The sequence below is a fragment of the Phaenicophaeus curvirostris genome, chromosome 4, assembly GCF_032191515.1.
Source record: "Phaenicophaeus curvirostris isolate KB17595 chromosome 4, BPBGC_Pcur_1.0, whole genome shotgun sequence".
Taxonomy (NCBI): Eukaryota; Metazoa; Chordata; class Aves; order Cuculiformes; family Cuculidae; genus Phaenicophaeus; species Phaenicophaeus curvirostris.
Genome location: NC_091395.1, coordinates 24,731,394 through 24,875,572, shown reverse-complemented (window position 1 = coordinate 24,875,572; position 144,179 = coordinate 24,731,394). Strand labels below are relative to the sequence as shown.

The 144,179-nt window shown below is 43.9% G+C and overlaps 1 protein-coding gene across 1 annotated transcript; it reads left to right on the top strand.

Annotated features, from left to right (window-relative positions):
- The first annotated feature begins 68,712 nt into the window (after nt 1-68,712).
- TET2 (tet methylcytosine dioxygenase 2) lies at nt 68,713-143,241 on the top strand. Its single transcript, XM_069855523.1, has 10 exons — nt 68,713-68,798; nt 118,981-122,371; nt 124,623-124,713; nt 128,192-128,285; nt 129,346-129,554; nt 130,381-130,531; nt 132,703-132,792; nt 135,285-135,422; nt 136,874-137,234; nt 138,505-143,241. The coding sequence occupies exons 2-10, from the start codon at nt 119,026-119,028 to the stop codon at nt 139,908-139,910; spliced, it is 5,886 nt and encodes a 1,961-aa protein (XP_069711624.1). The 5' UTR covers nt 68,713-68,798; nt 118,981-119,025; the 3' UTR covers nt 139,911-143,241.
- The last annotated feature ends 938 nt before the right edge of the window (nt 143,242-144,179 follow it).

The window sequence follows — 144,179 nt, the reverse complement described above, 5'->3', positions numbered from 1 at the left end:
ACTGGAATAAAATTTGCTCAGAATGACAAGATTGGGAAAGATTCAGAAGTCTCCATGTTAATCCCAAATCACAAAGGCCAGTCTCCCAGCCTGTACGTAAGTCATTGTTGAAGACAGCAAGAGATAGGTAATTGTTTAAATCTCTTTCCCCCAGACCCAGGTTACATGCAGAATGAAACACCAGCCAATATTTATGCTATTGTCCAGAAAAGAGTTCGCAGCCTTGGATCACAAGACCACAGGGCAAATCGTGGTTTATTAACCCATCTTCACAGACCCTCCCTAGACAGCCAAGGCTTTAAGAGACAAATGATTAAAGCTACAGAAAGACACAATAACCAAACACAAAAAACAGTGCAGCACTTGCATATGTGTTAGAGGATATGAGCCCATACCCCAAAGCAGCAACACTGCGGATGATGTACCATTCCCAGGATGACACTCAGCTTGTTCAGCATTTGCAAGTGCAGACATTCAAAAGAAGAATAAAAAACCTTTCATATTGCTGTGACCAACTCCAGGAAATACTCGGCTCCAAACTGAAAAGGCTATAGGGCATGGGCAAATTAAAACCCCTGGAAGAACAACTAGAAAAGACAGCAAGCTCTTTCAAAGTTTACCAGCAGCTTTGCACAGGAGGGGAATGGCTATAAAGTGAAGCTGTGAAGAGGAACCTGACAGCCAACATGAAGAAGCTGGAAGACACAATGACAAAGCAGAACCAAGACTTCAAACAGCCACAGAATGAAAAAGAAGAAATTCAAAAAGAACTCCAGAAGGTAAAGGCTGAGGCTGGGGGTAGGAAACAAAAATTTGATGGATTTTGAAAAGAGAATAGCTAAAAAGGTATTAAAATGCACAGGGACTGGGAGCACAAGTGAAGATCCAATAGTAAACACACAAACCTAGAAAATAAAATTCTTGTTGGGGAATGCAGGATGTTCTTTGACAGTGTAACAGCAAAGATAAATAAATACATCATTCCTTTCCATTCTAGGTGACTGTGAGAAGAAAGCACACAGGTGTAATGTGGGGAAGAAAGTCAACGTGAAGAAACAGAAAGGCTCTTTAAACACAGGAAATAGAAGCTCCAGTGAAACAAACCTCTTTAAATCATAAGATAAGCAGTCTTTTCTAGGTGGCCACAAGAAGAAAAACAGAATTTTCCATTTCAGAATGGAGAATTCTTAGAGGCCAGCTTTACCTCTAGTCCAAACGTAGAAACAACAGAGGAGGAGACTAGGTAAAGGGTTTCGTCTCGTGCTTGTTCCAGGCTCATCTAAAGGTCAGATAAGCATTGTCCCAGTTCAGTACACAGCTGTTTTCTGGGATCAGGGAGCATGTTAAAGTGAAAGGACAGAAGAAACCTTCATCAATCCCACTAGTACACAACAATAGTTCTGTCAAAAATGGCACTACTACCTGTTGTAAAGGACTGAAAGAGCCTTTACATGCTACACTACTGCACTAGCAATCAGCAGAAAGTATAATGTATGGCACCAGTGCTTAGGGGACCCACCTAGGGATATAAATCTGCCCCGAGAGAACAAAGCTGCAGAAGAATACGTCCATTAATCTTGCTTTAATAGCTTATGGCACACATGAGGAGACATGCAAAGGTCGATCTCTGTAAAGCCAATCCATGTCTATAACACGTCTGGCAGTGTACCTAATATTGTGATTCTACGTCTAAGGATCAGATTGCAGGGACTCTGCCTCTAAAACATCATTAAAGTCTGTATATATAATATACACATACCTCACACTGCCTTCAGGGGACCTCTCTGCTTTTTCAGCCACGTTCAGCTACAGACCAGCACTTGTAAGAGGGAGCACATCTGCTTCTGAGAAATATTATATGCATTATATGCATATTATGGCTGAAATTAAGGTGTCCACCCTATTCACCATTACTTCATTATTTTTATTTCTCCAACAATCAGCTGTGTTCACAGACATGCACAATGGTTTTGTGCCACGTAACTCTTCCTTCAGCAGTTAACTCTATATTTCATCTCTTTAAAAGACAGGTGGAAACAATCTCAGGGTCCAAACCTTTAATACTGAGCTTGAACAATTCGCATTTCCACTTCTGCCAAACCTGCAGAAGCATGCAGGCTCTAGCAAGACTGGTTTGTGTGCTCACATAGACAGGAGAAAAAAAAGTGTACCTATGCAATTACAGAGACAGATAGTGCTCATTTGACAATACTAGCCAGGACTAAGAGTCAGTAAGCCCTGGTATCTCTGTCCTGTGCCCTGACACCTACACATATTACACTGGCCCTGGCACATGAACTGTGGAAGGTCCAGGGGCCTCACAGAGCCAAGGAGGAAAATCAATGTATATTCTTTTCTCAGGGAGTGCAAAGGCTCAAAAACTCCACCTCTCAGGCTTCCAGATGGATGTGATGGGAGAGAGGAGAGTGCACTTGGCAGCTTCTCCTACTGACCAGCAACTATGCTGAACTCTGCAACTCCTTGACTACACCAAAGGAAGAGCTCCAATGCAACCTAAAAAGTCACTGGCATTATTAGTGAAAGTACAGATACGTACGCAAATGTGGTATAGGGCTGCATGGTACTTTTCCCTTGAATACCACCCAGGCACAGTCACAGAACCATATAATCATAGATTCATAGAACGGTTTGGTTGGAAGGGATCTTAAAGATCATCCAGTTCCAGCCCTGCTACCATAAGCAGGGACATTTCCCACCAGACCAGGCTGCTCAAGGTTCTATCCAACCTGGCCTTGGACATTTCCAAGGAGGGGACATCCACGGCTTCCCTGGGCAACCTGTGCCAGTGCCTCACCACTCTCTTCATGAAGAATTTCTTCCTAATGTCTAATCCAAATCTTCCTCCTTCTAATTTAAAGCCAACCCCCCTCATCCTATCACTACACACGCTAAAAAGTCTGTACAACAAAACATTGACTTCAAAAAGCATAGGAGCATGAGTGGCACTGAAGAAAGTAGGACCAGCCACCAGTTTATTTACAGAAGGCTCCTGTGGTGCAGAGCCCAGCCGCCGGCCGCCCCTGGGTATCACGGCTAGGTTAGTAGCTAGCTCCTTTACTTCCACAGAATGAGCTAAATTGGATTCAGGAGCTTCTGCAGCTGACTTTGGTAAGTATGAAGAGCTACCCTCTGCTACATAAATATGTACATCAAAACTAGAATGAAATTTGCTCAGAAGGACAAAAAGGAAAAAAAAATCAGAAGCCTGCATGACTGCCACCGGTAAAGATGAGCTATACCATTTACTGGAGGAAAGAGATGTAAGCATATATACACAAAAACTGGAACAAAATTTGCTCAGAATGACAAAGGTTGGGAAAGATTCAGAAGTCTCCTGTTCCTAGCTGGGGACAGGGACCCGCTCCTGGGGGAAACTGCCATGGAGGGAGGGCAGCCCAATGGAGCAGGGGAACAGCCCCATGGAGCAGGGGGAACAGCCCCATGGAGCAGGGGGGCACCATGGGCAGTGGGGGTAGCCCCATGGAGCAGTAGGGGGGGACACGACAGCCCCATGGTGGGGAAGGGGGCCGCCGGGGGGAGGAAAGCATCATGACGGGAGGGGGGCAAGAGGGCAGCCCCAAAGAGGGAGCAGCATTATGGGAGGGGACAGCACTATGGGGGAAGGGGGGGCAGCGTTATTGGGGGGGGAGACATGGAGGGAGAGGGCAGTCCTTAAGAGGTGGCAGCACCATGGGGTGGGAAAGCAGGACCATGGGGGAGAGGGCAGCCCCAAAGAGGGGGCACTGTTGGGGGGGGGGGGGGGAACAGGGATCCCCTCCCCCTCTGCGTTCCGCGGGAGAAACACGCGGGGGACTCCGAACAGGGCCGCCGCCGCCGCGCTTTGCCAGGGAGGGGCTGGGAGCTCCGTACCCGCCGCCTCCTCCCGCACGCCGGAGCCACGCGCGCCAATTACGGGCGTACAAGGGACTTTTAAACGCCTTTAATTATTAAACCGCCCCGGGAGGGAGGAGAAGGAGGACGAGGAGGAGGAGAAGGAGGAGGAGGCGAAGAAGGGGGGGGCCGGGAGCTGCGCCCTCCTGCTCGCTCCGTGACGGCGGCGGGGACAGCGCGGCCCCGCCCGCTTCCCACCAGCCGCCACCACGTGACCGCGGCTCCCCCCGCCTCGCAGCCGCGACCACGTGACCACGCCCCCCGCTTCCCCCCCCCCCCCCGCGACCACGTGGCCGCCGCCGCAGCCCCAGCCGCGCCCCGGGGACACAACATGGCGGCCACGGCGGGGAGAGGGGAGGGAGGAGGGAAAGTGGAGGGGGGGGTGGGGGTGGAGGGGAAGGCGACGCGTCACGGCGCGACCCGCCCGGCGGCGACACCTGCCCGGCTGCGGCGGCGTTAGCAGCTCCCCCGCGGAGCCAGCGGCTGCGCCCGCCCAGGAATTAGGCGCGGGGGGGGGGGTGGGGGGGGGGGGAAGCGTGGGGAGAGGAGATGTCGATGGATTACGGAGGAGCCGCGCGTCGCCTCCAATTAGGATCAACGAGGCCGCCGCAACGGCGGGGCCGCAGCGCCCCCTGCCGCCCGGAGCCCCCCCCCATGGCTGAGGCAGCGGAGAAGCATCGAGTGGTTTGGGTTGGGAGAAACGTGAAAGATCACTCAGCTCCACCCCGCTGTCCCGGGCAGCTCCCACCGGGCCACGGAATTACAGAAACATCGAGTGGGTTGGGCTGGAAGGGACCTTAATCATCTAGTTCCAACCCTTCTGCCACGGGCAGGGACACCTCCAGCTAGATCACAGAATCATAGAGTGGTTTGGGTTGGAAGGGACCTTAAAGATCAGCTAGTTCCAACCTCCCTGCCGTGGGCACCTCCCACCAGACCACAGAATCACAGGATGGTTTGGGTTGGAATGGAGCTTAAAGATCACCCAGTTCCACCGCCCTGCCAAGAGCAGGGACCCCTCCCACCAGACCAGGCTGCTCTACGCCCCACCAACCTGGCCATGAACACCTCCAGGAATACACATCGGGGTTTCGGAAGGGAGTGTTTGGGTTTTAATGATTTTTTTTAATTGAAATCCGAGGGCCCCCATCACAGAATGGTTTGGGTCAGAAGGGATCTTTGAAGTTTATCCAGTTCCAGCCCTCTGCTGTGGAGAAGGAAACTTTCTGCTGGACCAGGTTGGTGAAAGCCCCATCCAACAGGGCTTGAACATCTCCAGGTCATTGCAGCTGCTCTGGGCAACCTGTGCCAGGGACTCACCACCCTCATCATAAGGCATTTCTTTGCTTAAAGGGCTTTAAATTGGAAGGAGGAAGATGTAAACTAGAGATTAGGAAGAAATTCTTCACAATGAGGGTGGTGAGGCACTGGCACAGGTTGCCCAGGGAAGCTGTGGCTGCCCCATCCCTGGAAGTGTTCAACGTCAGATTGGATGGGGTGTTGAGCAGCCTAGTCTGGTGGGAGGTGTCCCTGCTTATGGCAAGGGGGTCATGCTTATGGCAACTGTATCATTTTTAAGGTCCTTTCCAACCCAAACCATTCTATGATTCTGTAGTTCTTTCTCATGCCCAGTCTGAATCTACCCTCTTTCAGTTTAAAACCATTGCCCCTTGTCCAGTCACTACAGGCTTTGACAAAAAGCCTTCTTAAAAGTTTATATAGTGAAAGGCCACAATAAGGTTTCCCTCGGCCTCATTGAGCTTCATGAGGTCTACACCTGTCAAGATCCCTCTGGATGGCATCTCTTCCCTCAAGGAAATCATCTGCAGCGCTCAGCTTCCTGTCATCCACAAACTTGTTGAGGTAGCATGCAATCCCATTATCCATGGCATTAATAAAGATGTTGAACAGTATCAGCCCATACACAAACCTCTGAGAAACACCCCTTGTTACTGATCTTCGTTTGGACATGGAGCCATTAGCTGCAAGTCTTTGGACATGGCCATCCAGCCAGTTCCTTGTCCATGGAATAGTCCATCCATCAAACCCAGCTCTCTTGAACTTAGCAACAAGGATGTGGGCAGGAATCTGGCCTGCCCGGCCATTGCTGCTGGAGGAGGGGGGTGCTTGTGCGTGAGAATAACTAGCTTTGGGAAACGTGAGGTTGTTACCTCCAAAAGCATCATCTAGAGTACTCAATGTGCTGGCCAGGGCCACCACCAGCCAGAGCATAGCCAGCTGTGCAGGCACAGGGTGGCCGTCTCCCCCAGCATCTATGCTTGCTCATCTGTGGCTGCCTGCAGTAAAGGAATATGTTCCCCCCAAATTACTCAGCAAGTAACGAGCAGCAGCAGCAGCCGCTACAGCAATATAAATCCATGGGAAAGGATTTTTCCCTCCCTTCTCTGAGATAAAAATCTCAGAACAGCAGAGGCTACACTGTTGACTAGGCTATTAAAATGGTATTTATGGAGTAATCACTTATTTTAACTGCCAGCTACATAAAATTTATCATGGCAAAAAAAGACTCATGGAATTTTATAATTATCAGTCACATTTCTTAAAACCCATTTAACAAGTCAAATTTCTGATCCCTCTACCCGAAGATACATCAGAAGGAACAGAGAGAGGCAGCCAATGGGCTCTTGACTCATGTCCCATGCACAGCTGCAGGGGCACTTCTCTGTTTGTCCCCCCTCTGCACAAGAAAGGCTATGGAATAGGGAGTGCCTTTCCGTAGGTTTGCCATTCCTGGTGCACCTCGAGCAGGGCTTTACAGTGCCGCCCAGCCCCTGGAAACCTCAAGAAGGAGACTGAAATGGGGAAAAAAGGAACAGGTGCACAAGCAGTCAACAGGAGTTGATTTGCTGTGCAATGCGTTGGTATGTTGTAGTCAAAATATCTTCATTTCTGCAGTAGGTTTGTTGGCAAGGTGAGAGCAGCATCCTAGCACCTACCCCCACGCCAGCTCACGGCAAATGGGTAGGGGCAAGAACGCTTCATTTAAGACCCTTCTGGTAAAGATTCAAGTTGGGACTTCCCTAGATCACTTTAGGTCATGCACAGAATAGATGGACATGAGGAGGCTCTGCAGGCCAGACCACAAGGAAGGACAAGCTTAATGCTACACACAGGCTCTGCTAGCAAGGTGACGGGCATCAATAAGCCACCCTCACCCACCACTTCAGAACACCAGAAAGCACACAGACCCTTGCCTATGTGTAGCTTAGGTCTGGCAGCTGATGTGCTGTGGTTTGGGGCCGTCGATCTAGAGAAAGCAAAGAGAGGGTGTGGAGACAGAGACGTGAGCAGGGGTTGAAGGCCATGCATCAAGCAGCACCAGGGACCACATGTTTTGGTCTGGTTTTCAACTATCCCTCCATTATCCGTGAACACTCGCTGCCACTCCCTAGGCCACCTGGTCTCTCACACTTTTCAAGGGTGAGTTGCAAAATAACCAATTAAAATGGAGGAAGGAAAATCAAACACTTTGCCTGTCGTACCTCACCAAGGATCTGTTATACCTTTGGACTCAACCTCCTCTGTAAAAAGTAGGCCTACTGCATTGCACATGGGCTGTTGGTAAGAAATACATGTTAGTTCAGCAGGTCTGCAGAGCTGGAAGTTTGCTATGCCACATGCTTGATCATACTTTTAAATTAAAATGAAGGAAAACAACTACTTCCTAACTATGCACATCAGTTATTTAGAGTGCCAGGCTGCTCATGGTACTTTTTCAACGTTCTCGGTGTCAGAGCAAGGGGTAAATAAGTACATTTGTCTTTTTGGGAAATGTTACAATTATTTCTTGCACTTTTTTTTTTACTTTTTTTTTTTTTAGGAGAGCTTCCTGAGTATGCTGTGTGGGTAGCAGCAGTGCTGGAGAGCAAGAAATTTTGATTTCAGTGTTACTAAATCAGTATGGTGTTTTTGTGGAGAAAACTTGTAATTTCCACGTGTGTCTGTTTACATGTAAGCATCCAAACATTTAATGCAGAGTTGTGATGCCTGTGTGGCAGCAGGGCTTTTCAGGTCTTTGGATTGAATGTGCCCTGGGGGGACGATCCATGGAAATCATGGCTTCAATATCCGATGAGTTGGCACCATCAGTACAAAGTGGCAGTGGGGTTTTGTCAATAAAATGACATCATTTATAGTAGGTGAGCCTACTTCAGGTACCAAACATCCAGAAAGAACTTTATTTCATCCATTCTTCCTTCTGCTGAAGTGCACATTTGTCACCAGATAACCTTTGCTGTTTTAGAGGCATACTAAATCCTTGCAAAGGGGGTTTTAATTCTGGAGGGAGGAAAATTGGGCAATACAGCTGTACGAGTCATACAGCAGAGTGTATAATGACTCATTATTTATCAACAAAGACACAGCCATGAGCAGGATGTGATGGTCTGGGACAGGCTGATGTCACAGCAAGGAGTGGGAAAACGGCAAAGACAATGACAGTATTATGACTATCTTTAACCACATAATACAATCAGACACTTTATTACTATTATTAGTCACTGCAGTTCTGTAATTCTAAAAATCCACTCCATCCGTGTACAAAGTTGTGAAAAATTTACGAAGCACATCATTAATTTTTCTTACAAATTCCTTCTCATTTAGTTTTTCCGAGAGATGCCTAAACTAGGCAACGTGGGTTTGAAAAAAAGGCTCTGAAGTTATCCCTTGGGGAACACAAAAATACAGTATTGCCAGCACAATCCATTCAAAAGAATGAATCAGCCTCCTGGAGAAAGGAGGAGTAGTTCAAAACATAGGACTAAATGAAAAAAAAAAAAAAATCATATTCTTTATATTTGCTTCTCTTGCTTTGCGTACTTTGGCCTTACACTTTTTCAACCCTTTCTTTGCATCACAGCAGCTGGAAACTTTTACTTTTTCAATGGAAAATGAGAATCCAGCTTAATCATGAATCCCAGACATAGAGCTTCAAGAAAGCTCTCTCTCCCCTTTGGCTTATGATTTTGCTGTGGTAAAGGTACAGACAGCTCTGAGACTTACAGAGACAGGCCATAAGAGGTAAGCATCTAATAAGTAATCTTTGGCAATACTAATGGCCTCCAAAGGAGCTGAGCATTATGATCTCGTATTTTTTTCTTTTTTTAGTCACATAGGAGAAGAATGTGGCAGACTTTAAAAACAGGCAGCTGGAGTATAAACGTCTTACAAGGCTTAGCCCTTGAAGAAAGGGCAAAGGGCTGTCCAGGGCCACCCTTCTGCCTCTTGGGAGGGGCTAACCCCAGCAGAGGTACCCCCACCAAACCTAAAGCACAGGAGTACCTAACACAGACTCTTTCCTGCCTTTGGCTGGTGGTCAACAAAACCAACAAAGTCAGTATCTGGCCAGGTTCCCCTCAGCCATGTAGCATCCCTTTACCTGAACCAAGTGATGGCTTGTGCCTAAGTGTGCAGCCACACTGTGGGGAAGGGTGGATGGGTGCTCACTAGGGACCTGTCTCTTAAAGGCACATGGGTGTGTGTCTTCCTGGTGAACAAGGTACCTTCTCTCTAATGAAGAACGTCAATTTTAAGCAGTTAGTTCTGCCCATTGAAAAAAATCTAAAGATTGACTCCACTGTACCCTAATCATATTCAAAACAAAGAACAAAAACTTAGTCGCTTTTTACCCAGTGTGTTGGAGAACAGCTGCTCTGTAAGCTTTAAAGCACAGCTTGTCAATACAGCATACTTCTTCTTTGTGCATTACCCAAATGACATCCCCAAACAGAAAAAATAAATCACAAGCCTAACCTTGGGGGAGCTGTCTGAATTCCCAGTGGTCTGTGCTGGGCATCAGGGAGAGAACCCAATATCTGATTTTTCTCTTGTTCTTCACTCCTTCTGGGACCTGGCACATCTTGCCACCCCTTCCTTTCCTTGTTATAATCTTCAGACACAACAAAAATCTCTGAAGATGAAGCCATTTTTATTAACTTTTGGAGCTACATATTACATCTGGTCTAAGCTTTTCTCTAGACAATCAATCAGCATATGTCTTCATCACAATCCATTTAACCTCTACTTAATAAGTCACTAACACCAAGATGTGGTTTATTGCGTCTTTTCCCATATTTCCCTGTCCCATCCAATAGTACCATCAACCCCAAGCAGAAACATGGGACATTATGAGGGGAAGCAGGGACTCATACTGGGGATTTTCCATTGCCGGACATTTTGAGTCTGCTTGATTTCAGGATGAGGAATGTGTTACGTCAGGGACACCTGGGGACAGCATTTCTGCACAGCCAATCTGTGTGAGCCAAGGGAAGCTGTAGCATCACACAAAAGCAGGTCTCTCCCAGCATTTCCCTTCTGAAGCCCTTAGCCAGTCCTTTTGGCACAGTGGACATTCCAGGACTGAGGTCAGCTGGGTCTGCTTTCAGCAGATTTTGCTTCATGAAGTGCTTGGGCTGTTTTACACCATAGGTTCCTGTCCCACACACACATCACTCCCAGCACCAGCACTATACACCAGCCAGTGGTGAAAGCAATAGGCTTTCTCCTCCCTGCAAAATTAACATTTTGTGGCACAGCACACATCCCCTGTGCCTTTTCCCTGGCACATCCCACAACCTGCTGCAAGGACACAAACTGCTGCCTGTATCTATCCTGGGGAAAAGCAGGAAGCACGCAAAATGACTTTTCCCCTCCTTTTAAATTTAATAGTCTCTTGGTGCTACTCAGGTATTTACACTGGTGTGTCTCTTTGTAAGCTTTTCTTATTGTTCCTAGTATCCCCCCTGGCAAAGAACCAAGGAAACTGTCAATTTTCTAAAAGTGCTCTAGCTTAAGCTTGCTGTTGATGATGTAATGTGGCCATCCCTAAAATCCAGAGCGTATAGCAATAAGCAAAATGGAGTTACTTCTTGTTTCCAGAATTTTTTTTTAGCTCTATTAAGAAAAACTCTGTAGAATAGAAAATATACAACTAACTGCTTTTCTTTCTTCTCCTCTTCCCCACCCCAATAAATACAATAAAAGCATTTTTGTGAGTTGATTCTAAAAAATATTTTGGTAAAATGCTTACCTAGCAAAACTCAGTATCTGCTATCTAGCTTCTGCCAGCAAAGAAATACATACTCTCAGCATCAGTGCTTCTAACAGGAGTTTTGGATGAGTGATGAGGACAATAGCTTCATCCCAACAGATCATTTTAGCATTTGTCCGGAAACGATGGGCAAAAGATTTTTGTGGTGAAAGGAGGGAAGCAGAGTAGTATTATTTAAGTGAATGCTATCCAGTTTTGAAAATGTTCAGTAAGATAATATGGCGTGGGGCTTTTTTACTCATCTCTTAATAGATATTTGATATTACAGGAATCAGCCCTTCCAATGGAGGTACAGTAGTGTTAATGCCAAACATTAATATGTATCGAAGGGCTCAAGCTATTTGATTGTTAAAATAGAAAATTTCATTCTCCTGAACTAAGCTTTTGTTTTAAACAAGCCACACACTGAGGTGATCAGAGTTCATAGATTTGGAGCAAACTTTTAAATTATTACAGCTTAACATGACCAGAAGTTGTATTCTGTGGTACTGGTGCATTCTCAGTCATTTCTGTTTTCCCTTTTAATATGTGGCTTGCTTCTGCACCTATACAATGCTCCAAATAGACCTGGTAAAGCAAGATGAACTTACTTCTGTTAAAAGCAAAGCCAGATTATGAACAATCTCTTTAGGGTCTCCTGCAGCTTTTACAAGTGTTCCTCTAAGCTTATCCCATTCATTAATATATTATCATCAAAAAAACAGCTAACAACTCCAACCTCCCCATCCTGTACGTATGGATTAGCCACTCTGAGGGTTAATGTCATGCTTGTAAATAGCCCCTCAGGTATGTTCATCATCAGATCCTTTTGGGAGACCTGGGACCAACCCGGAGAAGCAAATTTCCCCCTTCTCAAAACTTTTGTGAATAAATCTTGGTGTTGGAATCAGGTATCGATTTGCTCACAGCCAGGGATTTGTGATGACTTCGTAGTTCCCAGTAATACTTACTCTATCGTGGGTTTGGGGAGCACATAGGGCTGGTATAGCCCCCACTCTGGCTTTCACAGGTGTACTTACACCCCTGCCTCTGGAATCCATCCCAGTGCTCCTCTGATGTGTCTGCCTGCTGCTCTGCAGCCACCCTCCAATATACAAATCACACCAGCCTTGCCCACAGAAACTGAGAAATGGCATCACCCGCTCCCTCTAACCTTCCTCTTGCTCTGCTTATCATACAAATGTCTCCCCTAAATACAGCTCTATATTTTACCTGTCAACTCCCCCTCCCTGGCAGGTCTCTAGTGTGCTGCTCTTCCGTCCTGTTTATGTTTATATATTACCACTTTCTGCCTATCAGCGGGAGACCATCTTCTTCATTCACAATTAACTTTAATGGCAAACAGGTATATTAAGAAGTTACTGTGACAGGCAGGCAGCCTAAAACTCCTTGTCTCTCCAGTCTGAGACACTGTAACAGCAAATTAATTTCTTTTGGACTTGTTCTAAACATTTTTATTCAATATACTCCCTGGGATACCCTGCATAGACTCACAGGCTTAACACTGCATGATTTATTTTCACAGAAACAGAATACATCAGCCCATCCCACCCATGCTAGCAAGAGGAATCGTGTCCTTCATCTCTTTCTCTTACAGAGCATCCTCATTCTGAGCCACACTCACCTATACCCCATGGTATGTCCCAATTACCCAATCCCAAAGGTTTTTGCAGATTATAGGGCTCCCTCTGATAGGGGTACTGATTCACCACGTACAACGAGTCTTTCAACAACAAGGAGTGGACGTGGCACGATGCTGCTCTGTGCTGAGGTACCTGGATGAGGCTGGGTCCTCTCCGTAACAGAGATGCATTAGCACTGTTGGCCAGTGCTGTGCTGCTGTATTTCATAGAATAGTTTGAGTTAGAAGGGACCTTAAAGATCATCTAGTTCCAACCTCCCTGCAATGGGCAGGGACACCTCCCACTAGCTCAGGCTGCCCAAGTCCTCATCCAGCCTGGCCTTGGACACCTCCATGGATGGGGCATCTACAACTTCCCCGGGTAATCTGTTCCAGACGGTCGCCACTCTCATAGAGAAGAAATTTTTCCTTATGTCTAGTCTAAATCTGCCCCTCTCCAGTTTATACCCATTGCTTGTAGTCCTATCACTACAAGCCTTTGCAAGAAGTCCCTCCGCAGCTTTTTTGTAGCCCCTTCAGGTACTGGAAGGTGACTTTAAGGTCTTCTTGGAGCCTTCTCTTCTCCAGGCTGAACAACCCCAGCTTTCTCAGCCAGTCCTCGTATGGGAGGTGCTCTAGCCCTTATCCTCCAATATTTTGCCTTTCCCTTCTGATATATAAAACTCCATGCTGTTAAAGCTATATTGCGCCTTATGTACCTCCAGTGGGTTCCCTCAGGGCTGGATTGCACCATGCAGATGCACAGCCATTCTTTAACTAGTTTACACACAAACAAATTGCTCTTGACCAGCATTTTTTTTATTTTTAACCAAACCAGCAAGGCGTAATCACTATTCAGGCTTGTCAAAGGCTCAGTAGTATTTCCCCTTCTTAGCTGATTTTTGAGGTGAAACTTGGATTTAAAAAAAAAGAAAACCTGTGGTAGGCATAATGGTTTTAGACGCTCTATTGCCTCCTTATAGTCTTTCTCACCAAGTTCTCATGGAAAATGTAAGTCTTCAGGCACTCAGAATGCTTTCCAGCCAACATCAGGAAAACAGCCTTTGCTGAGCTGCATTTTCTATAGCATTTGCATAAAAATACAGTTCAATTCTCTGTATATGCTGCAAAAATTGGACTCTTTTATTTCCATTAAGTTGGAAACTGTCCATATTGCCATATGTAGCCATTTTATCTTTCCTCTTTCCTTTCTTATAAAGCACAGTCCTTGATGCCAGCTTGCTTTATGTTTTTGCCATTCACAGAGAAGTAAAAAATAGCAGCACCGTTCCTGAAGAGACAACAGCAGAACAATAACTTTGCTTAAAAGCCAGAACAGCAAAAATTCATCAAAACTAACCATTCAAACCATCCCATTGCAAAATCAAGGTTCAAACTCTGCGTTTTCCTAGAGACTGCTGGTCTGCAAGTGAGCACTTAAGATGTAAGTGATAGCAGTTTCCCAATACCTCACAAAACTGGGTGTTTATAATAAATACTTGATATGCAATAATTTAACAAAACAGAGCTTCCTATTTCTGGTTTTACATGATACACAGTACTTAAAATCTGCAAGACAGCAATGCGCTTCTGGTAGCAAAGTGGAGTATCTGCAAACATTTGCAATAATCTAGTATAAAGTTGGCTCCCTTGCTGTTTAGGCTGACTTCATTCACGCAGACACAAACCATGGCATCAGCTTTATCAAAGTTACAGGAAGGATAAATTCAGTCCTTTTAGTTTGTGTTTACAGAGTCATGCATTTTTTATAGTTCCATCGGCAAAGACATTTCTGTTTAAAGCAGTATTTTTCTGAAGAATGCTACAGCACCATCATGTGATTTCAAGGTGTTTAGATATAAATGAAAGAGTCAAGTAATTCAGAAGAAGATCTCTTTATGAGCAGAAGGCCATGATTCAGACAGGTTTTTGAAAAAGGCTGAGCTTGCGATAAGAGGGGTTGTTACTAATTGGTCTGATTTTGTGCCTGAACACTATGTGCCCGGCCTGATGGAGCAAAGCAGCATCCCTGGCCATGGGGTTAGCACTTGAGTACAAAATTAGCCCTTTCTTCACAATGACATGCATCTATTCACTGTCTGAGGAAATCATGCTATGTAACAGAAAGACAGAATAAAATCCTGCTTTACCATGAACAGATCACTACCAGCTCCACAGAGTCCCATTTTCCCTAGTTTTACACATCTACGGTACTCATTGGTACTTAGGCAGCATTAGGTCTGACCCCATGTCAGCCCTTATGTTTTGTTTGCATTAAAATTAATTAAGCCCTAAAAATATCCAAACTTTTATTTCTTTGCTTTGACCACACTGCGACATTAGAGAGAAGAGCTCACTTGAAAATGCTGATGCTTGACTCATTTTGTCAAAACACCCTCTTCTCCACATCATGGGTATTTGGAGGGGTTGGGTTTGAGGGTTTTTTTCCCCATTTCTTTTAGGGATAAAGAGAGGTGTCTCTTGAACATGGCTGAGAGGGACTGGAAAAAGCAGGGGCCTGGTGCTTCACTATGAGTGTGGGCAGGTGCATAGCAACACCAACCCTGGCAGCATCATACCAAGAATGCTGCTTGGTTTTCAGTGTGTCTCCCCAAAATGACTGTCATCCCCCTTGCACATCTGTAGGGGAGGCCCCAGCTCCTCACTGCTGCCCTGGATGAGCCACTGGCACAGAGAGGTAAGCTCAGGGTGCCGGTGTTCCCACCTGCTAGGCTGGGGAAGGGCCAAGCAGATGGAGAGGGCACCACGCCACTTCTTTGGAAGAGAGGAATGGTTGGAGAGGGAGAGGGGAAAACATTACTTCCTGAATAAGTCACCTCAAGTTAAACCCTCTGGGTTTGTACAGCAGCTAAGACTGGTGCTGTCATCTGGTATGTAATAAAGGAGATGCCAGCTCCCGTTTGAGCTCATTTTTTATTCTTGCATTCAGGGAGCTGACCCATCTCAGTAGCTCTTTGCAGCTCTGCCCTGTTGCACACATTGAGTGAGGGCTGTCTGCCCCAGAAAGGGAGATGCATTCCCAGCAAATGAGGAGGCAAAGCCAAGCCCAGAAGAGAGGGGTTTGGCCATGGTTTCTTCTGGAATCTCCCCTTCCTTGTCCCCGCACAGGTCTGTCCCTGCTCAGCAAACCCTCCCCTCCATGAGCTTCACCCAGTGACAGCCTCATGCACAGGAGGCAGCAGGGGAAGATAATCTTTACTCATGCCAACTTTACGTTCTCATTTACCAGAGAAAGCAGCTATTTGCCTTCTCCAGCAATAACTGGCAAATAACTTTTTTACTGCTGATCAGCAGTCAACTACTTTCTCTGTGGGTAAAAGCCAGGCCTGCTTTTTAACATTTCTCACTGTGTCATGTAAGAGTCCACAATTTCATCTAGTGCTTGCCCAGCTTCAGCAACTGCTGCTTGGATCTGGCACCGAGGTATGGAAAGGAAGCAGCAATTAACACCATTTGGCTCCACTCATTTTGGCATATCAGGGTCCTGTGGGCAAGGTCCCCACCACTAGTGCATATCCTCATTTGAAAAATTAAAAATAAGTGAAACAGCATCCAAAGTGCAAAACATGGTGGCACTGCCAGTACTCTTCCTCGCCAAACTGGGCAGAGGAGTAAGGACTTCCCTGCAGCAGGAAAGGCACTGAGACATCCAGGGGCTGGATGAGGTGTGTTTCCCTAAGCAGTAACAGGTGAAAATAGAGACTTGTAGAAACACGCACACAAACCAAAACAAAACAACAAAAAAACCCCCAGAAACAGGACCAAGAATAAACTACAGAGGGGAATTTGTGTGGCAGTAAGGAGAATTAAACTGAGATCTTGTCTCACTAATGCCATCATCTTAGTTACCCTGTCTGCCTCCCCCTATAACTATCAGTCATCACATCCTCTTGCTGTCTTCAGATCATCATCCTCCAGCAAAATCTTGCATAGTTAGCTACTAGGAACAACCCCATCCCAGCTGGATGGAGCTATTCATCTTAGTAAGAGTTATCAGCTAAATGACTATTTCAGGATTAGGGTCCTGGCACATGAAGCTTTCCTGGCAGCAGCTGCCATAAAACCATTCAGCATCTAAAAAGACCCAGGCAAGTCACCTAAGACATAGTAAAACAAACAAAGCATAACCTGCTGGATTTGTGCCCAGTTGCATCATATTGGGGCTGGAGCCAGCCCTTACCCTGGCCCAGCCTCCAGCCCCTGGACCCAAGGAACCTCAGCCCTACCCAGGGATTAACTTACGGAGCTTTTGAAGGTTGCCTTTGTTGCCAAACACCTCGGCTGGGCTTTATTTGAGCACATTAATTACTTGTGCATTGAAATAGCAGCCACAAGCACAGACTGATTTCTGCCACGGCAATACTTCTGGCCCTCATTTAACAGGCTTACCTGTCCACTGTCCTTGTCCTGCAAACTGAGTGAGTAATGTGAACTTCAGTAGAAAGAAGCTGGAAAAAGGTTTCTGGTTATTCAAAAGTACTTGTAAAGGATTATAGGAGTATTGTGTATTTGTATTTTGAAGAGAGTGGTCAAGATCCACAGCCACACTATGTCATTAGAATGACACAGGTATCAATGAAAAGAGGTCAGACATGCCAGCCAGAAGACCAAGCCTGAGCTCCTTAAATAAATGCAGAACACCAATACAGAGATCATTCACAGAAGGGATAACAGTGAGAAATTGAAGTGTGTCTTAGGAGCTCATGTGTGCTTGTGCCAAACAGAAAACCCACTTCCTTGAGGATGGTGTCTCACATGCTAAACAACAGTCTGTGATTTTCATAATGGTAAAAAGGAATCCTCCCTAGATGAGGCTTAAAACAATTGTGTGGCCTGAGAGACAATGAGCAGGTAAGCCAGGTTTTGATACAAGGCTAAATAATGAAGATATTTAGTAATTAAATTAGGCAAGTGCATCATCCATGTTTCTTTTTCATATGATGATTTTTCATATGATGAAACTGGACTCAGAAGAGCAAAGAAAATGTAAAGAGTAATTTCTCCTACATCAGCTCTAGTTTGCTGACATTGTCATCTGTGATCAAGGTCCCCAAAACCTTCCTGCAGAGTTCATCAGGCTTGTTCCAGCATCACACTGTTACTCCCACTGGCCAGAAGCACGAGCATGCAGGGGATGCTGTCAGCAAGGAAAGGTGAAGAAAGCAGGTGGAAGACATTTCTCTGCTGGTGGGAAGAGCCTTCACCTCCCTGTGCTGCTGCTTCGGCTCCAGTCTGCACCACAGCCACTTGCCTCTTCCTCTCTTCTCCTTTTCCACACCATCCAAGCCTGCCAGGCCTGTGTCTCATCTCCAGCATTTAAAGGTGAGAGAAGCTCTTTCCTTCAATGCCTAGTGAGCTCTGGCCTCCTCTGCTTGCGTATTCTCCTACCACACAAATGCTGGCTGGGTGGCTGCCCAACAGCTTGGGGAAGCACAGGTTTGCTATTAAAGGCACTAGAGTGACAGGCGGTTTATTCTGGTTTCCTTCTCCTTCCTTCCGTTCAGGCTATTTTTAAAGTTTGGGAAAGGATTCAAGTAGATTGAGAAAACACCCCACCCCTTCTAGGCATATTTATACAATAAAGAAGTCTCTTTTTTGCCTACTGGTTTATTTTCACACATGCTGTGTTTTCCTCATGGGATCTTCTTGCGTGTTTCAAGGGTTTGTTTTGTTGTTTCTTTCTTTCAAAGGAAAGTAATGAAAAATTTATCATGCTAGTGGCCAGTAATTGTCAGGTTAGATACGAGATAAAACTAGAAGCAATGATACAACTTTTTGGAATGGGTACAGAACAAGAAACGCTGCTCATTTTAGCTGCTGCGCGGTTGCACATTTGTGGTGTGCTGTGGACTCGCAGGCTGCACACAGACCTAGCAGCCCATATTTTTGGTACATAACCGTAGATGATACCCTAACACTCTACTTTCCTTTCCAGAACTGCTAAATGGAGCTGATAGCCTCTCTCTGCCACAGGCTGGATTCACTAGTAAATGGGCAAGATCCACTAGGGTAAGGACTAAAATTCCCCATCCAGATTTTTGTGTCAGTCCCTCCAACAGCGTTTGATGTACAAGCTTGCTTTCCTGGGAGTCTTGCTGACAAGCAGATTTTCTGCTCTGGCCATAAAGCCCATCTGACAGTGAGCACCTACATCTCTGCAGCTTCCAGGGAAGGCCAGAGGATTGCCCAGCCATCCTTATTCAAATATATTTCAACAAACCAGTCAGCCATCTCTTTCTCTGAATTTGCTCCCACCTGCAGCAACTGCATGGGACATGGTTAGCCCATCACTTGGGGGGCGTCCCTGGGCCACCACAACATGCCTAGCTCCTGCTGCCCAGTGCACAGTCAAGGCCGTTGACAAACGTTACATATATTTGCAGGCAACAAATGCCTGCTGTGACAAAAAATACAAAACAAGGGAAATAAAATTGCATAGGTTGTTGTTTCAGCTTGGGATAATGACTTCACCAGCATCTGCAGTCTGACATGCTGCCTAGATTAATGTCGCTTTCAAGAGCGTGGCTTGATTTTTCCTTTAAACATTTGTCTTTACCAACAAGCCCCTCACCTTAGCACCGAATAATTGACTCAGTCTTGAAGATACTAGAGTTTGTCACAACACTTTAAATATTGGCTGGCTGTGGCTCTTATGTAGTCGAAGGAAGCAGACAAGGAGTTGGCAGTGCTTCACCTCCCCCTGCCAAGGTGCAGTTGGGTGTGTTGAATCGGATGGGCTGCTGGTGTGGTGAACAGCTCCTCAATGAGGTCCCAGACCTGGCTGCTCAGGCTTCCCAGAAAACGTTAAAGCTCAAGGGTTTGCCCCAGATCTACCTGGGGAGATGAGAAATGGGAAGAGCCTTTTGCCACCCCCCACTCCCACAATGCCAAACCAGACAGCTTTTCATTGCCATCTTGCTTTCTAAAACCTTTTAATATTTTAATGAAAAAATTCATTAATTATTTAAATACACTTGACGGTCACTGGTAAAACTGGCCAAACACAATCACTGTATAACAGAGCCATATATTCACTTTTAACCACACACTGACTGCCGCCCCACACAGGAGAGAACGCACAAAATCATCTTGGCTACGAATTACCTTATCACTTTCTCAAAAGAACTATTTTTCAGCATTATTTAGAACACAGAAAGGAAAAAAAGAGGAAACTGTTTAAAGTCAGTGACACAAAGGTAAGACCTGTTCAGATAAACATAAACGTAACAGTACAATTTTTTTTGTTTTTCTATCAAATCTAAAAACTTGTTTTTAATTGATTCTTGAAGCGCTTTTTGAAGTTCAATAAATGCTTCAGAAATCAGTTGGGAGTCCACAAATGTTAATAGTATTTAGCTCATTTCAATAAAAATGGCCTCATTAACATGCCAGCTGCTAAAATGTGTGATACCAACTGCGTCCTTCTGCCAGCCTGCAGGGAAGCATTCCTTCTTACTACTCAGCTTTGCTTTAAATAAGACCATTTAGAAAACATACCCATTTTGCCGTATGCATGTGTTCCGATAACAATCACCTCACTACTGCCCAACCCCAAGAAATGGCTTTAGAAGTCCCCAGCAGCCCATCCAATGAGGTGAGCATCGGCTGGTTTTCTTTGCTGATTTTTTTTCCACAAGCAAGTAAAACCTCATTCACTTTGCCATCCATCAGTGCAGAAGGAGCCAGGTGAGAACCGTGCCTGTCTGAGGCAAGTAGTTTTTCATTCTGTGTCTACTACATGGAAATAAATAATCTTCTCTCAGCTCTGGCGCTGTCAAGCCATGACCAGCAGCTGCAGCTCCCTTGAGTGCATGCAAGCACGCAGCCTTCGGCTCCAAAATTTGAGAGTCACGTTGCAGTTAGCATGAAAGCTACTACTGCCTTCACCCATCTACATGGACTAAGGATGCCCCACTTTTTGGCTTTATAAACAGCTTTTTAACTAGTGTTCGTGCACTGTAGTTAACTGAGATCTTTGGATGAAAGCCATTTGAAGTTTTCAGACTGGAGTGATGCCTAAATTTCAAATGTGGGCAACATCCAACCCAGGCTCAGGGCAGGAGTAACATTTGGAAGCTCATTTTGAAAATTAATTTGATGTTTTAAACTCCTTAAGCCAGCTGCTGCTGCCATCCTGGCTAACCCTTGTACAGAGAGGACTCCAGGGGCACAGTAACAGTAGCAATAATAACTATGTACCAAATTAAGCGGTCATTACGTCACAAGGTAAGTAGAGCTATGTAAGCGCCTCAAGAGAAAACGTGAGACTTCATTGAATAAAGTACTGATCATGTCAATGAAATTAGCAATGTCCAACACAAAAAAGTCACCAACAGGTGGTTAACACTGGAAATTTCCGCATCTAATACATACCTCCAGCATAAGGCTGTGTTAATAATTCAAGATCATGGAATCACAGAATTGTTTAGGTTGGAAAAGGCCTTTAAGATCATCAGGTCTAACTGTAAACCTGACTTTCAAGTCATGAAAAACAACACACTGCAGCCCTTAAGAGTCAGGTTTTGATACTGGGATTATGCAAGCGTTTCTTCCTTGGTGCTTACATTTGTGACCGCGCATCCAGCTGGTGCCATACCAGCTGGACAAGCTGATTACACGGTTAAACGAAGCTGGGTGCACCAAGTAATAGTGATTTTACCCAAAGAAGCCTGGATAGCAATATGCACGCCAGACTTCCTGCAAAGCCCTGTCCCCTCTCTGCTGCAGACGCAAGTAGTGTAGGGTATGTACCCCCTGCACATGCAAGTCCAGAAAAGGCATCAGCTGCCACCACAACAAGCCTCTTTCCTCACAGTTTTGGAGCATACTGGTGTGTTTCAGTGACAAACCTGTCCTGTAAGAGCCAGCACAGAGGTTGTGAAGCCCTCACTGCGCTCAGGTACGCTTTTGGTGAGAAATCACGAAGGCAACTCAGTCCCATACAGCTGAAGAGCAGCCATGTGATCCTAACAAAGCAGACCAGAGCCTTCAAAAGGCAGAGCAACAATAAACAAAATATAGCAGCAATCAGCAGCCACTGTAACAGCAGATCCTATATGGAGGTGCCTAAAAGCTGGTCCCACAACTCCTTTTTCATCCTGCAGGTCCCACCCTAGATGCTGACACAACAGGATGCAGCTCAGTGCTTCAGCGTAAGGATGCTTCTTCGGCAGCATCTAGCAGGCTTCTTCGGCAGCATCTAGCAGCAGGACGGTGAGTTCTGTGGTGGGGTGGACTTTTTGAGGCGGTGGGAGCTTCCCGGAGCCGGGAAAATCCCAGAAAAATAAAAAACCCAGGCGGGGGTCCTGACAGCCCCCACACGCCGGTCCCGCGCGGTGCCTGACGGGAGGGGGCGGTCCCGGCAGCTACCGCGGGAGATTTAAACTGCGCCCCTGGGAGCACCGCGACCTGGAGCACGGCGAAGAGGTGCGGGGCAGTTTGAGCGGCAGTTCGAGAAGGCAGGGCGCAGAGAGGACCTAGAGACTAGAGAGAAGACACCGAAGACCATGGTGGCCACCCGTCAGAAGGTTAAAGCTGCTCCGTGTGCTGCAGCAGGCAGGGTGGATGCTGCCACCCAGACAGAGCCACAGTGGGTGCATGCAGCTACCCAGACCCTGGGCTGCAGGCAGTGCCCCCCTCCCACACCGGCTCGTGCCTCTGGTCCTGGCCCCACTTGTGAAAGCTGCGCTCGAGTGGGGGAACTCCTTCACATGGTGAAGGAGCTAAGAGAGGAGGTGAAGAGACTGAGGACCATCAGGGAGTGTGAGAGGGAGATTGACCAGTGGAGCAGGGCCCTCTCACTAACTCAGCAGCCTGCTGGGGCTGGAGTGTCCGAACATCATCCACCTGCAAACTGCAGGGTTGGGGGAACAAGAGATGAGGAATGGCAGCAAGTTCCTGCCAGAGGAAGGAAACCTACTCCCCTCACCCATACAGCAAAGCCCCAGATCCCCCTGGCAAACAAGTACCAGGTGCTGCAGGTGGAATCCAGCCCTGAGGATGAGGATGGTGGCTCCCACAGCCTAGAATCCTTCCCTAGGCTGCACCATTCTCAGAGAAAGATAAAAACATCCTCCATCAAGAAGAAGAGGAGGGTGATTGTTGTAGGGGACTCTCTCCTAAAAGGAACGGAGGGACCCATTTGCAGACCGGACCCGCTCCACAGAGAGGTCTGCTGCTTACCGGGTGCATCAGGGAAGGAGGTAGCTAGAAAACTTCCTTCCCTGGTTCACGAAACAGACTACTATCCTTTGATAGTGGTCCAAACTGGTAATGATGACCTAACAAACAAAAAGGCCAAAGCCATCAAGAATGGCTTCAGGGCAATTGGGAAAGTGATGGAGGGCTCTGGGGCACAAGTAGTATTCTGCTCCATCCCAATGCTAAATAGAGAGGAGGGGGAAGCCAGGATGAAGAATTCGATTAATACCTGGCTCCGAGCCTGGTGCGAGGAGAGGGGCTTTGGCTTTTTTGATCATGGGGGGGCTCACGCACCCCCAGGCTTTCTCGCTAAGGGCGGGACACATGGGTCTCCTAGGGGGGCTAAAGCCCTTGCCAGAAACCTAGCCAAGCTCATAAATCGAGCTTTAAACTAGATGTGAAGGGGGAGGGGGTTGAGCCCAGGCTAGACAGGAATGAGCCTGGATGTGGGGAATTGGTGATTGGGAGAGGGTGCGCGGGCGAGGACCACCAGTACCTCACCGCACAAAAAGTTGGGGAGAACACACCTCGGGGTGTTAAGGGAGATGCAGGCACTCTGGTGTCAACTGATCCAGTTACCAGGCAGTTGGGAACGAACCCTGTTCCCTCTAGGAGGGCTGAAGGCTCGGCAGCTCAGCTGAAGTGCATTTACACCAATGCACGAAGCATGGGAAATAAGAAGGAAGAGCTGGAAGCTGTCATAGGGCAAGGGGCCTATGATGTCGTTGCCATCACGGAAACGTGGTGGGACGACTCATATAACTGGAGTACGGCTATGGTGGGGTATAAGCTTTTCAGACGGGACAGGAAGGGTAGGAGAGGAGGTGGGGTAGCCCTCTTTGTAAGGGAGGACTTGGACATCACTGAGATGGATTGTGGAGATGAGGAGGTTGAGTGCCTGTGGGTCAAAATCAGAGGAGCCCACCAGAAGGTAGATTTTGTGATGGGAGTCTGTTACAGACCACCCAACCAAGGAGAAGCAGCTGATGAGCTCTTCTATAAACAGCTGGGGTTAATCTCTAGATCGATGCCTCTCGTTCTGGTGGGAGACTTCAATCTGCCTGATATCTGCTGGGTGTACAACACAGCAGAAAGGAAGCAGTCTAGGAGGTTCCTGGAGCGCGTGGGAGATAACTTCCTTGCACAGTTGGTGAATGAACCAACCAGGGAAGGTGCCCTCCTGGACCTCCTGTTGGTGAACAGAGAAGGCCTTGTAGGGGATGTGGCGGTAGGTGGACGCCTAGGACTAAGCGACCATGAGATTATAAAATTTTCTGTTCTAGGTGAAGAGGGTGGTTAGCAAGACGGTAACATTACATTTCCAGAGGGCAGACTTTGATCTCTTCAGCAGGCTGGTTGGTGAAGTCTCATGGGAGACAGTACTCAAGGGCAAGGGAGCCCAGGAGGGCTGGGAGCTCTTCAAAGGGGTGGTCCTAGCAGCTCAGGAGAAAGCCATCCCTGTGGTCCGGAAAAAAAGCCGGCAGGGGAGAAAGCCAGCTTGGTTGAATAGAGAGATCTTGAGGGATATCAAGAAGAAAAGAAATGTTTATGGCCTCTGGAAGAAGGGACAGGCCTCTTGGGTGGACTACAGGAGGGAAGTGAGATTGTGTAGGGAAAAAATCAGAAGGGCTAAGGCTCAGCTAGAAATTGGATTGGCCAAGTCAGTGAAAGATAACAAAAAATCTTTCTACAAATATATAAATAATAAAAGGCGGACTAGGGAGACCATACAGTCCCTATTGGACACAGAAGGGACAACAGTAACAGGGGATGAGGAAAAGGCTGAGGTACTTAATGCCTTCTTTGCCTCAGTCTTTAGTCGTAAGGAGGGTCGTTCCGTCTGTGTACAAACCCAGGAGCTAGAGGAGCAAAATGAGGCTCCCATGATCCAAGAGGAGGTGGTCAGAGACTTGCTAGCCCGACTGGACAGTCACAAGTCTATGGGGCCGGACGGGATTCACCCTAGGGTACTGAAGGAGCTGGCAGATGTGCTGGCCAAACCCCTTTCCATCATCTTCCAACAGTCCTGGAAGACTGGGGAAGTCCCACTGGACTGGAGGCTGGCTGATGTTGTGCCCATCTACAAAAAGGGCCGCAGGGAGGACCCAGGAAACTACAGGCCTGTCAGTCTGACCTCAGTGCCAGGGAAAGTCATGGAACAGGTGATCTTGAGTGCTATCATGAAGCACATGCAAGAGAACCAGGTGATCAGGCCCAGTCAACATGGGTTCACAAAAGGCAGGTCTTGCCAGACTAACCTGATCGCCTTCTATGACAAAGTGACCCGGCTACTGGATGAGGGAAAGGCTGTGGATGTGGTCTTCCTGGACTTCAGCAAAGCCTTTGACACAGTTTCTCACAGCGTTCTGCTTGAGAAACTGTCAGCCTCTGGCCTGGACAGGTGCACACTCTCCTGGGTGGAAAACTGGTTGGATGGCCGGGCCCAGAGAGTGGTGGGAAATGGTGTGAAATCCAGCTGGAGGCCAGTGACAAGTGGGGTTCCCCAGGGCTCAGTGCTGGGTCCAGCCCTGTTCAATGTCTTCATCAATGATCTGGATGAAGGCATCGAGTGCACCCTGAGCAAGTTTGCGGACAACACTAAGCTGGGTGGAAGTGTCGATCTGCTGGAGGGTCGGGAGGCTCTGCAAAGGGATCTGAACAGGCTGGACTGCTGGGCAGAGTCCAATGGCATGAGGTTTAATAAGGCCAAATGCCGGGTCCTGCACTTGGGGCACAACAACCCTATGCAGTGCTACAGACTAGGAGAAGTCTGTCTAGAAAGCTGCCTGGAGGAGAGGGACCTGGGGGTGTTGGTTGACAGCCGACTGAATATGAGCCAGCAGTGTGCCCAGGTGGCCAAGAACTTGGCTTGTATCAGAAACAGCGTGACCAGCAGGTCCAGGGAGGTTATCCTCCCTCTGTACTCGGCACTGGTGAGACCGCTCCTCGAATACTGTGTTCAGTTCTGGGCCCCTCACCACAAGAAGGATGTTGAGGCTCTGGAGAGAGTCCAGAGAAGAGCAACAAAGCTGGTGAAAGGGCTGGAGAACAGGCCTTATGAGGAGCGGCTGAGAGAGCTGGGGTTGTTTAGCCTGGAGAAGAGGAGGCTGAGGGGTGACCTCATTGCTCTCTACAACTACCTGAAAGGAAGGTTGTAGAGAGGAGGGTGCTGGCCTCTTCTCCCAAGTGACAGGGGACAGGACAAGAGGGAATGGCCTCAAGCTCCGCCGGGGGAGGTTTAGGCTAGACGTTAGGAAAAAATTCTTTACAGAAAGGGTCATTGGGCACTGGAACAGGCTGCCCAGGGAGGTGGTTGAGTCACCTTCCCTGGAGGTGTTTAAGGCACGGGTGGACGAGGTGCTGAGGGATATGGTTTAGTGTTTGGTAGGAACGGTTGGACTCCGTGATCCGGTGGGTCTCTTCCAACCTGGTTATTCTGTGATTCTGTGATATGAGTCCCTATTACCAATGTAGGTAGATTTAAATTAAGTTGCAAGTCACTAAATGGGTTGATTCAGCTCTACTGTTTGTGCTGCAATAAGAAAGAGCAGTAAAACAGAGAGGAGGATTCTATGAGCGCTTGAACCAGCACAACCCCTTTGACTATTTCCTGAAGCTCCCTGTGCTGGAAATGGCATTATATCCCTGCCTTCATTGCCTTTTCCACCTTCTTCTTTTCAGGTGGACCTTAAGAAGGTGATACCCTGCCATGGCTTTAATTCACCACTTGTGTTAGCACTCGTCTGAGTTAGAGGCACAAGAAAAACTTCCTGCCCCAGCCCTTGTGAAGTCTTGCCATGGAAAAGATGAAGTCAGTGCACTGCCAACATTTCAGACAAAAATACAGCACAGAGTGGGCTGGAAAGGGAAGGGTACAGGTCCTGCAAAAAGCCAGTAAATCCCATCTCCGATCCTGCAATTTTGGCCAGAGGTCCCCAACCACTTGCTGCCTTTGAGCAGAGATCTGCGATTGCTGTTTCCTCCCACGCTGTAGCTAACCTCGCTGTCCCATGGCAAGTAGGGACATGCCCTGGGTTTCTGCCACCCTGTACACTGAGAAAGGAGGTTTTAGTTCCTCCTATAGTGCTCAATGCTTCCCCAATGACTCCATTGCTTTTTGGCACTTAAGTTCATATATCAAGCATAATGAAGCAAGTGGCCCAGACCACAAGCAGAAAAGGCTGCAGTACGGCTGAACAGGTTAGAAACACCCATTTCCTCTAAACTCACAGGGAGATGCTGAGCCCAAAGTCTGGCCCAGGACCCTCCAAGGCCACCCATAAAATCATAGTAAATCCACAGGGACTAATTGCACAGCATTATTGGAAAGGTTAAAGCACAAATGGGTTCAGAAAGCACTTAGACATGTTCACCTGAGACCATGAGGGGAGCGATGTTGGCCAGAAGGCCACAGTGGTCTACACAGCACAGCAGTGCTGTCTGCTGCATAGCACAATCAGGAATTTCAACCCCCAAGGACAACTTCACATAGCTAGAAACAATTTGCTAAGCAGTTAAGCACCTTCTCATTGAGACTTCCCTTACCAAGCTCTGTGTAAGTGTTCTTCCAATAGCTGGAGCCTTCCGAATGTCTCAGCTAAACTTTTTGAAGTGCAATTATGTTTTGGGTTTTTTTTGTCATTGAAGACACACATCAAAGCGTACGCAGCAGGTTAATGTTCTCCAGACCTGCACAGCCTTGGCCCTATAGAGCATCGCTCCCACCCTTGTCCATGGGGTAGGCACCACTCCCCAGGCAGCAGCCACAGACCATAGCGGGGTGGAGGAGACACAACCCCCTCCTTCACCTCTCTCCTCCTGGTTTCATTTCAGGTCACCCATATTTTACTGGAGAGGTCAGAGTGTGGCAGCCCAGCTGCGGCTGAGGACCCTCCCAGAGGGAGGGAGGTAGCACACAGAGCTTATGAAGCAATGATAAGAGAAAAAGCCGCCATTAGGGGTTTGCATTTTCTGCAGCAAATTTGCATTTTTTATTACTTTTTCGTATAATTGTGTTTCATCTTTATTTTCACTCTGACTCCTGTAACTTTTATTATTATTTCCTAAGGATGGATTGAAATGCTGCATAAGAATACAATTTAAAAAAAAAAAGTTTTATCTCAACATGACTTTTTTCTTAAAATATTCTTTTGACATTAACCAATAGGGAAATAATCCAAAGAAGTCATCTGAGATGAGAGAGTGTGAAAGGTGATGCTGAAAGGAATTTCACCCTGAGGAGGGAGCTTCAGGTTCCGGCTCATTACCCCAAGCTCTGCAGAAAGCAGAGAGGCTGTAGCAAGGACTTCTCCCTGGCCACCTCCAGCCACGCAGACACCCTGACCCGCCCCATGGGGAGGAAACCCCAATTACCAGCCCCTTCACCCCAGGGTTCACAGCTTGGCCCTGACTGCTAAATCCAATTATCTCTGGGTCCCATTAAGCAGATACCTTGACAGCTCTGCTGTCAGGAGAGATTAACCCACAGTTAGATCAAGCCCCATATCCTCTCCTCCATCCATGGTGCTGCTGGTTGTGTGAAAAGTCAAATCGCACCACTGTGGCAGATCTGTTGCACCTCCATTTCTCATCCCCTCCAAAGAGCCGCTTGCCATTCACCAAATACCCAATGCTGCCTTCCAAATGGGAGCATGAACCTTGGCCCCTGATTGAGCCACAGAGATGCTGAGTCCCTGCAGTCTACAGCCCACACCGTGGGAAAGATAAGACTGATAAGAAAATACCCCCAGCTGTTTCAACATATGAAAAAAAGCATGACTAGGTCTCTCCAGCACACTCTGAAGGGGAAAGAAAAGCCAATCAAAGGAAAATGCACTTCAATCTATAATAAAACAACACCGCTTCCATTGTCAGGCACTTGAATGGAGATATAAAGGTTAGATGAGCCTATGTTATATTTAATGCTGTCAAACACTGTTTGAACACAAAGTGCGGCTTGCGTTATTGTCACACTTCCCACCTGCAAGGCTGCCCTGCATCTTGAAAGGACCCCCAGCACATAATGGGCTCATTTTTCTGTAATTGCAGAATCCGAGTCAAGAAAATTACAGGGACTTTGTATTTGAATGTCACCTTCGATAAGCTGTGTTAATTTTCCTCTTTTAATACCCTCATCCAGATGCTAATGTCAGATGATTATGTTGGTATATGAAATGATTGCAAGCACATCTAAATAAAAGGGCACCAATTCATACCCGAATGGGACACTTGTCCTCGGGTTTATTGACATACTCAGTTCTGATTTTGATCTGAACTAGGTCAATATAAATTAAAAGCGGCTTCTGTAAAAAGGTGAGTGGACGCAGGCCCATGGCTGGCATTCACCTGCACATCTCCAAAAAGCCGTGCTTCTGCAGAAACAGGCCCTGGCTTGACACGTCTGTTCACCACCAGTCCGCCCAGGGCCACTTAGGATGTCCCAGAGGCTCCTGTTGAGGCAGTGTTGAATGTTGTTTTAAGCCTAGTTTGCAGGCGTTTTTGTAAACAAGCTTAGCTGTTTCACATACACACTGTTCCTGGCAAAGGAGGAAGCAAGATGGGGTTTTCTCCTTCTTTCTCCAGCCTCCTGCACATGAAGCAGATTCACTATGTCTAGATTTCACCATTAGAACAAGGCTTTGGGGGTCAGGTGTTGGGTTTTTTGTGTATGCACGTGGGGGGGTGTTGAAGTCTTTTAAGGCAGGAAAAAAACAACTCAATATATCAGTGCTTTGTTTTACTGCACTGGCTTAAGACAATACTCTTAAGGTATTATTAATTAACAATTCAGCCCTTACAGCTTCTTCACAGTAGGATAAAAGCTGGCAGACCAGGGAAGCTCCAGATGGAGGAAATCTTTTGCATCAGTGACAAGCCTCTGCCACTCACATTAAGGCCATAGACATAAGCTGCTTCTTATATTGTAAATCAGCTAAAAACACCCTAAATGCAAAACTCTCTTTTTAAAATCACCTGTTGCATCAGAGGCACTCAGAGTCTAAAACCCTGATTTGGGTGAAAAATAAGAAAGGAGAGGATGAACTGCAGCTACAACCCAGATTTGAACACATCAGTTCATGGAACAAAAATGTTACACAGCAGCAGCAGAACATCTGTGGGCTAGTGCTGGATAAAATTTTAAACTGATTGACTTGCTCTCCCCACCCCAGCAAAACCTGTAATTTATTCTCTAAGTCCTTTTGAGAAACCAGCTCATGTGAGTTCAATGCCAAGTGCATAGTAATAATGTTACTACTAATCCAGAAGCCATAAGTAAGACTGCAGAGCTCTTTACAAGGCCCAAGCTCATCAGCAGGAGACCTCTAAGCCAGCACCTGACAGGCTTCTCGAACTGGGAAAATTGGCTGCAAAACCTTTACAAAAGAGCTATTTTCAGCAAATTAAAATAAAGGCAATACAATAGAAACGTGGAGCATGACTGGCAATCCATCACTGTATGGGCCAAGCCATCTCCCCACACTGCTTTTGCCCCTGGTTCAGTGTCACAGGGATGTGCACAGCTCACCCTGCTCCTTTTGAGTTGTTGAAGCACTTTGTTCCAGAGTAAGAGGGCCCCAAGTGAGCCATGATCTCAGCTGACATGTTCAGGTCTAGTTTTACATGCACTGATGCCCCAGCACAAACTCAGAACTCCCACTCACATCTCCCAGTCCCAGCTCTCACTGTCACAGTTTAGTTAGTTTGCAGCAGCCGCTTAAACCCTGACCTCAAAGTTACATCTTCTGTGTTATTGAAACGGCTTTTTTTTAACTGATGAAGATAAAGCACTTCATTTTGCCTTTTAAAATCTCTTCTCCGTATTGTCTCATAAGTTTAATCCTACCAGGCATTTTAAAACTAAGACTATTCTCCATTGGGTCCACTAAAGCTTCTGCAATTCTAATCTGTGGGTTTTTGATAAGACAAGAGAATCTTGCATAAATCACCAGTTTGTTATTTTTAAACAGTTTCTTCTTCCCATCTTCACAAAGGAAAACATAATTTGAATTTCAGATTTTAAACACTGATCTCACTTGAGTCTCCTTCTATTCCAGATAGTGATGTTACGCTTACTGTCTAATTAAGGAAGAGATGAATTAAGAGATAGATTTATCACCTACCTTGGAAATTACCATAACCATTATTATAATAGTAATGCCTACTTCCTGCAGGATCCAGAAGTGCTTAACCAGTTGAAGAAATCCTGTTTCCATCGCACATGTGTAACAGCAGTGGCATTTGGAACATCTCCAACTAAAAATCAGGCCAGGACTCAATCTAGCACGTATTTATGCTAGATATAAATCAAACGTGAGCATTCGTCATTCATGAGCTTTCACAGTGTGATTCATAAGTTTAAAAACATATGCATACAGGAGGAAAAATACTAGCCACTTTACCAGAGAGGAATTTGTCAATTTAGGTGCCTAAATTCACAGCAAGATCCTGAAATGCCTCTTTAGATATTGTGGAAGCTCTAGGTGCATCTCTTTTTGAAAGGTTTACAGCTCCCCTAAAGCCTTCCTCTTCAATTTAGAGAGACAGGAGAATATCTCCCATGACGGAGTAGGTCAGGTTGGTGTCCCACATAGACCAAATCTCAAGCAGGACAACAAAATTAATAGCAGGTAAACGCTCACGTACCCTAAGGTGCTGTATGAAGAGAGCCCTGTGGGGTTCAGGAGCTTGTCTCAAAGCAAAGAGAAATCAGCAGGGACAGCTACGGCACCAAGGAGGGGACTCAGGAAGGGTTTGCCACTAACCTCATCATTCCTTGTCCTTCAGGCCACATCACAGCTGCAGAAACGCACCACCTTTGCCTGCTGCTTTACAAAATCCGCGTTCCCATTCCATTTCCAAAGATCATTGCAGAGGCTCCTCAAGCCATCAACTGGAAAACCCCACATTTCCAGAGCAACAGACCCCAGCAACACCAGGCAGCGAGACAGTACAAGGAGGATGAGAACTCCAAGACACAGCCAGGCTGCCTTCAGGGGGTGCTAAGAAAGCTCTCCAAAAGAGGAGCAATGCTTAAAAGCTGCTGGTTGCACCTGGAAGGTAGGTGCTCAACAGGTGTGCCCTGTAAGGAAGAGAGAGAACCTAAATGTTGCTCTTAATCCTCTTAGTTCAGTGAACGTGGCAGAGAAGTTTTTTAGCAGAGCATGTAAATCACCATGGTTTGCAACTGTAGCTCGCTTTATCGAATCATGTGCTAAAATCAGTAATTCTCCCAGGCCAGGAGGAAGATTATCATCTGGTGTAAATTGTCATACTTACAAAATAGCACATTAATTGTTGTGATAATGTACACCAGCTGAGAAAGTCCTCAGGGGACTGTGTTTATTACTCAGATTTGTGTCTCAGACAATAGAGGTCTCTCAGGGATGGGGGCCTGTGGTACTTCCATCATACCCATAATAGTGGAAAGCAATACAAACCTTCTGTTTTTCCATTTTGGATAACCAGTGTATCAACTGATATTGGGCTTAATTGCACAACAGTGGAAACAGGGATGGAAATCACCTTCAGGGGGTTTCTTCCTCTCTCCCCTCCCTGTTATCTTTTACCAAATGATCTTCTGTCTATTTATAACACTGTGGAAAACACAGTGATTTACTCTTGTTTCAGTGTACAAATAGCCAAGCTATGTGCTATGTTTTTTTCTTTACAAAACCAGTTTTAAAAGATGTGCAGGGAGCAGATGAGGAGGGTGCTCAGGAGTTAAACAGCTCCATGCTCAACTTTACCCAACTAAGTAGTGAAAACATTTTTGGCTCATTTCCTCATCCAACCTGATAAAGTCTTTTAAAACTAAAAGTAGTTGAGGGTTAGGGCTGGCAACACCCTGCAAAGTTGCTTTGATTTTCTTTTAAAAGCTGAGCCCTGCAAAATGTTCTTTATTAATGCTGTAAACTTTTTAAACAAAAAGTCCTGCAACTCGAATAACCAGCTTACAATGATTGCCCATGAAAAATGTATTGGTGGGGTGTCTCCACACATCCTCCCTCCAGGGTCTCACGCTTGGGCTCACTGCATCCTTGGGCAGGGCCAGCTCCAGGAAAGATGCTCGCAGGGCTGGCAGCTCTTGCAGGCCCCTTTCGTGCTCCATGCTTTTAATGATCCATTGTCCAGTGCATGTGGCTGCGGTCAGTCCCTGCTCTGACCCCATGAGTGAGAGAATAAGGTGCCATTTCATAGAATCATAGAATAGTTTGGGTTGGAAGGGACCTTAAAGAGCATCTAGCTCCAAACCCCTGCATGGGCAGGGACACGTCCCACTAGGTTTCTAGAGACACTTGCCTGTCGCTAGTGAACTGTGCTGTATTCTGTCCTGGCTGATTGGGTTGTGCATAGACATGGTGCATACGAACAAGCCAAGGCAGCGAAAGCTAGAACAAGCTGGTTAATAACAGGGCGCTCACCCAAGCAACCTGTTTCCCTCCCCAAAAGCACAACCACAGTCCCAGCAATTCAGCCTCCCCCCTTTCCAGCCACCGCTGTGCCCTGTGGAGCCCATGGAGGGAGTGGGAGCAGCAGCTGCAGCACAGGGACCTGCCCCGGGAGCAGCATCCTCTCAGCATCCAGTAGTAAGATTCATCTCCAAAACTGTGGGCAAGGGAGACAGGCTTTTCAGCTTTCACAGGCACTAAGCAAAATGCAGGAGGGTGCAGAGGGCTGATGCAAACAATCATTCAGGGCAGGTTGCCTTGCTGTCCAGAGTCCCTATGTGTAACTTGTAGAAAGGGTGGGTGGGATAGCTGCTTTGCCTTGCAATTAGGTGGAAGTGGGCTTGGAGCTCTCTGATGAGCTGCACCTTGTTTCACGGGCTGGAAGAAGAAGCAGCTCATCAATTCTGACTCCTGAAGGCACCTCAGAAACTGTCAGAGGTGGTTTCTGTAACCTGTCCACCTGCAGCAAAGCTGGAGAGTGTTGGAAGATTTACAGGAGCTCTTTTGTTTGCTGCCTGGCCCCTTTTACCCTGTCCTAATGCAAACAGGCTCCTAATGATCTAAACAGCAGCTTGGAAATGTTTAGACCCAGCAAATTCCCTGTGGCGACTGTCAGAGCTTTCACTGCCTGCCAGGCAGCTAGCGGGGGCAGCAGGGAGGGGAGCCAGGTGGAGCCTCCAGAGGATGATCAGCACCTCTAGCTTTAAAGATCTCCAGCTTTTCTGGAGTGACAGGGATGTCCTTCCTACAGCACACACAGGCTGGATCTGGCTATCTGCATGCTGACAAGCAGCCTCCTCCAGAGACAGCCATTTCATCTGTGTTCTGTGTCACCGTTTACAACGCTCCTGGATATCAGGAGCAAACTCACTGCCTAGCCAAGGGATATTATTCAGCTTGAGCACAATATTTGGACAGAGACCTAGCAAGGGCACAGAGCTGACCAGGTTTCCAGGGAGGTATCTTTGGTATAGTTGGTGTCTTTTGGTTGAAGGTGGCTGCAGTGGGCCTATATGTGGTGGTGAAAAGCTTCTTTCAAAACCATTTTTTGCACAGGCTTCATACAACTTGCTGGCAGCTGTCAACCCCTTTGCACTGTGTGAAACCCTGCCTGCAGACCCAGCTCGCAAAATGGTATCTCCGAAACCACCTGCATTCTGCCAGAGCTTGCACTCGTAGGGGTGTATCACAGAATCACTAGGTTGAAAATGACCCACTGGATCACGGAGTTCAACCATTCCTATCAACCACTAAACCATGCCCCTCAGCGCCTCATCCACCGATCCTTTAAACACCTCCAGGGAAGGTGAATCAACCACCTCTCTGGGCAGCCTCTGCCAGTGCCCAATGACCCTTTCCATGAAAAACTTTTTCCTGATATCCAGCCTAAACCTCCCCTGGTGGAGCTTGAGGCCATTCCCTCTTGTCCCGTCCCCTGTCACTTGGGAGAAGAGCCCAGCACCCTCCTCTCTACAACCTCCTTTCAGGTAGTTGTAGAGAGCAATGAGGTCTCCCCTCAGCCTCTTCTTCTCCAGGCTAAACAATCCCAGCTCTCTCAGGTGTTCCTCGTAAGACTTGTTCTCCAGCCCCTATACATATATATACGTGGGTGTGTGCATGTGTAGGTATATGGGGGGGGGGAAGGCTATAGGAGAAAGGCACGTGATCACAGTAGCCACCTTAGTGTTTCCTCCAGCCGTGCTTCCAAGGACCAAAGTCAGGACCAACACTGACAAAACAACCAAGGACTGTTGCAACTGATGGGATCCTCCTCTGCTTTTAAGCCCATGGGCTGCCCAGGCCCTGTTCACCATTCCCACGTGTGTTGAAATAAAAAGGGCTCATCTGGAAAGTTCACTGGAAGGGAAATTTGCTTTTAGAAAATTGGAGGCCAATGAATTATGCAGGATCCATAAGTGGGTAACCTTCTCCTGAGGCACCAATTGCCCCACAATTGCTGATGTAAAGTCACTTTTAAAAAGGGAATGGGTATTTGAGGGAAGCATCACACAATATTCACCTGCTTGCTGTAGAGTAAGTTGTTGTGTAAGTCCTGATCTCATTCACCTGACAGTGATTTGTCACCTTACACTGCAGGTGATAAGGACTAATCTGCCCCATGCCTTCATTTTCTGTGAGAATCAGGAAATTTTTAAGAGTTTCACTCATTATTTCCAATGCAGCCCAACCTGACAAGTAAACTGGAAATCCTGGTGACACGTGCATCAGCTGGTATGAGCAGCGAGCTGCTTGGCCATGAACCGACCCTGGTAAACGGGTCAGTTCAGAAGTAAATCTGTGGAGTGAGGGAGCAGAGAAAACGTGCCATATGGCAGCAACAGCACTTCCTCCAGTGATACACCTGTTAGAGATCCCCTGCCTCACACGCAGCAGCACAGATGCTTCTGTTCAGTCCCAGCAACAGGAGCATGCAGTTTCATCTCTTTTTTCCCTCTGGTGCATCACAACCAGCCCCCGTGGCTCTTTGCTGTTAGGAACAGTACATCCCGAATCCCACCAGAGCTGTTAGCGCTGGTTCGCACCACTGAAGCGGGGAGGGTTGAGGCCAATGAGCAATGCAAAGGGCGGCAAAAGCCTCGCTACCTCCCCTGCCCGCTTCCAGCCAAGCACGAGGCTGTAGAAGCAGCCTTTCCCTCGGGTTTGTACATGCTTAATAACTAGAAAGCTGTCGCATTCAGCAAATTACTGGTCTTGGGCTTTTTTCTCCCAGTTGTTGAAGCACAAATGTCATTCCCCAGGCAAGCGCATGATTTTGCGCTGGACCTGTTGGTTCAAGTTTGCGCTCCCAGTGGCACCGTAGCAAAAAGCTGTGAAGGAGGGAAGTAGCTATTAACTTGCAAAGGCCTTTGATTGGATCTATTATATTTTATAGGGCTTTGGAGCCAGACAAAAGTTAGGCGCCTGTCTCTCTCATCCAACACTGCCTTGGAAGGGAACAAAGCAGCAAACGCAGCCATACAAGCCCTCCCCACCTGTCCTAAGGGCATCCCGCAGCCTCCTCATTTTTTTCAGAATGCATCACGGTCAGTGCAGGGACCCATGATGGGAATTAGCTCTGGGAGGGCAGTGCAGGGCAGACAACAATCCTGCTCTCCCTGGCCACATGGCATTGCCAGCAGGACACTCTCACCCCATCCACAGAGAAGGCTTTCAGAGGCTGCAAGAGAAGAGCAGGACCAGGCAGCAAGGGTGACAACAAGCCTCCCTCTGACTGGCCATTTCTTTGCTTTTAAGTGTTGGCATAGGTGGATCTAGCCACCACGTGGCTTTTCTTGAATTTCAGCTAAAAGGCTGTTTGTCTGACCTCACCAAAACCCACAGTATATTGCATTCATGATGTTGATGGGACACTTTGGCACAAACTGAAGTTATTCGGTTGGATATTTTTAATGCCTGGCAAGGTTTCCTTCTGTGTGTATCCTACAATACAGATCTCTTTAAGAAAAGCTATTTTCTATCTAGCAAAAACTTAAACATTTTCAAGACACTGCATGCCAGGAAAAAAAGAAAAAGTGTCTTCAAAATACTGGGAGAGCTATTTGTGTGCTTTATAAAACAACCTCCTTTGGGCCAGGAGAAACAATATGGTAAGCACATTGAAGCAAAGAGGTCAGAGAACTTGGCTCTTTTCTTCCCTTTCATTTAAAACATCTACAAAGCAGCTGCTGGTTTTTTTCACACATCAATTGTGGCACGCTTAGCCGGCAGGCTTGTTTCAGAGCTGCAGAGAATCCCTCCAGAGCCTGGGGCAGCCACAGCGCTGCACCTCTGCGAGCCGGCAGTTCAGGATGATTGTCTCCAATGCACAGTGACACATGTTGGAGGCTGCTCCTGAAAGCATGGGGCTAAAGGGATGGGGTTCTCCATTGTAGAGAACCATAAAGTTAATTGCAGTGAGCTTGGGATGTGTTACAACAGCCTCACCCTAAAAAAACCCACCCTTATACTCTTTTGTACAGCAAAGACAAGATAAGCCCTCTCTGCTCCAGAGAGAGATTTAAACGGAGAAAACTCTGCCTAGCATAACACATTTGCAGAGTTTTAGAGATTTTTCAGAGCATCTGTAAATAGCACAAACACAGTTATGGTATAAACACCTGGAAAAGCAGATTAGATCAGTCTGAGAAAATACTTAAACAATACCCCAGGTTAATTTTTGGGCAGTTAAAATTTCCTGCAGCAGTGCATTAGTGGGGATGTTGGTGACATTTCACTCTATAGCATGTCTTGCAATAGCTCACAGTCACCCTTGTCACCCTCTCATACCAGGTGTTGTAGCAGCAGCAAGTTTTTCTCGAATCATATCAAATCTCATAAAATAATAAGGTGAGTATCTGAAAAAGGCCTGAGCTCTCCGTTATTTGACAGTCTTACGTTAACATTAATGAGGATAACTCTCACTCAGACTGTAAAACAAACCAACAAACTGAAGTTCAGCTATTGGTGGAGGCAATAGAAGTCCTAGAAATAATAAAAATCAGAGTCAGCTGTGAATTCAACTTAATAATAATAAAAAACAACAACGAGAGTGCTTTTGGCTGTTAGAGATATTAGTCCTTCCTCATCAGAAAGCCTCACTGACGTTTGGAATAGGAAAAGATCCTGTGACTATATCTGCTCTGGCCAGGATCTCTGATAAGGAATTCTTCAGCACAGCCTTAAGCCTCCTGTCCCTGAAAAGGCAGCACAGATGCCTGCCTGTGGTAAGCCCCATGCCTGTGCACCAAGGTGGCTTGACAAGAGTGTCCTCACTCCATCTGCACCTCTCAGCCAAGGATGTGCAGAAGGGATTTTTGATGCCAACTGAAGATAAAAGCAGAGGTGAGGAATAAAGCCATAAAACAAGAAATGCAGAAGACTGCATTACATTTATCCTCTCAGGATGACAAATGGGGATTTGGATGCAGGAGAGAGGCAGCAATGGTGGAGATTTTGGCCACCTCTTTCTGTCCCATCCTGGAGAAAAGCAGAGCTGTGTCCAGTTCTGCAGCACTGGCTCGATGTCCCTTCTTGTGCCCAGCACCCGGCTCAATCCTCCAAGTGTTCCAGTGGAAAACTCGCTTCTACTCCAGCATTGATCATGAGGTAGCCTATTTGTCTTCACTTTGTTTAATAATAAGATGAAGGGCATATTCTCTGGTTGAAGAGGACCGATGTTCAAAGTCTTGCCATACATCCCAGTCAAGAAAGTTAATTTTTCATCTAAATTGTGTTCATCAGAGCCAACACTGCCATGCTGGAGGCGGGGATAAGAGGTACAGCTTCTTCACTTCTGCTCAGTGTCAGTGAAACGAAAAGCCTCATATCAAAAAAAGAACATTTCCCCATGTACAAATAAAGACTTGGCTGAAGTCTCCGGGTAAGATACATCTGTGGTGAGTCTCTCCAGTGCATATAGAAATTTGTTAAACATTTCCGTCTGGTGAGGAGTCTGGCCATCAATTTGTCCTTGTAAATTCCTAAGTGGCATTGGTTTTCCAGCATTGAAAAAAGGCAAAAAGTATTTGTGTTAATATCCAAACCCATAAATATTGCACAGATGCATGTGTGCACACACACGCACGGAAAAAAATCACAGCACGCAATGCAACGTCTTGCTCTTGCCAATTAGCACAAGGATTTTAAAAGTGCTCGCAAACTCTTCATGAAAATGGCCTTTTAGGCAGGCTGACATCACCCAGATGTTTTTAATTACAATGACTCTGGGACTAATTTCTCTGCTTATCTGTTACTACTCTCCAGCACTGGTTCCTGTTGATTAAATCTGCCTCAGTAACAGTATACAACTTTGCTTCTGGATACAAAACAGCTGGAGATTGTCAGGTTTCCTGGTGGCTGGCTATTAAGGCTTCTCTGCATTTCCACATGAACTAACACAAACAAGGGAGATCAGTTCTGTAGCATGCTACCTCCTTTGCCCTGTTGTGGGTTCAGACTGCGATCCTGTCCCTCTCTCTTTGCAAAAGTAGTCCTGTGTGTCTGCATGTCCCTGCACATCAGGGGGCCATGATTTTCAGAGGTGGCCAGGACCCGCAGCTTCACACTAAAGAGGGAGAAGACCATCTTCTTTGAATACAAGATCCTGTGTCCTTAGTGATGGAAATAGGTCATCCCACAAGACCATCCCTTCTCCCTTCCACAGGTGGAAACTTCAGACATGTACATGAGGTTTCATAGTTTGAGACCAAGTGTGTCACTCACTCAAGTCAATGAAGGCTTCACCACTGAACTTAGCAGGGCTCCCTCCTTTCTGTTTGAGGCTGCGGCAAGAAGGTCTGGGTAATATGCCCTGCTGGGCCTGGCATTCAACACACTGAGTAACTGCAACTGTACTTTCGTAAGGGAGGTTTGCAGGAGCCAGCTTGCCAATGTACACGCTTGTTTTGTGTGGGAGATGATGCAACCTGTGTGGACATCCAACTGTGGGCAGATACCTCAGCTCCCAGGGCTTGTCTTCCAGATGTAACCTAGGGCTTCCTACACACCACAGCTCCTTCCCAGATAATGCGTTCTAGGAGAGGCCCCTTTTGTGATGGGCAGTGAAACATTTCCATGGTAAGGAAAAAGATTGTTTCTCCAGGCAGAGAAGTCTCTGTGCCTAGAGGGAGGGAGAGAGAAGTCTTACAGACTGAGCACCCGGCTCTCAGCAGGAGCAAAGAGGCCATACCGATGCAGTCTGGTGAGAAAGTAACGCAATGTGAGTGACTAGCAGCCCCAAGCAGTGTTTTTTCTTCCAAACCATTACTGATTTTCTGAGTTTCAGAGTACCTCGAAAAGCCCTTACGAGCGTGGAGCTGGATTTGGGCTTATTAAATTAAGTGACACTTATTTTTGTAAAGATCTGGGAGGACATCACATCAAAGCCTGATGTTGAGAGGTATTTACAGTCATTAATTTTCATTGGCTTCAGTGGAGAGATGCATATTGCATACAACTTGGAAGTAGTTTCTCCCAGCAGCCTTAAGAAGGCCACAAAGAAATGCCTCTCCTGTCTGCAGGTGCACCCACGTTTGATGTCCCAATTCAGTACCTAAGGTAGGGTTTGTGGTAGTCTTTATCTCTGTTTTGTTCCTAAGGAATTCCTTTCCACAGTAACATTATTAGATTTTATGGATGTCCATTTACATATTTAAAGTGACTGTAGTTGCAGTAATGACTATAATTGTTCCAGACACCCATTAATTTTGATTTATTAATTTATTCAAGTTCCTGTATTGTAGTCTTCCCCACTCTATAAGTAATTTACTGTTTTGATATTGTGGGTCAATACTAATCATATCATCTGTAAGTTGTTTAATTAATAACAATTAGCATCTCCCATCAAGAGCTCATTTTCCTGCATGAACACTGTTAATATGATTTTTCAGAATAAATCTACCTGTTCCCGCCTTCAGTTGTCTAGTCAGCTTATTTCACCAGGAAAGATACTTCAAGCAGCCCCAGTATCTTGCCATCTTCTATGATTTTATCAAGTATCTTGTCATATTTGCTTTTCCTAAAACCTTGGCCCTTCAGATGAGTAGTATCATGGGAGCTTGGTTTTCAATGTATTAAACAGCAGTCTCAAAAACCAGAGAGTAAATAAAATTGAAAAAGAGAGAAAGAAAGAGATATTAATTTCATTCTTATGATTTTAAGCTGACTTCTGTTTTTTTTCTGAGCCTCCTGTTATTTTTTAATACTCGACATTGGCATAACTGTAGCATTTAGCAAGAAATGAACAAATGTAACAGTATTTAAGTCCCTAAAGATCTCTGCAGCTGCCCTATGGCATGGACACTTAGTCTTTTCTGTCAGCATCTCAATAAATAACAGAAAATAATAATCAGATTAGTTACTATCTATTTGCAAAACAAATGCTCACCTTCTAGCAGGTGGGGTTTTTTTCAGAAACAACTTAAAACTAGCTTCTGAAGTTGAACTGAAGTTAACCCCCACTCCAACCCCACACTGATATGCAGCAACTTGCCCAGCATGGGGTTTAGCGAGGCATCTGTGCCTCCATTTATGCAGCGACTTGCCCAGTGACATAGGAAAGGCAACGAGTTGGTACACATCAACTTTAGCATAGGAGCTAAGTGGGAAGAGAAAGGAACCAGTAGGCAGTGTGTTGAAAGTGGGAAAGATACACGTGTGGATGGTGGCTGGCCAAACGTGGCAGTATATCCCATGAGTGCCAAAAACTTACAGAGGTTTGAAAAAGGATTCAACAAACTTCTACAGGAAAAACACCTCCAACACCATTACCCAGCATATTTAGCTGGGGAAACTCTTGCTGGGAAACTCTACCTAAGCTCTGCTTCTGCCCAGCAGTGTCTTGGCCAAAGCATGGCCTCTGCTACGCCTCCGCTTGCTGCTGCATGTGATTCCCACCAGGAGGTTTTCTCCTGCATGTTTTTAAATCTAGAAGTGAAGGCAAGAGATCAAAGGTTCTGCTGGAGGGTACATGCTAGCAAAATGGCTCAAAAAACCACTGCTAGTGTAAAGCCCCCCCGCCCCCCCCCCAACAATGGAAGCAAAATACAAGGCAAAATATACGCGCAGCAAATCTGTACATCATGATTATAAGCAAAACAAGTTTCTCATCCCACTTTCTACTAGTATTTCACTGTAAAGAGGATCTCTGCTAGATACAACAAGCTTAAGGCACTCACAAACCGCATTTCATTCTTGCTGCCATGTTAGAATAAAACAGGACTTTCCATGTAATCAACAGAAACACATGCAGGGCAGCACACACAGCAGCTACCATGCTCTCAGTACCTCCCGAACCTGCCCAGGAAATCTGGTTAACCATACGTGGTACAGCAATGCGACTCGATGATCCAGTGGGTCTCTTCCAACCTCGTGATTCTATGATTCTATGAAACAAAACAACAGGGAAAAAAGATCAATATTCCTGTTTTTCACAGATAAGAAAGTAATGTAAAGAGAGGTGAAGGAAGAGCTCAAGCACCACAGATGGAACTCATGACAGACCTGAGCCAGTTCCTCCATCCATCCATCCATCCATCCATCCATCCATCCATCCATCCATCCATCCATCCTTCCTCCTAATGCTCCCTGTGTGGGACAGTCCCTGCTCTGCATGGTTCCAAGACATCCTCACGCTTCCTTCCTTGAAATCAGTTCTACTGAGGCAGATGTCCATCCCCAGTTTGCTCTTTCCCAAAGGACTGGAAGGCAAGTGAGCAATTAATACAAATATTTGAGGTTTCCAAAAATTACCAGACACAAGAGTTAGCATGAGCTGCTCCCAGGAAGCTTTAATGCTGTGGAAAAGCTGTTTACCCCAACATAGCTGGAAAAGGTGTTACAATGTGATTCTTGGTAGTTGATTTATCTTAATCTTCCATGTTAAAAATTAAACAATGTAGTAATACAATGTCAGACTTACTTAATAGTACTCTTTTATCAAGTTGATGTGATGGTAGCTAATTATTAAATGAGTTAATGTATGTCTTGTTATTTAATCTACCATGACTGATAATGAACTGTGTCAAATACTTATTAGACACTCATTCCCTCTACACCTACCTGACAAGTAACATGGCCCACAATTAAACACCAGTGCTCTCTCACTGCCAAACACAATAATGCTGTCAAACGTGATCCCACTAGCTATTCCTTGCTCCTAAGAGGGAGACGTGTCATCCTCTATTTGGCTGGCTCCAGAAAGAAGAAAATCAGGGGAAGTCTGATAGGAAGTGGTCAAACTCACATAAATATGCCCTGAGGTAGCCAAAACCATCAAAGAAGGGTTGGTGGCAAAAGTGGCAAAGAGTGGCATCACCCTCATTGGGTTGGAGGTTTCTACTACACTTTGTTCTTGAGGGAAGGGGCTGATGGCAAAGGGCACAGGACTGCAGGCATACAAGCTGAGCTCTTCTTCCATCCAAGGGACACAGCCACCTCCTCCATGGGCGCTGCCTCATGGACCAGGACTGCACCTGGGAAATTAATCACAGTTCAACACTGTCTGGCAGTGCTGGTGCTTGACTATAAGGTGCTTGACTATTGCTCACAGAGCCCCTGCTCTCAGCCAGCATGGGCTACACCCAGGTGCAACTGCTTCTGCTCCTGTGCCCACCTCCCAGCAGCTGAGAAACCTCCTCTTGCCTAGTCCTTCAGGGTCCAACAAGGAGAATGGCAATAAATGCAGCAATTTTGTCTTATACCAACCTTCCTTCATCCAGTTCAACATCAGCTTTTTCATTAAGGTGGTAGCAGTAACCCAAACACAGCTGGGATACCTAAGAAACTCTAGGGCTTGACAGGCCATGGAACCTTCATTGAAACTTCCTTGAAGGTTCATCGCAAGAAGCAGAGTTGCATTCAATTCAGACATGGCTTTCGGTCACAGCACTGTAAAGATTAAGGTTTTCTTTGGCCACAAGAGGTCTTTCACTGTCAAAGGGTGATTACCCCTTGTAAAGACGTAGCTACCACACCACCACCAAGTGCTGCTCAGAGTAAACCGTGAATGCCGTTGTTCCAGTGCAAGGCTGCTGGTCTTGGGGCCAGAAAGAGTGGAGAACAAGAGGAAGAGCAAGTTACAAAGCTCAACGTATTTGGTTTGCTTTAGGCCTTCTTGAACAGCTGCTGTCTCACCACTAAAAGAAGAATTTCCAGTCAAGCTGACAAGCAGCCTTCTGCTATGCTTACTTTACAAATGAAAAAAATACATCCTTTCCTAGCAGAAACCTCTGAAATTTCTCACAATCACCTCAAAACATCAACTCAGTGGGGAAATTTTGGCAAGAAAGAGGATTTTCTGAAGAACTGTATGGGATATACCTCTAGCTTACCAACCTGCCCCATGATTTTGACTTTGTTTCAGGGAACTGAAGCTGAGACACCAAATGCTTGACTTCGTTGCCTAATTATGGAGCAGGGTGTGGTTTACATCCACTTTCAAACATCCTGGCTGGGGGAAAGTTCTTTTGAACAGTCATAAAGTCCTGATTGTGTGTTAGCTTGCTAAGCCCATGGGCTGCATGGGTTTTAGCAAGGCATCTCTGCTTCTGTTTATACTTCTGGAAAACCTCCCAGTGGGCTTTCATAGGAATCTGATGGCTGGAAAAATGAAGGGTTTGAGGATTTCACTCACTATTCTCACTTTTCTGGAGATGTTTGTCTAGTATCTAGCTGAGTTAGGACAAATCTTGGCCAGTGCTGCTGTCCCTTACCTTGTAATAAGGGCTTGCAAGATGCCAGAGCATTTCGAAGTTCTTTTTACTGGGGAAAATAAAGAATGAAGCAACAGGACACTTCACTTTATTTGCTGGCTTGCTTGGAGGAAAGAACACAAGTCAGAAAGTGTAATATTAAAAGCCAGTCATAACTTCATCTCATAAAAAGTCTCAGGAAAAGGCTTAGTCCTAAAAATGGAAGAAAGATGTTTGTTTGCTCATCAAGAAGTCAATTGAAAATAGATTAAAATACAGCCTGTATAAGAACAGCTTCCCACCTGCTTGTGAACGCCTAAGGGAAATTACCTGAAAATGCAGAAGTTGTTATACAGATCAAACAAAAGCACTTATCTATAATTACTGGACTTATCTGTTTGTCTCAGGACTAGCAGCAACAGCTTCTGTTGTCAGGAATATATTTGGTGCTGTGATTTGTATTCTCTTCTTCTTCCTCTTCCACCAAGATCACTTAGGAAGGATTCATTTTATGAAAGAAAATGGTTTCCTTAACTTCACTAAACTAAGGCAGATTGAAGAGATTTGGCCAGGTAACCAAGGGAAGGGAAAGGAGCAAGAAAAATAGCCCAAAGGTCTTTAGAGAAGATTTTCTTCCCTTTTAATAACTTTACAGCTGGACCTGCTAATATCCTGAAGACTTCAGAAGGTCTCCTGGGAAACTCCTCACATTTCTGCTATACATCTGGCTCTCCTTCTACTTATTCAATAAATAATTCTTAAACTTTTAAGCATTCTCAGAAGAAACTTCTGCTGCTAAGACTGTGTGGGCTCCTGCCAACCTGACAAGCCAATGCTGAACTGATGACACCAACATCAAAGCCAAAGTATAATTATCCAGCTTATATGAAGCTGAAGGAAGTGCTGGTTTGTAATCACTTGCCACTGGCCAGTGGCCATAAGGACGTGTCTCCTTTGTACACCCTCAAGTTTACTGCTTTCTTCTGGGAAAAGCTGTGCCTGTGCAGCTCCCACTCAAGGATGAAAACAGTTACTCATACTCTGCTAACAGTATTAGAGATAAAGAGACAATTTTAAAGTGCAGAAGAAATCTGAAAACTGTCCGCTTTCCCCTAGGTAGGCTCAAAACGCATCTTGAAACACAGCAGGATGGGCAGCATAGAGGTCTTGTGTCCAGACAACCCGCTAGTGTGACACCTGCTCCTGTACACAGATAAAGATACTTTCTCCGTGAGTTTTTGCACCTCCAGCTGCAAACATGCATGATCTTATGGGTGCTGAGAGAAGACAAGCTGTAACTACCTGAGCTACTGCAGTGCACTGCTGGATTCTCAGTGTCAGCAAATGTCGAGGTCCCAGGTAAGAAATGAGAGGCCTGTGCTACAACTCCTGCACCCAGCAGCCACCCCCACATCTGCTGGCACCTCCTCCCCAGCCTGGTTTAGCAGCTGGCAAGAAACTAGGCATGACCATTGTGCCATCAAAGCAGGAACCATTTGCCCTGTCTTTATATCACATGTAGAGATGTTGCAATGAGGTTCTCACGTGTAAGTGGGAAGCTTGGAGGGCAGCATGTGGGGCTTAAGCTTGGGGGGCAACATGGGTCTGAGAGAGATGGGGATGTTGGAGGGATGGGGAGGGATTGGCCCAAAGAGCTGAAGTGCATGGGTGGAAGGGTCAGAGCTGCTTCCAGTAACTTCTAAGCCATGAAACTGTCATATAGGAGAGGATATAATTGCTAGAGGAATTACTTAGTTAATTAGCAGGGCACAGATCCATACACAAAAAAAAAAAAAGCTCTATACACGCTCTCCCAAAAAGTCAATTACTGGAAATGGTCTGCTGTGGCTCCCTGGAACTGCTGTTGGTATAACCGATTATTTCTAATTTAATACAAATCACACACTCACACTTTCATCCACCAGTTTTCTGGAGGTGGACCTGATGTCTGTGCCTGGAAAAAGTATTCAATAAATCCCAAGTCAGTGCTGCTGCTGCCTTTCAGAGATTAAAATTTAGCTGTCACATTTTTCCAAGGACTTGATTATGCTTTTAGGGGCAGCACAGAGCTCATCACCCAGCCCCCTGTACAAGAGCAGGTCCTGAGAAACGCTCAGACTGTTATTCATTTCCAAGGGTAGCTCCTCTATCTTTCTTCTTTTCTCCCCAAAGGTGATAGAAAGTCTGTACTGAGGTGTATCAACAGCAAACTGTGGTGCTCTTCCTTGGAGAAAGGTCCAAGCTTTGTTCATTTTCCTCCTCAGAGGAAAGGTGTGAGCAGATAAACCCGTGTCTTGGCACTGCAAGTCTTCACACAAGGGTTAGGATGAAAATCTGAATCAAATTTTCAGTTTTAGGATACAGATTTAGGATAAAATTAGATTTCCCACTAAGCAATTTTTTTGCAAACATTTGGGAAGCTTTCTTTTCCATTAAAATATCTGAAAGCAGAATCCTTGGATGAGGAGGAGGGAGAAGGTGGAGATCATATTTTAAATCTCTCTCATAGGATCTGAAATTTGTTTCTCCAGTGCTGCTGCCTCCCCCATCTCAGGCTCTCTGGGCAGACGTGTTTCTGCATTTTCCATCATGGACTGTCCCACACATCTCACCAGTACGCCTGGAGGTGGTGCTTGAAGGAGGTGATGCACCTGCTTAGCAATACCATGCCATGGGCCCAGTGCCCAGCATGTGGAGACAAGGGAGGTGAACCTCAGAGTCCAGTTTGAGGAACCTTAGATTTTCCCAGGATGCAGTTGCCATTTCCCCCTGCCTCCACCAGTGACCAGCCCTGCCCCGGCTGCTGATGAGGAATGCTTCATCATGCACTGTGGCTGGGGACCAACAAGGAAAAAGGCACATAGAAAGAAAACTTGGATCTTGATAACTCTGGAGAATTTCTAAGCAAGCATTTTTATATTTGTAAGGAAATTGGCTTCTGTGTGAATGCAGCTGTGATGGTTATTGGGGCCATGTTGAGTCAGATGTAAAAACGATCACGTTGCCTCTGCACTCTCCATCCCACAGGTTTCGGGCACTTAACTGCCAGCCTTCTCAACTTGCTTTCTCCATCTTCACTGCAGTGGTTTGCAAAACAAAACACTGCACACTATGAGGATAGTTGGCAAAATATACCGTTTTCTGGGGGGTTTTTTAAATAATGACTAAATTCGCTAACCAGCTGTATTTGTATTGTGAGAGTGCAGTAGGCTGTGCGATGTCAACATTTTCTTCTATGAAGGTGAGTGATACTGAAACTAGCCTCGTTTTCTTAACTTCATCTACTTTTTGGTAGTTTGGTTTTTTTTTAATTTATAGGAGGGTGTATTTTTGGAAATGTTTTTTTTCTATAGTAACCCTTTTTAAAATGCTGAGTATATGCTTGCTCAGATAAATGTGTATCTGAGCACACAACTGATTATCCTATTTTCATGCAATTAATTTTTTCCAAGTTTCCATGTGCATTTCCTGCTCATTTGACCATGTAATAACTAATTAGCATTAATGATCTTAGTTTACACCTTCACTGTCTACACACACATTCAGTTAGAAAGGGAGGCTTCTAACAGCCCTCTTCTTCTCACTGGGGGGATCCATAAGCAGTGAAAACACATCCTGCACAGGTTTCTCACCTGCTAGAGTATTCTGAGAAACTGTTATTGTTTTCCAAGAAACATTTAAGTCAAAATCTAAGCTATAAACCCACATGGTTTCTGCTGCATCCATGCTGGGGACTGTTCCCCCTCCGTATGTGGAGAATTGGGATGGTGAGGGAGAGGGAGAAAAGTCCAGTCTCTGGACTCCCCTCATTCCCTAATGGTGCTGACAAATATCCAGTTTAAAGCCCTCATGCCTCCCACCCTCATTATCTCCAGCAGCTCTTTCTCACCACCTCATGGGCCAAGAAGTAGAGCAGAGGATCAATATCTAACTAGGTTCAGTGCTGGCAGCTGAATGGTTTTCACCTCAGTGTTCCTAAAAAAACTGAGTAGTGCTTTGGCACTCCAGGAGATCATTTTTGGTTTCCTTCAGAGGGGACCCTTTTGGTGGTGTGAGGCATTTTCAGCCAAACCATCTCACCACCTTCAGCCAAGTCCTTGAGGAGTGAAACTGGAAGATGCCATGATAATCACTGTCTTCCTCATCCATAGAATGAGGTGGCAAGAAAAAATATTATCCCAGTTGACTGTTAAATCCCAATTAGCTGTCACCATCTGGATGCCACATAAACCCAACCATAAGGAAATAAGAAAGCAAAAAGCAGAGAATACAAAAAGCCCAGAGGGCGCTGTTCAACAGGGAGGGAGGAGTAGGTGGCATGACTTTCTTAGAAGACCAAGCACAGAAGACAGTGCCCTTGAGACTGAAGCTTTTCAAGCACCAGCACAAGGAGGTGAATCATCTGGACACTGGAGAAAAAAAAAAAAATAGAAAAAGTGATCTAACCTGAGACCGTGCAGATGACCGTCATACCCACGCTGGAGATGAATCATCTACCACCTGCACTGACTCAGAGAAGTGACAGCCACGTGCCACGGGAAACAGTCAATGCCACCAGTAGTGCTGCCAAGCCCCTGCAATGGCACATGAGAGGACATCACCCGAAACTGCTCAGGAAGGAGGGAGCTAGACACAGTGGAGGGGGTGGTCTGCTTCATCTCTGTGTCAGTGAGTCAGCCCCTGCTCAATGATAAATGTTCTGGGTGAACAAGCTGTATACCTGCATATGTGTATATATGTATTAATATATGTGCATGCACATATATGTTTGTGTGACCGCCTATACAGTCATACATACCACCCACAGAAAGCACGCATGATCTTTCAGCTTTTGGCACTGAGTGCCATTTCTGACTTCTGAGAAACTGAAACGTATCACAAACCTGTCACCAGGAGGAGGGAAGAGGGGTTTCCCCTCGGGGCAGGTAAGCAGCTTTACCCTGCTATGCAAACAAAGACCTGGTGGCTGTCAGCAGAAGTACAAGACTAGGGTTTAACTCCCTGTGGTGGCAATGGGATACTTGCTGTGGCTATAATTTTACTCTGGGAGAAAATTTTTCTCCAGTGAAATTAACATCTTTACCAAAAAGACGTACCGCAACACAAGCCAAACCCATGTGTCATCAGCAACAGGTCCTGAGCAAAGGGCCACATGCACTCGATGCCTGTGCCACCGGCTCTCCATCCCATGCCCTCCCAGGAGGGCTTGATCCAGCCACCCTCCCCTGCCCAGTCTCCACACAGGGGGTTCATTTCCTCAGGAGTGTTTTGTGGTGCTCCGGTGGTCTCACCTCCTCGGAAGGGGGCCAGCAGCAAGGTAATGTCCCGTCTTTCCAGGAGGCAGACCTCTTTCTGCAGCAAGAGCCATTTCCTCCTGGAACAGATGCTGTGAGGAACAAATGCAGCCTCTAGGAACAGCCACAGGTGTGAAGTCCCAGCACCTGCCCACACAGCTGGAGGCTCAGCTGCGGTGGGAAAGGCACCACCAGCACCTCTCTGCCCCCAGAGAAAGCATGAGACGGTGGCAGAGGAGTGTGAGGAGCAGTGCAGAAGCCACCGCAGGGCAGAGGGAGGAAGTCCAGGGAGCAGGGAAAGGGAAACGCTTGGGGGGTGCCCAGGTTGCAACTCCCCAAACTGATTCTTCCAGCTAAAATCATGTGCAAACATACTTGGATATTTTTATATATGTCTATATATACCATTCCTGCTTAAGCTGCCTTCTGGTTCCCACTACCAAGGCCCTGAGCATGCAACCCTATTCTTCTGATGGCTCCATCACCATCCTCCACTCCCAAAAGAGCTACTGTGAAGAGGACAAGCCAGCACTGATGTCACTCGAGCTGTCCTCAATCAAGGGGGTGCAAAACCGAGGAAGGGAAAAGCAAGAAAAGGGAGCCCCTCCTTGGAATACATCCCTAGGCCCACACCTCTCTTGCTGGCACTTGGGATGCCACAGTCCTTACAGAAATGGAGTTACAGAAATGGAGTTTTGCTACCTCTTCCACAGGTGTTGTTCTTTGCTGCTTTCCTGGAAGAAAGTCTGCAGCTTTTCCTTTCCGGTTTCCCTTACCTATGCTGCAAATAACAGCCTTCCTAAAAATAGCATGTGTTTGTTCCTCAATGTCACGTATTGCTAGGCTTGTTGGCATGAGAGAACAAAGGGCAGGGGATGCCCACACCTCGCACCAGCTTCTGCTTTGAGCAAAAGCGACATACTCCTACTCGTGTGAAGATAGGGTCTCTGCTGCTTCCAGGGGGACCAGCCTCCCTGTCCCCTGCCACCTTGAGTGATTTTTCATGTGCTGAAAGATCAAATCTACTTCTCACATTTCCTTGTAGCAGAGGAATGAAGAGTCTTATCCCACAACAGATTAATGGGGTAATCAAGGAGGAGCATGTTGAGGATGTATTTTAAAACCATCAGCCTGGTGTTCAACAGCTGGTCCTGACTTTGCTCCTGCAGGGTCTCAGAGCACCTACCATACTGCCCTTTGGTTCTCCTAGGCTTCCTGCATCTGCCTGAGGATTTTTAGTGGGTGTTGCCCTGGGAGTACGGCCAGTAGGCAAGCCTAGCATTCCTCTGCTCTCCCAGCCTCCTCTGAAACCAAACTACCCCAAACTGACTAGCCCTTCTCTGTCTCACCACACATGCGGGGACCAGCCCCTAGGCCTGGTCCACCCCCAGTGCACAGAGCTGAAGGAGCAACAGAGGATCATTTTCACGCCTTGTCGGAAAGCTGGGAAAGGATGTGCTGGCACTCAGGGGTGAACCTGCCTCTCATGGCTCCCCAGACGCCTCAAAAAATGTGTCTTCCATGGAGGAAATGTGCTCACCAAAGCACATCCCAAGTCCTGGAGCAGGAGTTAGGCACATCTGACGGCTCTCCTTGACTAGAATGTCTGCAGCCTCTCTTGGGAGGCAATCAGTGGGATTACTGTAGTTCATTACAGACAAAAGTGAGATTGTCGTATTTTATTTGCTTATATAGACTTGGTTAAGTAAAGTAGCACCAAGGAGTTAAACTTTGCTGGGCAAATTATTTTCCTCGCACTAGGTTAATGATTTGCACACAGATAGTTATGCCGGGGTTTCCACACCAATGAGATATTTTTATTAGAGTGTGTTACAGTTCACATCATGAGGTCATGAACAAAAATCAGAAAATATTCCTTTGAGACAAGCTTTCCCAAAACCAGGACATGGGTAAATGTCATTTGTATGAAGGTTTCACTCCTGCAAAGCAGACCCAGGGATGCAAAAGCTGGTTTGGGGCCAGCATCGCAGCCAAACCTGCAGGAAACCTTGACATCTTCATATCTGCATAAACGAGAAAGAGCAAGGCTTATACATAAGCGTGGGGGGAGAAGGAATTTATGTTCCTGCACACTTTAAAACCTTTTAAACTGCTTTGCCTATAGTTAAACAGCATAAATTAATTAATGTTTGATGCTACCACAGACTGCATCAGTAGCTGGCACCCCCAGTAGCATTTCACGCCTGTGGATGCCAAAGTGGCAGGCACCAAGCAGCACTGACAGCAGCCAGCGGCTTCACACCTCGGGTGGCCAGGGGGCATTTGCAAAGGGAAATCTTTCATAAGGCTGTACTAGGGCTCTGGCTGCTGGTGCTGCAAGGCATCCCAGCGAAGAGCTTTTTGTTTGGGCTGCCCTCACAAGCCAGAGGGGCCAGGGAGGAGGGTAGGAGGCTCCAGAGGAGCCCCGTCCACTCGACTAGCAACTCATCGCAGCACTGGGATATGCCACCAAGGGTCAGGGCTGCAGGAAGGGCTGCAGGAATGGTTGCCTGGAAGTGAGGACTCTCCTTTCTTCCCCTTGTTTTTGTTAAGATGAGGAGCAGAAGATTTTGAGGAGGAGCAAACTCCCATTTCATGCTCGGACAACACCTTCTCTTCATCTCTCATTCCCCAGAAGGATTAAGTCTATCCTTGTGCCTGACCCAAATCCCATCTCCATGAGAGCGAGCTCCCCCCACATCCCACATGCTGTCCCTCGTGCTGTCCCCTTAGGCCAGGAAACCCCTCAAAAAAGCCTTGCGCCTCCCCAAGCTGTAGGAATGCTGACATCACCTTCTCCCATGTCTCCCTGAAAAACAAACCCAATAAGAAACAGGGATAGAGAATGTGGACAAGGAGGCAGGTGGGATAGCAGGCTGATATCCCACTCCCTTCCCAGCTGCCCTTGCTGAGGGCTGCACTGGCCCAAACTTGGGCTGCTGGGGCTCAGCCCCATGGGAGATCAAGCCCTTCCCCAGGCTGTCCTCTGATGTTCTCATCGATGTTCTCATCACCACGATGTTCTCATTGAAGCAGGAAAAAAAAACAAACTAACCCAAGCACTCTGATTTTTTTCTAAATGAGAATTTAAACTGCTGTCAACCTATCTGCCAATAGCAGAAAGCAGATTGCAAGTGTAATACGATGCAATTGAGTCAGACAATTCCAGGGAGAGCACCAGAAGGCTTAGTATTTGGACTACTGGCACTCACAGCCTCTGCTAATGACTTAACAGTTGTTTGTGCTGATTTGTGTTGTCTTCGATATGCAGAGATCAACACTTTCTATGTAAAACTGGGAGAGACCACTGGGGATTTTACTGACTTTCTGGTGGCTGCTTTCTCATAAATACATATTTCCAACACCTTAATGCTAAATAAGTATCTTGAGGAAATGAACACCAGCCCCCCAAATAAAGTCAACTCCCCAGACTGCATGTTCAAAGGATGGGCATTTTATAGGCAATTTCCTACCCAGCAGCATTACCTTGCAAAAGACAAAACACACGTGCAGGACTCACTAGGATTTAGTGCCATTGAAATCCAGCAAAAAGTATCAAAACCAGAGAAGTTTCTGCTGTACAGGGCTACAACTCTCTGCAGGGAAATCTCTCTCTAAATTCCCCCTCTCGCAGAGGCAAGCTGTTCTATTCCAAGCCCTCATCTCAGGAGAATCGGCACCAAATAGAGCAAACATATAGGGGTGGCCACCCCGTGTGTGTACATTCCAAGCCACATATATGAGACTAATTAGTGTGCATGAGGTAAGTAATGACAGCTCAGCACCTATTGTTCAGTGCCTAACAGCAGGAAGAGTGTCAATGCTTTTTTTTCAGGGGTGCAGAAATAGATGTTAATTGTTAAATCCCATTTAGCACTTCCCTTGGGATGAGGCCTGGTGTACTGTGAGTATGTTTTCAAAATCCGCTTTGAAAGAAGGAAAGGCAGAAGGAAAGGCCAAAAGTTAAGTGAGGAAAGGTGGGAAAAACTAAATTTAAAAAAAAAAAACAAAACAAAACAGAACAGCAACCTGGAAAACAACATGGCAAGCAATAAATCTATTAGGAAGGATAACCCCAGCCCTTCTGGAGCCTGCAGCATCCCACCCAAGGCACTTAGTTTCATTCTCTTCCTCCTGCTGGGTGGTAGCATTAATAGCTTCCCTCTTGCCCCATGATCAGGCCACCCAAAATTTGGGAGAACTTAGAACAAGACTGGGTTTAGAGCATGGGGAAAAGGAGATGGATGCAAATCTCTCTCACTCCTCTGACTAACTAGGGGGAGATTGCGCCTTACAAAGAAGCTTTCCCCAGCTGCAGCATGCAGATGCTGCAAGAAAGTGACTGTGAAAGGGAGCTGGGGGTGGGAAGGAGGACTTGTAGAAGACAAAGCCAGGACAAGCCCTTCACCCAGCAGGTTTTGTTAAACCTTACACTTGGTACCCTGGTCACCATGCCTGGACCAAACCAGGACCAACCCTGACCCACCTGTGACCCATACTCACCCCAAGACTTTAGTGTCACCTGGTTAACAAGCATCGTCACCTTTGAAGGGGGACGCAGAATGCTGTAGCTTAAGGTGCTGGTTTTGGAGAAACTTCAAGCAGTGGCTACTGGCTTGAACCCCAGATGGTTCAATATAAAGAATGCAAAATTTATCACAAAAGGAAAAAATAACACTTTCTTAAGCCAATATCACAAGCCTTTACTGAGCACATTATGGGGGGTTTGTATTTTTTTTACACCCAACAGTGCATTTGCACATTTCCGCACTGCAATCCATCAAGGCCAGGAGGAAAAACCACTCTGTTTGACATGCCTACACAAAACCCTCCCAGAGCAGATACATCATACCCCAGGCAGCTACTGGGCTCTCTCCCAGGTGCCCTCTGCCATGTGCAGTTCCACCAGAAGCATGCACAAGATCAGCCCATGGAGGACCAGAACATCTATGGAAAGGATGAGGAAACCCCCTAGAATGGGAAAATGCTTCTGCCAAGACCATTGGGTTGCGGAGACTGCCACTCCTTCCCTTCAAATTGCCTGTAAATACTAAACAGAAGCAAGTTTAGTATCTTTAGAAGAAGATGATACTAAGCTGGGTGGAAGTGTGATCTGCTGGAGGGTAGGGAGTCTCTGCAAACGGATCTGAACAGGCTGGACCGCTGGGCTGAGACCAATGGGATGAGATTTAACAAGGCCAAGTGCCGGGTCCTGCACTTGGGGCACAACAACCCTGTGCAGTGCTACAGACTAGGAGAAGTCTGGCTGGAAAGCTGCCTGGGGGAGAAAGACCTGGGGGTGTTGATGGACAGTGACTGAACATGAGCCAGCAGTGTGCCCAGGTGGCCAAGAAGGCCAATGGCATCTTGGCTTGTATCAGAAACGGCGTGACCAGCAGATCCAGGGAGGTTATTCTCCCTCTGTACTCGGCACTGGTGAGACGGCTCCTCGAATCCTGTGTTCAGTTCTGGGCCCTCACCACAAGAAGGATGTTGAGGCTCTGGAGCGAGTCCGGAGAAGAGCAACAAAACTGGTGAAGGGGCTGGAGAACAAGTCTTACGAGGAGCGGCTGAGAGAGCTGGGGTTGTTTATCCTGGAGAAGAGGAGGCTGAGGGGAGACCTTCTTGCTCTCTACAACTACCTGAAAGGAAGTTGTGGAGAGGAGGGTGCTGGCCTCTTCTCCCAAGTGACAGGGGACAGGATGAGAGAGAATGTTTTTCACGGAAAAATATTTTTCACGGAAAAGGTCACTGGGCACTGGCAGAGGCTGCCCAGGGAGGTGATTGAGTCACCTTCCCTGGAGGTGTTTAAAGGACAGGTTGAAGAGGCGCTGAGGGGCATGGTTTAGTGATTGATAGGAATGGTTGGACACAATGATCCTGTGGGTCTTTTCCAACCTAGTGATTCTATGATTCTAAGTTGTGCCTGCTTGGTTCCCACAGTGGCCCACCACTCACTCTGGCAGGCAAGTGTTTGCCATCTGACTGTCTATCCAGTGCCACCTTGTACCCTGAGCCAGTGCTGTCACCTGAAGCACGCCAGCTGGGAGCTGGGGTTGCATCCCTGAGTGTGGCATCACTCCACCTGCCTGCCCCTTGACACTCATTCAAAAAGCAGCTTGCTGCCTTCACCACCACCGTCCTTAAGAACTAAAAATAAGCCAGGGAAAGAAGATGGGAGTAATGAGGGAATTGGTTATAAAATGCAAACTCCTTGTAGCTGCTAGGTGAAGAGGACACACACACAAGGTCTCTGCACTCCCATGTTGCTCGTCTCCACTCTTCCCCACCCGCAGATACTGCCACAGATATGCACGAGACAAAAGGGGTTGGAGACATCATTAAAACAGGCTGTACCTCTGTACATCAGACAATGCACATGAGATACAGTGATGGCATGAGGAGGCTTCAGACAGGGATTTTTACCTTCCCATTGATGCTGAACAATGGAGTTGGGAGAAAAATATTAACAAGTTTAAATTGACAGAAAAATGAAACCCATAAATTCTTGATGATGTTCAACTCCAAGAACAGATCCTGTCCTCCTCGCCCTGGCAAAGCTTGTCTTCAGTGAAGCTCACAGACTCTGATCTGTGCTGAAGCCCCCATTGACAAGACACAATTTGTTGCTCAAGGGCTTTGCCAGAGAATATCAGTACAAAAGAGCCAGCACATTATGGGGAATGTAATGAATGTTATCTGCTGGGAAAACATTGCATTCGAAGTGCAAGAGGAGCAAAAGAGAAGAGCTTGTTTTTCAGTGTGGGAAGTATGGGTCCCATCTAAGTTTGGAGTGAAGGGGTTTATCAACAGTGTGATTCTAAGCTAAGGTATTTTTCCTGAGAGCAATGATGCATACATATGTACATGTCCTGTCACTAATCTAATATAGACACACACATGCATTTATGGTTCTACCTTAACTTGAGAGAGGCATCTTTGTCTCTGGTGCAGCTGACCCAGTGGAATCTCCCAGCAAATGTCTGGAACTGCTACAAGCACTGGCCTCAGCAAACATCAGCTCTGTTGACTGTTCATTTCCTCTAATGCAATTAGAACAAATTAATATGGGTGACTAGATTTGAAAGGCAAATGCACCTCACCATTTCAACCCCACCCGCATTTATTAATTTGAGTCCTGCCTTTTTCATAAACTTGTTGCTCCCTTGACCTCTCTCAGACAGAGCACGCTTCTTTTTTTTGTTGCTAGAGAATTAAGAAAAGCTCTGGCAGGGAGGAACAGCCAGTTGAAAACCTCAAAGCCATAGGAGTCCCACAGCAATAGCCCACAAAGTTTCTTTTACCAAGCAAGACATGAGTGGGAGCTGCACAGACTCACTAGTGAGCTAGCAGCCACCTTTCTTGATTTCTTCAGCAACCATTAGCCTTGGAAGGACTGTGCAATTAATACCATCGCTATTCTTTTTATGGGGGGCATCCTGCACTTTACCTATTTGCTCTCAAATGCCAGGGGTTTGCTCTCCACGTCTCTATCAACAAGGCAGACATCTTCAGGTTAACTGCTACCATCATGCTTTAATCACGGTAACAGCACAAATGACATAAAATGGTGATCCATGGACTAGATTTGAACCACACCATCATCTTGCCTGACCTCTCGTACAGCACAGCCTTTAGGTGACCTGCTAAAGCACTGCAATGCCTCTTTTAGACAAACACTTGACGGAAAGGTTTTGCCACTACCCTGCTAAATTGTTCCACAGCTTAGGAAAAAAAATGCCACTTACTCTAAAAAATGAGAACCTTTCAGGCTGAATTTGTCTAGCTTTAGCCTTTGTCCACTGTGTTTTGTTTTGTCTTTGTCTGTCTGATCAAAGAACTTGCAGCTACCAAGAATGTTTCCCATTGTAGATCTTTGAGGACTGTAATCTTAATCTTGGCTTTCATAAAACAAATAGGTTGAATTTCTTTACATCTCTCAGAGGGAGACAAGATTTTCTGACCTCAGAAAAAGGGTCAAGAACTGACGGCAAACTGGCAGGTCCTCTCCAAACCCTTTCCAACCTGCATCATCATTTGAGTATGTCCCTTCCTCCCTCAAACAGGTATAGACTTCCAGTAATTACTTTTAATGCCCCCACTTCCCTATGTAATTCCCATCAGAATTCTGTTTTCTTAATTTGACTTCACATTTCTATATTCTTATCTTATTTAAGTCATCTAAAATACTTCTGAAGCTGGTCTCTGTTGAACTGCCATCTCTATAAATCTAAGAACGTTTTTCATCCATGTCACTCCTCAGTTTACAACTAGCTGTATTTTTTTCAACACAGGTTTTCATATTCCAGGCTCAGTCCACACCCTAGCACCCCAGACAAAAGTAAGGCGAATTGTACCCCCTCCTTCACATCTGATGATGTGGCTTCCATGAGTGCAGGTAGCCCAGCAAATGGCACTTCTACTCTATCTTATTCTTAACACCCAGATTTTATTTTCTGTATGTTTTCCAAATAGTGTTTTGTTGCGAGATTGGCAGTTCTTCCTGGGACTCTTAAAAATGTCCACAATTTTCACAGTGTGATGGGAACTTGGGCCTGAGGACTACAGGTGGTTCCCTGGTCCACCCTTGGCCTGTGTGGTTGGACATATCCTGACAGGCTCTGCCCTGCTGAGCCTCCAGTCTAGTATCTTCTCTAGACAAGCTGTTCCAGCACAGAACTGTCTCTATTGTCAGAAGTTATTGCCTTGGCACAGTAGCTGTGGATCTGACTTGTTGCCAGTTACTCCAGGTTTTCCTTGCTTTATTTCCAGTGGAAGTGAAGGACAGTTGATGCCCAGCTTTTTAAGAGAATTTAACACAGAGCAGATGACTTACCACGTCCTCATGTCTGCCAGAATCCAGATTCAGCAGTCCAAAACCCTAGGGGCTGTATAAGCTCTCACTCAGGCAGAGGATCTGGAGAGTAACTCCAGTGGGCTGCATTTCTCCATCTGGAGCTTCACCAAGCTGTGAGCAATGAAGGATGCTTCCTCATGGCAAATACACTGCGGGACATAGGTCGCCCTTGGACAGCATCATCCAGCTGCTGGCTCCAGAGCAGCACACACCAGTTCCTTTGGAGTGTTTTCTGCCATACATTGCTAGTGTCCCCAGGTACATCAAGCCTGTGTTCCTCTCAGAGACTGTCCCCCTGTGGGCATGGTGTAGGTCAACTCCTTCATTGCCAGCTTATGACAGCTCAGCAGCTGCTTACACAGTATCTTCTCAAACATCTTCCTTCTGACCAAGTGGTCTGTAACAACCCTTCTCTTGACATCTTCCTCTTTCCCCTCTTTACCTATCTCCAAACTCATTCAATAGATCTTCCTCTTGCTTACTCCCAAACACCAGATGAATAATAGTCTCTCTTGGTATTTGCTGCAATATTTAACCCATTTCCTTTGCTTAGTTTTCCTAAATCTGCTGTGTCCTTCCTTATTCATCTTTCCAAGCTCTAATCTGTCCCCCAGAGTATCTGCCGTGCCTATTAAATCCTGGTTTGTGTCTGTGCTGAGTCTCCAAATACTTCTTGTTTATTTTCTGTACTTCTGGCATGATTTCTGAAGGAATTAAAAACAAATCTGTTTATCTTCACTAAATCCCTCTGCTGATAAGGGTATTAGTGGTCTTATTTACAAATGGAAAAGCAAGGCAAAGTGGGACTGGAAGTAAAAATCTCATAAAGCAGGTCCCTAATTCTAGATGCCCTAAAAGCATCCCACAGCTCAATTGTCTGAAAATGCCAAATAACTATGCTCTAAAACTCATGCCCCTTAAGCTGCTTCAGTTTGGAGACCTCTGATCGGTGACACCTACACTTCCTTGGCACTGCAGACAATCAAGGATGCTGTCACGCAGGCGGGGAGCTCATCCACAGTGTTGTCCTAAATGGAAATAAAATAAAAACATAGCAGACTATGCGGCAATTGTAGTCCACAGCTACAGACAATCTCCTTCTCTCACAGCAATCACTTTTTAATACACCTTTTAATTTTTCAGAGGTGCAATTAGCAAGGCAGAAATTATCCCAACAGCTACAATTTTTTTTTTTTTAACTTTTCACCAGCCTCATAAAATTATTTTTCCCTTGTCTCTCAAGACCCTGTTAAGGGAAGAAGAAGACTGGGCAGGTTGTCGAGACTGAGAAGCACTGCAGGTATTTTTCATTTTGAGAGCCAGTAACATTCTACATTGGAGGCAGTGGCTGTGTGGAAAGGTGCACAACACTGGCTGAAGGCTGACCACTGGCCATGCTTTGGCCACCAGCCCTGAATCCTGCCCAAGCCACCCACTGACACCAGTGCAGTGACCAAAAGTGAGTCCCACCTGCTGCTTCATTGTCCCCCTGCTCACTGAAAAGAGGTGCAGTATGGTACTTTTTTCTCATGGAGAAAGGCTGATAAGAGTGAAAGCGGCACCAATGAGCCAGGAAAGGCAGCTGTTCTTTCCCCACTGTCCAAATACCCAGGAAGAAGAGAGAATTTTAATATATTTTTAAGTTGTCTGTCATGGTGAAGACTTCTGCTGGTTCTATGTAGCTGCAGAGCCCTACCAGCCTATTCCTCATGTTCTTCAAAGTCTCAGACGAAAAAGTATCTTCTAATATGTATGATATGGTGACTGTGTGTCTGATGTAGGTCTGCATCTTATAGCAGAGCTTTTCTACAGCTTTTTGAAGAAGAGACGAAGGAAGACTGCATATAACATCTTCACATTCATTCGAAGAAAAAGGACAAAACACATAGCTCCTTCCCCAAGCTGCAAAGCCCCAGGCTATTGCTAGGGTCATGTCCGAACCCAGACCTCTTGCCCCCAAGGAACTGCAGTGCTGACTCCCTGCCTGAAACAGTAGCTGGCATACGAGAAAAAATCAAAGCAAGCTGACAGCTCAGCTAGGGCTACGGACAAACTGCTCTGCCAGAGAAGGAAATCAAGAGACCAAGAGAGCTACAATATTTATCTTCTTCATACATTGCTTCTAGATTAGAAAATCCACACTAACAAGACCACGGGTATGCATGCATTTACATTGCTTTTGAACACCATGTAGCTTTGCACATAGCTTTTATTTATAGGGAAGAATTGATTTAAGCAAATTTAACTCAATGTAATCGTGCCTGCATTAAGGGTATGAACAAACACAACGCAGTTGCTTCTGCTCAGGGGCTGAGAGTTTCTGAAACATAGGGGAGATGGCAACTCCATGATTAAGCTTGGGCTTCTCATCTGGATGTGCTGGGAGAAGGGAAACCAACAAGCAGAGTCCCACTGCGCTTGATAAAATGGCAAATGATGATTAAAAATGAAAAGGCAAAGCTCTTTATGAGTCACACAATCACGTAAACCCTGCCTTTCCCAGCTCCTGTCCAGACACACAGCTAAGCCTCCTTCCAAAGGCCAGCATCAGCTGGTCTCTGTGTGTCACCTGTTTTAGCTGTTTCTTCAGCCCCTGATTGTTTTCCCTCAGTGCTTTTACCTTTGAAGGACTTTCTTAGGATCCAGCTTTCATATCCACGAGGAAATAACAGGCTGCACTGTAAAAAGTGGCACATCTCCTTGGCTTCTCCAAGGAGAAGTTCAGCAGCATGTTCTTTTCCCTCCTGCTTATGAGATGAATTGTGGAAAACAATTGAACCCCTGAAATCTAAAGTTGCATACTTACTCTACATATTGGAAAATATCTGACAAAAAAAAAAAAACAGCACTAGGAATTTAGCCCTTTATCTGCCCCCTTAAAGTCATAATTGATCAAAAGTCACATTCAGGGTCAGAGGACAGAGTGGCCCCTGAAAACAAACCACCGTTAAAACTGGGACACTTTTCAGTAAAGCTGAGGGGAAGGCAGGCGTGGGAATGACATTGTGTTGGCTGGAGCCAACATTACTGATGTCCACATTGCAAACAGAAGTGCTGAAGAGTCCTCCACTCATCCCTGCTCCACATGGGCTCTGCTCACGCAGCTACCAAGGGTTTGTACACAAGGGATCCTCCTCCATCACCACCACCGGCAGAGACCAAGGAGAGCATGTAGGAGACTCCTTGGCCTCATCTGCCTACCTGGTCCCATAACACTACTGCAAAGCATCAGGGCAAGCACTGCAGCCAGACTGGTGTCACTGGGCAGTGCAGTAGTGAGCAGTACGTAAGGGTGCATGTCAGGATGCTGACCGGAAGGCTGTGGAGGTCTTTGAAAATAAGGAGAAATCCAAGCATCAGTAAAGAAGGCAGGGAAAAATTTCTGTAAAGGGGCTTGGCAGCTGTAGGCTGTCTTTTCTTCTCAGTCCACTGGAGCCCTTTTTTATTCACACAGCAGTAAGATGCTCATGGTTTGGAAGTTATCACAGGATTGTAATTCCTCCAGCAATCAGAGAGCTGATGGTTATAGCTACCAAGTGTTGCTCTAGCCTGGAAAGGCAGTGAGAGAAATACTTTTGAACCTATGGATCCTGACACTGGTGGGCTTGTAACACTGGGCAAGAGCACTTCTAGTCTCATGTGATTGCTTTAACAACACACATAGAGGGCTAATGGCACGGGTCTGCCCCAATGTGGCCTTCCTCTGCAGAGTGATGGTGATGGTGGGGTTTCAAGATTCCTGATGGCTGCTTAATCTATTTGACAGAAATGCAGCACCGTTCCCCATGCTTTGCCATGTCAGGCATTCATGTGTGAGAGAACTTTCAGCCATGGTAAGCAAGACTGAGAGAGTAAGACTGGTCACCGCCTCTGCTCCCAGAGGCAGATATTTTGGGGAAGGGCTCCCGTACACTCTGCTCTTGTCCCCTTGAGTATGTTGGTCTGTGATACCAGGTAGACTTATTTGCTTTACTTTACTGCCTTCCCAGAGGCCCCACCACCTGGGAGTGAAGACACCTGAGAGATGCCGGCAGGATGAGGAGTTGGGTAAGCAGGACAGAGAGAGTTGACTTTGGTCTTGAACGTCACTAACTCAGTTACATCCAGGATCTACTGCTGAAAGCCCTTTCTTTGTGGATTGGCTTTTTGCTTTTTTTTTTTTTTTTAAGATTATTCCTGAAAGTCAGTAAACTGCCACTCCTCAGGAGAAACTAGAGACTAGGTCTCCACCGCTCAGCTTGCACCTTGCCCTCTGAGCCCATAAGAGGAGTTTCTGCTTCCCTTGCTTGAAGTTTTTGGGATTTTACCTCCACAGACATGAAAAAGTAAGCCTGGAGACCTAAAAGGACAGGCTGTATTTTCAGACCTACAGATGGTCTCACATTCAAACTCTCCTTAAGCCTCCATTACGTCTTCTCTAGGCCATGGGCTTCCTTTCCCCAGGGCACTTCTCCTGGCCACAGTCCTGGGGGCAGGTGCTGCCCACCAGGTGCCTGAAGTGCCCAGATTTTTTTCTCTAGCCACAAATGCCCGAGCAACCATGAGGCTACAGCCACCTTTACAGCAACAAAGGCTACAGAGCAGCATAAAGACATCTACAATCATTGGCAAAAAGCCAAGGGCTGAAAAGTTGAAGCAACTGCAGTGCATCTCCATCATGGAGTGACACGCGCCTCCCATCACCAGGACAACGGTGCTGGGTGGATAATATACCACAATATCAACATCACCCCAGCAGGCACCCCAGCCATTAGGCACCTTGCTCCCCAAACTCCACACCAAGCTGGTGCGTCTCCTTTGCATCATCTCACATGTGCGGTTCTGGAAAATCCCCCTCCTGCCCAGGGAAGGAACACCAAGAAATGACAAAGAGTGACCTTTGATGGATTCAGGGAAAAAATAAAGTGGCGTCTTGTTGTGTTGGGAGTCCTGGGCCACCTTCAAGCCCTGCTGGAAGGGCCAACTCCCTGCTACCCACCAGCACAGCTGCAGCCCCGGTATCAGTCTGATCCCTCAGCTCTGAGGCCGGGCTCTTGAGTACAGGGACAAGTACATGCCTTGGGATCCGAAATAGCCCTGCTGAAAGCATAAACCAAAGCAAAACAATGGCTCACTGAACTGGTGCTGTTGTCTTTCCTGTCGGCAGTGTAACACCTTGTCCCTGTAGGGCTTCTAGTGGATGCCTTTATGGTCTGGATGTGGCCTCGTGAGAAATCAGTGTCCCTTGGTGGAAGACAGAGATAAACATCTACAAGGAGAAAGGACATGAGAGATTTTCTGTAGGCCTATCATATCACAGTTGCCAGTCCTCTGGACTGCCAGGGTTTGTTCTAGGAGGAGAAACAGGCTATCTAGCAAATTTGTTTTCCCTGACCTCATGTAGCTATTCACACTTTATCACGGCAGGGAGAAAGTATGAATAAAAGAACATGAAGAGATGCAGGCTCACTAGAAACAACTTAATTATGGCTCTGAACCTGTCTTTGCACAGAAGTTTTAAGTCAGAGTTGAATTTAGCCCAGCAAGCAACGTGAAGTGGGTAGTTAATATAAACCCCCTTATTCTTCCATGTGGGGTAAAGGGTGAACAATTATTTGCATTGTACATCTTTCTGAATGTTTCATTCAGAGGTTTGAGGGGGGCAAGTACATTATATTCCTGCAGACAGTTGGTCAGGTTTGTTTGCTGCAGCTTCAGAGTTAGGAGGAAACTTTGGCTGCAGCTTGGGCCCTGGTCTTCACTGGGGGCAAGCTTTCCCTTTAGCACGGAAACCCTTCTAAACCATTGATGTAACTGTGCACAACTACACATTGTAGATACAAATGCTCTAACTGCCAAGTGACAGGATGCTTTTTTACCCAACATTTTGCCCATGACATGTTTGCTTTGCTGCAGCACCAGCTGGGGAATAGAAATACACCCTCCAGTGACTCCCCCCAGGCACTTGTCCCACACTCGCACTGTGTGACAATCAGGCCGCTGGACTTCACTGCTATTGACTTTCTGCTCAGAAAGTTAGATTGAAACAGATTATTCAGATTATTCTGTTCCCAGCAGACCTCAAATGGAGCAATAATTGTTGCTGAGAAGAATGGCAGTGGACACACGTAGTCTGGAGAGGGGGTTTTGGTGGGATTCTCAGTTTGTTTCATCAGTTGAAATGTCCTTTTTTTTTAATTTTCCTTGCTTACAGATGCAAAGACCAAGTGAGCAGAAAAACAGCGAGGCCTCAATAGCTTCAGAAGCAGCTCCAAAACACTTAAGCTAAGCACATTTCAGTGTATTTCCAAGGAAGCCGTATATCCACTCTTGACAGCCAATACTTCTTGAAAAATGCACACAACTTCAGGCAGAGCACAAGATGTTGAGATATAAAAGGCTTTTTTCCCACCCCAACTCTTTAAGCTGAGAGGGTGTGGGGTTTCTTTAAGTCACTCATTGCTATGCTCAAATTCTGGCATTTTTTCTCCCTGATTGATTGGCAGATATACGGCAAGTCAAAAATGGGTCAAATTTTCTCATTCAATAAATACATTGAAGCCAACAGAGCTACTTCAGGAGAAAAATTAAATTCACTTCCCCCTCATTAGGCTGTTTACTGATACCAAGAAATGTGCATTGTAGAGCAAGCTGCAGTTGACAGAGGCATGGTAAATATAAAGCAGTTGATCTGGAAGCCAAAAGATCCTGCGGTCTGTCAAAACCGTGGCAGGACTACAGGAGGGCACTGGGTCAATTAGGAGGCTTGTAGGTCAAGACAGCTGAGCACAACCCAGCCAAGCAGGGGAGGCTCCAGTAAATGTGCCTCCTGTTCCAGGAGGGAAAACAGTACTGCTGGTTCAGCAGGACTGCTCCTGGGTTTATTGAGCCTGGTGATTACAACAGACCGTCATTAGGTCAGTAAAGTTTAAAAAAAAAAAAAAGAGAGAGAGGGAGAAAGAAAAGAATGAATAAAGAAGTGAGCCACACCTATGCCAGGAAGCATTTCAAGAACGCACGTTTCTCTTGCATTCATACGTGCAGGTCAGATACATATGAGTTCTCTTTCTTATCTTCAGCACACGAGTACAGTGGGAAGGGAAAATAAAAGAATCCCTGCTCAGTAAATCTCCTGCTTGTGGCTTTGGGGTTGGGGATTTCCTCCTCCGACACCCCCCCTTTCTTTTTTCATTTTACCCACCAGGTTAGCCAAGTTTACAGCTGCTTGTTCATGCAAAGGAAAGAGAGGGCTGTGTTCCCACTGAAACTGGGAGCCAGCACGGCAGGGTCCTGCCAAAATCAGCCACCAGCTTTTTCCAGCCAAAGGGCACATGGGTCCAGGACTTATCTGAGCCATGCAAAGGAGGGTCACCTCACCCAGCACAATGTAAATACCAGCGAAATGCACTGAGAGAGAGAGGCCAGGCCACCCTGATGATGCCATGCCCTGTTTAAGCAGAACAAGATAGTGTAGAGGACAGAGGTGTCTCTGCAGGTGCTGTAACAGTGGCTTGTGGAGGACACAGCTCTTTGCACCCGCTAAGAGGTCGAGTGTGCTCATTGCTAATAATGTCAACTGGATGTACCACACTTGGGGAAAAAAGCAAGCCTAGGCTTTAACAAATATCCAGACTGAAAAGAGTTTGCAGTACTGATTAAAGACTACTGGAAATCAAGCAAGTGCTGTGAAAGCCAAAAAAAAATCTGGCAAAATCAAGATAGACCTTGACCAGGTTTCAGCGGTATGAGACACTGCTGAAGTCAGTTCTGCAGAAGCAAACACAATGACCTTTGTCTAGAAAACTCGTGCATTTTCCTATGGGATAGGGCTAGCTGATCCAGCACCTTTCCAAGGGCTGGAGAGAGCGAGCTGCCTGGCACAGACACAGGAGCAACACTCTGCCGTCAGCGCAGAGCTGTTTTAGCAAGTTGTAAGGGCAACCTTTTATCTCCAGTCTGCTTCTGAAATGTTTCACAGAAATTAAAGTAAAACCAAAACCCAGAGAACAATTTGTGATGTGAAAAACAAATTACTCAGCGATGACCTGAACTTCCTAGAAATCACTCTGATCTACATCGAGCTTTACATCTGGCATCTTGCTAAAGCTCTCTCTCACCAGCCTGCCTTCCCCGGGCTGCAGACAGTCGGGGATTGGGCTTCTCCCAGGCACCACTGGCGGGCAGAGAGACTGCAGACCCTCTTCTACATCTCCTGGGGTGAAGGACACATTCGCAGGTGGGAGAGGGTCTGGCTGGGAAGCTAGTGCTCTCCTTAAGTCCCCCTCTGATCCCACAACACCTCCTGGGAAGGCCGGAGTGGAGGAGCCCAGAGGCTGCTCTAGTTTGCACAGTGGGGACGGCACCGTGGAGGGAAGACCACCAGGTCAGTCTGGCGCTCTAGACTCCAGGGAGGTGTGAAACTCAGCACCAGTTCCCACAGATGCCGTTTTGCATACTCTTATTTCTGCTCCCCATAAGCCACCAGACTGGAAAGGCTCCAGCTCCTCCGGCGAAGGATGGTGGTGAGTGGCATGGGAGCGGGGTAGCGTGCGGAGGGGACGGCTGCGGCAACCTGTTACCCACTGGAAAGGGCTGGCAGGCTAGGGAAGGGCCAAACCTAACTTCTGGCAGCCAGATTCCCTCTGCAGCTCCAGCTGGTGAAGGCATGAAACCCATTCTTTTGCGGAGAGCGATAAAAACGGAGTTTGGGAGCCATGTAGTTGGTCTCGCTCACTAGGGATGCATGAAGAGCCACACACTTTGCTTGCAGCCCCAGGCGCCTGCAGGACTCACTTTTGGGGAAACCTGGGGAAATTTTGGTGTTGATTACTTATTTTTTTTCTTTTTGGCTTTTCTTTTACGCTGCCACTCGGGTACCGAGTAGCAATACCAGTCCCCAAAGCCTATGGGAAAGCAATCCAAGGAAAAACTCGCGTCCTCTGCAGCCCCCAGCCCACAGGGACAGCAGCCTGTGTCCCAGGCTGTGGGAAAGTGCCACCGCCTGAGGGAGGGAAGGCTGCAGGAGTGGGGACCCAGTGTGGACAGGGATGGGGAGGCAAGAACAGGACAAACGACGAGGGGAAGAAGGGAAAAGGGGAGGCAGAAACCCCAAAAAGCTAAAACGCGGCTGCAGCCGGGAAAAAAATAAACCTCAGGCGGGGCAACAATCAGGGACAGGGGTGGCAGTGGGGGACAGGGTGGCAGTCAGGGCAGAGTTGAGGACAGCAGTGGGGGACAGGGTTGGAGGTGGCGATGGGGGACGGGGACAGGAGTGGCAATTGGGGACAGGGTCCAAGATGTCAATCAGGGACAGGGACAGGGGCAGCAGTCAAGGACAGGGTTGGGGGTAGCAGTGGGGACAGGGCAGCAGTGGGGACAGTCGGGGGCAACAATGGGGGACAGTGTCCAGGGTGGCAGGAGGGAATGAGTATAAGGGTGGCAATTGGGGACAGGGTCCAGGGTGGCAGTGGCAGTCAGGGACACGGGTGGCAGTCGGGGACTGTGTCGGGGGTGACAGTAGGGACAGGGTCTGGGGCAGCAGTGCAGGAGAGGGACAGGGGCAGGGGTGGCAGTGGGGGACAGCATCCAGAGTGGCATTGGGGACAGGGAAAGGGGTAGCAGTGGGGACAGGGTCCAGAGTGGCATCGGGGGCAAGGAGAGGGGTGGCAGTTGGGACAGTGTGGGGGCAGCAGTGGGGATAGGGTCCAGGGTGGCAGTGGGGACAAGGAGAGAGGTGGCAGTGGGGACAGTGTCAGGGCAGCAGTGGGAACAGGGTCCAGAGTGGCAGAGGGGACAAGGACAGGGGTGGCAGCGGGGACAGTGTGGGGGCAGCAGTGGGGATAGAGTCCAGGGTGGCAGTGGGGACAAGGAGAGGGGTGGCAGCGGGGACACTGTTGGAGCGGCAATGAGGACAGGGTCCAGGGTGGAAGTGGAGGAGAGGGACAGAGGCAGAGGTGGCGGAGGGGCACAGCGCCCGGGCCGGCAGTGAGGACAGTGCCGGGGCTGCCGAGGGGCCGGGTGGGCGCTGGGTGCGGGGCGGGGGCGGGGCGGGCTCCGACGTCAGGGCGCCGCGTGCATATTGAGGCGCGGGGGCCCGGGCGCTTTCGTCAAGGAGCAGAAGGAAGCAAGATGGCGGCCCTGTAGGAGCGGGGAGAGCGGCGCCCGGCTGTGCGTGCTGCGTGTGGGCGAGGCGGAGGGACGAGGCACAGGTCAGACCGCGACCCCCGCGTCGGGCGCTTCCCCCGCACCTTTCCCTGAAGACCCGGGGAGCGTTCGCGGGGCGGGAGCTGGGGGAGAAAGGCGGTGGCCGCCGCGGCGGAGCCCCCCGACACGGCCGGGCTGACAGGGGCGCCCCCGCCGCCCGCCCCCCCCTCCTCCTCCTCCTCCTTCTCCTCCTCCCCGCGCCTTTGTCTGCGCGGCGGCAGGCGGGGGGGGGGGGGGGGGGGCCTGTCCCGCTGTCCCCTCCGCCGCCACCGTGGGGACCAGGCTCTCCATCGCCTCCCCCGCGCAGGGGACGGGGATGAGGATGGAGTGGAGCAGGGATGGAGGAATTGGGGGGGAGATGCCCCGCTGTCCCCCCCCTAGCGTGACCCGCAAAGACTGGGCTCCCCGTAGCCGCCCCCGCGCAGGGGATGAGGGGGATGAAGGAATGGGGATGGGGGTGACGGGGATGGAGGAATGGTGCGGGGGGGCTGCCCCGCTGTCCTCTCCGCCTCGACCCGCGGGGACCGGGCTCCCCACGGGCTTCCCCCGCGCAGACGGCGGGGATGGGGTCGAGGGGACGGCTGCCCCGCTGTCCTCCCTACCGCGACCCGCGGGGACAGGGCTCCCTCTCCAACGCCGCCCCCTGTCCCGCTGTCCTCTCCGCTGTGACCCGCAGGAACCGCTCCCTCCGTCGCCGCCCCCGCGCAGGGCATGGGGGCAGCGGGGATGGAGGAATTGGCGGGGGGGGCTGCCCCGCTGTCCCCTCCGCCGCCACCCGCGGGGACCGAGCAGCTGCGGGACCCGGCTTTGTGCCGCCCCGCGTCGAACACAAAGGCGGGCGCAGCCCCGGGGGAAAGAAGGGAAAGAAGGGAGTGGAGGGAGGCGTGAAACCCGGTCCTAGGGGCGCGGGAGAAGTGCGTGCGGGGTGTGGGCTCGTTGCGAGGTTCTTCCTTTTTTTTTCTGTGCCGTCTACACGCGCGTTTTGTCCGTGTTGCTAAATTCCGCTGTCGGGGCCGCTTGCACAACGCGGCCACGGGAAGAGAGCGAAAAATTTTTTTTTAAAAAAAAAATCCTTTCTCGTGCGTGTTCCCCTAAAATAACGCTTTCGGCGAGGTCAGGTTCGCTCCCCGCCAGATGACAGACAAGAGCAACAACCTCACGGTGTTTGTAAGTCGGACGCGCGGCACCGTGTGCTCGCGTCGTGGCTTTTAGCGGCGTTAAATCACTCCTCGAGACACGGGCGGTCCTTCTCGTGCCCTTAGTTAAAAGGAGGCTTTGGGCTCGCTGTTTGAATCTTGGAAAATTAGCAGCCCCTTTTCTGCTAAGTAATTTTCCTTTTCAGACAGTGAGGGGAAGGGAAAGGTGATGTGGTCTAGCGTGCTTCCATGGAAGTGTTGCAACCAAAGAGCTCATCACAAGATTTGTTTTCCGTGATGAGTGGCATGCAAATGTGAAGGCTTTGAGCAGTGATCAGCACCTCTGAATACCATCAGTTCAGCACAATTTTTTTTCTTTATTTTTTTTTTCCTTTTCATTTCTGAATGTGAAGTTTAGGAGTTTCAGAGATGAGGAGGTACTGTCCCTGGTGAAAGCAGGTCAGTGGGTGTTGTTTATCGGCTAATGAGGCCACTCGATTTGCATGTTAATGGCAGGTTGACTTACTGCAGCAGGGGGTGAGTGTAGTAACACGTACATTCACTTGTGTCTCTGTATGTGTATTCCACTATGGCACTTTCTCTAGAGGTTGTGAAATGCAAAACAGGACGTGGCTGCCGAAGTTATTCAACAGGGAGATGTTAATTGTCGTGAGTCCTGTATAAACTCGAGTTAACAGGGAGATCTGACTGAATTAGAGGTGGCAAAACCAACACCGTGGTGTATACACTGCCCTTTTAAGAGATACCCTCCGCATGGCAGGCTGACCATAGCTTATAAATCATTCCTTCTCCTCTCTTTTGAGAGTTAGACAAATTTGCTTAAGTGGTGTGCGATGAATGTATTGGCTTCTTTTACCAGTAGCCATGGAAGATGAGAGTGTTTCTTTGAGCCCTTAGGACTGCTTGCCCCTCAACTACCTCAGTGTAATTTGGGAAACTGCATTTCCCAAAACGTCTTCCGTTCTTGATATGTGTTTTTATTTTCCTGGTCACCTCACAGTTAATTTCTTGCACCTCTCCAAATAAAAGTAAGCTTCTGCAGTTCCTGTGTAGATTATCATCTGTATGTCATTTCTAAAGACTAATAGTGGTCAGGTAACAGTTTTTCATAGACTGTCATACAGAAACACTACTGCTTTCAGCTCTTTCTCAAACGTGTGGCACTTCAGTTGGTACTGTCCTTTTGACGTTTTGGTTTTCAGTTGCTATTTTCAAGAGTCAAAACTGGATGCAAACACTGATAGTATTTTGCTGCATCTGTGTTAAGACAGTTCTGTGTATTTCTTTTCCTGCCTTCAGGTTCTATCTTCTATTATATTCAAGTTTGTTGTGTCTTGGAAACATTAGTTAATCTAGCAAGTTAAGAACTTCTGATCTGCCAGATCTGCTGCTGCTAACACTTTGAAAAAACATACATGTCTTTGATTTTTATGCCACAAAATACCAACAATTTGGAACCAATGTAAATAAATCACTGTTGAGCAATATTTTGTCTCTCTTCCTCAGTGTTACTGAACGCATAGTGTGAACCCTGCCAGTGAAGTCAGAAAGCATTTTAAGTCTAGCAACCAGCATGTAGGGGAGGAGGGGAAAAAAAGAGAGGGAGGGCAAAGTCATGAAAAATAAGTGTTTAGGTGGTGGGACTTAACGCAGCTATTTGCATGAAACGAAGGACTCTGAAGTCATCTTCAGTGGGCATAGTTGTTTCATTTTGGGAAGTGACATCAAAAAACTTTGTGAATGCATTCATGGAACCTCAGGGAGCCTTTTGTATTGCCCATATCAGAACTAATTATTAACAAATCTTCAAAAGAAGTAAAGGTTGAATGGGAGACACTGAGGATCCCGAGTTTGCCAGATTATCACTGTTAGTAGTAAGGCTTTTAACAAGGACTTCGACATTGTGCCGCTTCCTGGCTTTTAGCCAGGGAAACTGGTACTGTTTTGATACAGTGCGCGTGGTCCTAGACTTTGGCACGTCAACATTCTTTAAAGAACAAGAAATGTGTGCCTGCTGAGGAGTTATTATGACGGACAGATTTCCAAGGTCTCCTGTTGGCACCAGTGCTGCATTGGATAACAGAATTAGGAGGTTGTAAATGTTTTGGTTTCTGTGTGCAGAAGCAGGGAGACCCTGTAGTTGCTGCTGGAATGGGGATTTCAGCTGCTGGAGTTGGAAGGGACCATTCCCACTTGCCCCAAGCACTTCAAATGCTGCTGGGAGTCCCATCTCCTAGACGGTTCCTTGGTTGCTTTAAATACTAGCAACAGCCAGACAGCCCTAAAGGAAAAAAGTGAAAAACAAACCTTGCTGTATTTTGGAACAAATCCACTGGTTAGGTGTTGAAAAACATGATGTTTGGGCTGGGCTGATGTTACCGACCATGTCTGGAATTACTGGGGGCTCTTCACTTCTAAGTTACTTGCATGGGCAGTAAAGTGATTTTTCTCAGAGTGTACCTCAACAGTGACTTTAAATCCCTTGCTCTGTTTTGTTCCGAGCGGAAGATGTGTCTTGAATTTCTACAGAAGCCAGATAAGGTCCTTTTTAAAAAAATCATCCATTTTTTCAAGATGGAATTTCAGATGAGCTGTCAAATTTGGGTTGTCACAGTAAGTGACCCTTCTACCTCTCTTGCTTAACTGCCATGCAGTAGCTCTAAGCATGGTAACAGCATCTGTAAGGCAGCCTCACAATCAGAGCCTGAAAGTGGTAGAACAAAGTTGCCAAGTTCCAAGTAGAGTTGGTGGTTATCTTGGAAACTGCTGGAGAACACAACCACAAATGGTTTTGCCAAATAGTATACGGTATTTGTTTAGTCCAGCTCTCTGATTGCTGTTAAGGCAGTCAGCCAGCAGCAGTAATTATTGTGACATCATTTTGAAAGGCAGTATGCTGGTTCTGAAATGGAGTGGGATGTACTATGATTCATTATTTAGAGAGGGGGGGTGGGGGGGAAAAAAAAAAAGCTTTAGTCTGAACAGAGATAAAGCATATGACTGCATTATGGCTGAAAGCCAAAAAGGGAATTATATGAATCAGTCACACTTGTGGCATTATTCCGATCTCATACTCTATAAGGCAGTGAATACCTTCTTACTCATCTAATGATATTCTGCAGGAAAAATATCCTTTTGAATACTGAACAAGTAACAAGTTGCCATAGTTCCAGTTGTTACGCTTTCAGATCGTCACTGCTTGCATATTCAATTTGCATAGCTTGTCCCAATATCCTAGATAATAAAGTGTTGCAAATGGAAAGTACCATGAGTAATCATCATCTCAGTCACCCATTGAAAAGAAGTCACTTCTGCCTTCCCTTAGGGTAGACAAGTCTCTTCAGAGGCCAGAAAAAAAAAAATCACCTATTTTTCCCAGGCAATTACTCAGTGGGTGGAGACATAAGCAGTGGGGCTAATGAATAAAATTCTGAACCTCCAGCATTAGCTGGGCTGATCCCAAGGACAGCTGATGACTGACCCAAAAAAGGTTGTTTGGATTAAAGTACTAGGAATGTGCCTCACGTTATGTAGCAGGGAGTAACAGAAGGAAGGTAGAGAAAAATGAGGTTTGAGAAATAGGAGGAAGAGCTAATTTCACCCACATATCTTGGTGTTCTTGAAATGAAGGAAAAGAAAAAATGCCCTATGTAATAAGAGGATCAGAAAGAGTGTTCTACCAGTTGTTCACAGGAAAGGATTTTAACTCTTGGGACAATTTAAAGGAAGTTGCTATGCTTTGAGAAACACTTTGACAATTCAGAGCTGTAAAGACTTAGATTCCCGTTGTAGCTTTTCAAGCAGGCTTGTTCATCTCTGTCAAACACCTTCCAGAAAGCTGAATCATCTTAGCAACCTGAACAAAATTCAGGCTGTCCTTCAAAACCAAAGTTTTCTGTGGAGAGGAGGGTTCCAAGTTGGAGTGTTGTTGCCTTGTAGCATACCTATGGCAAGAAACCTCAGAAGGATTATTCTTACAAATAAATAAGGGCATACAGTACTGAGGCTTCAGTCTGACCTAATTCTCGGTGTGTGTGTTTTTTCTCTCTTATTTGAAAAAAAAAAAAGGCAGTATTTCTCTTGCAGTGTGGAAAGGAATAGGCTTGTTCTATGCTCAAGTTTAGCAAGAAAGGAAAATTCAGCATTTTAATCTTAATCAAGTACATCATATCTTTTAAGACTGTTTCAGAGAAGTGAGCAAGGGGGTGGTTATATAGCTTGGATAACCAGGAATAGCTAAATAAGCAAGTACCCCTTGGAAGTATTTCCCACGGGTGCAGGGAAGTAGCTTGGGCACTTTCTGATTAATTACTGTGATGCAATTTAGACCATGTGAAATATCTTCCCGTATTCTACAGTGTTGCCTCTAACCTTAAGCATGTTTCACATGGATTCCCAGCGTATGAATACTGGTTTCACCAGCTGTATATATAGGGGAGGAGAAGTTTCCAGGTTTAAGTTGAATTTTTCACAGACTTATAAAGGGGACAATGACTTCTGCTTTCTTTCTTCTACATAAGCCACCTTGTTCTTAAACTTACGTTTTGCTAACTAAAATTTGAACTACTTCTTTGCTTAATCTCCTTTCCAATAATGCATAAACAGCTCAAGCTCTGTCTTCCAATGTCTTGGCATGAGCTGCTTTAAGTCATATCATGTCAGAAAAGTGTTTGGGTTCATTGCAGTAATGGCCAGGCTTACCAAGTGGGTAGATGTTTAGGTCAGAATGGTGACTCTCCATGTGGTTGCACGCACGTGGTTAGTGTGTTTACAAACAGTGTCCCAGAATCCCCGGCAGCTGCGTTGACGCAGCCAGCGAGGACAGAGTTCTAGGAATGTCCCTGGTCCTCATGCATGTAGAGGAGAGGGAAAGAAATAAGAAATGCAGAGTTTAAGAAAATTTATTGTAGTTTGGATTTTGGCTGAGCTTTCTGCATCTGTGTTACATTCTAGATCGTTGGTTCCTTTGTCAGATGCCACTGTGCTTTCCCTTATTTGAGTGTAATCTGGGCTATGTTGGTGCATTTGCCTGGAATGGAATGACCCCAAGTATGAGACAGGGTTAAGGGAGTTGTTGAAAAGGTTTCGAATTATTTCCCTGTTTCTCCCCTCCCTTAAAAAAAAATTATAAGGAATTTGATTCCCAAAAGCTTTCATGACAAAACAGCTCTTCACAATACAAGAGTCCTACTTTAAATGATTATATATTTTTTTTTTCTCAATTAGACATGACTCACTGCCTGTCGGAATAATGGAACTATTCCCTTCTAAAGAACAAAAAGAAATCATGAATCGTACAAACTTTATAAGTAAAATCAAATAGCTGAAAGTCTTTATTACTTAATGAGACATGTTGACACAAAGAGACATTGCTGTTATGAAAGGTAATACCACTGCAAGGCAAGTTTTGGATCTCCATTAGACATAAGAAGCTTGGTGGAGATTTCTGTGTTTACTCAACCAAATGAATAATGCCACTGATCTGTTGGGTTTTTTTTAAAAAAAAGGAGGGGAGGGGAGAGTGGTGATGGTAATTATTGGGTTTGTCTTGCCAAGATGGTTTCAGGAAGCACAAATGAAACTACATTGTAGCTGGTGAGAAGCACCCAACTGACATGTTTCGTGCCCTCCCCTGTGGACCTGAACCAAAGCTGTCAGACAGGTTCTGGTCTCTGAAGATACCTAAAGCCTATGCTCTGCATGTACTGTGGCACTCTATTAGCAGAGGTCTAACTCCTCATCCAGAAACGCTTATTTTCTAGACTGGAAAGTGCACTTTTTTTTTTCCTTCAGACTTTCTCATGCAGTTTTGCAGCAAGTGCTTGGGATGGTGTGCAAAGCACATCACTTGCTTTACAAAATAAATCCTAAGAAGTGGTTTTGACTCATAGGGAGGAAGCAGTTGGTACAAGTGTGTCTTCCATATTCTGAATTTGTCTAGATGAGTCATGGTATTCACCATCATACAACAAAGGCCGGTTGCAGATCTTGTTATACACGACTTCTGCTATTAGTTGTATGTTCACTTTAGTTGCATCCATTTTATGTTAATGTCAGTTACAATCACTGTATTTGTTATTACACTCCAGAGGTTTCCTTTTCACCTGTTTTCTCATTTACAAGACACAAATATTATATTTGGGTCACATCCAGAACCTCCTTGTATTTCACCAAGCTCTTCACCTCCTTTCGTTTTCTTTCCTGACTTCTTTTCGACCCACAGTACCATTACTCATGAAGCAGCTGAGTAGCAGAAGGTAGCAAGCAAGAATAAAGAATAGCTGAGAGAATGTGTAACAAAGGCATTTCTGAGTTTGCACTGGCTATTTGTTCTTTCTCTTGCCACTTTTAGTGCTAGTGCTGTTAGAGAGATCAAAGGGTAAACGTTAACCCTGGGCCTGATGCTGCCAGGACAATTTTGCCCTCAGTTTCAGTGTCCTTTAATAGCGTTCTTCATTTGTCCCTGAGCATGAGAGACAGCTCTTCATGCAGCACTTGCCCCCATTTCATGCCCATGATACTTTTTTTTCATCTTTGTTTAATCTGTTTGTTCTTTCAGTGCTACTTCACTTGTGTTTGAAGTCACATACTTTGAACTTATACAATTTTTATACTTGCCAAAGGGGACACAACTCTTTCAGCTCTTATGTAAGCAAAAAGGAGAAAAGAATGGTTGCCTATTTCCTCTTGTGTGTAAGTAGCGTTACTGTTCTGCTCATGGTAAAATGAGGAAAAATGAATTGCTGCCTTAAAGCACGAGTTGCTTGTCTTCACCCAAAGTTACTAAAATTCACAGAAGTGAGATGTTTCCTTGAAGCTTAAAATGCATGTATAGCTTAATAAAAGGAGTGCAATTTTGATAGGAATGGTTGGACTCGATGATCCAGTGGGTCTCTTCCAACCTGGTTATTCTGTGATTCTATGATTCTATCCCTGAAAGAGAACATGTGAAAGCTGGAAAATACATTGGACTTGCCTCTCCCTGGCATTTGGAGAAGTTGGGGTGTGGGTGTGTATATAAATTATACACATACACAGACCTTAACATACCTTCTTTTCAAATGAACAACTCTTTGTTCCCACTGCACTCCTTTGCTTGCTTGTTTGTTTGATTTCAAGTTTGTCTGCCCCAAAAGTTCTGAGGTATTTCTGTTATGGTATTGCTATAAAGCTGAGCAACTGAAAAGGGTCAGATTTAACACTTCTGTAAGCAGTGGACGTTTGGGGGGAAAGCAAGCCTATGCTACTGTGTCTCCATTCCAGCACAGTCAGTTTGTGACCACGCACATCACATACTTGGGAACAAATGAAAATATTGACCAAACAGGGAGAGCACTCTTGTTTTTTCTAAGCATGAAAAAAGCACAAAATGGAAAAATGCAGCCTTTCAGGTCTCTGTTTCTATGATGCTCTCCATACTTTCCACAGAACATTCATTCTTTTTAAATAAGCTTGGATCTGTACTTTTCTGCTTCCCTGTAATTCTTAATGCAGAGAAGAAGCTTTTGTAGATGTGAGAAAGTAGTAGGAAAAAAGTAATTGTGCTGATCTATTTTCTTTCTCTGTTACTAACTTCATATACTGCCTGCAAAGTGAGAGACCAGGTAGGAAAACATGGATTTCTGTGTGTTTTTCCACTGTCCTGTGTTGTGCAGTTGACAATATGTTAAGTATAGGTGACTTTCATATTCCCCAGTGCTATCAGGTGACTTGTGATCTGCAAACTGATGGCAGCCCTTGCCATTTTCACAAAGTCCTATTCATTTTTCTTGGGTTTAGAGCTGTAACAGTCTGCCTATGTAGAGATACTTGAAGGAGTGAGGCACCCAGTCAGTCACATACTTTGTAGCAACTGAAAGACATGAATGTTTTGGAGGGTATTTTTTATTCTTTGAGGGTGGAGGGAGAGAAAAATTGATGGAAAGACTAAGGCAGGTATAGAGCAAAAAAAAATTTTTTTACTTTTTAAAAGAAGAAACAACTTTTCAAAGCATTGTAAGTTAAAATGGGTTTTGCTATAAAGTGTAAACTCTAGCTGATGGATTGGAAAGTTTTCACTCTGCAAGAACAAGTCTGTAACTATGTACTGAATAGCTGCTTTTTCTTGAAAAAAACCTGCCACTAGCTGGTTGGAGATACTTTGCTGGACAAGCTGGAGCATGAGTCTAATTCAGGATGGCAACTCTGATGCTTCTAAATATAAGGAGAGTGGATAGAGTGAAATTAATTATTGCATCTTAGGAGGCAGCTCATATCCCAGCCCTGAAACAATCCCACTGTTCTTGGGGCTGTGCAAATTTTTGTTCTGTTTGGCTATTGAATTCAGTAAAGGAGACAGAGAAAGGGTCTGGCAGCACACAAGGAGACACAGCGTTAGTAACTCTTGTTTCTAACGCAAAGCAGAGGCAGGCAGCTTCCTTCCAAGGAACTAAATATTTGCAGTAAATACAGCAAAGCTGCAATTGCTGCCTGCTTTCTGTGTGTAAGAGGAATTCTTAACTAGCATTGCCACAGTCTTTTCCCTGGGGTGCTAATATTAATTGGCAGACAAAACATGCAAAGAGTAAGAGAGAGCATGAAATCAATAAGCAACAATTGAGAGCCAAGGCAAACGTAGATCATGCAACATGGTATAAACCCTGCTGGAGCCATTCATTTCAGTGCTTCTTTTTTTTTAAAAAAAGAAAAAAACAAAACCAAAAAAAACAAACCCCAAACCCAAGAACATAAAAGACGTACAGGAAAGCTGTGGTGTAGCTGGGAACTGAACCCATATCTCCTGAGCACCAGTGCTTTACCCATGATACCCTCCTTCCTGCTCATTCAGAGGTTTATAGATAGTTTTCTCTGCTTACTAAGATAACAGAAGTATCAATTTTAAGAAACAGAAACTAGACTCAGAAGCAAGTAGCTTTTCACTTTTTTTCAGAAGCTGGTTTTCAGTAGCATTTTCTGTTGATTGACAGCACATTCTCTTTTTTTTTTTTTTCCTGTACAAGCCTTTGGACCTTTAAACCAGCAATGTTCGTTCAAAACAACCCAGTAAATTTCATACTGTTGTTTATCTTCTTGATGAAGAAGATGGCTTTTTTGCACGTTGCTTTGACTGCAGCACTGTCGAAACCCATCACTACCAGTGAGAAAGGGTGCAGGAAAGGATGCTAACTCAGTTTTACTGGCACTGCAGGTGTCTCCACGTACCTCCAAACAAATAAGTGAAATCTCACAATGAGCTAATTATAATTAAAAATAGTATGTTGTGTCGGTTAATTGCAATGTGTGAAACCAAGTTGTGTAATGTCGTTTCAATAAGTAGGTACTCCAGTAACTCCCATTAACCTTTAATACCTTTGATCCTCCTATTCATTCAGGCAAGATTTCCCACAGTCTGCGAACTGTTCCCGTGCATCAACTCCAGCCTACCATGCAACTCCTGTTTTGATCTATTTTATCAATTAGGAGTTCATCAGAGTTCATGAACCCTCATACTGACATCATGCTTGGCAGCAGAGCTCAAAGGGGCAAAGAAAACAAAACCCCAAACCAGCTTTAATTTCTTGTCAGCAATCTGTCTGCTGGAGACAGGATGCATAAGTCCATGCAGGTGACACCACCTTAGCAGCATTCATAGCTTTCTGTGCAACAGTCACCCGTTATCTCCTAGACCTGAATCAGAGATGGTAGATTTTAATGTTGTCTCTCTCTGGTTGTCTGGGGTTCCTTTGCTGTGGGCAGTCATAGCTCAGCTTGCCTGGTTTGGTATGTAGTGCATTTAACAGAGAGCCTATCTTCAGTAACTTCAGTACATTCACAGATTTGTGATAAAATCCATGGTGAAATGCATTTGGAAATAAAATCTGACGGGTAATTTAGTTCATGCAGCATCTCTGGACACTGACAGAGGCGGTTAACCATGAAGGACAGATGGATTTTTCCCTGCCATGCTTAGAGATCTGATAACACTGAAAACAACTTGGGAAGAAGATGGAGTGGGAGTATTTGTACTTGCTTCCCCCAGTTTCTCCTCTCCCCATGGCATTTTGGAGGTTCAGCTGGCCGGCCCCCGCGTGGTTTGTGTGCACATGGCCGCGCTGTTTACAAACACCATCCCAGGTGTCCCTGAGGTGATGTATTAAGAGGCGAGAGGGAGGCTGCCACGCTGCAGGGCCAAACTCCCTTTGCGCAGCTTGCGAGAGCACCTCGTTTTCACCCACGTCCTTGTCTGCTCGTAGCAATTGTGGCCGAAGACAAGGCTGTGGTGGGCTGGTGGAGTCTGCTAGCTTGTTCGAGTTTGTTCGTTTTACATTTAAGCAATATTCTGGCCAGGGGTTTAGAACAAGGTCATGCGCAGGGAGTCAAAAATAGAAACTTTATTGCTTGATAGAGTAGTAGCGCTGGAGAGCACCAGCTAGACATGCACGCAACAGCGAGGAAGGTACTTTTCTGCTTTCCAGAGATGCTGTTGGGGAATTGAGTAACACTTACAGTAGGGCAGGATTTTAGAAAGCCTGTTAAAATGAATGGGGACTTTTTTTTTTTTATTTCCTGCTGGGAAACCAAGGACCACTTTTTGTCCACGTTTAAGAGACAAGTCTCAACAAAACAGAAGTAGCTTGGAGCAGCTAGTGTTTGAAGCTGTGGGAATTAGTTAAGTTTTGCTGCAGCTGGTGTGCATGTTTAATTATCTTGTCATAGAAATCTGTCATGTATCGAGAAATAATATGTAGACGATTTCCAGAGATGATGCTTAGCTGTCTAACAAGATACAGTTGGCAACAATAACCTGATGGGAGTCTCCGGACATGGTTGAATGCGCCAAAAATATAATGAGCAACCTTGAAGAGATTTATATTCTTTGTTTAAAACTAGTATATATACTCGCTGTTTTTTGTAGGACCTTATGCCTTTTTTTAGAAGGGCATCCAATTCAGCGCTGAATTGTATAATAAAAATATTATCTTTGCTTCGAAGACTTTGTCCTTTCTAATATTTTACCAGTGAATGAGTGTTTCTCACAAAACCACAATTGCATTATCAATTGGAGAAGACTGCCTTGGTTTTGCTTTGTTTTAGCAGGCCATTGGCACACAGCAAGAGAGGGATTTGAACAGCTGGTGTTGCTGCATTAAATGGCCTCCCATAGCTGAGGCACAAAAAGACAAAGCATGCTGCTTTCCAGACGCTCAGCTAAAATTTTATTGACTTATTTTTTGCTGCTCTCCTCATGAGTTCAGAGTTCAAGGATTCCTATATCTACTGTACCTTGAGTTCAGATTACAAGATATAACAACACGGAGGGAAACAAACAGAAAAGTTTGTGTTCTTCAAAGACAAACATTTTTCTGTATTTGTTCCCCTGTTTTGTTTCGGGGTGTGCACTATTTATTTTTCTCCTTTTGTTTTATTCTCCTTCTCGCTTACCCTCTGCTGCTTGCTCACCCTCTTCCAGCCCTCTTTCTGGCTTGCATGGCTGAGAAGTGCAGACTCAGCAGGGACTGGTAACACTTTAACTCTTTGTCCTGTTCTCGGCTCTCGCTCCACAAAGGTCACAGCAAATGAGACTTAGAGCTGCACTTGGAACAGCAGGTATAGGACGGAGGGGCGGTGACTGCAGACGGTTGTTACCCCTTGGGCATTTTTTTTCTTGAAGCATATAAAGTGCATGGTGAGGGTGAGATGAAACTTTCTGTAGGCTTTGGGTGGCTGTATCTGCTAATTTCTCACTAAGAGGAAATGGAAAACTTGTGACTTTTGTTTGTACTGGCCATATCTAGCTTCACGCAACCTCTACCGATAAACAAATAATTTAGGAGTTACTTCCTCAAACGCCTGAAACGTGGTCTTAATTTCATCAATGCAAAGCCAGCAAAAAGCTATTACACTCACGGCTATCTGTCTTTGAAGTCATTTTGGAAACTTTGGCAATATGCCCTTATACAATTCTTCTTCCTAAGAGCCACAGTTTTCATTGTGTTGTGGGACCATGCTGGCTCCAATTTCAGTGACTTAGGGCAGAAAGTAGTTTTATTTTTCTTGAGAACAATTCAGCACTGCCATTTACTGATGGCTGAGAAAAGGAACCTGCCTGGGCACCATCGATGTTAGCACACATCCACATGCACCACGTACTGGAAAAAAGGTTCCCATTTGCCCTTCAGATATCCCACCACAGTGTTTCACAAGGCTGCGAGGGGCACGTGCACCAGCAAGAGAGTTGGCACTTGTTGGGTTAGCTATGTTGACGCTGGTGCCAAGGTTTACCTCTCCACTTGGCGCTCCAGGTCATGCTGGTGTCTCACCACGTGCTCACGCGCACATGGCAGCAATGTTTACAAACATGACCCCAGAACTCTTACAGACAGTTATGAAAGAGCCAGCGAATGCCGCATCCCGCGTGTGAGAGTGACCTAGATCACCAGTGCTGGGAGTGAACAGCAAGGCACTCGTAACGACTGCACGCTGTGAGAGCACATCAGACGTTTGAGGCAGATAATTTTGCTCCCAAATTGTTTTGAAATTTCATTGTCACCATGAGAGAGTTTTCCACCGTAAACTAAAAATAGCTACTATTAACTAGCAGGAGCAGCGGGTAAGTGATTCAGCAACTCGGGAATAGAAGTGACTGTGTTCTTCGGCACCACAAGTCTCTTTCTGTGATGAACTGACTCAGAAAGTACGTAAAATTTTCAAAGCGGGAGGGAACAGCAAGGCTGGCTTGCTTTGGCTAAAATAAAAGAACACTGTATGATCACATGGTTTCTGGCTGACAGTTCCTTTTTTTATTTCTTTATTAACGTTTGCACATGGGCACTAATGAATGCTTTGTATTCAGGTTGAGACCATCCATTTAGGAGAAAGATCCCTTAGCACTTTCAAATGACATCTACAAAATATGAATGCCACTGTAAGGCTGACTTATATTTTTGACATGGGCCTTAAAAAAAAGTGCATTGATCAAATGCCCCTTTAGCAAACCAAGCATTGCATGCTCAGCTGTCAAAGGTCCACATTTTCTCTTCATATGTATTTTTTTAAAATCACTTTTGAATGTAGTAGATGTCTACTTTAAAAAAGAAAAAAAAAAAAACCAAACTGTGTCCCTTCCTTATCCTTTAAGTTCTTCAAAGAAGCCTGTATTGTATGCTAAATTAACCTAAAGCAGTTTCCTCCCTAGAAGTTATAATTTATTGTAAAATGGAAGTACATGGTCAGATGATCTGTTTTTGACAGATTCTAGTGTTCTTGAAGTTTTCTCAGAAATACACTTGCGTGAAGGAAGGCAGGCTATGTAACTGTGAGTGATTGCCAAAGATAAATGGAGATTTCTTGAAAAAGCAGCTAAGCTAGCAAAAATAACCCATGCTTTTTAATAAATCACTTCCAGTTCTTACTTTTGGAATCAAAGAATTTAATCCCAGCTTTGCAAAAACCTACTAAATAATGAAGGATTTTTTCCCTCCCTAACAGAAATACTGATCTTCCACAAGCAGACGAGATTGTAGAAGGATGGTAGTTCTAGTTTATATTAGTTACTATGATATATCTCAGTGTTTGTAAATATCACAACGACAAAGCCCTTAGGAAAGATACACTACAAGATTCTCCATGCCGCTGCTCCAATGTGGTTCAATCCCATTACTAAACAAAACTTGTGTAAGTATAAAAATAGTCCATAGTCTTCATCTTTTCCATCCATACCCATGGCAGTTCTGCACAAGAGTTGTCAAAGTTCCTGCAGAGTTTTTTTACTATGTAGACACAATAAAATAAGAGGGTGATATATGTCCACTCCGGCCTGGTCAGTCACTCATTTCATTTCATGTGATCAGACAGCTCTAGCCACCTGAGTAGGTGAAGTGCTTTGCAGGTCAGCCCCTGGTCTGTTGCTGGTGTTATCCAGTCTCTCAGCTGATTTTTAATGTTGCATTCAGTATGTGAGCAAATGTCCTTGCATCAGTTATTGATGTCTTTTCACTGCTGAATGTTCGTTACAATGTTCATTACACTGTATACAGTAGACCTAGAAATAAGAATGAAAGTACTGAAAATAGGTCACTGTTGTGTTCCTATTTTGAGAGCTCTTTGTGGCATTTCTCCTGCCTGAGGAAAGCAAATCCACCTTGCTGTGAAACTGTACAAGTATGGGCAGACTCAGAGAAAGGAGAACTAGAATTTTACTTCTCTAAATCCATGTAGTCTTTTTCCTGGGTACATAATTGTATATCTTCTGGAGTCTTTCTTCATAAGCCCTGAAGCGATTTTTAAAATGTTCTGAATCAGAAAGTACTGAGGTTTACAAGGGCTGGTGTATTAGTATTTATGATGTCTGTGGGCTTTTCCCTTACATTTAACTCAACCAGTGTAAGATCCATACAGATACACAAATTCTGTCTGATGAACCTTTGATTTGTAGAGTCTTCTTACTGTTACCATTTATGATATTTTCTTACATTATGCAAAGAGCTTCTTTTAGTCACCCAGTGAAGAGAATATAAGGAAAGGAATGCTGCTTATGATGAAGATTATTTTATTTTATACTTTCATTTGAGGGTACGATGGAAGTGAGTAGTGTAATATTACCATTGTATGCTACAGGGTGAATTCCGCCATTGTGTCAGTTAAGATTAGTATCTCGAAATAAATACAGACTCTGTCATGGGTTTGTCCTCTAGGTAAAAATGTAATGGAAATCTTGTTCAACAAGTTCAGCAAAAGGCACACCTAAACTTTAATTGTCTTCAGATGCATAGGTGCAATTCTTACTAAACAGTTTTGAGAACAGAATTGGGACTTCTGATTTTTCTTATACTTAGAACATATGCTGATCAATAACATCAGCGCATAGTCTGGGGCAAGAATCCCATGGCTTAATAAGCAACTATCCGCAGCCATAATTTTATCTGCCATGCCTGTGTGTGTGAGAGAATATTCACCAATTTATAGTATTCTGCCAATCCCCTTCCCCTCGCCTTGCTTCAAAAGCCACTCTACCGAAAAAGGGGGAAGATGAAACAGTGCCTGATGTCTCTTGGACCTGGGAATCTTGGATGGGGTCTGAATTGTGCTACTAAAATTTGCAGCACTGAATGAGGCAGCAAGAGGACTCCCTGAGCTGGGAGGTAAACAGACAAGGGACCGCATTGTTCCTGTCTGTCTTACTCATTGCTTTCTCAGCAGAACATTGTTTCTTAACAGGCCAACTGCTTATTCTTTTTGTGCACAGAGAAGAAAACGCACAGAATACCTACTGGCCAATACATCAAGTTACGTCATCAACTGCCCACAGCACTCAAAAGCATGGTAGGAACATGCAACAGGCCTGCAGAATATCTGCTCAGCACAAACCACAGACAGAAAATGCTTCCCATCACCCTACTTAAAGACAAACCAAGTCCTGTTAATTAGGGAGTCAAAGAAGTACTATGTGTGCAAAAAGAATAAAAACAATGAAAGGAACAAGGAGTGTCTTGTTTTTTTACAGTACTGGGGAGTGGGAGGGGAGGGGCGAATGCCCAGAGGTGTTCTTAGGAAAGCAAGAAAATACCATGTTATAGAATAAGTTTTAAGAAACTAAAAGTTGTCTGAGCCATGCCAGCAATGGCTCTTCTTGTTCACAGGATTCAGCGAGTGAGGTAGTGATGTTTCTTCCCATGTCTTTCAGTATTACAAGAAACACTACTTTGCTTTGCCCAACAGCATGCCTTTGGCCACGGTCAATCTCTAAAGCTTCAAAATAGGATGAACCCCCCATTTCTCGAAGCCAAATTATACATCAGCAAAACAAAACAGCTTTTATTATGCAACAGGGAAACAGCAGAAACCCTAATTTATCAGTTCAATAGGGATACAACAGAAGCAGCCAAATTGGGCCTGGTCTTTGATTCATGTTCCACTATCCTGGCAGCGTTGGTTTTTTTTTCCTAGCTATTTTTCCTTGTTGTAGGTCCTGGAGTGTAGAGAGAATGGGGGTCTCGAGCACAGCAAATATAATGAAACTCCATGTAATATAGCATAGCACTCCAGTGTAAAATTTTTGTATAGAAAACTGGGGTTTGTTTAATTTTGGGGGAAGAGTGGTCAGCATCTTCCCTTTGTGAGGCCCTTATGGCCTGTGCAAATCTGTTTGCACCCTCATCCAGGAAAATTCTCTCCAGCATATGCTAAATGGAGTTCTTCTGCACTAGTGCACAGCAGTAAGGACTGACAGGTTGTTCCTACAAGTTATATGAAATAGTCATAGAAGAGACCATTTAATCCATCTTCTTCTCCCAAGCCAGATAGATCATAACTCTCACTTTTGACAGATACTTGGATAATCTGCTCCAGAAGACCTCTGCTAGTGGAGATTCTGTATTCTTCCAAGTCTTCTCATTCTGATCAACTTTTTTTTTTTGGGACAGATACAGCATTCCAGCTGAGGCCCTGCCAAGGCTGAGAAGAAAGGTAACCTAATGCCTGATAAAGCCACACAAACAAGACTACAGCCTGTGCAAATATCGCCTTTTTGCTTAAAACAATTGATATCAACTGTTCAGCTTGATATTCACTGTAACTCTGGGAACTCCTGTTCCTCATTCAGTGTTTCTGCTCACATTTGTTGCTGCCTTTTGCGACATTGCCCTTGGTTTACCAATACAAGAAACCTCAGAAGAACTTCAGTAAAAAAACTGGTGTGTGAAAACAGAGAAGTTGGTGTCATCAAGGAGGAGGAAATGCATAGTGGGGGAATCTTAAAATAAGTAATTATGCACTTTTGTGAGGGTCTGGTGATCTCCTATACTGTGAAATTCTTGGACAACAACCATGACCATCTTACCTGGGCGCACAGCCGCTATTCCATGCATAATGTAAAGAGATTTATCCCACAGATGATAATCACGTGTGGCTTGATGTAGGCATTTGTTCAATATGGCAGCAAAGAGAAGTGCGAAAAACAGATGCAATGTACTACTTAATCTTAGTACTATGTATGGTTTTGTTAAGCTGTGTAGTGGGTGGAGATAGAAGCATGTTTCAGAGAATGCAAAACACTAGGAAAGATTCCTCCTGAGCTACAGTGCCAGAGGTGTGTGATTTTGCCATGGGAAGATTTGAATTCTCCGCCTCTTGTTCCAGTGAAATTTTCAGATGAAGTTCGTAAATTATGAGTGCTCCCGGGTATTATGATTCCAAATGCAATAGCCTGTGCTGGGTCTGGGCCTGAAAATGGACAGCACAGAGTGAGGGAACAGGAACTAAAGCACAGTGAAAATAACATTGAAGGGTGAGCTAGGTACTATACATTAAAGGAAGAGAAGGGCTCTCAGGAGCTTACCTTTGGCTCTCTAGAATGGTTTGAAGAGAGTATTTAAAGAAGTAACAGCCAACATATTTTGTATTGCTGAAAGGAAACAAATATGATTTGGCATGGTTTATCTAAGGACCTTGCTGACACAACCTGTTGCCGATGCAGGTCCTTTTGTAAGTAGCAGGCATTTCTGTGAATTAGGACGATGTGTATTCTCCTGCTCCTTAGGGTATGATCTATAGCAGGTTTTAAGTCTCACGGGCTTGGCTGTAAGCTGGAGTTTGGCTGAATGCACTACTGAATGTTTATACCTTTCTCTGAGGCATCTGCCCTTTAGCAGGATATGATAAAGACAGAGAGTTGTTTGCTCCATTGTGGCACTTCTCAGCTGGTGCTGGCTGTTTCCCTGCTTGCTTCCTCCTCTGAAGACTTTGCCACAGTATGCCTGAGAGTACTGCTACAAAACCGGAGTCAAGAAGATCTGTTATTAGCAGAAACATATACAAAGTGACGACTTACCTCAAGAAGCTATCTTCTTTGTTTTTGCAACACCCAGAAAGTTGTAGTTCATGCCACCAGCAGCTAGTGTGGTCACTTAAACAGTTCTTTCTAAAGCAGTGGCATGAACTACTAAATTATCTAAAAAGAGCAAACCACTGTTCAGGGTTTTTTGTTTTTTTTTTTTAAAGATTAGATTGAAGGAACAGGAAAAAGCTCTCTCCTATAGTTCTCGCCTTTTGTTTCTACTTTTAATATTTAATGAACATGTGATACTGTTTTAAGCTAGTCCTGATGGTCTTGTGAAGTTAATATTTAAAGCAGATGGCTGCAGTGCTGTAATAAGATGGTTACTATAGAAACACAGCACTGTGAAAGCAATAGTTTCTGTAATGCATGGTGTCCTCACTAAACATTTTAAAGACTCTTGATCTACATGTAGCAGGGCTGAAGAGGACTAAACCAAGAAATAGAGAAGAAAGATAGTATGCCCGTATGGAGTATTTACTTCAGCTGGGGTCCATGAAAACCTAGCTGGATAGCTAACATTTTTGTGGCTCACTAAAGAGCTGCTTGAAACAATGTGAAATATGAGAGGAGAGATAAGCAAAAATATTGATGGTGGAAACTACTCTGGGCAGGATACAGGTCATTTCAGTTATCTTTTTTTGGAAGGTGAATTGGACTCAAACATTAATACAAACAAATTTAAGAGTACAACTCCCCCAGAAACAGTTAGCTAATACACCCAAATATTTACTTTGCAGTCCTCAGGCTTTTTGTTGACTTCATCCTAGCATATCTAAGTTGCCTATCAACACATTTGTTGCAACCTAATGCATGGGGAAGGACGGGATTTGGGCTTTTTATTACTGCTCCTAGTTTTTTTATTCTGCCAGAACTGTCTTAAACATGCACCAAATAATTTTATAGGCTATGGCACAGATTTTAGAAATCCTTTTAAAATGTTAATAGTATGTATGAATATGAATTTGCACTAGATCAAGATATGCAGGGGGATAGATGGCAGTATTTTTGAAAGAGATACTAGTTCTGTGCAGAATTGGGAAAAGTATGAAAGTGCTGCCTCATCTGCCTGTGTCTCCCCCTCCAGAGAATTAAGAAGTTAGTTTTCAGCAGTCACAGAGGAGGAGTATGTGGAGATGCTGGTAGTAGAGCTGTAGAAATGATGAAGCAAAGAGGGTTTCAGAGCAACTGTAACCTGATGTAAAGATAGCACTTGTAAGAAATATCCATACTTCCATAAAATCTGTGCATCCTGCTGGAACTTGAGTCCTGCAGCATAGCTAATAACAGTGCTAACCTGGATTAGGTTCAGAGAGAACTGGAGACAACTGGGCATTTTCTTTTCTTCATTCTTTCTCTTATTTCTTTCTGTTCTCCTAAACTCAGCAGGCATTTGTGCTTGCATGTTTTTGCTTCCCTTTGCACTTTAAAAACACTGAAGCTGGGCAGGCCCAGGGTTTGCTTCTTTTGTGAAGATGAACACATCATCATTTAAATATAAAGAAAGAAGGGGGGAAAGCTGTGAGAAACACCTAGCTAATCGGGTTTTCCTCTACTCTGAGACTTAATTTGTTTAATCAGTTCTTGTTTCTCTATGGTCATATCTGATTCCATTATGGGCTTCTTCTATGACTTAAAACTTTCAGAGGAGGAAAACCACATATGATCTAAAATGCCTCCCACCTTTCTGCTTTGTCACTATGGTACTTGCCACATTCATCCTCTACGTGCCAGTCAAAGTACATCTTGCCTACTTTGCACTCTCCTTTAGTTTCCTTCCTTGGAGACATTCAAATATTATACCTTATCTCACTCGTGAGGCTTAGCTTGTCTCAATGCTGGTTGTATTTTTCTCTCTCACCCCTGCAAACATTACTGTGAGCAGCAATGCTCACAGCTTTGCAAGTTTAGCAAGTCTAGAAGTCAGAGGTATTCCCTGGCCTGCTTTAGATATTGTTTGCTTCGGTTTAGATATATTTATAGTGCAGCAATAGAGCTATAGACAAGTACTCTGAAGCAAATAACAAATCCTCATTAATGAAGTTCACTGTTTTAGATAATTATTCAGTACCGCATTCACACTCCATGGGTGAGAAAGCTTACTCTCAGACTTACTCCACATGCACTTACACGTGTACTAAGCACACAGGCACAGCACACGCAACCAGACATATCATCTCCGTCTCTATTTTCATAACAGGAGTATTTTTAGGCATGACAGATACTATGAAGGAACTCTGCCCAGCTGCTCTCAGGATGGATGGGTCAAGCTATTTTAGGTTATTACATAGCAGTCCTCAAAAAAAGAAAGCTTTGTAGCATGTGGACGAAAGCTTAGCAGGGAAATCTGTCCCTGAGACAGCAGTAAAAGAAGCCTAGGGAATGGGTAACCCTGTGGTCTGTATGTAGATTTAGCCCTAGACCCATTTGGTGGCCTCAGGAGGGCTTGTTTGATGTGTGAGCACCTGTTTCTTGTCCTAGCCTTTGACTACTGCTTTGTCTAGGATTGTAGTCCCTGCACTGAAAAGCCTTTTTCACCTTTTCCCTTCATTAACTATAGACCTGAACATGAGCACTTTTCCACAGCGATGGTTAGTTAATCTCACAAATAATGTCATTGGCTGCAGAGAGATCACATGTGGGTTTAACTGCACCCATGTAAGAAACTCGCAATACAGCCCTTTGGGGAAAAACAGACAACAGAGAAAGGAATCAAAAGCACATTATATATCACTATAGTGTCTAACGTAAAGAGGGCTCTAGCTCAGCTGAGGCCTTAAGACATTGCTGTGGTGCATAAATAGCACAAATATTTTTTCTGTATAATCTGTTAATTATTTGTAAGTGGAAATACTGGAAAGAGGTGCAAAACTCAGGACCCCACCAAGTGAGACAGTGTAAAGTTGAGAGAATCTTTGCACTCTAGAGCTTGAAATAATGCTTTTATGGTAGAATAAAGGAGTCAGAAGAGGCAGATTGCTCTTTGTAGGAAGATAACAATGGGAAGAAACAGACCCAGGCTTAGCATGGCTTACAATAGTAACATTTTGCCACTTGGCTGTGGTGCAGTGGCTTGTGGTTCACACGAGCAGAAGCAGCAGCAAAGTCTGACGATCACACCCCCTGGGAGTACTGCTGTTGTGATTATCTCATAGAGCTATCTGCGTTAGTCCTAAAGGTCTGGAAATCTTTTACGTTGATGCAGTCATAATTAAATGTGATCCCATTGCAGTCAGTGGAGCTATTTCTGGAATGAACTCATCACTGGTATGAGTAAGGGGCTCATAAGTCAGCCAGTAGTTACTGTGGGAAACCTCTGTGGGTTGAACTGAAAGCTGTTGAGAAATGTTGATATTTAAATGGCAGATACAAGTAGCTCAAGAATATGAGGAATAAGCAACTCTGCTTCTAACATTTCCTGGCATATGACAGTTTTGATAAGGGGATTACTCTAAACAAAATTCTCAGTATGAAGTATGTTTATAGCTTTAATTGGAACAAGTGTAGATGGAAATTTACAGTCTACTTAACCTTCTATTTAAGTCTCTGTTATGTTCCCTTTGTACACCTGTTTGAAATAAAGTGTGAGTGGAAAGAATAACCTCGTGGTGCTCTTTCAGACTTTCATTGTACAAGATAGGTGGATGTGTCTGGGTAAGTTGTCTTACTTCCGTAGTATTTAGAGTAGTATTTTTACTACACAACTGGGATTTGTGTGTGGAGAATGCTTGTTAGTGGGTGCTGTGGGTGGCTGCAAGTGAAGGGGCTACATGAGGATACCTAAGCAGGATAAAGACTCTCCACTAGCTAAGTCTTATAAATTGCCGTGATAATATGCAACTAAAATATAATCCTGTCCCAGTTCTGTCCGTAAATTATATTTTCTTGAGTGAAAATACACTGTTCAGTCTTCTAAAACAACGGATTTGAATGTCACAAGCTAAGGGGGTTACTTCTGATGGTCAGGACCTACCCTCATAGGTGAAAGTGTATCAAGTCTTTGAATGTGATTTCTCATTAACTTTGCAATACATTCTGCGTTTGATAAAGGGGGTCTTAAGTTTGTTTAATTTTGAAAAAAACTGTCTGCAAGGTAGCTGAAGATCCTTACTACAAAATAAAAATTCACAATGGTGTGGTAAAATTGAAAGGCCTGAAGTGGCAGCTGACAGATTACAACATCACAAGGATTATGCAGCTGTACCCACACCTACCAGCCTGACTGAGGAGACCACAACCCGCGAGCTATGTTCTAAATTACAGGCATTGCATGTGTGCTGACATTATCTTTATACATACATTCTGAAAAGGCCTTCTCACAAGAAGTTTTAACCACATGAGAAGACTCTTGATTTATTAAAAACCAAAAAAAAGTGTGCTCCTTAGATGCCCCCACCGCACTCCTATAAAAATGGTGCTTTTTCTAACTTATTCCTAACTCCACTGAAGTGACTGAAACAAGTCTGATTTCAGTGATATTGGAATCAAATCATTAAGTTTGATTAAGCAAATGCCACCCAAGTGTAAGGATATGAAGAACTGCATTGACTCTCATTATGAAGCTTCTGTTAAAATCCCACCTGAACCGTGTTTCTAGTGAGCCCACCAACCTTCAGGATCAAGGTTTCTGATGATTTATATTTTAGCAGCAGGCTTTTTTGGACACTGAGTATTCTCTTTTCTCTGCCTGCTGACTTCTGTCCTCCCCATTGTCCCTCCCCCTTATTTAGTCTGTTCTTCTCTCATCAGTACATGCCACTGTACTATACATTGTGCAGTTACATTACCATTTATCTGATGGAACTGAAAGCATAGATCTTTCTCTGTAAGTTTTGTGAGCCAAATTTTAAAAGCTTCTCTTTCTCTTCCCCTTCCCAAATCCCTTCAGGGGCAGAAGGAGTATGAACAAGAATATGCACAGATCTCTCAAGAATACAAATTATGTTCTGAACAGAAAGTTGGCTCTTGCATGTCAATTACTTGTTATAAAGAATAAAACATTCACCTATAGTTAACCTTTAGAGAGAATGGAAAAAAAAATTATTCCTTACTATATGTTATTTACTAAAGTGGCAACTGGCTGGATGAACTGTAGAAGAGGGGGAAAAAAACTTGAGGATTCTGGGAGAACAATTTTGAGCCAGCAGAGAGAGAGCAAGCCTCACAGCAGAAGACAAAATTGATTTGTTGCCAGGGTATGCAACATGGGAAGAAGAGACATGCTCAGTAGTGGTGCTTAATTATCCTTATTACACTCGCTGCACTGTCTGCAACAAAAAAAGCAAAAACCAGTCCTGAGTCAACTATTGCAAATGCCTGAGAGTTTTTGCCTGACAAATCCAATGGCCTCGCTTAAGCTCATTGCTTGTGTGTGTTAATAAAAACACTGTGGTTTCAATCAATAGGAGATGTGCCATGGATTATATACCTAAGAGAAAACTTGTTTCTGACATATCTTTCTTAAATGCTTTTGCTTTTTCATTGAAGAGGATCCTTCTTCTTGTATTAATGCAAGGCTTTATTTATTTATTAATTGTTAATTTTTGCCCTCTATTGCGGGTTCTCAAAGCAGTAATTTTTCAAGTGAAGATTGCATTGGCCTGTAGTGGAACAGTTGTACATCTTCCACTCTCATTAGACAGGATTAGCATACTCCTTGATTTACTAATGTAAACATTTAGAAAGTAATAATTAGGAGGGCAGGGGCAATAGAAATTGCATGGCCAGTAGTAAAAGCATCAGAGCTATTGGACCAAGGTAGTGAAACATGCTGCCAAGAGAAATCAAATAAACATTTTTTATGAAAACACATGAATACAATTAGAGTACCAAAACTGTTTTTGCCCAATTGTTTATGACAAACTGGACTTCACTCCATTCTCCCCTTGCCTTGAACCCGTGGCATTCCACAGTGCCAGGGAGAACAGACTCATGCATTTCACACTGACGTGTTATGCTATAGACCTCTTCATACATGGCAAGGCCCAAAACTTCCACTACAGTTTAGTGGATAAAATAAACCTCTAAGGGCATACTACAAGCTACAAATGGATGGTGATTTTTTTAAAAAAAATTATTTCTTTAAAAAAAAATAGAACTGTTTGCTTGGGAACTCTCTGATGTCTGTGTAGAGATACAAAGTCTGGCTTGATAACAGAAGCCAAAGGCTTCCAGTTAAAATTCAAGCGTGCAGTTGATGTGCGAGTTTATTTAGTAATCTAGATCCTGATCTGATGATGTGTGCTTCAAAAGGCATGAATAGTTCGGTCCCACACTTGATCCAGCCACTCACATTCCTGAAAGAGAGAGTCTCAATTATGACATTACCCACAGGATGATGGTCAGGTGGTGGGGATATGGCTGGGATTGCTCAGGTCTTTATATTACGCTTGACATCTGGTCACCTTCTGGAGGTGAAAGCAGAGCACTTGAGCCAGTCATCCAGCTAGACTACTGGAATATCAAGGGGTGCAGGAACTGCGATAAGTCATTCCTGGTTTGTTTGGGGTGGAAGGTGTTAAACAAGGGCATTTCCTTCTTTGGGAAATGGGTACTTGCAATAGAAAGTTATTTTTAGTTGTTCTGTGCTCTAGGAGTTGATACATAGAGCCCTGACCTGTCTGCTGATAACACATTACCTCATTTGCAGCTCTGCTGCTGACGTGCACTCCTCTATGTCCTTGCTTGAACCTGGCAGGCACCATGTGGTACATTTGTGGTGGCATTGCTTGAAAGATTGAACTGCAGCAACAATGTTGCTACCTGTTCAAACCCTGGAAGAAGCTCCAAATAAACTCTCAGCACAAATTTATCTTAGCAGTAAGGCAGGAAAGGACAGGCTTACATCTATGTTATCACAGAAATCCTGAAACACTACCATTTCACAGCAGTGAGACTTAACACACTCTCATTGTGCTAATGCCATTGTTCAGACTTTGAACCACAACTCAATCAGCATGGCCCTGCTGAAATCAGTGGAGCTACCCGAATCTACAGCAGCACAACACCTGCCCCTGTCTCCTCTATTTCTTGCAAAATTATAGATTCTGTGGCCAAAGCAGACAGGGCATCTTGGGCAAGTGTTCAGTCTCCTTAGAAAGCTAGTCACGAATAGTCAACAAATACCCAACAGCCACCCTTCCTCCTCTCTGCCAGGTTTTCACTGCTGCCAACACAGTGCCACATCCATCTGGACAGCCAGACAAGTTGCTCCCTTCAGAGGCAACCCGATTGCCTTTCCATGAATTGGCACGGGCATGGCGTGGCGGCGTGCCGATCGGCTGGAAACCTTCCGCTGAGAGTGCGCACGTCACCTCTGTGGCACGCTCGACGTCCCTTGGCCCAAGGCCCATGGCCTGCAATCCTGAGTCAACGCGCAAACTAGGTTTGTCACCCAGCTGACGGTGTAGTGACCTTACTCCATGACACAGATTCAGTTCCATGGGTCACAGGAAAGATATCGTATAAGTCATTTGATCGTTTCAAATTGGACGTTCATAGCAGCTATTAGGAATTAGCTAGATGGGTAAATTCATCCTCACGCCTATTTTTTTCTGTGTAGTCACTAGAGACCTTTCTCTTATCATGTCCATCATTATTACCGTTTGGTCACACCACGATAGCTCTAGAAGTAAGAGCAACAATCATGATTTACAGAAAGCCGAATCTTGTAATTTTGTTAGCGTCATGGCTTTGAAAGGAAGAAAACAGAAAGTCTTATTTCTTTTATCATCTAATTTCTTGGCTATATAAATTTTGTTTCACCTCTTGCTTGCTCTGTTCACTTTTGACAAGCTGAAAAGCATCACTGCTTCATTTCAAAACTTGCTTTTGTAAGCTTTTTCTTCCATTGTATCCAGAATCTCTTTTTTCCTATGTAGCCTTCCCCACTTCACATTCTCACTCATCTATTCTTGTCCTCTTTTAAGATTTCTTTTTTATATCTCATTGCTTTTTTTCCCATGCCCAGAGGAGGCCAGACATTCGAATTCTCTAACCGAGGTCTGCATCTGAACCTGGATACATACAGCACTTCCCTTTCTTAATTCTTTTCAGCCTGCTTGTTCCCACAGCACTTACACATTTTCTGCTTGTGTGGCTACCCTGATTCCCTTCACATCCTTCAGACTTCTCTCTTCATTTCCCACCACCAAACTTTGCAACTACCTTCAAATGTTTCCAAAACAATTCCCTTCCTAAATTAGAAATTAGGGAAGGACTTCTTCTAACACACTCCCAGCTTCCAGTCCTTTTTGGTTCTGAAGCTCTACAGCCTTCACGTGTCTGTCACTTTAATGTGTGTGAAAATGTTCCTGGGGAAAACTTACGGACTAACACAAAATTCCAGCCCTGCAGTTCAGTGACTTAAGATGCATTACAACAATCCAGAATTTTTCTAAAGTGCACCACCTCTCTGCCCTGCCCCTTTCCAAAGCTCTGGTCTGGGTGCACTGTCAAACACTTCTGATTTGCTTTCCCCAAAACATCAGTTACGGAGCTTCTTTCCATAGAAGACAAGAAAGCTATTAATCCAAAGTACTGCCTTCTGGCCAGTTTCAAATTACTCTAAGTCTATTGCTTGAAAAAGGCTGGCTTGGTTTTGCTTCTTACCTTCTTACCTCTCTCTGTGAACCAAAGTTCTTCCATGAATGCATTCCATTTGCCTCCAGAGGAGTTCCTCATGTAATCCCCACTGACCTTGCAGGATTCAGTAGTCAGCTACTGTCCAGGCTTATTTAAGAGTTACCCTTCTCTGTTGTCTCTTCTCCACTTCCAGTTCTTACAGATGGCATTCCATGGTGTCCTCTGACTTGTGGCTAAGGTGGTATGTCTGGCAGCTTTCTCCTCTTTGGTTTGAACATATTTATCTTGCCCATTAATACCAGTGACCCTGCTGCTCACTACCACAAGCCACTGCTTTGTACATCCCTCTTGTGAGTAGAAAAGTATGTATTGAACTAGTTTTCCTAGCAAAATGAGTAATATGTGGTGATACCATGTATATGCATCTCTCCACCCCCCACAAAGGGAGTCTGAGTCAACTGGCTGGTTTCAGCCACGGGTCCCAAATCAAGAATAGTTCCCACGCCAGTCAGAATCATTTAGCATTTGCATTTTAGCACAGTAGTAATAAATACTCCTTCACAGTATTGTGTTCTTAAACCTCAAAATACAAGTAACAGTACTGACCCCCCTTGTGTGATTGCATGGCCTGGAAAGACATTATTCCTTATGTTAGTGTTCGAGTCTGAAAAGCTCTGTAAGTAATTCAGGATAACAATAGATGCATACAAGCTCTGGAGGAATCATCAGCTTGTTGGTATTCTTGATCTACTGACTCTCATGCCATAGCACTTCTGCTTCTGCAGTGATGATTTTTTTTGTGTAACGTGCTCACTGCAGAATAACCTGCTCCAATGGGACAGAAGTAGAGCTTTACAAAGTCCTAGTCAGTAGAAACTGCAAGCCAAACTGGAAGGTTTTGAAGAAGACTAGTAGTCACACGAAAATAACTACCATAAGAGTCAAGAAAAAAATATTTTAGATAGTGCTGAAGTGATTTAGTATAACCTGTGCAAGGCTAGAGGGGGGAAGGCAAGCAGCACGTGGCTGAAAACACTCGGGAATATTCTGGCTTGCACACAGTGTCATGCTCTCTAATACAGTTACTCACATTTCTATATATAGCTCTGTGTATCCCAGAGATTGTCAAGGTGTCCCGTGTAGTTTATAAAAATAAAACCCCAACTTGTAAAGATCACCCTTTTCACTCCATGCCCTCTTCTTGCTCTTAACAAAAATGTAGTTAACTGTTTCAGAGGAAGACAAATTTTTGTGCCTGTAAATCAAGTTGCTTTGTCTTTCTGTGTTGAGGATTTGGTGCTCGCATAAGGGGAAGGTGGTTTTACACGTGCAGTCCTACTTCCTGCAGCATTTGGCTTTTCCTTGTAACTGAGTTAATTTACCTGCTGAGCAAGGGAGGTCCACTATCATATCTCAGGGTAGAATTGCTACTGCACTTTTCTTTTTTCGCATGACACTTTGACCTCAGATTCACAAGGCTGATTCTGGCAATTGTCCACATATTGGCAGGATCTCATCGAGGTCAGCAGCAGTTCCACAGACAGTATATGGGACTGCTGATTGAATGCCAGAGGCAGGCGTTTTGGAGAGCTGGCTAGCAAAACATCAGCAGTACACAGCAGAACTCGGGTACCTTGCAGGAGAATTGCGTTCACAAGCATCAGATCCATGTGTACTGTGGTCACCAAACCTGCATACCTGACTTCCAGCAAAACAGGCCCTAAGGACTGTCTCTGCAGAGGCATTTGGATGTCTAGAGGGCCAGATAGGTACTTCTGTAATTCCCGTGAAGTTTCTAATTACATTAACCATCATCTGCATGTCTGTATGCTTAAACACTATTGCTTGTTTTGGGCCATCTTTTGCTCATTTCTTCAGTCTTGTACTTGAATTTTTATAAGATTTCCTGAGCAGTTGCTGGGAAGAATGTCCACCAGCCACCTGAAGGGTGGGCCCCGTGCCATACTTTCATCCCTTTCTACCCTCAGCAGGAATAAACACGGCTTCCCTTCAGTGTCCATGTGTGTTGCAGGCGTTCGACCAGCTGCCTGGCTGCGTGTGGAGCAGAGAGCTGCTTCCTCAGCATATTCCTATTGGGTAGCTGGCTCAGACCCAGTGAGGAGACTGCCTCCAAATCACGTGGATGCACATGCAGCTTTTTCCAGCACGGCAAAGCTGTTCCTCTCCAAGTCTAGAGATCAAGGTCCTCAGAAGGAGCCAACTTCTTTCTCCCTCACGGGTTTGTCCACTCTGCCTACAGGGAAACTCTTATACACTTGAAAGTTTCACAGCAATTATTCCCAAGTTTAGACAACAATGAACACACATGCAGGAGCATAACAGTGAAAGCAGTTTCTCAGCATTTCGTGTACACACAAAGCTCGTGTTAGTCATGTACAAAAGCCAGATAAAAATCCAGCCCGTTGCTTCATGATCTCCGATCAACGTGGAAATCATTCTGTTGCCCACTTTGCAGCAGTCACCTCACCACTGTTTTCTTCTCCTGCATTTGCTGGTTTTCCCCTTTACACAACCCAGTTAGGTGTTTTCCCTGAATTAAAGCTATTCCCATTCCTTGCATGTTTCCATGATTACACCATGATTATCTATGATGTAATTGAGAGCTCTGCCCATTTGGCATCATGTGTGTTTTCTGGAGGAACGCAGCACTCTGCACTCCTGCTTGGCGCTTTCTGGTTTCTAAGCAAGGCCGTGAGAGGACAGACGCTCAGTTGAGCTGCAGAACCTGAAGGGTTTCCTCACCAAGACCTAGGCTTCTTGGCTTCACTGAAACTCTGTTCATTCTCAGATTGAATATCCAGAGTTTTTTTGGGAAAGCAGAAACAGAACTCTAACACGTAAGAATATTTCCTCCTTTTTTACTATAATTAAAAGTTGCCTGGAACAACCCACATTTCCCATGCTGTTTCTTCTTGCATGACTTCCTCCTGGTTTGTGCCTTCCCAGCAACACTGGCAGCCATCAGGGTGGGGCAGGGGGAAAGGGACAGCCACCACTGGATTTTTCTTCAGACAGAACTGTTCCTGAAGTGCTCTTTCCTTAGTATGTTCATTATTATTGTCCATAAAATAATGAAAGGAAAAACGTGCCTATGTTAACTTGTCGAGGGAAGGAAGCAGGGCAAGAGGCTTGTTTTTAATTAGTCATTTTGTGAACATTTGTGCCAGGACAGAGTCTGCTGCCAAACAGCATCTCAGTTAGCATGTCCCTGTGGACAGATCTTGCTTGGGCTGATCTGTGGCTTACAAAGATGGCAGGGGGAGAAGACGCAGACAGGATTTGTTTGCTTTTTTTTTGTTCCTCCTTCTTCCTTTTTCTGTTGCTAGGAGAGGAGACTGGTATAGTGAGTGGTGTCTGACTGGGACCAGTGACCCAGTTCAATAAACCTGGCTTGGCTTCTGTGGGATTGGAGCAGGGTGGTGCAGAAGGGCAGGCGGGGACCCCACCAGGCACAGAGCAGGAAGCTGTTTCTAGCGCTTTGTTAGGGAAGAGAGTTAAAAACTTGAAGCAGTCAGACAAGGAAGTACAAGAGCAGTGAGAAACGATATGCAGTCAAGCCAGCACTTTTTGTCACTAACCAGTATTTCTTTGCAAAGACCACTGTATTTATGAGGTTATCCAAACTCGGAGGGGGCGTTTGGGGGTGGGGGTAGGGAGAGGGGGTGGAAAGATTAAAGAAAAGGACCTTGGGCTTTTTCTTCAGAAAAAGATCATGGAGAATATTTTTTCCTGATGAAAACAAAGTGTGTATCCAGTCTTCAGAAAACACAGAATATGTTACCATACAGGATGTTTTAAAGATTTTGGTCTTTTTGTCACACAGCAAAACAGTGTTTTACATCACTGAAACTCCCCGAGGAGTGCATTTCTCAGCATGTTAATTGTCAGATAATGCAGCCAGTAGTTTCTGCTCAGGAGATGGGAGGTGGCAGTGAAGAGATTACAATGATGATTCAATCAGGAGACTCTCAGAAATCTGCCTAGTGACAACTTTTTTTTTTTAAGACTCAGGCGCTGTGGCATAGTTACAAAGGAGGAGTCTTAATTAAAATTAGCAGGCAGATGAAGCATTTGAATGGGCATCTTTCAATTCTTTTTCTTTCAGCTCACAGTAAACCCTTCTTTTTTTGTCTTTTATCACAACAGCTTAAGTTTGCTTCAACAGTTTTGCTTGTCCGTTTTCTTTCCATCACAAAAAAAAATTCCCTTAAATTATACTCTCTCTAGAATGCAATGCAAATAACTTGCGTATCTATGATTCCTTTCAGCCAGGAGCAATTTAAGAGGCAGTTCTGCTTCTTTATCAGTTTGCAAGTTAGTCTGTGTATCACTCACTATCCCCGGTTACAGCTTGTGAAACAGGCACAGAAACTAACTTAGGGTCTGCATCACGATTAGCTTTCACTGGGCATCCATAACAGAAGTTACATGTGGTTTATTTGCAAGTTTATCAGATCAGAACAGAAATGTTGTTCAGCTCTGGCTCCAGCTGCTTCTGTTTCTGACACCTGTTGACAGTTAAGGATAAAATTTCCTGCACTAGGAAAGGCAAGCGAAAACCCAAACTGAGCAGATCATAAAACTCACATAAGCCCTTGAGCATTCATATATATATATTAAAAAAAATGCGAGATTCTACTGTTAGTGGCAAAAATCATGTCGTAGTGTGTGAATTCAGATATAGGTTTTATAAATGAGGGTAATCAACAATTTAATTTGCACCCTCAGTTTCACCACTGTTAATCACACAGGAAAGCAGGCAAAGCTCCATTGCCTGCTTTCACCAGAGAAAAGAAATGGGTTTGGTTTTCTTATTTATGGTTTCATTTCCTTAAACGAAATTGTCCTGACACAGTAGATAGCAAAGAAAACACGTACTCTTGGCAAGTGACAACATTTAAAGGACAAACTGATGAAATCCATTTTCTGATTATCATCATCATATGGTTAAACAGAGTATAAAGTCAGGTAACTTGGCATTTAAGTTTGTTATGTTCCTGGATTTTGGAGCAGCTTTCAGCTCAACAACTTCCTATGCGCTTGCTTTGCCAGGCAGAGCAAGCCAGCTTGCTTCATTTCTTGCTAGGATTTGGAATTAAAATGCAGATTCAAAGCAGATGGGGATGTTTCTGCAGCAGCTGAATAGAAATACACAGAAATTGAGAGAACTCCCATCTTCCTCCCTTCCCCCTCCCAAACAAAGTCAGCTATCATCTCATTCTTTCAAAGGCCTATTCTTCTGCAGACCACATAAAATCATCTGTCTGGTGAAGATCTGAATTTATGTACTATTGGGGCTTTTTGTGAAGTGCTGGCGAGCCCTTCCGCCGGCATCAGCCGCATTGCTTGCAGTGCCACTATTACAGAGGAGCTGAGCAACCTCTATTCAGGAACTTCTTGAATGCTTGCTTTACATACAAAGGCAGGGGAAAACAAAACAACAAGAACCAAAACCAGTGAAACAGAAAACAACTTCCTAGGTGGCCGGTACCTCATCGGCATTCAATCTAACCTTTTCTGTACTGGAGCAGCTCAACAAAGCTGTCCTCCTGGATTAGAGGTTAGTAAGTACAGGCAGCTGGTCTCTCCCTGGATCTCTCCCCAACTCTGACCTTGCACAGGGAATCCTTCAATCCCTCACGCCTTTATCCTTAGATAAACTCCCATCATCCCTGAAACCAAAATAACTGTGCCATATCACAGTCACATTGCTTCTGCATGTCATGCATAATTGTGAATCACCTTTGTTTTCAGTGGGGAATTTCAAATTAGTACCTGCGTGGAAAAGGATTTATTCAATGCATTGGTGACTCTGAGGGTTTTCTTAACTCGGGCACAGGAAGATGTTCTGTATTTGCATTTTTCTTCTCTATTAAATAAACATTTCATCAGATGATGCTAAAAGAAAAAACTTTATCCCATCCTTTCTCTCTCAAAACCCGGGATTTTCAAATCTGAATACTGATCTCTGCTGTTCTAGTGCTGGTGGATGCATTTTTACAAATTTTGGATTCCACCCCCCAACTCTTTTTCTTACAGTCTTTTCAGTGTAATTGATCTCAGTTGTGATACTATGTATTTTCTCCTTCCCCTGGGCAAAACACGCTCCCCAAGCAGTTTCTGTCTGTTCTTTCCCTCCCTCCCCACATAGTAATTTACCTTTCAGAAAAGCACAACTGCCTGCCCCTGTGATGCTGTCCTTATCTTTTCCATTCATAGCAAGAACAAGAATTTCTACTTCTTGAGGAAAAAAACCATAAACTTAAGGAGAGAAAAGGTCAGCTGTGACAAAGATTGTGCATTTCTGTAACTCCTTTTTCTATTAATCTAGAAAGATTCCTATTTTATGTCTGAATTGCAGAACTAGAGTTTGCCCTTGCAAAACCAAAAGTCTTGCTACACCACTTGTATCGCCTACTTCAAGGTGAAGATACTGCTCTTCATTATGACAGAGCTTTGTTTTTCTGGATTCCTAAAATGCCATGTAAAGCTAAAATTTAATCTTTCTCTCATCCCTAAAGATAGCCAAAGAAAAATCTTAAGCTCTGGTTTAAAACTGGGAAGAATAAGAGAAAAAAAGGAGCGTCAAACTTTTTCTGTAGGACAAAAAGATGATACTTGCCTAGATTTTCTTCCTTCCACAGCAACTCTCAAATACAACTAATGTTGAAATGAAAATAATAAAAACAACCAACTGTAAGGACTGGGAGGAAGGAAAGAGATTTCTGCTCATCCAGTAGTGATTCAGTTTCCCGCTGTAAAGCATTTTGCAATTCTGCTTGTGAAGACGGACAGTGACCATGGTCATATGGGATGTAGAAATACATACTTTTCTGGGTATGGGGTATCTTTTAGGAATATCCCTCTTATCTAAGAATTTGTGGTGTCATTTTGACTTCCCTGGGCCTTGACTCAAATGCTCAGATACTAAGTTGTCATGAGCAGAAATGCAGCAACACAGATGAATGAGATTTTAGAATAGGCATTCTGGAGAAACAGGGCAGGAAACTCTAATGCAGCTAGTTTGTGCATTTTAAAATCACTAAATGTTTTAAGTGAAGAAACACAGTTTCTGATTTGTCATCTGTGGTAATTTAACTAAGCTTTCTGTCATGACAAAAATATAATAGGTGAGAGAACTATGAAAACATTCCCAGCACACAATCTATTTGACAAGATAACTTTGTCAAATGCACTTCCTGACTGTAACACTAAAAGAGAAAGCTAATGATCTTTGCTCTTTGGGGGTGTCAGGTATCCAATATTGTCTGTCTTCTTTACTCAGATATTATAAATTTATTTTCTGCCTTTGAGATCACGAGAAATACAGAAACTAGGCTTCAAAATTAAAGTGGTTTTAAAAAAAAAAAAAAGCATCACAGAAGAGTTTCCCTTCAAGCAAAAAATACAAAGAATGCAAATAAACATTGTCAAGCAATTAAATACTCAGTATTAAAACAGAGCACTGGGGGAGTTACTGGGGCATGACCAATACAAAAAATACCACCACTGACTACTTTTCCTGTTCTTGAAAGTAGCACTTTTAAGTTACTAGAGTGTCTAATGTTTCTTTGTAAAATCTGGTCTCTGGTCTAGTCAGTGCTGGTTTTCCTGTCCATTGCAATGGATGCAAAAGTTTATGGTCCTCTTTTCCATGTATAGTACATGTACATGAAAGTGTAAAGAAAGTTACAAATCACTTACCTAAGTAGTTGTTCCTAAAACTAAATCTAAATTATGGTAAGGCCACAAATGAGTACAAAAGTTAACAACAGATGTTATGGCTGCTTCTCTTTTCAGTCTGCTTATTGAACACCTACCATATCTCAAGTCAACACAGTTCATTTAAGACTGGAAAGTATAGCTATTTCTTTTACAGTGTCTATGAGTAGTTAGTTTATCCCTGAACTTCTAGTCAGCGAACAAACCACTCTATATCCTGTACCGTGTGCTCTGCAATTTGCCATGCCAAGCTGTACACGCCGTGTGGCCTGTAGCTATTGTTCTACAGACTGTGAACAGGCAGGTGCACAGCCTTCCACTTCTCATGTTAAGTCCTAAGTATTCAAACAAAGAACTACACGTAGTTATGGACAGTGCCTACTAGGTGCCCAAAGGGGAGCTAAAGGTGGGAACAGCATTCTTCAAACTGCATTCCCCAGGGATGGAAAAGGAGCTGGAATTTCCCGGCCATGTCAGTCTGGGATGCGGTGGCAGTATGGCCACCTTGAGTCCTTCAGGGAGAGTTGCTGTTGAGCATCGCATGTGCACTAGTTGCTGTCGTCATGTATGAAATGCAAATCGGATTTTAAAAGATAGTATTTGCAGAACTTGGCTTAATTAATCTGATTCTATATACTGTAAATATGTATCTGTACCTTGAAAAAGAGGTAACAGCAAGTAATTCAGGTACTTACAAAATGTATTTCTTAAATTTTGCACAGTTTTGTGTTGGTTACCATAATTCCCTGTGAATCTGTACCTGTTGGAGTTACCTCTGAGCAAAATAACTGGCAAAGGCTGATGCCCTGTTTAGCTGGGAGGTAAAATGAAGGCTAAGTGGTGTCATATGCAAGCCTCAATAACATTCAGTAACCTCCCCCCCTGCTGTCTGCAGGGAGTAGGAGGGCTCCCAAGGCATAGTCGGTCTCAAAGAAGTGGCTTCATAAATCCCACAGTTGGTATCTCAGGTCAAATGAACGTGACTCCTGGTACCAGGCTAGATGGGAGAGAGGATTTTGGTGCAAGCTGGCAGGATCAGGGAAGCACGCAGAGTTGCTCTGCACTGGGAGATACAGAGGGTCATGTGGGCAAGTTCCTGTAAAGACTGATTTAAATGGAAGGTTTTTTCGGTTACTTGGAATCATGCCATCGCTGCAAAGCAAGAGTTTAAATTTTCAGTTAAGAAGGAACGCTTTTCTCATTTGCCGTACCTGGAGGAATTAGTTTGATTCTCCTGCCTTTTGGGGCCCTTGAATCACTATTATAATTCCAAACAACAGACAAATAGAAAGCACAGGAAATAAAATGCAATCATTTCAGCCAGAATTTCATTCCAATCTTCCTTTGAGTCCTTTGCACACACAGGGATTCTGTATGTATCCTTTTGCTTTTTTTTAAAAAAATAAAGCTTTTTATAACAAATAAAAATAGTGATAACTTTCAGTTCCACAGTCAAGGTAAACTTTGCGGAAAGTTCCTAGATAACCTGAGCAAGGGGGAAGCCTTCTGTAATAAACACCCAACAAAGGTCACTGCCTGCCATTCCTTAGGGACTGGCTAACCCCAGCAGGTGCTGCAAAGGCATCCCAACAAGGGGAAAAAAACTTTTAAGACCCAGGTCAGTTGGCAGGCCTCAGGAATTTCATCTCCAAAAACTACTGTCAGTTATTGTACTCATCAAAGTCTTTAGCTCTAGTCTCTAGCTGCTGCACTGCTTTCCTCCAGCTTCAACTTCCTGCAGCTATGTAGAGCACATTCCCCCATCCCCATCCACTTCCTTTTGTTAACCTTGTCATGGGAAATCTCTCTCAAAACCTCTCTCTCCCTTCCTTGCTGCTATCTGAAGTACACCAAGCTTTCCTCCAACACAAATAGAATCTGAGACAACAAACAGAGGGAGAGTTATTACTGCTGACAGCATATTTTAATCTCTTGTAGCAATTTCCTTTGTAATCCCGATCGAGATTTTCAGTATTTGGTAGATGCAGGCTCTCCCCAATGGGTCCCTTGTCAAAGGGACTGCAAATCCTTGAGTTTTGTATTTCCCTCCTCACAATCTAAAGTTATAGCAATGCTTACTGCCATCAACTTATTTGCGTGATGGCCTGTTTGATAAAATTAGGATTTAAAACCAGACACCAAAGAAGCATCTCTTATACAGTGGAATTTTTATTCTTTTGCAAGGGCGTGTGCGTTGCTCGAAAGCAGTTCCTCGGCCATCAGCCCACAATACCAGACCGGTTTTAGCATAATCTCGTGATCTTCTCTCAAGTTCATTAGCAGCAGGGCAGCTAAAGTTAAAGTGTTTGGAGTTTCTGTTTTAGCTTTAAAATATTTTTGATGATTGCCAAGTATCTTGGTTTACAATAGCTTCCTTCAGGCAGTGGAGCCCAGAGCAAAATTTAATCTTCAGAGAGCATAACAAAAGAAATCCAACTTTGTTACCAAAAGATCATTAAGTAGTAACAGCTGGTTTTAAGACATTTATTTTTTTCAATGAAACCAGAAAAACTGATGTATAAACTAAGACTTTTGTGCTGTCTGATTATATTGTGGAGCATGAGGAAAGTGGGACAGGAGAAGGAGCGAACAAATATTTAACAAAGTAGATAGCATCCTGATCATACAAGTCATCTGTCATAAGCTTTTGACAGCTCTGAAGACATCACTGCCTCCAGTGCTCCAGGAACAAGGGCTGGGGCAGAGAGCTTAGGCAGGGAAGGGGTGGGAGCTGCTGATACCCCATCGTTTTTCAGGATGGGGCTGGGGCCCTGTGGGGCAGCGATTACACACACCCTGAATTGCTCGCATGCCTTGGGCCCTTGTACCAGCCTTGGGGAGAAGCATAGTTTTGTTGCAACCAAGCAGTGGAGGGACCTTAACAGTCCCAAAGGGGGCAGGTGTGACACAGGATGAGCTGGGAGGCATCAGCTCCCTGAACACAGGCTCTGAACAGCTTCATGCCATAATTTCTCTGAAGGGCGTGCCGTACTGCAGGGTTGCTGCACAGGAGTACAGGAACACAAGTCCAGTCTCTAGTGTTCACCTGGTTTGCCTAGTCCTCCACATGCTTTTTAAAGGTTAACTACAGGTGCTCCAGAATATTTTTTCTGCCCATCTCATTTTTAGTTTTAATTTTAGGTGGGACTAACTTCTCAGAACATTTGCCTAATCATCAATATCTATCATAAGCTTTTACGATCATTTTGCTTTGAGGAGCTGAGGCATGTTTCTGACTTATTACATACCAATTACATGCAAGCTTTTGTGAGCTAAATTAAGCTGCTAGGAAGAGTTGTTTGCTGGGGAGTGTAATGAGCAGATAAACTTTGCCATTCATCATTGTCCCTCACCTTTCCCACAGTAAAATTATTAGCTCATTTTCTCATAATCAACCTGACTGCCCCCCAGATTGTTAACTAACCAAAAATAAATTGTCTTTATATTCATAGTCTGCACATTAGCATAAATGACTGCATTAGGCATTTAGCATCACGATAGCAGTCTCCTTTCTTCTCCCAACCCACCCTTTTTTTTTTTTAAGGGAAAACGTCATTGCCCCCAAAGGCTGTACAGAACTAATACTACCAAGTTCAGACTGTATTGCATTTTCTTCTGTGTATATTTCAGAGCTTAATGCTTATCATCCTTGCTTTGCCCCAACCCTGCTCTCTCCCTGATGTGCTTGGGTAGAAGGGGAGTGGAAGAGGGAGTGAAGGTTTGTGTTGGCAAGAAAAGCAGAGACTGTGCTGTGCAATCATATTTCATGTACAAGGACACCCATAGGCTTAAAGGAACTCAGGCAGCATGATGCAAGGCATTCATCCCTTCACCTGCATTCCTGAGCTCAAGACCACCGCAGCTATTAGACTTCTGACTGCAGGACTAGACTGGCAAACAGTTTGTATAACCTTGCCAGCAAGGCAAGGTTCTGCAGGACTTGTGGGATCGGATCCTCATTGCCGGAGGTGTGGATTTGAATAATGAAAGGTTATCTGAACCTTTTGAGGAGAGCTCAGCTGCCACTCTTCCAAGGAAGGGTGAAGAGAGGCATTTAAAATGCTTCCATTGATTTTCATAGTCTGTAGTAAAGATGTTTACTTAAGATGAAAAAACTCTCAGCTATGATTTGTGAGTTTCATTTAAAGTAGTCTCGTATCTTAGATTTGTCTGTAGTTCCCAGCTTTCTAAATCCAGTTGAGCGTGTACTTTACAATGGTGAGCTTTTAATCCACACTGCTTCTTTGTGCACTAAGAGCATGACTGTGTTATGGACAGACAATAATCAATTAGCGAAACTGTATCTCGTGACTGAGAATATGAAGTGGGCTTTGCAGGAACTGACAACAGCTCTTTTAACTCACCCATTTCAGTATGTCTCTTAAAAATCCCAAAATATCAAAGGTCTTTCATTAGAGCTTCAAACTCTCAAATCCACACAGGCCACTGGATACCTCAGAAGACTGTGAACTGATGTGAGCCAGCAGCAAATGGCGAATTGCCAGAACGAAGAACAACCAACTGTTTTCAAAGCTTTGAAAATATTTGAAAAGGAAGGACAGAGAGAGGAGTGTTACAGTTCCCTTCAGGACTGCTCAAATACCGCTCTTCCAAGTGTCAGCTGTGGGAGTCTGAGAGTCTTAGTGAGAGTTAAAACGCAATCTGTCAATTTTCCCCCTTCTCTTTTAGCTTGGCAGCAGCAAATATTCTGTCTCTTCATGTTGCATCTCGCCATAAAGAGGAAAAGTTAAACAGGAGAAAGAATGTGCTTTGAATCATTGGAAGTTAAAGGAAAGCAGGAATGCTAGCTTGTTCTGAGATCCAAACCCTTTCTCATCACAGCAATCCCAAGTCTTTATCTAGTCTTGTAGTTTAGTTAAAGGGAGAAAACTCCATGTTAGAGCTGTGTTTTTAAACAAACATGCGGTTCACAAAATCTAGACTTTTTTACTGGTTTCCAGTTTCCTGAAACACTGAAGGGAAATTCCACAGAAAGGCAAATGCCCGTCTCCCTGTAATAAGCTTTTTTTCCTAGTAGTTCTCTAGCTAAATGTTTTTTGCCGCAAAGTGCGTAAAATTCCCACATACTGCCCAATTATGCTTAAATGCTAAGAAGTTTTAAATGGCTGTTGATAAATAACACATTCTATGTGAAGCAAGGATGTAACAAGATAAGAAGGAGCTCTGAAACGGCCTTAGTTATGTGAAGTGTGAACTGGAGCCTGTTGCTTGGTCCTCAGAGCAGGATTAATACGGGCCTTCTAAAGGAAATCTAAGGTTAGAAAGAGGGGGAAAATTGCTGTAACCAAGATGGTAGTTTCAGAAAATCTGGGTTTTTAAGCCAACCTTAAGAAGCTATGCTGTAACTCCTTGATAAATGCTGGGGTGATGTGAAGTGAGTGTCTCTGGCTTACAATTTGTTTTGGACCTGGGCCATTTTATCTAAGGTTAGTCAATGACCAGGTTCTTTTCAAGCTTGTATGTTGAGGATTCAAAATGAAAATGTAGTTCCACATCTTCATTTCCAATCTAAAACTGAAAGATATGGCAACAGTACTTGTGCCAAGCTCTTTTGTGTGCTCAGAACCATAGCAAGGCAGCATGGCTTCTCTCCCAGAGTTGTGCTTTTATCAGAATTAGGTCTTGACTGCTCTCAGGTCGTCAGCTGGTTCTGGTCATCAAAAAACCCTTGTCTTTCATCTCTTGTACATCTGGAGAGGCAATTGTAGCTATTTTCTCAGATATAGATTTCAGCATGATAACCCATGCCATTGTTGCATGTAGATTGCAATAACCACATGAAAACTGCTCCTGAAGGCCACACACGAATGCAGAAGGAAGCTGAATGGCAACCGTAGCTCCAGGGAGCATCTTCTAATAGACCTCTGAGAATGCATTAGATTCTTATCTTCTGTGGTGCCTCAGCAACAGTGCAAGTCAGAAGAGGTGTTTGTGCCAGTAGCTCACAGACTTAAACATAGTGAAGTCAGAGGTTTTAAGGAAACAACCTCCTCTTTAAAGCTCTGCTAGAAGTAATGAGCCTGTTCTGTTGATTTTGGTGTGATTTATACAGTCCCTCTCACGCTGAGGCAATAAAACTGATTTTAGTTACTGGCGGGGAGGCCATGTTAATTCAAACGGGCATTTGAAATAACGTACAGGCACATACAATAGCTGCTTGCGTATCAAACATCTGAACTCGAGGAAAGTCTAGCAGAATGTGGCATGTGTGCAAGGTCTCTGAAGAACAGACTGCTGCCTTTGCCTCATGACCTCTGTGCATCTGGTCAGGGAACAAATGGTATGAATATAGATCCACCCAGAGAGGATATTGGATGTCTCAAAATGGGTTGTGTATTTCAAAATGGGGAGCATTAATAACAGTTTTCAGTTTCATGGGAAGAAAGAAGCCACAGCACAGAAGAAAAAAGTGCTCCACAAGTCTGTGGTAGATGGGAAGAGATGATCTAGGGATACATTTTAAATAGTAAAAACTTTCTAATAAAATGGACTGGTACAGGTCTGGCTAGTGCTGCTCTGGAGCCGAGGAATAGAGCACTCGGGCTTCTGACAAACCTATTTTTCCCATGTGCTTATGATCGATTGGTTTGGTTTGTAAGTTGTGTAAGGCACAAATTGGAAGGAAGAAAAGAAATCACAAGCAGACACGATTACACGTTTTTAAGTCGAATAACACATCAATTAAAATAGCATGAGATCTTTCCAAAGCATGTGCCCAAGCTCAACTCCTCCAACTTCCCCATCTGGAAGGAAGTCCCCAGAAGGACGCAGGAGACCACGCCAAAGCTGCAGTGGCATCTCGCATACGGACACAGGTCCCTGCTGCCCCCAGCAGGGTTACCCTGCACCTACCCCTCAGGCATGCTGGTACACACAGTGCACACTGCCTGGTGTGGAAGCTGTCTGTATGCTGCCTCTCATTTCTCAGTGGCCAAGAAGAGTAGCTGAAAATTGAGTTCAGTACAGCATCCAGGCCTAGGTGTGGCAGAGGCATGAGAAAACCAGTGGAAGAATGCGTGTAGGGGTGTAAAGGCTACCATAGTGAGACCAGTGAAGGGGCTGTGCTTTATCGTCTAGACACTTGAGAGCAACAGAGTAATCCTCAGTCATCAACCATTGTCTCTGTGTTCTCCCAGCTCTCCTCTTGAGAGGGCTTTCTCACCTTTAACTTTTGGAGAAGAAATTTAGGATAACTGTATTTCATCCAAAAATCTGTTTTCATCAGAGCTGGGAGACCAACAGGATTTCCTATTTGAAGTTCAAAGGATAATGGAAAACAGAGCTGTGTAAACAGGCTTTCTGAGAACACTGCAGACCACAATGTTTTTTTCCTCTTCTATCAGTTCTTCCACCCACATGCCAAACAGGACCATTTTTGTTCCTATTTTCTGATGTTATTGTCCCAGCATGTTGAAGCCCTGAAATTCTTAGATTGCAAGTGTTTTTTCCCTTGGGTCCTCCCTTTCTTCTTTATAGCACGGGGTGAAAAGAGCCAGGAGAATCTCTTCTACTGCTTCTAGTTCTCAAGGAGGATGTACTACTTAACGGCGAATTACTTAACTCTGCCAACATCTGTGATGAAATCATCACAAATAACCGACCTTCTACTGGTGGCAGGAAGTGATCTACCCAAGAAATCCACGCCTATATCCAGGTTTAAAGCCAGATGGACAGAGGTCACAGAAAGTGGAAGATAATGATGACACTGACCTCTTGGTAACCTTTTCTGAACAGCAGGTTGATAACATCAAGTGTGTCTTGAAGAACATGTTAGCCACAAACGCTTGCTCTAGCGTGCTCACAGAGGCACACTGCACTACAGAGCTTGATCAGAATAGCATGAGCAGTTATCTGTTGGTCTTGGATAGCTGATCTTAAACAATAGCCAGTATCATCCTTGCCATTTGACACATGGGGTAGCTGAAGTACTGAGAAGAAAGTCATCCCTCAAATTACACCATTTCTGCTGTAATCAAAACCAGGTCTGAGCACTGGTTGTGCACCTTGTAACACCACTCACTCTACCTTGCCAGCCTTTGCTCAGCATACCTAGCTGGCTGAGCCTGACAATTGGCTGAGATGAAGTAAAAGAGAGGCTTGGTTCTGTTTTGCTACTCCAGCGTGTTTCCAGTGTTGAATCCACAGGCACTGGTGAGTTACCTGAATGGTGCCCTGTGTGGATCACACTTTGAAACAATTTTGCTGGTTAAAACTTCACAGGCATACAAGAGAAGTTTCTCATTATACTGAGGCATAGAAGCATCTCATTCTCATTTATCTGAGCACTCCAGCATTTGACTGTAGCTCCCTTCCCCACAGCCTTCCTATTACAGTTATCAACTGTAATGACTCTCAAAACTAGCAAAAGCAGAAGGATGTTTTAGTTCAGCTTCCCTATATTTGTGAAAGATATATAATGGTCAAGGGGGTGCTCAAAAAATTGAGCAATACTGACCTTACAGTGTGTCAGCACACCAATCCATACCACGCAAAGCACTGTCAAACAGGCTAACTTGGGGAGTAATACAGCTCTGTGTGGTGGCCTGTCAACAGAATCTACCTGGATCCACCATACTCCAAATCTAACCCACAGAAACGATTTTACGACTGGAAAGAACAAACTGAGGTGCCAACCTTATCTTGAATGTTCTGGTGATTATAGCAGGAAGGTCCACCTGTCTGTCAAATCCAACCTGGTTCTAAAGCTGAACCTTTTGGGAAACTTTCCTAGTCTAGTCATACTATGGTGGCACTACAAGTGGCTTGAAGAGTTGTGTGCTTCTGTTAGAAGTACTACATGGTACAGTTAGGTGCAGAGTTTGCAGAGAACATAAATCACAAAAAAAACCCCAGGAACTGGAGAGCTGTGTGATGTGACATTATAATTCCTATTTACTTGCATTTTATATTCCTGAATTAATTTCCTTCACATAATTGGTTTTTTCCACCTGTGTTGTAGAGGCATTTAATTTTCGGTCCCCTTGATTTTATGCAATTGTTAAAATAGTGCAGTTTTTCATGTCTGGGTAGATAGTACACAGTATCTCGTCTCACTGATGGTTATATAATATAAAACAGGGAAATTATTGTGCAGGCCAGTTCAGCTTTACTCTTTTACCCTCTCTATTTAGGTAAAAAATCAAACTTATTCAAGTGCTTTTGCGATTAGATCATTGCATCACTGAAATGCAAGAACTGATGTCAATACATTGAGGGGGTTTTAGCACTGGTTCATTTAAAAATGCATGAATTATGAGGCTACTGACTTGGATAAGATTTAATGAATTATTAATGCTCCTATTTCACAAATCCCATGCTTTTCATTCCCTTATGTCTGCTTATATCTATATTCACTAGTTACCATTTTCCCTGTAAATTAAGGATAAATTAGCTATAAATTAGGTAACAAATTTTAGCCATCCTACATTTTCTTTTCTGTTTGACACAGATTATTCGTAAATCTAAATGCCAGAGAAGACAATTATATTCATGTAACATGACCTCCTGCAGAAACAATCACAAAGTCGCATCCAGTAGTTTCTAGACTAACCCCTTAACTGCTGTTCACAGCTACAATAAGAAGGCAATATATATCTTTTAGAAAGAAATGTAGCCTTAACTTAAAAACTTAACAGGACAGAGAAGGCATGGCATCCTTATATGAGCATTTTACAAAGCATTGCTAATGCAGTGAATAAATATACTATCCAATTGAAGAGCTAGCTGAATGCAGTGCAAAAGGACCCCTTTGTAAGTCACAGAGCCCAGATAACAGTGTTCTTGTCCTTCTGGAGCCTCCTTTACAACTGCCTTGAAGTATCACTGTGTTTTCCTCAGCCACTACATTTGCAGCAGGGCAGCCATGATGCTGGTAGGGACCAGAGCAAATCCTTAGGGTTCAGAGCCTCAGTTTACCTTGTGCATGAATACAAGCTCTCTTTTGAATCTACTTCGGACAGCAGGGTTAAAATTCTCTCTTATGGGTGCCTTGGCTTCAGAAAAGCACATGAAACCCATATTTAAACAACAGGTCAACATAGCGTTTGGGTTTTGATGGCATTGTACTTATTACAAACTACTGGAAACCCTGACTTAGGAAGAAGCTGTTCTGTGAATGTGAAACCATCCAGAGTCTGGGCAGGCATAGTCCTGGTCCTGCCTCTCCAATTAGTTCCTTGCTTTGTTTCTTAGTTTATAAACACAGCGCATCATCCTTAAACTATACCACAGTTTTCATGTGTGCAACATTTGATCCCAGCAATAATGGAAATGTCTCACCAATGAGGAGTTTTGATGTGCTAGATAGCCCATTAGCCACCTCTTCAACCACATGTCTTTTCTCCTCTAGTGACATGTGCAGCTTGCTTACAGGTGTTAACCCACGGCACAGCTGAAGGAACTGCTACTTAGAGAAAAAATTACATCCCCTGATAACCACAGGGCCGTAAATCATGGTATTGAGCATCGTTATAACTACTTATACATCTTGTTCCAAAGTTAAAAAAAGGAAAAAAACTTTGACACAGAGTTAATCAGAAGCAATTTTGCATGTATGCAAGTCCAGAAGATTTAAAGTTTTGGTGCAGAAATTAAGCTTTCTGATAATGCCGTGTATGAGTGTCCTTACTTAGCAATATCTCTACTATTGCCTTTTCTCAAATATTCATTTATTCTTGAAATAGGAAAAAATATCCCTTCACTTTAAGAGCTTTTTCACTTGTTGGAAGTTCAAGATTTAGACCTCTTTGCCATTGGCTTGAGCTTCAGAGGAGAGAAGCAACTGCATGGCAGCACATAGTAATACATAGCGAATTAAGCCAGAAGTGAAACCAATTACTGTGCACAGGTGATAGGAGCAGGAAAGCATAAGCAGAAACTACAACTTACCAAGCATTAGTTTGGCAAGACATGCAGGTATAGTCACCTTCTTTCTAGAAAGCTGTGCCATGTTTTCTTATCTGGGACCAATTTAGACTCGGTGTCATCTGGCGGCGGCAAAAGGGTGCTAGCAGGATGGAGGCTGTGGCAGCACTCCAGGAACAAGCCAGCAAGCCATCAACAAGCTCCCGGCTATCCGACTTCTTCTTTCTTGAATCTCATCCTGATAATCACTCAAGCACAAGTCAGCTGAGGTCATGATGTAAGGAGCTATGTTTCTGCCAGGAAGAAAAACCTCTGTGGAGATATATTTCTATCCCAGCTCACCCCAGAAGGGGAAACAGTCCATCTGACATCCCACCTTTCAGACGTATCAGGGCCATGAGTACTCTAACACAGCATTCGCCTACCTACTATTTCTACTGGGAATCTTGCCCAGCTTTGCAGAATATTGTCGTCCCCTGCAGGGGCTGTATTTGCCCATTCATTAGTCTGAGCTGCTTTGCATTCTCAAACTCCCCAGATATGGGTGCTGTATAAAATAAGGTATGAACTTCTAGAACTGGATAAAAGTAAAGATTTTTTTATGAAAGAAAATGACATAACTAAGAGTACATATATTGCCATGGAAATGCCTGTCATGCTCATAACAATGCCTTCCACAGTATCCTCATATTGATAGAGGTGGCAGGAATATGGCAAACTTGCCCATAAAACAAACAAACAAAAAGAATCGCAAACTCTCTTTCAGTAGCTGGTTTCCAATTTGTGCCCCATATGTGGAAAGAAATAAATGTACATACATTGCTTGCATCTGAAAAAGTCAAATGGCGGTGGACTGAATTTATAACCTGAATGCATATTGGTGGGATGAGATGCTGATCCATTTGCACAGTAATGTGCTATATTTGAGTCACGCATCGTGGCATCTTCAAAGAGGCCAGTCATAATTATGATGGATTAGACTGCAGAGTCAGTCCTAGATGCAGTAATTGTTTCACAGATGCTGCTGATGTGACTTGAATTTCTAATGAATTATAGCTGAAGGAAAATACGTGGAGCTACTAAATGGTCTGGGTAAAACACAGTTATGGGAAAGAGAAAAAAGGCTTGGGGAAAGGTAGATATACATTGAGAGGCTGACAGATCACCCCACAACAATTACAAAGAAGAGCACAGAGACTTTGTGAGGCGCGACTGAGTCTGCTTAGTAGTAGCATCAAGAATATCTTTACAGTGTCCCAGTTAAATCCAGTAATAAAGGTATCATTGCCATTTGTATTTTGCGAATTTAAAATTACAAATAATTGCTGTGATTTGTAGCTGCTTGAGCAAGATTTGTACTCAGGTGTAACTCCAGGACTGTGAGTAATGGAGTGTACACAGAGTCACTGCTATCCTAAATGCATTTCAGAGAATGCAAATCAGACACTCAATCAATGGACTAACTTTGTATTTTAAAGAACCAAATTATTTCCGTATCCTTTGCCATGTCTAACATCAGTGCCTTTTACACTGCATGTGATAAGAATTTTGGGGAACTGTTTGACTCATACCACGAGGTCTTTGAGAATACCATGAATAGCTGCACATGTCACACAGTGAAGATAACCTTGCTGTCTTTGAGGATGGCATGAACTTGAGACTCTTTTCTGAAGTGCAGATGTGCTCCTTCAAGGGCTTTGCAAGCTAGAAGTCAGGCAACCCCCACTTCTAAACAGAAAGGTGGTTTTACCAATCAGTAAGGAGTTGAGAAGAAAGATTGCCTGGGAATTCTCAGAAGGAATTCAGTTGCAACCCACATAGTATACCTGAACACGAGCAGCAAGGCAGTCTTCGAGGGCCAGAGGGAGCTTCTCACGATCCAGTCACACAGACTAAAACTTTTTTTAAAGAAAGAAATGTTTTAGAAGCAGCTTGACTGCACAGCATTATTTACTGCAGTGCTTTTTATTTAATTTCATATTTGCGAAATACAGCAGCCTTCACACTTGTGTCCAAGTTGTGGTTCAGCTGCAGTTTCTAGGTATGGAAGATGTGAATGCAAAGAATGGTTTCTGAATTAAGCTAACATTTTATTTTTGAGACACTCTGGGAGCATCAGTCTGCTGCCTGGCCTAGAATGACACATCAGAGGAATCCTTTTCCTGCTTTAAGCTCAGTGTGGAATGTCATCTTCCTGGAAAAGCTGCAAGGCTCCTGTGTTGTGGTACTTTAAAGGTATATTGGGAAATACACTGAACTGTATCTAGAAGGGAAGAAGCCTACCTTACCTTGTCAAGAAAATAGATAAGGTGGACAAACATTCTCTTCCATCTCGTTGTTCTTAGCTTTCCCTTCAAAAACTTTTTACAGTACTGTTACTTGCAGAGAAAACTTCTCTACTTCTGTCACACAAAACATAAATTGAGTACAGAAGGAAAAGAAAAATACTTCAGGAGGTCAAAAGTCAGTCTAAAAGCAAGTTTGGGATAAGGAGGAAGTGGTTACAAATCATCATCTAGGTGCTTGCCAGTCAAACTGTACGTTTGAATTGTCCTGATACTGAAATCGGAGCTGCAAGCAGAGGGGATGCTGCTGGATGTAATGAATGTTATTAATTAATATTACTTTTAAAAGCATTTTAGAATCATATTACTCAGCTGAGTAAGGCGGTACTATGCTGAAAACTGTATAAATTAGACGTTCCTTAGCAATTTTTTTTTAAATAAAATATCAGTGTAGGTTAAATACGTAAGCAGAGTAACCGTGATGGGAGCATTTTTTCAGTATAGTACTTTGTGCTATGTGGTGGCAATACCAGCCACATGTAGTGCTTCTCCCGACTTTGCAGTCCAACCAGGAATGACGTGGTAACGAAGAACCCTTCTTATTCCCCTTTGTGCAAACTGAAAATAAAAGATTAAGGACAAAGACATGCATGAGTCCATTTTTTTCCCCATGCAATCTCACATCTGTAAGATCCTCTGTCAGCCTGTCTTCTGTCATTTGTGTCTGGTTGAGAACCATAAAGACAACAAAGAATAAATTATAAAAAGAGTCAAACAAGGGCTTTATCTGTGTTAACTGGGATTGTGTTTCCTGGGAAGATCCATGTGAACAGGATTAGTTTGTCATTATATGGAATTTGTTGACTGCACATTGTCAGTACTTTTATCCAATGAAAAAATTCATTTTATAAATAAAATATAAAAAGCATATGAGAAAATGGGATTTTCCATCCAAACCAGGATGAAAAAAATCCTAACTCCACAGCTGGGAGGCTCAGTGCAAAACCCAAATGCATAGTTTAAGCCATGCTTAATGTCTATATGTAAATTTGAAAGGATCTTAATACCTGAAAAATACTGCTTCCATCAAACCTCATCAGAAATCTCTCAATTTGTTTCTGTAAACATCACCAAGATGTTGATGAGCTATGAGAGTTCCTCTGGACAGCAGTCAAGCATGGCTTTGTCTCACATGTGCATCATGCCACTTGCATGGTCTTTAGGAATGCCAGTTTTAGAAGACCTTGTCAGACAGCTGAAGGCAGAAAAAAAGGAGGCTTTCCCCTCTAATTGGCAAGCTTGGTGGCAATAATCCTTCAAGTCACACAAAAGAGGTTTGGCACGCTTAATCAAGTAACAGGATTAGCACCAAGTCTGGAAACTGTGGTTTGGGCATGATTTTCTGCCTTACCAAGAAGAAAAATTGACGACAGAGCAGTCTATGCAAATCATTTGAAAGCAGTGAATATTTTTTGCACCATTAGGAGAGATATTTTTGGTAATATATCTGTGTTAAACTGGGGTAAGGAGCCACTCTGTATTTTCACTCTCTTTTCATCTTGAAGAGCAAACCTTCCAGAAGAAGGGAGACATGGGGCTGCAAAATGTGGGAGCTGATCAAGACAATGGGTGCTTGAATGCTGTAGGAATTGTCAGTAATTGCCTGTCCATTAATGGAAACTAAAATTAACTTAGAAACTCTCCCGTTTCTTTTCTCTTTCAGATACGTTCAGAGGGTAGCCTTGTGGATGGCCGCGGAGCAGGCCAGATGGAACAGGATAGAACCAACCATGTTGATGGCAATAGATTGAGTCCATTTCTAATACCACAATCTTCTCACGTTTGCCAGGCAGAGCCTTCTGTGGTGAAGCTACAGAATGGAAGTCCATCAACAGAGAGGCCTGAAGTTGAAGTAAATGGAGACCACAAGCAGCTATTTATTAAAAGCAACTATGGAGTGCCCCACCTGAAGGGAAGTTCAAATAAACGCGTTAGCCCCAACCTTTTACAAGAAAAGAAAGTATATTCCAAATATATGCAAAATGGTGGGATAAAACGCACTTTTAGTGAGCCCTCTCTGTATGGACTTCATGAGAGCAAGAAAGTGAAACAAGACAAAGAGGTAAATGGACAAAAAGCTGAGCCAGAAGTTAATAATGAAAAGCCAAGCATCTCCAGTTCTTACAGTGAGAAGAAACCTGAGAGTTTTGCAGGACAAGAAAATGAAGCTTCAGATTTGATACAGTCTACAAGATACAACAGTGGTGGTTCAGAAAACCCTCATGAACTCCTGATTCAGGATGAGCAGGAGCAGGAAAATGTTCATTGCCAGAACAGGGACATTGTTTTACTACTTAAGAACAAGGCAGTGCCAATGCCTAATGGTGCTACAGTTTCTGCCTCTTCCATGGAAAGCATGCATGGTGAACTCCTGGAGAAAACACTGTCTCAATATTATCCAGAACATGTTTCCATAGCAATGCAGAAGAACACATCTCATATCAATGCCATTACCAGTCAGGCTACTAATGAGTTGTCCTATGAGACAACGCATTCATCCCATACCTCAGGGCAGATCACTTCCCCACAGACCTCAAACTCTGAGCTGCCTCAAGTGCCAGCTGTAGTGGTTACTGAGGTCTACAACACAGAAGACTCCAGTAAACCACCTGTATTGCCAGGTAGCTGTTTGCTTCAGAAGCCAGAACTACAGCTACCGCAACAGCAACAGATTCCAAGCTATGATCCACACCAGTTAACCGTAGGAAACAGTACTCTTCATGGAAGCGTAGGGCAGGTTCCCAACCAAGACCTCTCTCTAAGTTCCAGCAGTAACCTGCAAGCTCAGAGTGCCACTCTGGAAAGGTTTTCTGAGCAAGCAGAAAATAATGGTGCTTTTTTTAAACAGAACTCAACGTTTCACAAAGATTCCTCCACTCCTCCTGCTCTGGAAAAGAACAGTGCACTGTCTGTTGTGGTGCAAGAAGGATCCCATTCCTATGACAACAGATGTGATGAGACTCTTCCTGGGGAGATAAAGAATGAAGGGCAACAGCAGGGACCAATGTCAGAAAGTCCCAGCCTCAGCCAACAGCAACTTCACCCTCAGCAGAGACTTCCGCAGCAGGCACAAACGTCGCAACAAGATGTCAGTGAAAGCAACCCGCAAGCTGCTGTGGCCGCCTCCGTTCAGCACTGCTCAGAAGAAACGACGCCGGCGTCAGAGCCTCCCCTCCAAAGTATCCAAGCACACGGAAGTGAGGGTGAGTTGCAGAAACACTATCAGCATTTCCCAGGACAGAGAGAACCCAAGATTCCTCCTGACAAAGAAAAGGACCAAGTGAAAGAACCTGTGCAACAGGTTCAACGTTATTCAAAACCAGCCTGGATAGAACTGGTTTCCACCCAGTTCCGCCAGGGAGGATCTCCCCAAAAGCCCAGTGAAGCGTTATTACAGTCAATTCTTCAGTTCCAGGCAAACGCAGTTGAAACAGCCTATAGAAAACAGTATGCTGGAAGTCCTGATGCATTAAAGGGGTCCTCAGGACAGCCCCAGAGCCAGAAGATAATGCAACAGGAACAAATTCGTCCACTGTACAAAAGTGAGACCTCCCAGCTGCAGCCACATCCCACAGCTGACCAGCAGCTGCCATTCCAGAAACACTCACCGCAGCCACAACTCATGAAGATGGATTCCCTGCTCAAGTCCCGAGTGCAGCAACACCCTCCGCAGCAGCTCCATTTCCAGCAAAGATCAGAACAAGATGAACAGCCTTTAGGGGCCCCACTGAAACAGCAGCACTTGAACCCCCAGCCAGGGGAAGATGAGCAGTTCTTGCATTCACACATTTTGCAACAGATGCTCCAAAAACAGGCACAGCAGGTGCAACTGCCATGCAGTCTGCAGCTAACCTCAAACCAGCAACAGGGTCTGCAAATGAAAAATAAAGACCCACCCCAAACCATTTCCCATTCCCAAAGCAATGCTGAGCAGCCACCAGACAGAGCAACCTTCATCCAGCTTAAAGCAGAGGAATGTTTTCACACTGGGAGTAAGTACACGAAATCAACTGCATTCCTACCGCGTAACCCTCAGCTAGGCCTAGAGCAAGTACAGAGCGTGAACAAAGGTCCCCTTTACACTCAGAAAGGAAACGCTAGTCTGCAACGTCCTTCCCCAAACAACATGCACTTGATTTCTGAGAAGAAAGAAAATGCTGCAAATATTGAACGGTTTGGAGCCAACAAAATGCAGGACTTGCAACACATGCAGTATTTTTCAAATAACTTGACTGCAAAGCAAGATGTGAATCACTGTTTTCAAGAACAAGAGCAACAGACACAACAAGCTTCAGTTATACAGCTACCACCACCCCAGCAAACACAAAGCTATGGTGGTAGCCTGAACCAAGATATCCTGAGCCAACAAGCCACACAGATTCCTCAGCGGTACTTACCACAGAGCCAGCAAGCTGCCCCACACTCCCAAGACCAGAGAGGCAGTCATTTGCAGTCCCAGACCCCAAAGGATTTTCAAAAGCATGCTGCTCTGAGGTGGCATCTCTTGCAAAAACAGGAGCAACAAGCATACCAGCAACCCAAACCCGATATTGGTCTCAGTGCAGTGCGCAAGCCTATAAAAATTGAGGCTGGCACAAAGTCTAATGTCTGCATACGTCCATCAGCTGGACAGCTGGAAAACAAAATGTGGAAAAAAACAATTAAACAAGAGAATCAGCACTTTGGCTGCGAGAGCATGCAACAAAAGAGCATCATTGAGACAATGGAACAGCAGCTAAAACAGATACAGGTGAAATCACTGTTTGATCACAAGACCTTTACTGTGAAATCACCTAAACATGTGAAAGTTGAAACAGCAGGCCCTATTACCATCCTATCAAGACATACCAGTGCTGCGGATTTTGACACTCAGACCCCAAGCTTAGATCAGCAAGCAAACTTGTCTGCTGAGAAAACCCCGACCAAAAGAACAGCTGGAACTGTTCTCAATAATTTTTTAGACTCACCTTCCAAGTTATTGGATACTCCTGTAAAAAATTTATTGGACACACCTGCCAAAACCCAGTATGATTTCCCATCTTGCAGCTGTGTTGGTAAGTGCTGAGATGTACTAAAAATGTACTAGTTCACAGGAAGGAAATGAGCCTTCAAGCTGGGATCGTGGGGTTAGTTGGATGTTTTTGTTGGAGGATTTTTTGGGTTTTTTTTAGAACAGTAATTAGTACTTAAAAAATTGCAGTTTTGTACGGTTTTATGCCTACTCCGCTAATCCAACCCTACACATGGGCCCTTTCTCAATATTTCATAAAGCAATTACTCGTTTGCTTTTTCAGTCAGAATGCTTATGGCCAGTAATGTATACCCTCACATCCATTCTCCTTGAGCAGCAGACGTGTAATGACAACGTGCCAATAAAAAGTAGATCTTATCTTCCAATTTATTCATTAAGGTTAGATGTAGCATTTATAAAATATGTCCTGGGTCCAAAAGTTGACATTCTTGTGCCATTTTTTGCTCTAACAGTAAAACTGCTGAAGTGAAATTCCCTCAGTAAAGCCTAAGCAAAGAAGGGATGACTTTATTCCTTGCTCATTGCAAGAATTTATCCTCCCTTTCATGCATTTGCCTCCTGCAAGGCTAAAGAGATCAGCTGTTTCTTAGAGAAGCTATGCAAGCAACATCAAAAAAAGCAGCGAGGGGAACCCTCAGTGCGTCTTCATGACATACTTGATCTCCAGAAGCTGGAAGAATAGAACAGATGGAAGCAAAGTAGTGTGACAGGCATGGCCCTGTAGTGCAAGCCTCCATACAGCACTGACACTGCACATAGCCAGGTCTAGCAGGCACTTTCAGGCTCTACGGGATAAATTAGAAAGACTGACACAAAAGGTTCAGCACCAAAAATGAATTAAAAAAAAAAAATCCTCGTTATAGTTTCACTTACTGGGATTTCATACAAACTATAAAAGAGGAAATGACCCCATGCTCCTCCAGAACCGTCAAATGGACCTTTCTGCCTTTCTGAATGCTTGGGCCAGTGTTTCAGAGATGATCCCTGAGAACAAAAAAGAAGAGCTAGTGGATTTCCAAAACTCCCAGGAAGAAAACTGGAACCCAGTTTGTTACTGTTCTTTGTCGGTTCATAAGAACCCTACAAAATGTAGCGTTTTTGGAGAACACTGAAGTTGTTTGGGGTTTTTTTTTCTTGATACAGTTTCTCCAGTATAGTTGGCACAAGTGTTTCTGGCGATCATTTCATTATTCTCACTATTTTTAGCCCATACTACAACCACTACCTAAGCAAAAGGGTTTATTCTCCACTTCCATTTTAATTTTTCAGTCTTAGCAGACCCCCTAGCAGATAAAAGGAGCATGAAACTTAGTTCCTGTTCTCTTTGAAGAACCCCAGTGCCACAGCATAAGCGATAGGGCTTATTGCTCTTTCCTACCAAGATTTGCTCTTTGGAAGATTAAGTTAAGCGTTCTCCCATTGAGAATGGTTCAGGTTTATAGCGTGGCTTCATCATGCCTCTGGAGGCTGTATGTCAAGAGCAGCAATTACCTCATCCAGCCTTTGGACTTAGCATGGCAGAAAGCATAAAGTCAGCCATCAGACAGGTCAGCACAGCTCCACCATCTCCTCATGAACCCAAGCAGAGCCTGCCTATTTCTTTCTCACTGCTGGAGCCTGCCTCCTGGTATCAGACGAGATGTATAGCATACATTGTGAATGCTGACATGGTCCTACCTACTCACAGAAAACTATGGCCGTATTCTTAGCATACAAGCATTTTGACTAAGCCTTGTGCAGGATTTCTTTCCGCAAACTTTCGTTTTTCATTTCACAGAGTCTTTCTGTGTGTGGCAGAAATTCTTTATGTAACCCCACTGGCCACTTTCTTAAGCTGTGGATTCCTACACTGTAACATGTCTGCTGAAAAACAAGCACCGTACAGCTCACTAATATCAATATTTACTATTGTTATCTCATTTATCCTCCTTTCTAGATATTGGGAGAGGAGGAAGTGGGAGAAGGAGAAACAATTGGTCAGTGATAACAGGAAAATGCCTTTTTGAATTTCAGCGTATAGCCTGAGATGTGAAACAACTGTTTGTGCTAGCAAAAGGCACACAGTCCGTATCATGGCTATTTGCAGGATTAGCCACATGCTTTGCATGTTTGGAACAAATTGCGTGGGCGTACTTTAGACAGAAGTGTTTGAAAACTCTGACCCCAGACCCATACAGCAGTATTCAAATGAGCTAGATCTAAGCTTTGCAATGTGACTTTTTACATTAAAGAATTAAGCTTCAAAGTAATAACCTTTATTTTGTTTTAAACAGAGCAAATTATTGAAAAAGATGAAGGTCCTTTCTATACCCATCTAGGAGCCGGTCCTAATGTGGCAGCTATTAGAGAAATCATGGAAGAAAGGTAATTAGTGCAAAGGCACAGGGCAGATTAACGTTTGTCCTTTTGTGGATGTCAGAATTTTTCCAGCTTTTGCACATAAAGAAATAAACAATCACAAATCAAGTAATTACTTGTAGGCTCAGCTACTTCACCATTGCCAACATTACGCACTGTACTATTCACCAGAGAGTCACAATATTTGACAGGGCTAATAGTCTGCTGGCTGGCACAGGCTGCACACTTTGAGACAGATGCCAGCAAACCCAAGCAGGAACAAGTAGTCACCAGCCTGCCAAGCAAGAGGGTTGGCAATGGCTGCAAAAGCAGGCATGGACCTGGTGTGCCCTCTGGGTACAAATATGCCAAGGTAGACGGAAGGTGAAGCGCACAATACCAAGCTCAAAAATGTGCTCCCCCCTTAATTACTAAGTATATAGTACAACCCTAAAGGGCTAAATCGGTCACATCCGGAGGAGTGCCACAAAGTTGTTAGGTAGGATTTCAGCCCAAGAATTGATAAGCAGTTTTGTTAAAAAACATCTCCCTTCCTTGGAGCATTGCATAAAACCAACCTTATCTTGATTGTGGACAATCCCTGTATTGTGTTGCATCCTGTGATGTATTTATTATATCAAAGCCAAACAAACCAGGAATTCTGAACAGCACAGAATGGATACATGATTTGTGCTATTAAAAAATATGTGTCAGTGCTAAACCCACAGTCTTTCTAAGGTATTTAAATTAAAAGTTCTGTCACAGAAGTGACTTCTGCACTCTGAATTCTGTATTACTTTTGTGAGATCAGACCTTAAAGGCTAGATTTTTAGAGGTGTCTGGGAATTCAGTTCCACTCTAAACCAACAAGCAAACAAAGAGTTTCCCAGTAAGTCAGAGACAGATGGGAATTTAATTTGTCACTACCTGAAAAATGGGGACTCCAGAACTGCAAAGAAGCTTCAGCTAGCTGGAGAACCAAAAGCAAATGGACATTATTGCAGTACCATGTCTAAGTTAAGGAGCACTGTTTCTTAGCAAGATCTGTTAGCTTGTGCTCATCACTGCATGACCGTGGGCCACTTAGGGCATAGTCAACCCTTCAGATTACCTCTACGTCCTGAGGCCCTGCCTCTTTCTTAGCACCTTCTTCCCTGTGACTTCTGTGCAGGGCTTGCCCCAGTATTTGTTTTCAGCTTTGTGAGCAGCTTGAATGCATGTAAGCTACATAAATCAGCTCCTTCCTGTGAAGGAGGAGTGAATATTGCCCCTCCTCAGAAACTTCTTACAATTTGTTATCTTCAGAGCTCTCCTAGAGTCGTTAATTCTTTAGTATTTACAAGTAATAAATAAAAGAAGAAAGCCATTCATGTCGTGATGTCAATTACTAGAGACAAAACTTTTTCATTTCTTTATTTTGGAATGTGATCCTTAACATTGACCTCATCTTTTTTTTTTCTTTCTGGATTTTTTTTTGCATTTAATTTCATTTCATGTTGGCAGAAGGAAATCCTGAGAGATTAGAGATAACATGCATCTACTCAGCCAGGTTCAGCAGAGTGTAGCAGCAGCCACTTGAACAACAGCTAGTTTTCAGCTGTTCATATGGTATGAACTGTGCGATTCCCTGACTGAAGAACTCTGGAACTACTCTTTCTTAGTTAATTTTGTATCCCTAAGTTAAAAAAAACACTTAACTATAAAGATAGACTCAAGCACATGTGTGCAGTTGGTGACACTATTCACAACTGGAACGCTTTTAGACTGGCTTACCATGAAAATAGATTGACTTTTAAGATATCAGCGCTGCCAGACAAACAAGGATTTGGATTTTGACTTGCAGTTAATATTTTAGTTATACGAGCACAAATTGCTTGTGTAATCCATGGTGGATCCAACCCATACTTCACGATCAATGAGTTTTGCTCTGGTTTTAAAGCCAGTCAGCTTTGGCCCAAAAACAAGCATGACAAACATCAGGCACAGATTCCTTTGTGACAGTTGGAAAGATTTGAGACAAAGTCCATTTCATCTTCAGTGTGTAATGTACAACATCTTTATGTAGCAACATCCACATACTTGTCCTGCAGTCTAGATTAGCAAATTGGTAGAAAATGTTGATATTTTGGGGGTTTTTTAATGTATTTAATTAAAGAAACAAATGTGTACAAACATCCAGGCCTAAGGAGGAAAAAGTGACCTAACAGTTGCCTGCAGAACATGTGTAGTACAACTTGATTTTATTTGTGTGATTTCCTGTGACACTGAAATTTCACAATGAGATCACATCTAAAAATAAGCATTTTTCATTTCCTTTGTAGGACAGAAGTTTAAATACAAACATTTGCTCTTAAATATGTCACCAAGATTTTAGTGCAAAAACAAGAGGGATGAAAGGTCAAAAGTTTTCAAAAGGCATCATTAAATGGCTGCATAACAGGAAGGAACTATTTTGATTGTTCCGTAGCTAAGGGGCAGAGAACGTAATACCAGTGAGGGCAGGAGAGTTCAAGAAACAGTGATTGAAATACAGTTTGCCCAGTCCTTAATATGCAGTTGAGTCAACAGGGTAGCTGGATCTGTAACATCGCAGACACTGAAGTTTCTAACACACGGTCTCACCTGAGACCTCGTGTACTCTGAGGCTCAGTAGCTCAGCAGCCCAAGGAGAGGCCTGCTCAGAGAACACACCTGGAAAGGGTTTAACAGATCTGATGCTTCTTATTGAGTCAAGGTTTGCTTCATTTAGCATTTGCTGCATGTCTCCACCTGGTCCATCAGAGAATACGGAAGTGGACTCCATAACAGCACTGCTTGCATGTGGGGCTAGATTCTGCCTTGACAGCTAATCACCTTGATTATATGCTCAGCAAGAGCCAACCTTACCCTCCTTAGTCACAAAAAGACACACACAAATGACTTCATTTGAGGGCACATTGTGATCCAAGTTCAGTATAGAAGACAGGCAGGAGTAAATAATTTACGAGCAGATGATAAAGTAAAGGAAATAGATATGCTGCAAATTAATTATGACTTAACCGATTCCCACTCTGTCTAAGCCAGAAACATGCACAGAAAATTAATAGAGGGACTACTACGTGCCAGCTGTTCATGACAACTTAGTTAGATAAATTCCAGAGTAATAACTTTAACACAGAAATTGAAGAAAAATATGAAATTCCTCCCCAAAATAGAGAGACTTAAAGTTGACTTGTCAAAATGTCATCTATAACAAATTCTCTACAGAAGCAGTTGAAAGGTTTGGGAATATTAATGTGATACATGTAATTTTTACTCATCCATGATGTATTGAAGAAATTTGCTTCTCTTAACTTATCAATCCACCACAATAGCAAAATCAGCAAGATAAACCACAATGCGCATGCCACCCTATAATTCATAGTGTTTATTTTTTAAGATAAGACCAGTAAATATGCTCCATCTTCTTAGTGTTCACGCAGAACCAAACAAATCTGCTTATTGTACATATTTTTGTTTGTTTAAGATTTGGACAGAAGGGTAAAGCTATAAGGATTGAAAGGGTTGTCTACACTGGGAAAGAAGGCAAAAGTTCTCAAGGATGTCCAATTGCTAAATGGGTAAGTAAGCTATGTATACAAATGTTGACTGATCTAGTTCTTTGTGACAGTTCACGTAAGCAGACAGTAGTGACGTGTTCTTCTGGTACTGGACACTATGAAACTTGGAAACAGCTCAGTAGCAGCAAAACCACAGGATGCCTGTAGCCTGCTCTCTCCCCTGTGTCTAAGACTCCATTGCCTTGTTGTGTGGAAAACAGCAAGAATAAAATTTGGCTTAAAGGTACAAAGATCTGAGAAGGAAGGCAGTTTCACTTAGGTTTAAGATTCACACCACACATTCTCATTGCTGTTTAATTTTAGCTTACAAGTAAGTTCAGTAAGTGCACCACTGTGTTGTTTTTAAAATGTACTTCCAGTTCCAGAGAGGCATTAGGACACCCTCTTACCAAGCACTGTCCTGCTTCAGCACAAATTACCCAGTGGTTTGGGAAGGCTGAGGAAGACGGTATGAGGAAAAAGTGATACATGATTACAGTCGTTATGCACATCAGACTGCACCTTGTTTGCAAAAATAACTGCAGTAGCTCAAGCACCGAGAAGTAAGGATGCACTTTTATTTGAACAACATCTGCTTTCATCACTGTAATGTTTGTATGTAGTAAGGGCAAGTCATAAACCTGAGTGGCTGATTACAAGTTCAGCTGCTTTAGTTTGGTCCGGAAAGTGAGGAAGCCGCCATGCTTCTCACTGCTCACTTCCTTTTGCCCACAAGTCAAAATGGACCATATGAACCATAGGGCAAGTTTAGGAGAATATTTCTGCTGAATCAGAGCATGGAGGATACCTTCACAAGGCTGGTTTCCACCATTATGGCTTTCCATGCCATTGGTCAAGCTTAGCCTCCTAGAGTCAGCTTCATTAAACACTGTGTAGCCCTGGCCTATATCCCCAAATGAGGAAAACAGACTAAGTTGCCAGAAACAAAGATGAAGATAGAAGTTGAAGTAACTTCCCCACACAATCAGTAATGCTGAGGTTTCCTGTTCTCTTACTCTTCACATTAAGAAACGCATTGTTTGTGTTGGGGCTCTGGGGGTGTGTGTTGCTGTGCATGCAGGTAGTTCGCAGAAGCAGTAAGGAGGAAAAGCTACTTTGCTTGGTGCGTGAGCGAGCTGGCCACACATGTGAGACAGCCGTCATCGTGATTCTCATCCTGGTCTGGGAAGGAATCCCAACAAGCCTGGCTGACAAGCTCTACACCGAACTCACTGACACCCTGAGGAAGTACGGCACACTCACAAACCGGCGGTGTGCCCTGAATGAAGAGTAAGTGGAGCAAAGGGTATGCTTGCCATGTTTGGAACCCCACCTTCAATCTTGGACCTGGCACCTCTCTGCTGTTACCCTGAAATACATGTAACTTCTCCAACTATTTCAGGCAGTTTTAAAACTCACAAACCTTGCGAGAAAAACAACGTAAACATTCTTACAAATCAGGGAAAAACATCCCTGTAGTGAAGCTTCATAGGATATTTAAAGGAAGAGATTGCCGCACGGCTCAGGGCAGCAGATACCTCAACCTTGAAATAAAAACTAGATGCACTAAGTCATGCTGTAAGACCACAGGAGCTAGCCTGAATCTAAAGAAGTTGCACTGTGTTGTTTTCCCATGTCTTTTTTGATAGGAATGAACATTTGGGCCAAAATTAACACAGCTATCACTGTATGTTATTTTGACTTCATGGGTAGAGCCATATTAAAGGAATTATTGCTTAACCCCTGCCAAAAGGCTCCCACATTCTCGCAGTGCCATCAGTGTATGCCCCTTTCAGGAACCACGAATATCAGTTCCAAGCGAGGCACTACGCAAACATACTCTCTTTTGAGCAAAGCTAGGTTTGTCACAGAAGTGTAGAAACCCCATAGTCCTTGCTTAGTATCCACTACATTTTTCAGTCTGATAAATTCTTCTGTTATAACTCGTTTCCCTCCCTCTTAAATAATTAAATTATTAAATTAAATGACTTCATTATTTAATGATGGAAGACGATCCACAACCAGTGATTCCCCATTGGCAGAAAGCCGATGCTCACTGTGGGAGTGCCCCTGGGTGACCTGCCTGCTGCTACAGCCATAATCTTTTATTTTTTAGACGAACTTGCGCATGTCAAGGGCTGGACCCTGAAACTTGTGGTGCTTCATTTTCCTTCGGTTGCTCCTGGAGCATGTACTACAATGGTTGTAAGTTTGCCAGAAGCAAAATTCCAAGAAAGTTTAAGCTGATGGGGGATGACCCAAAAGAGGTTGGTATCCATTTCTAAAATGAGCTTCATTTGCAAGGAAATGTTTCCTGTCATTCTGCAAACACAGATACAGTACCAGAAATCAGAGGCCAGAGCCCTGCCTGAATGGCGTACGTGTAGGGTAATTAAATAACTGCCAGTCAAAACTGATTGATTCTAATCACTGAGCCAGCTGAATTGACTGTCCAAATTCTGACAGCTGGTAAAAGCCCTGAGACTTTGAAACCATGTTTGCAGGGTTTCATGATTAGAGGAGAGAGCACAGCCTGACTAATGGGTGCATGAGGCCTGCAGTTGGTCATTCGCCAGTGGCAGAGTCGAAGGTTTACCAGCTGAAGGCACATAACTTTGCAACTGGGAACCAGAGCAGACTGCCTGGAGATAAATGTGATGGAAATCTGGGATGACAATAGGGAGAAGAGAGTACGAAGACTCATTCTGCACACTGTCCTGCCCCAGTGAATGTTTCCAGACTAGGCTCTGTGTTACAGCAAAATGGCAACTGTTGATAACAAGTCAGATCAATAAAAATAAAATTACCTTAGCCTAGGCACAAGATACCTTTGAAGTTATGACTGCAGTGACTCCCGGCACCTCCAGCTAGTCATGTGTCTGGGAGACTCCAATGGCCCAGTTTGGCTCTTGGCAAACACATGTAAATTTAGTCCCTTACTTGTGTACTGACACGTAGGTCCACAGCTTTCACTGTACTACGGTGTCTTAGATAAATCCAAGCCTTTCTCTTACATGAACAGAGAGCTGGGTACCTGTGCAAACTATGGTCTGTGCTGAGAAGAGCACACTATCTAGAATATCATCTGAATTAACACAGAGTTTTTCCTCCCCACTGCTTTTCTACAGCCCCGAGAATTACATAATAGCTCTCCTCTGGTCATGCTGTGGCACAAAACTTTATCATAGCCTGCAGTCTTAAATCCCCTAAATTTTCTAAGCTGGATACCTGACCAGAGCCCACTAGGGCAGTCTTCCGACTTGCATTGCTGGATTTATTTCCCATGGAAGCCAGAGTTGGGCAAGGAAGATGGTTTTACCCTCCAGTCTTGTTCCCTCACAAAGCTGTAGACAGCCAAGGTGCGCGTCCAGGGCCTACGTCCCATACCGTGGATGCAATTTATGGACAACATAAATAGGATCCTCACCAATAAAAACTGTGGTAACCTACAGGCCATACAAAATCTCCAAGTTCTGGAAACAGTGACAAGGACACGGCAAGATATTTCTGACAATTTCATAACGTCATTTTGGAGTCCCAAACTGGGATACAGTGCCATAGTAGGAGATACAAACTTCTAATGCACCAAACATGTCTCTCTCAAAACCATAGGTTTTGCACAGCTCTTTGCACTTTTCTAACATATACAAACTCCTAAACCCAAGTATGCTATTCCAGCATGCCACTGTTCTTTATGCACTTGAAATTGAAAATAAGGGCCTCATATTAGCATGGGTTTGTATTTGGGATTCTCATCCTGAGAGGATGAGGAGCAGTTTTGGAGTATTGTATTAGAACTCTTCATTTTTAAAGAGTAGTTCATTTTAGGAGTGTGTACCTCTCCTGATAGAAAAAAAAAAATTGTGGTCATTCCTGTGTCCATATCACCAACTGCTTGACACGCCCACAGTTCTGCATTGCTTAAGAATTGGGAACTTCTTTAAGTCTGAAGTATTTAAATAATTTTAAATTGCTGCATGAAAAGATATTTCAGCATGTTGAAGTGCTGTCATTGCAATGTGGAAACCCCTTAAATTAGACATATTTAGTTGACAAAACATTCTGATACTATTTCTCTCAAGCTTTCTGAAGAGTACTTTTTTTCCAAAAATTTCAGGAGGGAAAACAATGAGGGTCATCACATTGTATCTAAAGCATCTCCATGTAGGAGAATGTGATTCTTCTTAATAAACACCAAATTAAGATTACAGTATGTGATGTCCTCTTGCAAGGATCACACTACACTACTGCTTCATTACTGTGAATCAATAAAATTAAATGGAGATTCAAAACAGTTACTGTCAAAACAAGAATGACAATCATCTAGGCATTTACACATCTATCAGTGTAAACATAACTGTGTGAAGACCATAATACTTCTTAGATCCCTTACGTACAGTATGGAAATGTCACTGAACTCTATTTCATCTCCTAACAGGAAGAAAAACTAGAATCCCATTTGCAGAATCTGTCAACCCTGATGGCACCTACCTACAAGAAGCTTGCACCTGATGCATATAACAACCAGGTATGCTAGGGGAAAAAAGGAATCCAAGCACTTGTCCAAATAACCCAATTTTTGCCACACTTCCCAATACTTCAGCCTTGCACCAAGCCTTTATGTACATTTTGTGCTAGCGTTCCGTTGATGTAGAGATAAAGACAAATGGAAAAGAATAAATCCATTTAAAATGCTTTCAAAAGTATAACTAGCAGAATTTGATCTGCTAAATAGGCATAATCTTTTCACCTACATCAGCATAAGAAAATTACTTCACACTTGAGTAGAACTCCTCAGCTCTGCAACACAAATTTCTGGATTTAGTGTGATTCACCAGCCAAACTAGCAAAACAGCCATGAAGATGTTGTTAGATTGGCAACAGTGCCAGAAGGCAGCGTATCATATTACACTTGAGTCCTGAAGCCACAGTTGCGGTTCTGCTCTCCCAAGTAGCAGATTAATGCAGTTTTCACCAAAATAGCCATTACAAGTATGCTTTTAAAGCCAAGTTTAATATTTGAACACACACAGTCCTGCACACACACACAAGTGCCTGCACCAGCCTTCTTGCATAAGGGGATCCTGCGTGCACATTTGCTGTGAAGTAGTGTTCACAGATACTTGCACATTCAAAGCTTTTATAAGGTTCCTAGTTGTGGCTGTCGAGATCATCTGCTTTCCTTTATCAAACATCTTTCTGATATTTGCATCAAAATGCTCACAACATAACCCTTTGCAAATGCATAACTGTTGGCCTTCATTTTTGTTGCTCTCGTTCGCTACCATTAGAGACATTCACGGAAGTACAGTCTCCAAACTGTCATCATCAATACAAACTATGACATCTGCCTTCTTTCCAGTCAACAGCAACCAGCACAAGATAGATTTTCAACTGTAATGGAAACTGTAAACTAACAGAAAACTGTCCATTTTTATTTGCCTTAAAACTCACTCTTTTACTGCATATTTGGTAGCAACTACACAGAGTAAGCAGATTCAGTACAGGCCCCATGTCATTTACCTGATCAGACAGTGTCTGGAGACTCATTGTGGAAGGAACTGTGGCTTTGCGCCCACCAGTTGTGGTTATCTGTCCAAATATCGAAGAGACGTTCTGCAAGAGAAGAAAGGAAGAGAAAGAAGAAAAAATGAGGGGGTGGTGAACAATAAAATAGTTCTTTCCTTTGGCTGCTTTTCCCATGAAAATTCACAAAAGAGCTTTTCTCCATGTAAGCTGTGTCTTGCCCAACACTTGTTGAAAATACATGCTTTGACAAGTCACCTTGTGTTACAAGGTGTATGTATAGTTTGGCCTATTTCAGGAGTTTCATGCAGACCTTGTATTTGTGGGGAAACCCAGATCAAGCTGCTGCCAAGGGCTTTAGAAAGAGATGATAGAGGCCTAATTTGTATGGCATTGTAAAATGTTCTACAACGAAAAAGCCCTAAGTCCAATTCCCCTTTGAATCCTGAAAAGAAATGCCAGATTCCCAGATTTGTTCTAATCCAAGTCTGGATTAAAATCTAAAATTGGAAAGGGTCTATTTTTTCAACTGGACCCAGAACAGTATCTCAGAGAACAGTTGTACAAGTCTACTTTAATCTAAAAATAATAGTTTTGATAACATTTCAGACCACTCTTGTTTCGTTCCAAGAAATTTCACATTTCAAGTTTTGTTCTGCTTTTATTTTTAGGTTCTAGGAAAGTAAATATTCCAAATTTTAAAAATAAAGGTCTGTGAGAAAACGAGACATCTTTTTAATGATCTTGGATCAAGCTTTGACAAAACTTCTGACTTCACCTTAACTTCAAATGGGATCCATTAAGTGTAGATTTTCTTGCATTCACTTGAAAGCTTCAGGAATTTCAGCAAAGCATTTTACAAACATTTCATTTTTAATTTTCTAAAAAAAAATATGAAAGTCGTTTGTTTAAGATTTGATCTTCTGTTACAAAATCCTTTCTTTTTGTGTAGGGCTTATTGTCGCATTATGAACTTTTTGTAAAGACAAGAGTGCATGGGTAGAGGATGCTGTCTTGACTGAATTACCTCTTTTTGGTCAGGGGCTAGAGTTGTACTAAAGTTAATGAAATATATGTTTACAAATCAAAAAGCAAATTATTATTTTTCATGAAGTCATTCTGAAGTCAGTTTTCTAAAGCCATTTTCCCTTAATAGCTTGGTTTGTTTCCAGTGTACACAAACTTATCACTCTTACAGTGCCAGATACTGAAACCATGTGCTGCATTTGTTATGTAAAATCACCAACCACTGGCAGAGAATCAAAAGTAAGGAGAAGTATTACTGGCAAATTTCACCACAGAAGGTAACAGGGAGGAAAGCAGCAAGGAAAGAAGTACAGATACCAAATTGCCTCAAATTGCTTGATTTTTTTGTGCTTTGACAACTCCAGGACGATAGGAGACTTGGATATTGTCACAGCAGAGCGTTCAGTGCTAATTCCATGTCCTTAAGCATCTGGGTCAGTTGCAGTGTTATCTATCATCTCTTTCCAGATCGAGTATGAACACAGAGCACCTGAGTGTCGCCTGGGTTTAAAAGAAGGTCGCCCATTCTCAGGGGTCACTGCCTGCCTGGATTTTTGTGCTCATGCTCACAGAGACCTGCACAATATGCAGAACGGGAGTACACTGGTAAGTGTGTGATGCATGTAGCCTCCTTACTTCAGCACTAATTTCATATATTTGACTCATTACCTCCCTTCTGTTTAAATACATACTTGCATAATGCAGATTGATAAAAAAGAAACATTAAGCAGCAATTGAGCTAATTTATTACCCCCTACACTATTTTTCATTCAAATGAGTGAGACTTAAGATGCATTAAAGAAAGGTTTAACATAGAACTGGTAAAAGAGAAACCGTGGAGAAAGAAAGTCCCAGCAGGGCTGAAATGGTTGTTTCAGAATTCCTGGTACAAAATGGTTTGTATTTGTCCTCTTGAAACACTTTTTTTCTACTTTGGATTATACCTCCAATAAAATAACAATGGAAAGAAATAATTACTTTCTAGGAGAACTTTGCAAATTGTGGGTTTCATTCCTGGTTGGGATGAGCAGAAAGTCTGCAAGCCTTGCCATTCTTTATATTGTATGTGCACCCTTTACTCTCTTCGGTTCTGATCTCTAGCACATACAGCAAAGGTTCTGTAGAATACACCAGAAAAGCAAGCTAGTTTTCAGTGAGTATTGGATTACTTCTGTTCCGTGCCTGCTCTCTCTGTGACAGTGCTCTTGGGGTAAACACAACAAAGAATAATCTTCAGATCTGATTAATTATCATGGTTGTAATTTGAAGCAATTACCTAGATTTACAGTGCAGTTCTTATGACGAAAGAGAGTATCCACTTCTTCAATAGCACCTAAATTTTTCCTGTTTCCAGGATCTGACTTAATCGACAAGTCAACCACCACCACTACAATATATATTTCTAGCTGAGACTCCTTCCCAGCATTGGCTTATACAATCATTTTGTTACCAAATATATTTGTACCGGCATCTTTTTTTTTTTTCCACTGAGATTTTCCCAGTACCTGTTTTAGCTGGAGCCAACACCGTGAGCATGCTGCATGACACAGCAATAACTTCCTCAAACCTTACTATTAACGCTACGGTGACTCGCTCCTTTGCAAAGTCCTGGAAGTTGCTGTTGTAAGGGGACATGAAGTACGATAGCAGGGTGTTACATAGCACGCTGTTTCTAATAGGTAGCTACTGAATGCATCAAGGCAAAAAAAATCTTCAGGTGAGGAAACTCCCAGGTTGCACTGTTTTAGCTCTCTGGCCACCATACAATGGATCACACAATTTATTTCACATTAGGGCAAGCCTTAACCATGCTGTTTATTTCAGCACAAGTACAAGAAATAGGTGCATATACACTTTCTATTAACACTGTCCAACAAAGCAATGGAAGAAGTGAAATTGCAGGCTTGCTGTGATACGCATAAACTTACAGTTTACAAATAGCTTGCCAGGTGCCAGTGCTGGCAGTGTCACGGCAAGGTAGAACGCACAGGCTAGTATTTCAGATCTCTTTGTCTAGACTGCTTTGAGAGAGTTGCTCTAATACAACTTTCTGACAGGTTTGCACACTAACTAGAGAAGACAATCGCGAAATTGGCCAAACACCAGAAGACGAGCAGCTCCATGTGCTACCGTTATACAAAGTCTCTGATGTGGATGAGTTTGGAAGCAGCGAGGGCCAGGAGGAGAAGAAGAGGAATGGCAGCATCCAGGTCCTTACCTCCTTTCGTCGGAAAGTAAGGATGTTAGCAGAGCCTGTTAAGACGTGTCGGCAGAGGAAGCTAGAAGCAAAGAAGGCAGCTGCAGAAAAGCTTTCCTCCTTGGAGAATGGGTCTAGCAAAGCTGAAAGAGAGAAGGCTGCTGCAGCACGCAACAAGCAAAGCAACTCTGAGGCAGCAGGTCATGCAAAGCAGCTAGCAGGTAAACACATGAATTTAATCGGGATCTTTATCAACAGCGTTAAGCTTCCTAGAAATTAATGCCATCTGAAATGAGTCTCAAGAAAACCAATATTCTCAGCCTAAGTAAAAAGGAAAGAGAACTCTTGAAAGTAAATATCAATATTGTATATTGTATATTTATAAATACTAAAGTGCCAAGTTGTGGTCAGCAGTGGAGAAGCAAAAAAAAAAAAAATCCTGTATTGTTGCATAGTTAACACCTGCTTTTGCAAACTCTGCTTTCCATCCAGTGTATTGTAAAGTACCTCTAAAAGTCTAGTAATGCCAGAAACCATGAAAAGAAGTGTGTGATGCTGCTGCCAAAGAAAAAATGACCTACACATAATTCAGTCTGCCACTGTTACGGAGAACCTTCTAATTTGAGGGGATTCAAGCCTAACCTCTTTACTGCTGTTTATACTCTGCTCAAGGACCAAATGCAAATCAGGTTTTTCCATAGTGGAGTAAGAGTTTAAAAACCCACTTAATAATCTGTGGCAGTTTTCATCAGTGGATTTGAGAGTCCTGAGTAAAGGAGTTCATCACAACTATTTTATTGTTACAGCAGCTTTCTTAGAGAGAAAAAAAGCGAGACATCCAAGGCCACTCAGAAGGTCACTGAAATATGTATGAATAGAAGTCAGCTGTCCCATGACCAGGCTAGGGTTCTAACCATAAAATGATGCCATTTCACTTTAATGAATGATGGGTTTGCTCTTATGTCTTCCATTAATCTCACTTCTTACCAAACTGTTCTTTCTGGTAGTGAATGTCACGTCGTTTTTTTACATAAAGCTGGGGACTTATTTTTTAGACAGTTCTATTAATATAGATGAGAAGAAATATTTATTCTTGGGGAAAAGAAGGTCACCTTGTGTATGGCTGTGTGGAAGCGCTTTGAAGCTCCCTTTCATGGGCTACATAAATGATGATTCAGCTCTCTGGATTTTGTGCATGTGACAATGAACAGATTGCACCGTCCTCTTTTTCCCCCTTGCTACTAACATCTGATGTGCTGGATATGTGCCAAAAAGGATGAGTAGCCTTAGTATTTATTCAGCTTCTTAAAAGATGGTATTTGAGATACGAGAAAGGGAACCTCTGTTAACGTATCATATGATACATTATTCTCAGAAATTTCATAGATATGTGTCATGAAAAGTCTATTAAGCATCTGGTTTGTGTTTGTTTGTTCTTAAAAAAAAGCTTCTTTGTTGTGTGTTTGGTATATTTTTTTTTCACATCTGCAGATCTTCTCCGCCTTTCAGGACCAGCCACACAACAGCAGCAGCAACATCCACAGCGCACTCCCCCTACCAACCCTCAGTCAAATCCTATTAACTCTTACTCGGGTTCAGGTTCTGCAAATCTCTATGTAAGGTTGCCTAATCCAGCCAGTGCTTATCCGGGCTCTTCATATACTTCAGATCCTTATGGAGGGTCCAGTCCCATGAACCTCTATACAACCTCATCACAGCCTGCGGGGTCTTATTTGAATTCTTCCAGTCCCATGAACCCTTATTCAGGATCATTAAGTCAAAATAACCAATATCCACCCTACCAATGCAATGGCAACATATCTATGGACAACTGCCCCTCTTACTTGAGCTCCTACCCTTCCCAGCATCAGCACATGGACTTGTATAATTGCCAGAGCCAAGACCATATGTCTAAACTGAGTTTACCACCCATTCAAACATTATACCAGCATAGGTTTGGGAATAACCAGAGTTTTGGTCCCAAGTACTTGAATTACGGAAACCAAAATATGCAGGTAGACTCCTTCAGTAATTGCACCATTAGACCAAATGTACACAATGTAGGGTCTTTTTCCTCTTACTCAACCCATGAGGCCGATGGCCATTTTATGGAGGTTGCTTCAAGGTTAAAATCTAACCTGAGTAATCCAAACATGGATTATGCCTCCATGAGTAAAACCAGTGAACATCATCACGTGCAACCTCCTCCACATTTAGCGCATGACTACCATTCTGCTCCAAGCATGTTTAGTGGTCCTCCTAATTCACTGCATCTCCAAAATAAGGATAGTGAAATGATTTCACATACAGTTAATGGTTTGTCTAACATGCTTCCAGGTCAAAACCATGATAGGACTACTCCCCAGGGTGGTTTAGATAAAACTGATGTGCTGAATCCAGAAAAAGCAGAGGATCCCGATGAAGTCTGGTCAGATAGTGAGCAGAACTTTCTGGATCCAGAAATTGGAGGAGTGGCAGTTGCTCCATCTCACGGGTCAATTCTCATAGAGTGTGCAAAACGTGAGCTCCACGCAACGACCCCCCTAAAAAATCCCAACAGGAACCATCCCACCAGAATATCCCTTGTCTTTTACCAGCACAAGAGTATGAATGAGCCAAAACACGGTCTGGCTCTGTGGGAGGCGAAGATGGCTGAGAAGGCAAGAGAGAAAGAAGAGGAATGTGAAAAGTACGGTCCAGACTACGTGCCTCAGAAAACTTACGGCAAAAAAGCAAAGCGGGAGCCTGCTGAGCCACACGAACCCTCAGAGCCAACATACATGCGCTTCATCAAGTCTCTTGCACAAAGGACACTGTCGGTCACCACAGACTCCACAGTAACTACATCTCCATATGCCTTTACACGGGTTACAGGGCCTTACAACCGATATATCTAACTTCACACCTTTGTTGGTTACCTCATTTGAAATAACACCTTGTCAGTAGGGTAGTAGTTCTTTAGGTTTTGGGGAAGGCAAGGGTGGAGGAGGAAACAGTGTTTTTACAAAACTCATCAGTGGAAAAAGCCTCAGCACACCAGCAAAAAGAGGTAATCTCACTAGCGCACTTGTTTTCCACTGATTTTTAAGTGGTCACAGATGGCACGTAGGAAACAAGACCAAAGCATCCTATGCAAAAAAACAAAAACAAAACAAGAAAGTGTTTCGTGATTTACATTTGAAAACACTGGCTCCATTACTGAAAGAGATAATCTGCAAATGGATTTTTTTTTTCCTTACAGTTTTGCACATCTGTGGCCACTTTTAATGTCATCAAGTAGTCATGGAATGGGAGCAAAAACAACCCTAAAAAAATAATACTGCAGTATTACAACTGCAGGAATCTTAAAATAACATCTGGTGCTGAATCTATGATGTACTGAAATACTGGAATTATGGCTTTTTAACATGCAGTTTTTACTGTAATCTTATTAGTCTCTTGATTTTATTTATCAAAGTAGATAAGTATAATGCATAATGAATAGACAGCAAAACACTGAATTTGTTTGGATATTCTAAAACCATGGTGCTATCTAAGAGAATGGTGTCTTTATTTTCACAGTCAAACAGTTTATGCCTTTATAACAAAATGTCAATGATGTAGTCAAATGTTCTTCAACAACAGGGAGGACCTTTTCATTCATATATGTAATGAATTTACCTGGTGTTAAAATAAGCTTACTTTTTAACATATGGGAATTACAGAGACCTCTGGATTTTGCTCATCCAGTCAAGTCCTAGAAGAGGACAATAAAGTATATAGAGAGATATTTTTTTTTAAATAGTGTTTCAAAAGCACTTTGTCTACCTAAGCTTGGCAACTTAAACAATGCTAAGGTACTAAGACATTAAAAAAAAAAAAGAGTTTACTTTGATTTTAAAATGCAAAGATAATTTTTTTAAACTAAAAAAGCTTTTAAATACTTTTGTTTTAGCCGTGCATCTGCTAGTGGGCTACATATCCATTTTTAATACAGTCAGTTATGGTAAAAATGGGGCTTACTGGATATAAGGGAATACTTTAGTACACAAAACACATGTTTTCTGGTGCTCATCTCACACAGCTATACTGTAAACTGTTTTCTACAATTATTATGACAAGTTCATTGCTCAAATATGTACAGTTTTAAGGAAAGAATTTTATATTAACCACAGGTAATAATTAGCAGCATGCAACAGACTACAACTAGCTAGCTTGGGCTTCTGCTGTTTTTAAAGATCTGTATGCTCTTCAAATATCGAATGGCAGATCGCTTTTGTGTTGATAATTATGTACATTGTGGTGTAAGTCATTTCTTGGTGCAAGCATCCTCTTTTCCAGGAAGATTGAGCAGACCGATGCCTACACAAGGTGAATGAAACAGGGTTAGTTCTGTGTGATTCCGTTGATAAAATAGAAAAAAAAAATATAGGCAGCTGGCTTGCTGTGGTGGTTTTAAATCATTAATTTCTATTAAAAAAAAAGCAGGAGAGTTGTATAGTAAATTAAATTGTAAACAAAACTTTTTTTAACGCAATGCTTTAGTATTTTAGTACTGTAAAAATATTAAATCTATATATATTTGGGTTTTGAGCTGAATTCACATCATGGTGCTACTCAGCCTGCTACAAATATATCATAATGTGAGCTAAAAATACATTAAAAGGTTTGAGTGATGTTCCTACTTGTCATATACCTCAACACTAGTTTGGCAATAGGATATTGAACTGAGTGTGAAAGTTTATATATTGTATACCATCTTTTTTCCCCCAATCGCCTTTAAAAAAAAAAGAAACAAAAAAAATAAAACAAAAAAAAACCTCTCTCAATACTTGACATTTTAGCAAGTATAACTTGAACTTCAGCTTTTTTTTATTTTTTGGTTCTAAAAATTCAGGGATATTTCAGCTCATGTTCTCCTATGCCAACGTGTCACCTGTGTGTATGTAAAGCTGTTGTAGGTTAAATATATTATTCTTGGGTTTTTTTGTTTTGGTTTTTTTTTTTTCAGGGATTGAATGCTTTTTTCTTTAATCCCTTCTCTAATTTTTCCTGTACATGTATTGATGTAACTAAAACTAATTTTGTAAATTCATTAGCTCTTTTTATTGTAATGAAAGTGTTTAAGAGATTTAGAATGTTTTGCCTGTTTCAAACGAATAAACAAAAAGAAAGTAGAATGCACTGAGCTGATTAAAGGGAAAAATGTAAGGCAGGGGTTTGGCAAGTGACTGTTTGCTAGAGTTGTTCAAGTCACTCTCTAAACAAGGCTTCTTGGATACTGTAATGAATAAAGTAAAATGTAAAAAGGTACAGTCTGTACAAGGGCTTCCCTAAACGCGCAAACCTCCATGTCCCAGATTTATCTTATCTTGTGCAATATACTGTAAGATTAAGTTCGGTCGAAAGAAATTTTATTTAAGAGAATCACAACCTAACTCAAGTAAATCAAAGGAGGCCTTTGGGTTTAATGGTCAAGTATTTATTAAGGCAATTTTGTTTTTTAAATCTCGGTCTGTGACTTTACCCACTGCATTGAAACAAAAGTTTTGCCTTTATAAGAAAAAAAAAATTAATGATGGTTATATGTCAGATTAATGAAATCATTATAAATCTTCATCTTTGGGTGATTTTTGTTTTTTTAAAATCCTATATTATTCATGTAACCCACAGTAGGTGTTCAGTTAATGTTCCGTGCACCGTCATTTGCCAAACTGCTGGCAGCAAGAGCAGGAAGGTTAGTTGGTGAATCAGTTTTGTATTGTAAATACCCGAACTGTAATTCTTGGTGTACAGAACCCTGCCTCAGTTGGAACGAATGACAAAGCAGACGTAAAATTGCTCGTATGGGGTTATCAGGTTGACTATAGCCATACTTGAAGATGCTTCTGAGTGGTGTCAACTTTACTTGAATGAATTTTTCATCTTGATTGACGCACAGTGGTATAAAGTTCACTTCTAAAGCTAGTGGTTAACTTGTGTAGGAAACTTTAGCAGTTTGACACTAAGGTAATGAACTTCTGTGTGCATTTTCTATGCTTATGTTCTACTTTATTTTTTTTTTTAACTTTAGTTTCATTCATTTTCATGAGATGTTTGGTATGTCTATAAAAAGAATCCGAGGATGGTTATAAATACTGTAAGTATTGTAATGTAATGCAGGTTATTTGAAAGCTGTTTATTATTATATCATTCCTGATAACGCTGAGATGTGGGTGTTTTTAATAAAATTTATATTTATTTAATGCACTCTACGTCTGTCTTGCAGAAACTTGTCTTTCCTCATTTCTTATCAGCCAACAATGCCAGCACAGCAAAACATGGCCCCTGGTGCATTCCGTGGGTCCAGGGCCCTAGGGGAACTGGACAACCGTTAAAAGGCTGGGGAAACCTCTAACCTAAAATCACAGAATCACGAGGTTGGAAGAGACCCACCGGATCATCGAGTCCAACCATTCCTATCAAACACTAAACCATGGCCCTCAGCATCTCATCCACCCGTGCCTTAAACACCTCTAGGGAAGGTGACCTGGGGAAATTAAAACAAGTTGCATATTTCAGCAGCTTCGATTTATCTCTACGTGTTTATGCATTTTTCATTTGATTTCATGTTACTCCCAGGCGGTGGGATGGTCCAACAGAGAGTAGCATTGCACCAGGGGAGGGTTAGACGGGATACTAGGGAAAATAATCATCGCTGAAAGGGTGTCAAGGATTGGAACAGGGAAGTGGTGCGAGCACCATCCTGGAGGCATTTAAAAGGTGTGTAGATGTGTTTAGGGACATGGTTTAGTGGTGGGCTTGGCAGTGTTAGATTAATGGTTGGTCTTAATGAGCTTAAAGGTCCTTTCCAACTTTAACAATTCTGTGATTAAGGAAACTAAAATTATAAGAGCCTAAGACCTGACAGATACTCTCAATCACACATAATCTAGAGAAAAGCAGAAGCAAGAAGGAATTGCATTTGAATCAATACGAGGACATACACTCTCATAGGCACCAGACAAAAGCTTCGTTTCATGGTCCCTTCTCTAACTTCAAGGGATATCAGGACTGAATCCTGAAATATTTTCTTCTGTGGGAAGAGACAGAAATTGTTCTCTTCACAGTCGCAAAATATTTCTGCAACAATTGGTACTTTTCAGGCTTTGCTTTTAAGACCCCAAGTTAGTTGCCAGTCCCTGGGT

Excerpts from the sequence above, each read along its gene's own strand:
- TET2 (XM_069855523.1), top strand. The coding sequence starts at position 119,026 with ATGGAACAGGATAGAACCAACCATGTTGATGGCAATAGATTGAGTCCA. Across the intron at positions 124,714-128,191 it reads AGAGAAATCATGGAAGAAAG|ATTTGGACAGAAGGGTAAAG; the intron begins GTAATTAGTGCA and ends TGTTTGTTTAAG. Across the intron at positions 130,532-132,702 it reads TGGGGGATGACCCAAAAGAG|GAAGAAAAACTAGAATCCCA; the intron begins GTTGGTATCCAT and ends ATCTCCTAACAG.